The 143,608-nt window shown below is 43.0% G+C and overlaps 4 protein-coding genes and 2 long non-coding RNA genes across 13 annotated transcripts; 4 read left to right on the plus strand and 2 right to left on the minus strand.

The window, feature by feature from the left end:
- Window positions 1-250: 250 nt before the first annotated feature.
- Window positions 251-27,229, plus strand: LOC101161821 (von Willebrand factor A domain-containing protein 5A). Of its 6 annotated transcripts, none has more exons than XM_020708466.2 (22): window positions 252-361; window positions 545-608; window positions 1,033-1,235; window positions 1,318-1,540; window positions 6,558-6,724; window positions 6,806-6,920; window positions 7,034-7,209; window positions 7,294-7,382; window positions 7,552-7,696; window positions 7,953-8,032; window positions 8,114-8,228; window positions 8,317-8,475; window positions 8,562-8,662; window positions 16,890-17,110; window positions 17,593-17,637; window positions 19,713-19,748; window positions 20,878-20,913; window positions 22,716-22,751; window positions 23,341-23,370; window positions 25,152-25,300; window positions 25,449-25,572; window positions 26,808-27,229. In XM_020708466.2, exons 2-22 carry the CDS (start codon window positions 569-571, stop codon window positions 26,885-26,887), a joined length of 2,370 nt encoding a protein of 789 aa, XP_020564125.1. In that variant the 5' UTR covers window positions 252-361; window positions 545-568; the 3' UTR covers window positions 26,888-27,229. The 6 variants fall into 6 exon arrangements, with proteins under 6 accessions (XP_020564126.1, XP_020564125.1, XP_004075917.1 ...); XM_004075869.4 differs by lacking the exon at window positions 17,593-17,637 and adding an exon at window positions 17,501-17,536 and having other exon boundaries at window positions 253-361; window positions 26,808-27,064; XM_020708467.2 differs by lacking the exon at window positions 22,716-22,751 and having other exon boundaries at window positions 251-361.
- On the minus strand, window positions 21,679-25,145 carry LOC110016258. Its single transcript, XR_002291576.1, has 3 exons — window positions 23,994-25,145; window positions 23,687-23,733; window positions 21,679-22,468 (listed from the first exon to the last, which is right to left on the minus strand). It is a non-coding gene; the product is annotated as an uncharacterized LOC110016258 (long non-coding RNA).
- A 10,324-nt stretch (window positions 27,230-37,553) lies between the features above and the next one.
- Window positions 37,554-50,566, plus strand: LOC101175422 (von Willebrand factor A domain-containing protein 7). The gene is made up of 17 exons (XM_004075921.4): window positions 37,554-37,875; window positions 38,521-38,787; window positions 38,858-39,091; window positions 39,221-39,317; window positions 39,420-39,542; window positions 39,628-39,823; window positions 39,915-40,084; window positions 43,586-43,698; window positions 46,068-46,184; window positions 47,531-47,734; window positions 48,017-48,149; window positions 48,236-48,388; window positions 48,492-48,584; window positions 48,661-48,944; window positions 49,396-49,532; window positions 49,655-49,814; window positions 49,900-50,566. Exons 2-17 carry the CDS (start codon window positions 38,545-38,547, stop codon window positions 50,464-50,466), a joined length of 3,024 nt encoding a protein of 1,007 aa, XP_004075969.1. The 5' UTR covers window positions 37,554-37,875; window positions 38,521-38,544; the 3' UTR covers window positions 50,467-50,566.
- Window positions 50,567-50,684: 118 nt separating this feature from the next.
- LOC101175671 (sodium- and chloride-dependent GABA transporter 2) lies at window positions 50,685-64,173 on the plus strand. The gene is made up of 14 exons (XM_020708469.1): window positions 50,685-50,981; window positions 58,700-58,834; window positions 59,141-59,281; window positions 59,772-59,853; window positions 59,935-60,067; window positions 60,165-60,299; window positions 60,378-60,481; window positions 60,566-60,690; window positions 62,188-62,300; window positions 62,381-62,518; window positions 62,659-62,761; window positions 62,915-63,015; window positions 63,635-63,805; window positions 63,920-64,173. The coding sequence occupies exons 1-14, from the start codon at window positions 50,822-50,824 to the stop codon at window positions 64,028-64,030; spliced, it is 1,752 nt and encodes a 583-aa protein (XP_020564128.1). The 5' UTR covers window positions 50,685-50,821; the 3' UTR covers window positions 64,031-64,173.
- A 3,263-nt stretch (window positions 64,174-67,436) lies between these two features.
- LOC101154967 (von Willebrand factor A domain-containing protein 5A) lies at window positions 67,437-114,048 on the minus strand. Of its 3 annotated transcripts, XM_023962076.1 has the most exons (24): window positions 113,959-114,048; window positions 113,703-113,766; window positions 113,071-113,273; window positions 112,766-112,988; window positions 110,360-110,526; window positions 110,164-110,278; window positions 109,875-110,050; window positions 109,702-109,790; window positions 109,350-109,494; window positions 104,339-104,418; window positions 104,143-104,257; window positions 103,896-104,054; window positions 103,709-103,809; window positions 93,529-93,749; window positions 91,331-91,387; window positions 87,863-87,910; window positions 80,436-80,486; window positions 76,815-76,889; window positions 73,647-73,670; window positions 73,521-73,571; window positions 70,311-70,400; window positions 68,688-68,836; window positions 68,416-68,539; window positions 67,437-68,293 (listed from the first exon to the last, which is right to left on the minus strand). In XM_023962076.1, the coding sequence occupies exons 2-24, from the start codon at window positions 113,740-113,742 to the stop codon at window positions 68,214-68,216; spliced, it is 2,583 nt and encodes an 860-aa protein (XP_023817844.1). In that variant the 5' UTR covers window positions 113,743-113,766; window positions 113,959-114,048; the 3' UTR covers window positions 67,437-68,213. The 3 variants fall into 3 exon arrangements, with proteins under 3 accessions (XP_023817844.1, XP_023817846.1, XP_023817845.1); XM_023962078.1 differs by lacking the exon at window positions 87,863-87,910; XM_023962077.1 differs by lacking the exon at window positions 73,647-73,670.
- A 28,081-nt stretch (window positions 114,049-142,129) lies between these two features.
- On the plus strand, window positions 142,130-142,961 carry LOC111948513. Its single transcript, XR_002874527.1, has 3 exons — window positions 142,130-142,285; window positions 142,353-142,438; window positions 142,525-142,961. It is a non-coding gene; the product is annotated as an uncharacterized LOC111948513 (long non-coding RNA).
- The last annotated feature ends 647 nt before the right edge of the window (window positions 142,962-143,608 follow it).

The raw sequence follows: 143,608 nt of genomic DNA on the forward strand, positions 1-143,608 counted from the left end.
ATCTTGTTAAAGGCAGATCAGGACAGCCTCTTCCTGGTTCTCAGGAATTTTCTCCCAGCTGTTTTCCAGGTGTTTCCTCCTTTTCCATACTGAGTAAGACCTTTTTCTAGATTCTGATAAACAAAGACAAATAGCATCAGGTTACATGTGAGTGAATAACAGCTTCTGTGTGCAGTCATCCAAAAGTGACTCATCGTTTTCTTAAACCCCACCCCTTCGAGGCAGCTTGGTGAGGAAAACAAGCAACCCCAATAGGCGTGTTTTTTCTGACCGAATGAGGAAGTACTGTAGACAGATCCTGCTTCAGTAGAAAAGTTCTGATCTGACTGACTGATCACTCAGCTGCAGGAACATTTCACAGGTAAACACTTTTCTGTGTTGTCGCTTTTTATATTTATCAGTAAATATTTTTAAAATCCTCACAAAGGAATAAATCACTGACTGATGTAGTTTGATAAAAAGAAAGTTGTTTGTAAATCAAAGTCTGAAATGAGTTTGTTACTAAGATTAAATAAATGTTTCTTTATTTGTCCTGTTTGTCTAGTTCTCTTGTGGAACAGATCCAAAGATGAATCGTTGTGGTCTGCTTACCGCCCAGAAGAACCCAGGTACAGACCTGTTAGGAAACAGACGAAATGACCTGATTTTAGTTATTTATTTAGTTATTCTGGAATCCCGTTCTCTAAACCACAAAAGCAGTTCTCCTTCAAAGCACAAATCAGTTTAAGTCTGCTAGAAAAACTGTTTATGGCTATGGTCAATATGCAACACATTCACTATGATATGAGGAAAGATTCAGTAGAGCTGCAGCAACAATAGGTGAACTAAGAGATATAAGTAAAGGAAGATGGAATACATTTAAATTAAAGTATTTAGTGGACTTTTCAATCAGACAGATATTTGAAAGTTAACTAATTCAATTTGCTGGGTTATTTCTCTTGTAGGAATATTAAACACAAAAATCTTTGATCTTGATTAAACTGCAATATCTCTGCACTCTCTGTGTCTGTGTCTGTTGATGTGCCGTCTCAGTTCCTCTGAAGAGCGTGGAGGTGGAGCTGCAGGTGAAAGACCATGTGGCTACAGTCATCTCTACTCTGAACTACCAGAACAAGGAGGACAAACCCATAGAGGCGCTTTTTGTCTTCCCTCTGCCTGGAGATGCTGCTGTGTGTCATTTCAGTGCTGACATTGGACAGACACACATTGTAGCTGAGCTGAAGGAGAAGCAGCAGGTGATGTGGACAGAAAGCTTCCGTCTCTGTAAAGCAGCTGCAGATCAGTGAACATCACTGACATGTTTGACGTTTGCTGCAGGCTCGTGAGGAGTATGACGATGCACTGAGCTCAGGGCAGCAGGCCTTCCTGTTGGAGGAGAGTGAGCAGAGTCCTGATATCTTCTCTCTGAGTGTGGGCAGTCTGCCTCCAGGGGAGAGCGCCTCCATCATGCTGCAGTATGTCATTGAGCTGGCTGTGGAGGCTGATGGGGCGCTGAGGTTCTGTCTGCCTGCTGTGCTCAACCCTCGCTACCAACCTCAAGGTATGAAAAACTCAAGATTTGTTGTTCAAATAAATATTCAAACAATCCTAATTGTCAAAACACTTTTAAATAAGACATAGTCTATAGATGAACATGATACTTGATTTAAAATGTGTTATATTGTAACTCAAATGCTACTCTTTGATGGTAGGTAAGCTTATGCAGGTTGTGGGGTTTTGCCTCAGCTGGGTTCACCATGTTGTAGGAATCCATCTGAAAAAATACACTTCCTTCCCATTCATGAAGGTCTGTCAGACTTGTCAGCATTTGTCTCATTCATTATTCATTAATCCTCTTCACCCCTGTCGGGGCATAGGGCGTCTACTAGGTCTCTCCAGCCTCTCCTGTCCTGGGCCACGGTTTCTATCTGGCCCGATGATAATCCAAGAGATTTGGCTTCCGCCGCCGTTGTTCTCTGCCATGTTGTTTTGGGCCGTCCTGGATTTCTCTTGCCTTGTGGGTTCCACTTTAGCGCTTGACGAGTGATACTGTTTTGTGGTTTTCGGAGCGTGTGTCCGAGCCATCCCCACTTTCTCCTTTGATTCTCCACTGGCTCCTGTTTGGTTAACTTCCAAAGGCATTCGTTCGTGACTCTGTCTTACCATCTGATTCTAGTGATGGTCCTGAGACATCTATTGACGAAGGTTTGGAGTCTATGGATTGTGGATTTGGTCGTGCGCCATGTTTCGCATGCGTATAACAGCACAGATTTTACGTTTGTATTGAAAATTCTGAGCTTTGTTGCCTGGGTGATGTGCTGGGATGACCAGATAGGTCTAAGCATCTTGAATACTGCGACCGCTTTTCCGATTCTTGCTTTAATGTCTCGGTCTGTGCCGCCATCTTTGCTGACGATACTGCCCAGGTAAGTGAACTGCTCCACTTCCTCTATGACCTCGCCGTTCAGGATCAAGTGTTCGACTCTGGTATTATTTGACCTCAGGTTCTTGGTCTTGACCATGTTTATATTGGGCCCTACGTTTGCTGCCGTCACGTCAAGAGCTGTTAACTTGAGGTTCATGTGGTCAAAGCGGTGAGACAGAAGTGCGATGTCATCTGCAAAGTCTATGTCTTCCAACTGCCGTAGCAGTCCCCACTGAATTCCCCTCGCTGCCCCTGCTGTTGTCCGCTTCATGACCCAATCAATGGCTATCAGAAATAGAAATGGGGACAAAATACATCCCTGTCGCACACCGGTCTTTACCACGAATGTATCTGTGAGACTTCCCTTGTGGACTACTTGGCAAGTGGAGGGATCATAATTCGCACGGATCAAGTTTATAATCTTCCGTGGGATACCATAATGGTGGAGAAGATTCCAGAGGGTGTTCCTGTCGATGCTGTCGAATGCTTGTTGGAAATCAATAAAGGTGACATACAGCGCAGAGTTCCACTCTAGCGACTGCTCGATTATTATTCTGAGGGTTGCAATCTGGTCCGTGCAGGATCTCTCGCTCCGGAATCCAGCTTGTTCATCTCTCAGTAACTTGTCTACCTCTGTCTTCATACGCTCAAGGATGATTCTGTTGAAGATTTTTCCGGGAATAGACAACAGAGTGATTCCCCTCCAGTTCTTGCATTCTTTGAGATTTCCTTTCTTTGGTATCTTGATGATGTATCCATGTTTCCAGTCAAGAGGTGCTGTCCCAGATCTTGCCAAAGAGATCGTAAAGAGTAACCACTGCTGTCTGCTGGTCAGCCTTCAGTGCCTCTGGCGGGATGCCGTCTGGTCCTGGCGCTTTTTTATTCTTTAGCTGGTTGATTGCTTGACTGATCTCTTCTTTAGAGGGCCTGCATGTGTTGATGGGTAGTGGTTCTGGTGCAGGGATCAGGTCGGGTGGATTTGATGGTGGGGGGCAATTTAGGAGCTCCTCAAAATGTTCTTTCCATCTGTTACACTGCATCAGCGGGTTTGTCAGCACCTTTCTTGTCTTGTCGAAGACTGGATGGTTACCTACTTGTTTCCCCCCTGCCAATTTTCTGGTAATATTGTAGAGCTCTCTAATGTTTTTCTGTCTGGCTGCATGTTCCGCTTCTTCAGCCATGGACTCCACGAAAGTTTTCTTGTCTTTTTTGATGCTCTTCTTCACTTCTTTGTTGGCTAAAGTGTACACTCGGTGGGCTTCTGCTTTTGCGGACCTGGTTTTGCTGTTGTTGAGTACAGCTTTCTTGGTCCTCCTCTCTTCTATTTTTCTCCGTGTATCAGGTGTAATCCACTCTTTGTATTGCCTTGTTCTCTTCTCCAAAACTGTTTCGCATGTTTCAATCCATAGTGACTTAGTCTCTTTCCACATTTGTTCTACGCTCGCATCTTCTGGTAGCTGACTCAGGAGGGCAAATCTGTTTGCGAGTTCCAGCTTGAAGTTAGCTCGTGTGTTCTGGTCCATGAGTTGTTCTACGTTGTATCTTCGCATCTGGGTTGTTCCTTGTGTAAGGTACTTCTTTAGTTTCAGCTTGAATTTCCCAATGACGAGATGGTGATCAGATCCAACGTCAGCACCCCTTCTGGATCGCACGTCTTGCATAGAGCGTCTGAAGTTGCTGGAGATGCAAATGTGATCAATTTGGTTTTCTGTACGATGGTCAGGTGAAACCCTGGTCACTTTATGGATTCTTTTGTGTGGGAATACCGTACCTCCAATCACCAGTCCGTTGAAGACGCAGAAGTCACTGAGGAGTTCTCCGTTTGCATTTGTTTCTCCTTCTCCATGTCGTCCCATGATTTGATCTCTTCCGATGTTGTCTGAGCCTACTTTGGCGTTGAAGTCTCCCATAACGATGAGAATATCCTTCTTTACTTTTTTGTTGATGACACTTTGCAGTCTCTCATAGAAGTCAGTCTTGATCTCGTCCTCTGCGTCATTAGTTGGCGCATAGCACTGCACGATAAAAACATTTCGTACCTTGGCTTTAAACCTTGCTGTAAGGATCCTTTCTGATACTGCATTATGCCCACACCAAGAGTGTGTGGCGCATCTTCGGCTTCATACCCCGAGTAGATCAGTGTTAGTCCTGATGCCAGTCGAATCTGTCCAGACTGCGTCCATCTTGTTTCACATAGTCCCAACACTGTTAGTTTGTACCGTTGCATCTCTGCTTCAACCTGGGCGGTCCTTCCCGCTTGATACATAGTTTGTACGTTCCAAGTTGCGATTTGCGTGGTTGTCCTGGGCGAGAGTAGATTCGTCCGCACGACAGCTTCCTTACGGCTTTTACTGCCTCGCTTCATTAACAATCCGGCCAGATTTTCTCCTCCTCCCAGGACATGAGAAGATGGTGATAATATCCTTTTAGACGTTTCTGTAGCTAGGTTTGTTTTACGGGGAGGGGTTGCTGGCCCCTCGCCCAACCCTCCTCCTTTTTCAACCGGGCTTGGGACCGGCTTAGGCGGAGTTCATTTGTCTCATATTGGAGACTAACTATAAGGGACTACATTAAGTTACAGATTCAGAGGCAGAGAGAAATCCACCGATACCATTACGTATAACATCATTTCTAAATTCAAATTCAAATTAATTTTATTTATAAAGCACCTTTCATGTCAAACAGCTCAAGGTGCTTTCCATAAAAAACAAACAAGAATACAATAAAAACAAACCCCACAAATGAAATAAAATCATTAAATAATAATAACATCATTTCTAAATGAAATAACATGATTCTATCAATATTGAAAAATATCATTTGAACTGAAACACAATAGGTTTATTTCAACATAACGTAAAAAACTGCATCATAGCAGAAAAGACACATGTTGCAGTAAAAACTGATCCGCCCATCATTCCAGTCAAACTTTGAGTTAAGCAAAGTCATGTGACCATCCAGTGTGCTAGAATGTTCTAAGAATGTTCCCTTTGGATTCTTTGGGGGGCTGAACTTTAGGAAACTAAAATGTGAATGGACTTGACATTCATTCTTGTTTACTTGTTAGTTTGGACACATATTTGTCTTCTTCTTCCTCTTTCGGCTTCTCCCATCAAGGGTCGCCACAGCGAACAAGTCACATGGTAAACTTGGCAATGTTTTACGCCGGATGCCCTTCCTGACGCAACCTTCTCAAACCGGGCTTGGAACCGGCACAGAGGTAGAGAAGGGAACAGGGAGCAGCCCGGAGTCGAACCCTGGTTTCACGGACGGAAGGCGCCGCAAACCAGCACGAGCTAAACCAGCTCCCTTTGGACACATATTTGTACACCCCTATAATATACCTGTGTAGGCAAAAAGGCATAAAAGGCGCACAAAATGGAAGACAAGCTCCAACTAACCATTGGTTGGTGTGTTTTTCCATCCTTAAAGAAGAGCCTTGAGCTGAGGCCTGAAAAGTGTTTTAGTACAGAGACAATAGAGGTGGACTTAAAGCAGGTGTGAACAAAAGCTTGGGCTGGAAACAGGTTGAATAAATCTTCTAGAAAACCTGCCACACCCATCAAATGCTCTGAGGACACGCCCTAGGCCGCCGTCAGGCCCTGCAACATTCCTAGTGTTTGTTGTTCTTAGTACTGCTCTGACTTCATTTGTACAGAATGAGTGGTTCAAGTTCACTAAGCTCGGTTTTGGCAGCTGCATGGCTTCAAGGTTCCCTTTCACGACAAGCATAGAGGTTTGCTCATTGAAAAAGGAAAGGTCAGTAGTGGGGGGTGAAGGGTTGATAGACCCGTACCTGCTAAAGACCTGAATGTTCTGCCCCGTCAATCCTCAGGTTGTAGCAAAACATGGCTGCCTTCATGCCCCACCTTAGATTAGCCCAGCTGCACTACAGGCCTGTGCATCTCCAGGTCCAAAATAAAACTCCCTTCAGTATCAGGAAAAACCCCAGAAATAATCTAAGTTAGCGCATGTGTTTTTTTTCTTCCTGCTGTCCAGTACCAAGTGACCCACAGACCGGTACCAGTACAGTACTTTCACTGCTTTAAAGTATAAAACACAACAAACACATATTGTTTCTTTCTGCAGTTTCTTTAAATGTTCATGATTGTGTTCTTCAGTGACTCCTGGTTGTTTGTTGTGGTGTTTGCAGGTAGTGAAGGTCCTGGAGTCCCGGTGAGCTCAGTTCCAGCCTCTGAGATTCCCTACAGTCTGTCCTTTTCTGCACGAGTGTCCTCTCCTCGTCCAGTTTCCAAAGTAGAGTCCAGCTGTTCTCTGGAGCCTCTTCAGTACCTGAACACTGATCACACAGAGGCTGCTGTAAGTAAACAGCTGTGAGAAGTAGTTGTTGCTGAAAAGAAGATACAAAGGTTTCTTCATCTTTGTGTTGTTGGTGTGCAGGTGAAGCTGGCTGCAGGACACAAGTTTGACAGAGATGTAGAGCTGCTGATTTATTACAAAGATGCTCACCAGCCCTCTGCTGTGGTGGAGGCAGGACAGGACTCTGCTAAGCCTGGTGAGAGAAAACTTGTTTTTTTGTTTACATATGGAATTAGTACAAACTAGAATCAACCAATGTAAATCTTTGTACAGAATTATAAGTATTTTGTGGTTCCTGTTGTGTTTCAGGCACTCTGATGGGTGATCCTGTGGTGATGGTTAGTCTGTACCCAGAGTTCCCAGAGTCTGTGATGTCCAAACGCGCCTCATGTGGAGAGTTTGTGTTCTTGGTGGATCGATCTGGAAGCATGCAGTGTCCGACCAATAACTGGAACCAGCAAGAGACTCGCATCAGCAGTGCAAGGGTATTCATCCAGTGTCCAGTCAGTCATGAAAACCTTTCTATCTGTGTGAGATCATGGTCTTCATCAGCTTCTATTCTCTCTCAGGATACTCTGCTGCTCCTCTTGAAGAGTTTACCAATGGGCTGCTACTTTAATATCTATGGTTTTGGATCCAGATATGATCACATTTTCCCGTCAGTGATTGAGTTCAATAATATTATTTATGTCTTAGTAATATGTTTATGTGGATTTCTGTTAAAAATGTGGCTTGCTTTAAATTTACGTTAAAATTGTGTGTAGTCTTGGTAAATGATGTGTCATGGTGCAGTCTTCCCTTTGACCTTTGTGTGTTTCTGATGGCAGGAAGAGTGTGGAATACAGTGAGAAGAGCATGGAGGAGGCTCTGAAGAAAGTTGAGGTGATGCAGGCCGATCTGGGAGGAACAGAGATTCTTCAGCCCCTCCAACACATTTACAGTCAGCCCTGCATCTCCAACCAGCCTAGACAGGTATTTCATATTTCTCTGTGGTAATATACTGTATGTCTAAAGTTCATGCTGAGTGTCAACAAAATCATTCATTTCTTCAGAAATGTTTTGGCAATTTCTATTCCCCTGGAAATGTAACTCACCTTCTCATTTACATTTTGAAATCTCTGTACATGTTTATTTGTCATAAAACTCATAATACAAGTTGTAAACTTGTTTCACAGTAACAGGTTTTTTTGTGTGCTTTTGTGTGACTTCTGTCTGTCTTTCCTCTAAGTTGTTTGTCTTCACTGATGGAGAGGTGGGGAACACAAAGGAAGTTCTAGATCTAGTTAGGAAGAATGCAGGTTCCCACAGGTGAAAGCACTAAAACACAGATTCACTGCATGTGTCCTGTGTTTGTGTGTTGTGTGTTTAACACCAGTGTGTTGTTTGCAGGTGTTTCTCTTTTGGGATTGGAGAAGGAGCCAGCTCTGCTCTCATCAATGGGTTGGCTCAGGAGGGCAGAGGTCACGCTCAGTTCATCACAGGAAGTGACAGGATGCAGGCAAAAGTAAAATAACAAACAACTAACTTCAATAATACGCCTTTATTGAGCAAAATAAACATTTATATGTTATTCACTGTTTCCTAACCATCAGGTGATGCAGTCACTGAAATTTGCACTACAGCCTGTTGTCAAAGACATCTCTGTCACATGGGATTTACCAAAGGGAGTGTCTGCCACTGTCCTCTCTCCACCAATCACAACAATTTTCCAGGGTCAGAGGTCACTGGTTTATGCCCAACTCTCTGGAAAGGTACTGGTGAGATCTCCTTCAGGTTTTGTGTAGAAGTTGTGTGTTTGTGCATGCACTGGTCTCTAAACTGTATTTTGTTTTGTCAGAGTTCCCAAACAGACTGCAGTGTGACGGTGAATTACACTCTGGGAGATCATCCCTATGAGAGCAAACAACAGTTTAATCTGAATCCTGCAAAGGACACTGGGTAATACACATTCCTATTTATTGTGTTTTTTCTGACTTCAATGATATAAAACATTAATCCTACTGTACTGTCCCCTCTGAAACATGACGTAGCTTTCAGCTATACAGCTAGCTGAACTTTGTACCATAAAACAAGACGATCCTCTTTGAAGTTTCTTTAATTATTATTCTTGTAATCTGGGTTACAAAGTGAAACTGTAAAAATACAGAAATAAAAACAGTCATTAGTCTTTTTAAAAAACAACATCAAACAAATGAATCAAGCATTTTAGCTGTCAATGTGCCAAACTGCACACGTCTAACAGCTTTACACTTATCTTTAAACTTGTATGTCTGTTTCAGATCACTGTGTTATGTTAGCTGCATTAGCTAAACACTGGAATGACATCAACCAGACCACACGTTACTTTAACGTCAGTGGTTTATTCTGTGTTCCCTTAATTTCCGTGCGACCGGATACATCACAACAAACAATAGTTCCACTTTGCTTTATCCAGCACCTCCCCTTTCTAGTTAGAACACTTCATCTTTAGTAACATTAACAATTCCATTCCAGAACATAAAAGATGCCCCCCCCATCTAGGATATAAAGTGACCATAGCTTATTCAACTTATTTTTCTTTCTTTTTTTTTGTTAAGCAAACACAAATGTCCTCACACCATTCATCTTTTATTTTAACTACACCGACTCTCACAGATCCAACCGCTTGGACAGACGGGACACTCGTCCTGAAGATGTCACATGAGCTGGTTTAGCAATGTCCTGTGTGTTATTACTAGGTATGCTAGTCTGCATTTTCTCCCACCCCAGACTGCTGTGTGGAAACAGCTGGCTCTGATTGTGCACCTAATTTGACCTTCATCAGTATCAATAATGTACGACCTAGGTGTAGTTGCATGTTGTACAACTGTCCCTTCTTTTTTTTCTTTCGGCAGTCATATAGTTTGACCTGTTTGGAGAACTGTCAAGGGTCGGGCCTGGTGACTCTGATTGTACTGTCGTTGCTGGTTTGCTTTGTACTGCCTCTGTTTGGTTTTGAATTGTTTCATAATTGGCCATCATGGCAGAAGAGTTGCAGGCTGCTGTGGCAATGTTGTCTTCAGCTGTCTGCTCATCAGCAGCTGTGCAGGGGAGTAGCCACACTCGAGTGGTGTAGCTCAATAAGAGAGAAGGGCTTTTGTCTTCTCATCTCCACCTTTCCACAGTCCTTGTTGTATCTGTCCTCTCAGCAACAACTGACCAGCCAGATTGAGATCGTCCTTTTCCAAACAATAAACACTCAGCTCCCGCGGCAGCATGTGCCTTTTGGGGCCAGCCTGTTTTACAATACTCTATAACTTTCCCACAAACAGGGTTGGAGTGTTGTTTTTGTTGAATTTCTATTAGTCTGGGTTCCGTAGCAGGAATGCTTTGAACAGCGGAGTCCACAAAGACTTTGACCTCTGCATCATTGTTCAATTCCTCTTGTGTGAATGTGTGCTTTACCGTTGCTCTTGACAGTGTATCTGCAGTTATTAAGCACTTCCCCTGAACATGCACGATGTCAAACATGAACTACATGAGTATCTTATTTTTTAAACTCAAATGTTTTAAACATACCTGTTGGCTCCATAAAAGTTCACATGTCAACATGTACACAATATAAATAATGTTCACACACGCATACCTATGCCTTCAAACCAACTGTCGTAATATATTTCATTCAATCACGCAAACTATTTGTGCAAAGGTAGTCAGTGAGCTCCTCAGTGGCAAGGCCCCGGGAGTGGATGAAGTCCGCCCTGAGTACCTCAAGTCTCTGGATGCTGTAGGAGTGTCTTGGCTGACACGTCTCTGTGGCGTCGCGTGGCAGTCGGGAACTGTACCACTGGACTGGCAGACAGGGGTGGTGGTTCCCCTCTTTAAGAAGGGGGACCGGAGGGTGTGCTCCAACTACAGGGGAATTACACTCCTCAGCCTCCCTGGGAAAGTCTATGCCAGGGTACTGGAGAGGAGAGTCGAACCTCGGATTCAGGAACAACAGTGCGGTTTCCGTCCTGGTCGTGGAACAGTGGACCAGCTCTACACCCTATCTAGGGTACTGGAGGGATTGTGAGAGTTCGCTTACCCAGTCCGTATGTGTTTTGTGGATTTGGAGAAGGCGTTCGACCGCGTCCCCCGTGGTGTCCTGTGGGGGGTGCTCTGGGAGTATGGGGTCCGGGGAGCCTTACTGAGGGCTGTCCGGTCCCTGTATGACCGGAGAAGGAGCTTGGTGCCCATAGCCGGCAGTAAGTCAGACCTGTTCCCGGTCCACGTTGGACTGCCCTTTATCACCGGTTCTGTTCATAGTTTTCATGGACAGAATTTCTAGGCGCAGCCAGGGGCCAGAGGGGATCTGGTTTGGGGACCACAGGATTTCCTCTCTGCTTTATGCAGAGGATGTTGTCCTGTTGGCTTCATCGAGCCAGGACCTCCAGCGTGCATTGGGGCAGTTTGCAGCCGAGTGTGAAACGGCTGGGATGAGGGTAAGCACCGCTAAATCTGAGACCATGGTTCTTGACCGGAGAAAGGTAGTTTGCAATCTCTCGGTGGGTGGAGTCTCCCTGCCCCAGGTGGAGGAGTTTAAATATCTGGGGGTTTTGTTCACGAGTGAAGGAGAGGGAGTGGGAGTGAGAGCGACAGGCGGATCGGAGCGGCGTCCGTAGTTATGCGGCCGCTGTACTGGTTCGTTGTGGTGAAGAGAGAGCTGAGCCGAAAAGCAAAGCTCTCAATTTACCGGTCGATTTTCGTTCCAATAATCTCCTATGGTCATGAGCTATGGGTCATGACCGTAAGAACGAGGTCCCGAATACAAGCGGCTGAAATGAGCTTTCCTCCATAGGGTGGCTGGGCGCTCCTTTAGAGATAGGGTAAGAAGCTCTGTCACTCGGGGAGAGCTCGGAGTAGAACTGCTTCTCCTCCACATCGAAAGGAGCCAGTTGAGGTGGCTCGGGCATCTAGCTCGAATGCCTCTTGGACGCCTCCCTGGAGAGGTGTTCCGGGCATGTCCCACTGGGCGGAGGCCAAATTTGGCCCGCGGGCCTTGAGTTTGACACATGTGCTTTACGTCATGCCGTCTTCTTCTAAGTCCTCTGCCAAAGTCCCACAACAGTACATTAAACTTTAAGTGCACCTTATAGTCGTGAAAATATGATAACTGAAATACCTCCATACAGGGACCAAAATGTAATGTTTTAGTCTCCGGCCAAATTATAACACTATTTTACACAGAAATACCGTCTACCTTTTGATTCTTTTGAGAAAATAAAATTGCATGAAAGTAATTTATAAATGGTTTGAATATGTCTTTATTGACATCTGACTGTAAATGAAAATTCAAACATGTTTTTTAACTTAATTATTTGAACACACCTGAAATTAGCCAAACAGTATGGACCTGACTTCTGCTCATAGCCCCCTCAGTCATGGTGAAGAACTTTACACCCACGATTCCCCTCTTGCCATGAGTCTTAGGGGCTTAAGGCACACTGTGTTGTAGAGTGAGGATGTACTGTATATGTGCTGAAACCGCGCGCGTGTCTAAGAAGGAGCAGGGAGCTGCAGCGGAAGGAGGGGAGAGCGTGAGAGCAAGAGCAGTGAAAATGTGCTTGGGTGTGTGTCTATGTTTTTAACACAGAGTGAAAGAGAAATGTAAGAAATGAAGGTTTCCCCCAGAAGAAAATGGATGATTCTTTATTAACCCGCTCTGGAGGCTCTGAGGGTCCGAACGGGGAAGTGAACAAACGAAGAAAGATCTGTTTTCGGCGGAGAGGAAAGAAAGAAAAAAATTAATTGCAGGAAAGGTTCAATACATGATATATTTACAGAGAAAAACGGTACACAGAAAGAGTTTTCAAAGTTTTAATAATATACCTGAGCTTTTCTTTCCAAACAGTGCCTGTGACGTGGCAGTAACACTGCAGCAATATGGTAGAAAAAACACTAACAGGGGTGGTTAAAAAAAATACCTGTAAAAGTCACTGAGAGCAGCAGTAACTTATAAGTGCGTGCGCTCCTCTTGCGTGCGCCAGAAGTTTTTCGTCCACAACAGTGACACACCGTAACACAGCACTAACAGGGCTGGTTTAAAAAACATGAACGTAAAAGTCACTGAGAGCTTTCTTCATCTTCCTCCTGTGCATTGAAACCATGGAAGTCTTCCTCCTCAGTGTCTGATTGGATTAGCATCAGACATTCTTAGTCACACTCTCTCTCAGTTTCTCCTTCGTTGTAGCTGTCAGTGTCACTCTGAGGCAAATTCTCTCCTGAGCCTACGCTGTCCTCTCCGTCACGCAGCAGAGCGGGTTTTCCAAACCTGTTGGTAATGGTGGATTTTTTCACACTGCTTTTAAGGATTTCTTTTAACTTGAAAGCTGGGTCATATTGTAGTGGCGGTCACATGCAGGTTGGGTCTAATTGCACCAAAGGATTGTGAGATGCGGCCAAAGTAGGGCTGAGAACGGGTGTTTCTTTTTTGTTGCACAATGACTGAGGGGTCTATGGCTACGTTCACACTGCAGGGCTTAATGCTCAATTCGGATTTTTTGAAAAAAATCTGATTTGTTTGCTAGACCGTTCACATTTCCAAGTAAATCCGAACTTTTGTGATCTCCAGTGTGACCGTGACACGACCCAAACGAGACCCGCATGCGCAGAAGCCAGAAGAATACTCAACGGTGAACGACGTCACTTGTTGTTTGCGGAGCAAACGTTAACAATGGATGTCAACAACAGTGTTGTCAAAAGCGGAGCTCTTTTTGTAATATTAAATTTATTTTCACGAAGGAGCAGCACAATTACAATCTTCTCATTTTAAGAAGGCAATGGAGTCGGGATCGTCTGTACCCACTGTTGTGGAAAGGAAATGTGCATGTGTTGGGGCCGCGCGCCCGCATGTGTGTGTGTGCAAGCGCGTGCCGCGATAGAGAATAGGGGGGGGGGGGGCAGTGTGGGCGCGCATTCATGTTGTGTGTTACGGAGGAAGGATGACGGTAATAAAAGAAGGTTTCCCCCAGAATAAATGCTATGGACTCTTTATTAACCCGTTCTGGAGAATCTAAGGATCAGAACAGGGAGGAGGAGGAGGATCGCCTCGGGTCCCCCGCGCTTCTGAGCACGGTCGGAAAGGGGAGAAAGAAAAAAAAGTTATCGCGGGAAAGGTTCAACACCACGCTCTCCCATTTATCTGGAAAGTTTTTCAAAAACCGCCCAGTTGCGATAAGAGCCCTGGAGTTTGGCCTGAAAAGAGCGATCACCCCAAATATTAATCCAATCAAGGCAAGGCAAGGCAAGGCAAGGCAAGTTTATTTGTATAGCACAATTCATACACAAAGTAATTCAAGGTGCTTCACAAAACAGAAAAATGCATTAAAATCACAATACATCATAGAAATAATCAACATAAAATTTACTTTAAAAGAAAAGAAAAAAAAAAAAAATTTGAAAACTGATTTAAAAATAAAGGAAGGAAAGGAAAGAAAAGTGCAGATAGGACCTTTCAGTCATATACACGGCTAAACAGAAATGTTTTAAGTCTAGATTTGAACATGAGCACAGAAGAGGCCTGTCTTACGACTTCAGGGAGGCTGTTCCAGATTTTAGCTGCAGAATATTGAAACGCTGATTCCCCTTGTTTAGTTCAGACTCTGGGAATCAACAGGAGGCCGGCCCCTGAGGTCCTCAGAGTACGAGATGGTTCATATGGCACTAACATGTCAGAGATGTACTTTGGTGCTCGGCAATGGAGAGACTTGTACACAAGCAGAGCTGCTTTGAAGTCTATTCTTTCAGGTACAGGGAGCCAGTGCAGAGACCTGAGCACAGGACTAATGTGATCATACTTCCTGGTTCTTGTCAAGACTCGAGCAGCAGCATTCTGGATGTACTGAAGCTGTTTTACAGCTCGTTTGGAGAGGCCGGTGAGCAGGCCGTTACAGTAGTCTAACCTACTGGAGACAAATGCATGAATAAGTATCTCCAGGTCTGGCTTTGACACTATGTTTTTGATTTTGGCAATGTTTTTCAGATGATAAAATGCCGCTGATGTTACTGACTTGATATGGCTGTTAAAGTTCAGGTCAGAGTCCATGATTACCCCTAGATTTCTGACTTGATTTGAGGGTTTAAGAGACAGAGAATGAAGGTAGCTGCTGAGACTTTCTCTTTGTTTCTGTGGGCCAAAAATAATAACTTCGGTCTTGTTTGAGTTTAGCTGGAGAAAGTTGTTCTGCATCCACGCACTGATCTGTTGGAGGCAGTGGCTGAGTGAATCCACCGGCCCATATTCACCTGTTGTCAGTGACACATAGATCTGAGTGTCATCTGCATAGTTGTGATAAGATATGTTATTACTGCGTATTAACTGCCCTAGTGGCAGCATGTAGAGGTTGAACAGAAGGGGTCCCAGGATCGATCCCTGGGGCACACCACAAGTCAAGGCCATGTAGTCTGAGACAAACTCCCAATTTCAACAAAATATTTCCTGTCTTCTAGATAAGACTTGAGCCAACTTAGGGCAGATCCAGAGATGCCAAGCCAGTCTTGGAGTCTGTGCAAAAGGATCCCATGATCAACAGTATCAAAGGCAGCACTCAGGTCTAGCAGGATTAAGACAGAGACTTTGCCATCATCAGTGTTCAGGCGGATGTCGTTGGTTACCTTGATAAGAGCAGTTTCTGTGCTATGATGGGGTCTAAAACCTGACTGGAAAACATCAAATGAATTGTTTAATAAGAGAAAATCAGTGAGCTGTTGGTAGACAACTTTTTCAAGGACTTTTCCTAAAAATGGCAGATTAGAGATAGGTCTGTAATTATTCAGTACAGTGGGATCAAGACCGTTTTTCTTCAGGAGAGGTTTAATGACTGCAGTTTTTAATGCCTCTGGAAATATTCCAGATTGAAGAGACATGTTAACTATTTGAGTAATTGATGGCAACACACTGTTCAGGACAGACTTTAGAAATCTCGTGGGTAACACATCAAGGCAGCATGTAGACGAGCTCAGACGGGTGATGGTCTCTTGGACAGTTTGGTCAGTGACAGGTACAAAGTGAGTCAGCTTAGAGTGAGTAGGTGGCCGTTCGATAGTTATATGTGTTGTGGAGTTGATGGCTTTTTTAATGCCCTGAACCTTGTCATTAAAAAATACAGCAAACTCATTACATTTAGGTGTGCAAACCAGTTCTATTGGTAGCTGGGTTGGAGGGTTAGTTAATCTGTTTACTGTTGTGAACAGGACACGAGAGTTGCTGCTGCAACTTCCAATGATTTCAGAGTCAGTGACCTCCCTTCCCTTCCACTGACTGGTCTCAGCAGCATCGTCCACCATGGTTGATGTTTACGTTCTCGTTCCCGCCTACTTCAACGCAAAATGATGACGTTTGTTGCGTGTCGATGACGTACGGTTCGGAATCAAGTCACTTGGCCGGTCAGACGGCGGTCGCAATTGAAAAGAACGGCTACAATTCGGAATCAGGACGGCAAACCCACGGGGCCTGGGTCGCAATTGAAAAGATCGGATCTGTGTCAATCAGACTGTCATGAAAAGATCGGAGTTGGGCCGCTTAGGGGCAAAAAATTCGGAATTGGGTCGTTTCAGCCTGCAGTGTGAACGTACCCTAAGAGCAGAAGTCAGTTGCATGCTGTTTGGCTGCTTGTAAGTGTGTCAAAATAAATGGGCTTGTTCCCAGAAGTAGGATTTTGCATTGAACCTCCTCTCAGAGACTGCATGAGCACCCCTAGCGGCCATCAAAAAATGCATAAATTGGCTGCATCATTAAATAAGCCACAGGGTTGAGAGCGTATGACAAAAGTAGCAGCTTAAAGTCCAGAAATTACGGTAATTTGGTGCAAACGATTACTCACTGTGTGGCGACTGACCCTCTAACTTTTAATCACCAAAGTAGAAAAAAATACTCACAACTGGCGAGTGTTCATTTGGGCCCCCATCAAAATGAATGTCAATACGAATTTTTCTATCAAGAAAAAGTTCTATCTTGATATAAATATCGATATCGTTTTACCATCCAGCTCTACTTCTGAGTGTCAAGAATACATTAAAAACATTATAGAATTGTCTGACAAACTCCATAAAAGCGTCATAAAACAGAAAAGTCATCCCTCAGTATACAGTCAGACAAAAACAAAAGACTACAAATGGTTTCATTTTTTCATCCTCACCTCCCTTTTTCCTTCTCTTCTGTTTGTAGGTTAACAGTCCACAGGTTAGCTGCTCGTATTTTGATTCGTTCTCTGGAGTCTGAGGAAAGAGAGAACAGAGGAAAGTCAAATGAAGACATGAAGAGGAAGGTGGTGGAGCTCAGTGTCCAATCAGGAGTGAGCAGTCATCACACTGCCTTCATTGCTGTCAACAAAGACAATGGTGATGCTGTTCAAGGACCTCTGGTGCGCAGAAATGTTCCAACCCCTGGTGAGTCTTTTACCATTAAACTGTAGTCCAGACCTGAGGACAGAGTGTGGGGGAAGGTCAAGATTATAACTGCAAAGGTTTTACATTTTTCTTTTTCTGTTATGACCCCCTTCAACATGCACTCAAAAAACCTCCACGCACCTTCAGTCAAGTAAAACATTATTGATTTAAAAATGAGGTCATTTTGAAATAGGGGTGGGGTGTGCATTGTGTAGGCCCTCCTTTTTGAGTAGTGGTATGACAGGGAAGGTTCAAAGGGGGAGGTTTGGGGTCTAGAGGGCACGAGACCACTTAGCACCCATCCAGGTGCAGGTGGGGACCCGGTGGGGCCTTAGATTAGATTCTCTGTTTAATCATTTTGTTACATTTTGTTTATTTCTTCTTCTAAAGGTCCTCCCATGATGGCGATGTGTTCTGCTCCTGTGCGTAAGTGAAAATAGGATAATTTTGTTGCATTTTGTGTTTATTTTTTTTTTCCATAGGTCTTTTTCATTGTCTTCCCATGATGGCCATGTGTTCTCCTGTGGGTAAGTGAAAATAGTATGGAGTAGGGATGGCCCTTTTGACATGCCGCTTTGGCGCACGGTTCACCTTCATGAAACAAAGTGATTAGGAACAATGTTTCGGGGCCTGTGTCAACTAGCGCAGATCACGTGGTTGATGACGTATGACCCGCCAAATGCATCGTTTGGTCTAACCACGGTTCAGATGTCACTTGTGTTTTGAACAGTTGGGCGCGCTATTTTCTACAAAAACTAAATCCTGAACGTTTCCCGACCAGTTCTATTGTTTCCCCTGTATTGGAGTCAGTTCATTGCACTTTACCATGACGATAAAAAACGTAGTGTGGCTCAGGATTGTTTCAACTTGATTTCTCCTAATAAAACAATACACTATGAACATTGTGTATAAAAAATAATAATTTGATAAATCTATAATGGCTAGCTGAATTGGTATCATTAGAGATAGCTTAGTGGAACAGTTAATAGGTTTGCATCCAGAGGTACTGGGTTCAATGCCAGCATACGACACCTTTTCTTTTTGCGTTAATTTTCTTCATTTGATGTGTATTTAACTGTGTCAAGCACCTCTCACAGAAAACATCACATGTTGTTTTGTTTTACGTTGTTTTTTTTAATCATCACTAACAACATTGTTTTGTTTTACGTTTCATCATCATTTCCACATTGAAGTGTTACAAAGAGCTTAGTTGAAACATATGTCGATAAACGTCCAGTCTGCCACCAGATGCTGCTGTTCTGTGTGGTTTCAAAGCCCTGAATGGGTGGTTCATTTTTCTGGCACAATTACATGAACCCCAAGGGAAGCTTCATGGGGCTTCTATTCCCATCCCTAGTATGGAGACAATTAAAAAATAGTTTTCGCTATTCTTTATTATTAAAATGAACCAACACACAACAATATGTAAAAAATAAACAGCTAAAAGTACTTTTAAAACAGTAATTGGGTATTACTGTCATTATTAGGGTTTTTTGCCTTAGTTTTTGCTTCTGTTTTTGTTTTTGTCATGATCAAAGTTCGGCTTTCTGTTTTATTTTGAAGGTTTCTCTTTCTATGTCTTAGTTTTGAGTTTATGTTCCCTTGTCTCAATCTCCCCTGATTGTTTTCACCTGTGTCTCGTCAGTCCTGTTTGCTTATATGTCTTGTCTCTGCCGTCCTCTGTGTTGTTCCATACTGTCTTCTTCCTGTTTACCTGGTTAGCCTCCAGTTAGTGTTGTTGGGTTTCTCTGCTTGGCAGCGCTCTCTGTTATGGTAATAAACCTCTTGCCTTGGAACAGTTTGCCTCCCGTCTGTGCATTTTGGCTCCTTCACCAATCTTCATACCTGATAATTACAGAGATTCTGTCATTCTATATATTGACATTATTCAGTTCTACTAAACATAAACGTTGCTTTACTTTAGTTTGTAACAAACTAAATGTTTTTCTTTTTCCTGTTGCTGACTTAAATCTCTGTTTACATTTTATTCTATTGCAGCAATATTCAGTCTTCCAAGGTTTTGTGATGTGGCGATCGCATCAAATCTTGTAATTTTATTTACAACATGACTCCTAAAGTCTCAGTCTCTAACAAAAATCACAGCTAAAGGTCATGTTTATTGGTGTTTATATATTCTTCATGAACATGGACGTAATCGGTTCTGTAACTTTGGGGGGGACAAGTTGACGATTGATGAGAGCATTTAAACTCTGAAACAAAAGTAGAGAATAATTTAAAGTTGTGTGCAGAGTGAGGAGACAAATGTGGGAATTTATCTGGTTTAGCTTGTATGTATATGTGTGTGTATACATGTGTGGGTGGGTGGGTGAGGGAGGGGTCCCATCTTTGTGTGATTGTCCTTTGTTTGCTGTTTTTAACAATTTTAGGTCTTTATGACTGTTTTATCTGCTTTTATGTGAAGCGCTTTGTGTTTTTAACTGAAATGAAAGGCGCTATATAAATAAATAAAGTTTGAGTTTGAGTTTACAGGGCACGAGACCACTTAGCACCCATTCAGGTGCAGGTGGGGACCCGGTGGGGCCATAGATTAGATTCAGTGTTTAATCATTTTGTTACACTTTGTTTATTTCTTCTTCTAAAGGTCATCACATGATGGCGATGCGTTGTGCTCCTGCAGGTAAGTGAAAATAGGACAACAATTCAAAAATGATTTTGTTTATTTTTTATTATTGCAATAAACAAACACACAACAACATGTAAATAAACAGCAAAAAAATTAATTTTAAAACAATAATTCGGTATTACAGAGATTCTTTTATTTAATATATTGACATTATTCAGTTTTACTAAAACGTTGCTTTACTTTAGTTTGTGATTAAACAAATGTTCTTGTTCTTTATGTTGCTGACTTAAATCTCTGTTTACGTTTTATTCTAGTGGAGCAATATTCAGTCTTTTTTCAAGTCAATTCCTGTAATTTTTTTTAAGGTCTTCAACTTTTTTTAATCACCTCAGCATTTCTACAACTTTGGCTAACAGCTCTCATGTTTAACACTGATCAAACTGTCCCTGCCAATCAAGTTTAGAGGTTCAAACTGAGGCAAACATAACCATTCAAACACGCCCCTACATTGCACTTTTTAATGCCCCCTCTTTTCTTGCGATGAGGATGCCATCATGGCTCATTAAGTCTCAGTTTCTAACAAAAATCACAGCTAAAAGTCGAGTTTAATGGTTTTTAAATATTCTTAATGAACGTGGACGCAATCTGTTTTGATCTGCTTTTAAAATGTGAACAAAACAAAAGTTGACGACTGAGAGCATGTCAACCCTGAAACAAAAGTGAAGAATAACTGAAAGTTGTGTACAGAGTGTGGAGACAAATGTGTGAATTTACCAAGTTAGGCTCTGAGAGAAATCTAGTTTTAGGTTCTTTATTGGCTCAGGTTGAAAATGAGCTCATTTAATGTTATCAGTAATAAAGGAAAAGTTATTTTTAATGCCACACTGAGTCAGCTTGATAGAAGATCTACCGTTACACTGAGCGATGCAGCAACTGACCTGAAAGACAAGATCAAGTCTAGAATGAACACCAGACAACCTTGACTCTACCCACAAGGGTTAAGCTGACATACCTCCTTTTTGAGTGGTGGTATGACAGAAGGTTCAGGGTGGGGGAGGTTTGGGGTCTACAGGGCATGAGACCACTCAGCACCCATTCAGGTGCAGGTGGGACCCGGTGGGGCCTTACATTAGATTCTGTGTTTAATCATTTTGTTACATTTTATCTATTTCTTCTTCTAAAGGTCGTCCCATGAGGGTGATGTGTTCTGCTCCTGTGGGTAAGTGAATATAGGATGGAGAAAATTCAAAAGTTATTTTGTTTATTCTTTATTATTACAATAAACAAACACACAACAACATGTAAATAGACAGCAAAAAAATTAATTTTAAAACAATAATTTGGTATTACACAGATTCTTTTATTTAATATATTGACATTATTCAGTTTTACTAAAACGTTACTTTTCTTTATTTTGTGACAGAACAAATGTTCTTGTATTTCATGTTGCTGACTTAAATCTCTGTTTATGTTTTAATCTAGTGGAGCAATATTCAGTCTTTTTAAGGTTTTGTGATGAGGCGATCGCACCAATTCCTGTAATTATTTTAAGGTCTTCAACTTTTTTTAATCACCTCAGCATTTCTACAACTTTGGCTAACAGCTCTCATGTTTAACACTGATCAAACTGTCCCTGCCAATCAAGTTTAGAGGTTCAAACTGAGGCAAACATAACCATTCAAACACGCCCCTACATTGCACTTTTTAATGCCCCCTCTTTTCTTGCGATGAGGATGCCATCATGGCTCATTAAGTCTCAGTTTCTAACAAAAATCACAGCTAAAGGTCGAGTTTAATGGTTTTTAAATATTCTTCATGAACGTCGACCCAATCGGCTTTGATCGGCTTTTAACTTGGTGAAAAAAAAGAAAGTTGACGACTGAGATCATGTTAACCTCAAACAAAAGTGAAGAATAACTGAAAGTTGTGTACGGAGTGTGGAGACAAATGTGTGAATTTACCAAGTTAGGCTCTGAGAGAAATCTGGATTTAGGTCCTTTATGATCTCATTTAATGTTATCAGTAATGAAGGACACGTTATTTGTTAATTCCACACTGAGTTGTAACAGACCACCCTCCACTCTCTGAGGGGAATGTCGCAACGCCGTCCTACGGCAGCCGTGTATTCTAGGAGTGTATGAACCTTTTTCTCAATTAACCATCACATTCATCACTCAATGTACAAAAAACTGATTTCCCGAAGTCCATAATATTCACAAAACCAAAGTGTAATCCCAAATCCCGCAGTCTGATGAGAAAAGAAAAGAAAAATGTTTGCCAGTCTCACGCGTTTGGTGGGAGGCTGCTCCGCCTCATTCGCTGGAATGCGTTCCACCTATCAAAGAGCCCGCCGCTGATCCTCATACCGGAACGATCCGAGCCTTTTGGGAAACAATACTCCGCCAGGAATTGTAATGTCTGGGGTAATCCAAAACGTAGCCAGAAAGGTAATCCACAGTACGAGACTCGCTTGCTCCTCCGCACTCCTGGTCTGCCAACAGCTGTCCTTCTTTTTCGCGCACCCGCGTCACTTAAAAAAGTAGGTGTGTCACCCTGACACCTGGCTGTCATTTGTCAGCTGGTCCCGTTCATCCAATGAGATGACGACAGACAAAACATGACCACAAATGTCAACTTGAATAACAACCTGTTAAATAAATTCACATGTTTTCAAGCTTGCTGTCATGGATAGAAACAGTTATTTTTGGTGGTAACCATTACAGAGTCAGCTTGATAGAACCTCTACCGTTACACTGAGCGATGCAGCAACTGATCTGAAAGACAAGATCAAGTCTAGAATGAACACCAGACAACCCAGACTCTACCCACAAGGGTTAAGCTGACATACCTCCTTTTTGAGTGGTGGTATGACAGAGAAGGTTCAGGGTGGGGGAGGTTTGGGGTCTACAGGGCACGAGACCACTCAGCACCCATTCAGGTGCAGGTGGGACCCGGTGGGGCCTTACATTAGATTCTGTGTTTAATCATTTTGTTACATTTTATCTATTTCTTCTTCTAAAGGTTCTCCCATGATGGCGATGTGTTCTGCTCCTGTGGGTAAGTGAATATAGGATAATTTTGTTGCATTTTGTGTTTAACATGTGTTTGTGTTTATTTTTTTTCAATGAAAAATGATTTTTTTAATTTCTCTATTATTACAATAAACAAACACACAACAACATGTAAATAAACAGCTAAAAATAATTTTAAAACAATAATTTGGTATTACAGAGATTCTTTTATTTAATATATTGACATTATTCAGTTTTACTAAAACGTTGCTTTACTTTAGTTTGTGATTAAACAAATGTTCTTGTTCTTTATGTTGCTGACTTAAATCTCTGTTTGCGATCAGACCAATTTTTGGGAATTTAATCAAAAAAATCATGTAAAATGATTTTATTATCAGGCACAGATACTTCTCTTTCTGTTAAAGAGAAGTCAAACACCTTTTTCTTCTCCTGTGTCACTGCCAAGGCTTCTCCTGTTCTGTCCACTCCTCTGACTCTGCATTTCCATTCTTTTGGTCATTTTCTCTCTCTGAAAATACATTTCTTTGAATATTACTACATAATACTAATTGCTGTCAAACACTGATTACAACACGATCAACATCTCATGTTTCTCTTTGCTTTACATGATCTAGATCTGATGATGGACAAAAGATGTGATTTCGGTAAGTGAATCACAAGAATGTGATATATTCTTTTGTTTATTATTAATACTGCAAAAATAAAAGTGATTACAAATATTTATAGGAATTTTGAGCTATCAGAAGTAACTAACGCAATATAAAACTAATTTAGTTTTAAAGAAAGACACACTGCGATGAAATGTTGTTGTTTTTGGTGTTTTTAACACTTTCTAATGGAATTTTTTATGATGGAGGACATAAATACAGAAAACTGAGTTTAAAGTTATATTTCTGAGTATTTTTTTATTGTTAGTAATCATTATCAGACGTTGGAAAAAGCTTGTAATGTAGAACTTACAACGGCAGGCCACAAGCTCCCTGCTCCCCTCCATTCTGATGAATCCACTGTAGAAAAAAAAGATCCTTGTTTGTCTGGAATCTGGATCAAAACAAGTCATGAATCTTTTTTATATATAATCAGAATGAATTCATTTTCAGTTAATACAAGTTAGAAAAAATATTGTCAAGTTTAAAGTTATGCCAATATTTAAATAGTTTTTTGTTTTCTAATGATCAGTGAAAGTTTTGCAAACTTCCGAAAAGAAGTAACTACTGACATCATCTTTAAGTATTAGCAGAAAATCAACATAGACAAAGAGTCAGACCCTGGAGATCCCATTGCAGCGACCCGGTTCACTGAGAAGGGTTAGTCACTGATGTGGAGGATCCCTCTGAGGACATTATGCACATTATACATTAGTTTACTGGGTAACTTTCAAAGCCATGCAAACCTACAATCATGGACTAAAATATAGACACTCCTGCAATTCTGTCTGAAAATGAAACATATGTTTTCCTAATGGAAGAAGCTTTTGTAATGCAATTATAAAAACAAACAAACATAAAAACTGGAGTGTCAGCAATGTTTGGATAAAGTATCACAGTCACAACAGTCTGACATTCCCTCATGGTAATCACATCAAATCAAATCTGAAGTTAAATAGTATGGACATTTTTCTGTAGAGTGGAGCTTCATTTTGAAAAAGCATTTCTGGTATTGACTTTTATTTTTAATTATGCTACAGAAAACTTCCATAAAATAGCACTTTTCTTATGGAACACAATACAAAGTGCTTTACACCTCTCAGTAATAATGTTAATGTTCTTGATGCTCTGCAAGCAGAGGATAAAAGCACGCATCAGCGTCTCCATGTTAGCAAGAGGGAGAAGTGGGCGGACCCTAGCTAAATTTATAATATGATTTAAAAAAAACAATTTAACCACATGTTTAATGTGAGGGATAAAAGATAGCTTAGAGTAAAAAAATAACTCCTAGACTTCTGTTTCTGAATAACTGAGAATTCTTTTATTTTCACAAACTGTTTCTTTCGTTTGGCTTCAGTGTTTGACCAGCCTGGCCAAAGACTTCTGTGAGATGGCATCACTGTGTTTAACCAAGATTTGTGACAAATCAGAATGTCTGCTATCAAAGAAACAAAACAACAAAAAGACAATTCAATGTAATTGAGGTCAGGGCTGCTGTCAGGCCTTCCAACCTCTGTAGAACCAATTCTGATCAAACTCTCTGTACGGGGCTGAGTTTTCTCCCATCATGCATTTACAATGAGATGATGTTTGATGATTGCAAAGGAGATAACTTTTTCCCAGCAACCCCACTGTCTCCAGAAAAATGTTTGGTTTCATAAGTGCAGCACTTTCTGTTTAAATGCTTAAAAACACTAAAGTTTTAACTAGAAAAGAGAGTAGCTATTGTTTTAGGGCTAACAGAACATAATGCATTTCTTATTTAACAATATTTTTAGGAGCCGCTGTGCCTGAGCAGCCCCGCAGAGACCCTCTGCTGCAGCTGGTTTCCCTCCAGAAGGCGTCCGGCTGCTGGTTGCTTGATGCAGCTCTGGCCTCAGTTCTGGGAAAAACAAGTGAGGAGGTGGAGAAGTCAAAGCCTGCAGAGGTGGGTCACTGTCAGAAAAAAATCTAGCTGTTTTAGGAGATTAAAAGAACTGAATTCATTGAAAGTCTTAACACTTTAAAATTTTAGCTAGAGTGTTTTTTCTCATGTTGTCTTTGTGTTTCACATTTGACTTGATTTAATTGAAAAGGTCAGCAGTGAGGTGTGGGCCACCATTCTGGCTCTGATCTGGCTTCATGGATTCAAGATGGATGCAAAGGATGAATGGGAGCTTCTGGCTGTGAAGGCTGCTTCATGGGTCCAAGCTCAGAATGGTAATATGTCTAGAATGTCAAAGTACTTTTAATTGATGTACATTTACAGGTGAGTAAACGTACTCACCTGTCTCGTGATAAAATACTCAAAAAATGGGTGAAAACTGAAACCAAATATAAAGACTAAAACATTGTTTTTACAGCAAAGTAAAGAAGTTATAATAACTTGAGGTTACCTAAATGATTCATAGTTAATATTGGTTCATTTTGAACGATCCGATTCTTTGACCTAAAATGGATCCAGAACATCTTTATCCAAAACTTCCACCAGTGTGACTCAGAGAGAAATACCTGCTACTGAACAGTGAAGTTTTCCAGATTCTCTGGATTTCTTCAAGATAATCAAGTGTAAATTAAATACGTGTTCAAACAAACAAGCAAACAAGAATGAATGTCAAATCCATTCACATTTTAGTTTTCCTAAAGTTCAGCCCACTATAATTTGACTGTAATCAGGTGTAAGATTCTTGTCTGAAGAGTCCAAAAAATAATCAGGAGAGTTCTCCAAGTTCTGAACTTCAGGAAGACATTACATCAGCAGGTACTGTTCAGTAATGTGTGAAGCAATCTGCTGAATCATGGTATTCATGGATGCTCGCCACGCAAAACTCCCATGCTGGGAAAAAAATCATGTTGAGGAAAAAAACCATTTGGAGATCCCTGTGGTTTACTGGAAGACTGTAGTACAGTCACGTGAAAACCAAATGGATTTTTCTGACTGATTCCTACACACTGTTTGGAGAGGAAATAGCACCATCCACCACCCCAAGAACACTGTAGCACCAGTTAAGTTTGGGGGTGGAAGCATCATGGTTTGGGGCTGATTTTTCAGCAGGTGGTACTGGCAGAATGATTGAAAGCAAGATGAATAGAAAAATGTATTGGATAAAAAAAAACTGCTGAAAAGCTGAAAATGAAAAGAAGGTGGATATTTTAGCAGGACAATGAAACACAAGGCCGAGGAAACAATAAAATGTTTCTTTTTTTTTTGGCTTCATAGCAACAACTGGTGACATTTTTTTGTGTCAGTAGGCCACTAAGAAATCCCAGTACTGATAAAATACTGATGTGTTAAAAATGTTTTTTCCCTGCTAAATGACTCAATGCTGGAAACATGCTTGATACATTCTCAAGCATTTTGACAATAATCCCCTTTCTGAAATATCTGGATTGATGTTTTAGATGTAAACTGAGGTTTAACACTGAACTTGTCATTTTTCTGACTTGTCTTTCAGCTCCATGTGTGAAGGAGTGTGTTGATGCTGCAAATGCACTGCTGGGTTACAAAGTGCAGAAGGATGCTCTGGGGCTCTGAGGTGGAGACCGACATTCCAACGTGTGACAGAAGATTTAATGTTTACGTCTCATGTTCATGACGTTATTGACCTTAATACACTGCATGCTCTTGGTGTTGTGATGGTAAAAACTTTAGAATTTTTAATTCGTTTCTAAACAACTGCTAAATTAAAGTTTAATATTGTTATTGTTGGAACATGTTGATCTACACAGTATATGTTTAAATACTGACAATGCTTACATGATTTCATTTCCCGGGCAATCCCCTGTAGACGTAAAAACAAATGTCTCTACTTCCTTTGAAATCTGCTTTAAAACTATAAACTCTCTCTATTAAATGGAACTGCTGAATCTGCCTTTGCATTTGTTTCTCTGATGGCCGCTAGTACTTCTGGGTTTTGTACAATTACCTGTGGTACAGCTGTTAAATCAGACGGACAGCTTCCAGATATTTCACAAGGACATTTTAAAATTGATTAAGTATCATAAAATAAGGAAAATTAAGTTAGTGTGGGAAGTTTACAAAGGCAACTAAAGTTCAAAAAATAAAAGCAGTTTTATACTATCAATGTAAACTCTCAATAAAACATGTTTAAAACCAGTTACATTATCTGTTCCTAAAGTTTGTATACCATAATTTCCAGACTATAAGCTGCTACTTTTGGCCTGTGCTCACAGCCATGCAGCTTATTCAGTGATGCGGCTAATTTATGGATTAAATAGAAGGCCTCCATGAACCTTCCTTGAGGAGTCAGAGCATTGGCTGAATACACTATCCAGCTCCAACCAACAAGACATTTATTTTTCAACACACCTCTAAGCCAAACAGCATGGACCTCACTTCAGGTCTTAGACACTTCAGTCATGGTTCAACAAAAAGAAACACGCATGCCCAGCCGCATCCCAGAATCCTTTGATCGCCACTACAATATGATGCAGCTTTCAAGTTAAAAGCAGCGTGAAAAAATCCACCATCACCAACGGGTTTGGAAAAGCCGGTCAGCTGCGTGACGGAGAGAACAGCGCATGCTCAGGAGTGAATTTACCTCTGAGTCATAGTGACACTAGTCCATCTATTAGCAGCTCCATAATATACGAGACGATCTTTTAAATGTACGTTTATTATTGCTATGTTATGGTTATTATGAAGCGCCTGTTCGCTCATTTTATTTTTAATCTGTGTGGTCAGGGCTTTTTTCTGCCAGAACGAAGCCGGAAATATGGTTAGGTGAAGGCTAACATTCACTAACAACATTTAGCCTGGATGAACGTGAATCCATGCGGGAAAAGTCTGCAGTCTGCAGCTTGGCTGAACGTAAATATTTGGGAATAACATCAGCCTTTATTTTGTCAGGACACAACTGGAAACACAAATCGACCTGATCGTTTTTAACGGTTTCTAAGCACTGAGCGGAATTTTGCATTGAAAAGCTCCACCGCCCCACAGCCGGCGTGTGAGCTGGAGACATGTTCTCCTGCTGCTCGTTCACATTGAGCTGCGGGACCGATGGCAGTCTGAAGGCTCCCACACGTAACAACGCATCCGCCCCTCATCCACAAAACGTAGAGTATTAAGTCCGATTGCTCTGCACAGACATGATTCGCTCCTTCCACCGGCGCAATGGGGACGAAGCGCTCCTCCTTGGAGCCGCCCTGGCAAGGGGTGTCAGAGAAGATAGGAAGGGGAGACAAAGAGCCCGCTTGGCGAGCGCGGAACGCAGAGGCATCTGCAGAGCAACAGTGTTTGTTGTGGAAGGAAACTTCTGACGCATGCGCCGCGCGGAGGCGCGCGTATCGCGCGGAGGCGCACGCTTTTCAGTCGCCGCTGCTTTATTTTACTGGTGTGTTTTTTTAACCAGCCCCATTACCACCATAATGCTGCCGCGACACGAGTGGAAGGAGAGATGCTCTCCTGTTCGCCCCTCCATCCTATGAGGTTCCATTTGTGCCAAAAATATCAAAATGTGTTTTTGCGTCCACTGTTATGTCTTTGGTCCATTGTCTATGTCTACTGATTGTGTTTTTGCGTCCACTGTCTATGCTTTGGGCTCATTGTCTGTCTATTGAATGAGTTCATTTTACATTGGTTCATGTCTATGTACTACTAAGCAATATCTTCTGCATGCCCATGATTCTTTGATTATTACTTTGTATTTACTTTGTGATGTATATGCTTGATCCATGCTTAAACTTTGCATTTGTCTTTGTCCGTATCCCATGTCGTCTAACTACGGCGTCAGGAAAGTCCTTAGCAACAGTTGCTAGTGTCGTTTGCTATGTCGTTTCACGTGTCGTCAGGAAAGTCCTTAGCAACCGCTGCTAGTGTCGTTTGCTACGTCGTCTCACCATGTCGTGTCCTTAGATCTTGTTGTATTTCAAATTTTGCAAAAGTTGTCAGAGAAGTCCTTTGTACGGTCGGTAAACGGTTTCCTGTTTTATCACGGAACAAAACACGTTTAAAAAAAACAAAACTTTATTGATAATCCTGCAACTGCGCACTGTCAGAAAGGGGGGGGGGGTGCATGCGTACAACGGTTTCGCGTTTCCGTTTAAAGTTATTTAGTTTTAAGGTATTTAGAGTATGGCTTCAATTCAATCTTGTGATGAAACTATTATTTAAAGGTCTTTTGAAAAGTAACTGATCTGTATTCAACATGTTGTTACAAATCTGATGGATAAACGAGGAGCAGAGGCGCCCAAAAGAGCCTTATAGTGGTCCAGAGAGCGCCACCTCATGCTCAAATAAATACATAACATTGAAAAGAAAAGATCAAAATCCATTCAAAGATTTTGGGCCGTCTGCTCCTCGTTTATCCACCCGATTTGTGACAGCATGTTTGATAAAGATCAGCTATTTTTTAAAAGACTTAAATAGTAGTTTCATCTCCAGATTTAATTGAAGCTAGTCTCTAAATAACTTTAAGAAATTGGCAAGAGAGTCGCTTCGGGAACGTGAAAGCGTTGTACGCATGCGCCCCCCCCCCCCCCCCCCCTCTTTCTGGCAATGCGCGTTTGAGGGAATATCAATAAAGTTCATCTTAAAAAAGTATTTGTCATGGTTAACCCTGGCGCCGGCTTTAATAAACATTTCTTTTTTCATTCCGTGGTAGTACAGGAAACAATTTACCGGCCGTACAAAGGATTTTTCTGACGACTTTGAAAGACGACAAGATCTATGATCTAACGACAAGACACGGGGAAACGTCGTAGCTAACGACAGTAGCAAACGTCGTAGCCAAAGACAGTAGCAACGGTTGCTAAGGAAACAAAGACAAACAAACAAACAAACAACAAACAAAGACAAATGCAAAGTTTTAAACATAACTCATGAACCAATGTTCAATGAACTCGGTCAGTAGACATAGACAATGGACCAAAGACATAGACAGCGGACACAAAAACAGATTTTTGGCACAAACGGAACCTCATACCATCCACTGCTGCTCATTCTTTAAACACTGACAAGGGTGTGGCGAGCCGGGGGTTAGACCCGCCTTTAGCCCCTAAGACTCATGGGAAATGGGGAATCACAGATGTAAATTTCCTCATCATAACTGAGGGATGTAATGTTGATTATATGGTTAATGTTTGTAATTTTATGTATGATACCTAGATTGTCAATAAGTAAAAAAAAACAAAAAAAAATAAAATAAAAAAAACCATAACTGAGGAACTTGTGAACAGAATAGAGGTCCATGCAGTTTGGCAGGTGTTGATGTACTCAAACACATGTGATGATGCAATGCCATCTGTTCCTACAGTGTGCTAATGAATTGCCCTCAGTCTGGGAGTCAGGATGTGTTTTGTCAGGCCTACCATGTTGTATATTACATGCAGCTTGTACACTGACACGATTTGTTTTTGTACAAAATAAGTTAAACAAGTGAAAATGTGTGATTGCAGTTTGTGATCGGGTGAACTTTATAATCCAGAAATTATGGTATGTATTATTGAGTTGATATTTTAGGGATGACATAGTAATATACTCAAAAGACTGGAAAGTGGTCCTTCTCCCATTAGATTCAATGTTTGTGAAGGTGTTATCAAAGAATGTAGTACTATAGATAATAATTCTGCTTGGTTTGTTGATGGTCGGGCAGAAGCTCATACTGTATGTTGTTTACTGTATGTTGTTTTGTTCTGTGTTGTTTTTTTCTAGTTGTTTTATGCCTTTCTTACACTCAAAAGGGGTGTAAACAAATAATGTGCACACTCTAGAGCACGTGTCAAACTCAAGGCCCCTGGGCCAAATGTGGCCCGCCATGTCATTTTATGTGGCCCGCAAGAGCAAAAAAGTTTTACATTTCTTAGAATAAAAAAGAAAAATTGGTGTGTATTTATTCATATCTTGGGGGAATCCGGCTTGAATTATCGGATTGGGCAACTATACATTATGACTTAAACACTGTCCATATAATCTAACCTGACAGAATCAAATGTAATGGGATTTATGCTAGAGTAACAAGCAAACATATGTTTTCCATGAAACTGTAATTGTCATTTTAAAAAGTTATAGTAAATAAATAATGAGTTATTTAACATTAAGGAGTAGTTACATTTGTTTTTTATTACATTTAGTTACATATATAAGTTATATATGGCCCTTCAAGGACAGCCGCTATGATGATGTGGCCTTCGGTGAAAATGAGTTTGAGACCCCTGCTCTAGAGGCAGATGCGTCCTGGTAAAAACCTAACCCCAAACTAGCTGGAAAAGTTAAAAATGAATAATAAAAACACCGTTTTTAAACCCTGGCTGAACACGGCTTTGCCACCATCTCCTGGTTCTGGGTTTGGGCGCAGGTGGCACACAAGATCTCAACTTCGACCTATGAACCCGTTTAGTGGGACTTCCCTCAACAGGTTCCACCGTGTCCATTGTGCTTTGCATGTCCATTACTTTATTATTAGTTGGCCCCCAAACAACTTGAATCTTGTGTCTTCCCAAAGATCGGCATTGCAGCAACACTACCTGACCAGTATTTATTGGGGGACATTATACCTTCTCGTTAAGGAACAAAAGCCTTTCAGCTGCTTTTTGTTCTGAGCACTCTTTCACCCTCACATTAGCCTGTTTAAGGCTAAACTCCAAAAAGAAGGAAATAAGGTAAGAAACTCGTTGTGGAATGTGGGGTGAAATTCCATGCATGCATGACCTCTGGCAGTTACTCCGGCCATCGCCTATTCTTCTCTGGTGGCAGTTTTCTCAGTAAATCATGAAGTGTTGTATCTTTCACACTTAGCATTTCTTTGTGGCTATACCATACCTCATAAACCACTCTTTTAACAGAATTGTGGCTGCATTGTAAGTTTTTGATCCTTTGTGGGAAAAGCTTGTGTAAACTTTGTAAAGACATCACTCACAACCAAAACATTTTCACAGCCATCGGAAGACTGTTACAGAACTGTGAAATGAACAGCAAATACCTTCAACGGTCGAGATGCCAAGCATGCCTGAACCGGTGCACTGATCTTTTGCTGGGGCATTTTTGACAAAAGACATCTTTCACAGTTACTGATCCATATATCAACATCTCCGTAGAGACCGACCCAGAAACATTTGTCCTTTAACAGTTTGACAATCCGTTCTCTACCTTGATGACCTTATTATGGTGAACACTCTCAAGAACCTGATCCTTGAGACAAGAAGTGAGGAGCAACTGCCATACTTCTCCATAGCAAGGCTCTGACACTACCCTGTGGAAAAAGACCTTCTCACTTCCGTATGAAACTGCATTGTTTCAACAACCTTTTGACAGGCCCGCTCTCTCTTTTGGTTTTGGTTTAATTTTTCCATCCCAAAAGCTTTTGATCTCCTGAAGGGTGAGGTCATTTCTCTGAAACTCCACTTACTGATCTCTGGTAAAACCTTGTAATGTGGGAGTGTTGCCTTGTTTTTAATTCTGCCAGGCCCTAGTTCCATTGCACGTATTTGCCATACTCGGCAACTCTCAAGTGCTTTTGCAACAACATCCAAACTCTAGAGGTGACCCTCCCCTAAACATGTTACACAGAGCAATGCAATCATCCAGGTTAGAATCTGGATCTGTTTCAGGCTCCCCTGCAAACTCGTTTAGAGAGGGCATCTGTTGCTGCATTACTATACCCAGGGCGAAATTTGACCTCAATGTCGATTCAGTTAAGCCAACCCACCTCTGCTCTATTGCACCCAACTTAGCAGTTTCGAGGTGACATAATGGGTTAGTGTCAGTCAGCACAACAAACTTGGAACCCAGTGAGCAGCTTTTAAATTTCTTTGCAACAGCCCATTTTAGGGGCTATCATCACCGTAATTACGGACACTTTTTTCTGCTTGACGTAGCCTACAACTAGCATACGCAATGACCCTTCTGGTGTCTGCTTGCTGCTGAGTCAGTATAGCACCTAGTCCATGCAGACTCGCATCTGTCTCAACCTTGAAAGGTTGTGTGAATTTGGCAAAGCCCAAAAATGGGTGCAGAGGTAAGTTTTTCCTTCAATATTTCAAAAGCAGTGACGCATTCAGGAGTCCACAAATTTCTCACCTTCCCTAACTTTTTTTGTGACCTTGCTCCTGGTACCAAAATTGTGTGGCCTGGAAAAATGTTGATGCCTCACAGGACACAATAACTGGGGTTTTATGCAGCAGTTTATTGTTTTTAAAGAACAATCAACAATGGTGAGGTGAGCTATTTGTTTTGGATTTTTTTGTATGGCTTATGTGGTAACCTTGGGTTGTGTATCATAAGGGGGGACACTTGTATTGTTTGTGGGTTGGATATCATCAGTGGTCTGTTTATTTTACATCATGTGGGATACCCCCTCCCAGCCTTGCTTTAGTCGACTGCCAAGCTATTAATGTCCTGATTCATTTGAAAGTTCTGAATGGGGTGATGTCTGCCTTACATGTATCAATGTAGAAGTTATGTGATCGGGGTAAGGGGGGCCTTGCAGGATTAAGATGTTAAGCCACATTTTAACTTCAGACACCTTACACTGCGTTGGGGGCATTGAGGAATGACCCAAATGCAGAGATGAAGAAGCAGGAGGTTCCAAGTCAAACACAATCTTTAATTCTCGAAAACCAAAAAAAATCCACTGCCGAGCAGGAAAGCCAAACTAACAGACTGTAACTTGAGATACAAACAGGTAATCAAAGTGTATGGACCAGCACAGGACAAAGGCAAAGACAGGACTTAAAACACACGGAGCTGGCAAGACACAAGTGAGAGCGATCAGGAGAGATTGGGGTCAGCAAATAAAACTCCAAACACACATACAGGAAAACTTCAAAATAAAACAGGAAACAGAACTCAAAACATGACAGAACAAAAATAGAAACAAAGGCAAAGAAACCCAAACAGTGACAGGGATTTGTTGTGATTTTATGCCAACGTGATTTTTTCAGAAAGTTTTTGCGGTGCTAGTCCCAGCACTGTTGACAATCGGAAACACTAATCTTACCTCTTGTTGAGAACAGAGACTGCATTGAAAAAAATGTGGGTATTTTTTTTTTATCGAAACAGACAAATGTTGAAAAGTTCTTACTTGAGACTGATAAACCTCAAAACTATACAGCTGGACAATATTTAGTAGCAAAAGAGCTACTATGCACCAACTGTCTCACTTTTCAAAGCCAAATTTCTATGGGTGCCGTCACACCCGGCTCTGTCCATCTGTATATGCAGTCAATGGGTTGGGGTTGTGAGATGCTGTAAGCTAGCGGTTGAGTGTATTTTATTTGATTTTGATTTGAAATGGTTTATTTCAAGCAATGAAATAGGAATAATACACAAAATCCATGCAATCATCAGTTATACATTCGTACAATAAATAATCAAACTTTGGATAATTAGACATATTAATAAATACTGCTTGAGGGGCCAGTTTAGCTTGTGCTGGTTTGCTGCGCCTTCCGTCCGTGAAACCTGGGTTCGATTCCATGCTGCTCCCTATTCCCTTCTCTGCTGCTGTGCCAGCCCAAGCCCAGTTGGATTGAGAGGGATGTGTCCAGCATAAAACATTGCCAAGTTGACCATGCAACTCATCCTCAAGGGAGGGTTGTTTCACTGTGGCAACCCCTGATGGGAGAAGTGAAAGAAGAAGAAATATTGCTGGAAAAGGGAGTGGAAGGAAGCAAACTTATATAATCCCACCCCTGTTCTACCGTAACCATTTTATAACATGATTTATTTATTTATCATTAAACTTTTATCAGACAGAATTAAGAATCTTGAAATATCAATAAAGCACATGACAAAGATCTTCTTTCTCTTTCGGCTTTTCCCATCAGGGGTCGCCACAGCGAATCATCGTTTTCCACCTCACTCTATCATGAACATCTTCTACCCTAACGTTAGCCAACTTCATGTCCTCTGTTAAGACATCCATATACCTCCTCTTTGGCCGTCCTCTTGCCCTCCTGCCAGGCAGCTCCATCTCCAACATCCTTCTACCAATATATCCACTGTCCCTCCTCTGAACATGTCCAAACCATCTCAGTCTGGCTTCTCTGACTTTGTCGCTAACACAGGCAACATGAGCCGTCCCTCTGATGTACTCGTTCCTTATCCTGTCTAACCTGGTCACTCCTAAGGAGAACCTCAACATCTTCATCTCCGCTACCTCCATCTCAGCCTCTTGTCTCTGTCTCACTGCTACCGTCTCTAACCCATAGAGCAGAGCTGGTCTCACCACTGTCTTGTACACCTTTCCTTTGAGTCTTGCTGGCACTCTTCTGTCACACAACACTCCCTGACACTTTCCTCCACCCGCTCCAACCTGCCTGCACTCGCCTCTTCACCTCTTTTCCACACTCCCCATCACAATGAACTGTTGACCCCTAGTACTTAAACTCCTGCACCTTCTTCACCTCAGCCCCCTGTAACCTAATGCTTCTACCTTGATCCCTCTCGTTCAGACACATGTATTCTGTCTTACTACGACTGACCTTCATACCTCTTCTTTCCAGAGCAAACCTCCACCTCTCTAGCTGTTCCTCCACTTGCTCTCTACTCTCACTGCAAATTACAATGTCATCCGCAAACATCATTGTCCAGGGAGATTCCTGTCTTACCTCGTCTGTCAGCCTGTCCATCAGCATAGCAAACAAAAAGGGACTCAAAGCTGATCCTTGGTGTAGTCCCATGACAAGACAAAATGAATTACTTAAATTATTTTGTAAAAAATAACTTTCAGAAATAAACATGGCAATGAAGTATCCAAAATATATGAAGATTATGTTACTTATAAAAGTCATTGATATGATTAAAAAACAATACTATATCAGTAAAATAGACATAACACTGTTTCAGGAATTTTCATATAAAAAATTTGATAAAGTATCAAAAGTTAAAAATATGTGCAGAATTATGCTACATAAGGAAAAATCAAAAATCAATTTATCAATTTTTTTGCAGCAAGTGAAGTAATATCATTAAAAGTCAATCAATTTAGCCATTTTCAAAAATTGATTAATCATTAGTTTTATTATTTTTTTGTATTTTTATTTACACAAATGGATGATGGCAAATGGGACGGGCTCACTCCACTCCAGCAGCTCCGGCCAGAAGTCAGAGGTCAATTCCAAATGAACTCCAGCCGCTCTGCAAAAACTATGGTCTAGAAAACGATATCCTTTTTTTTTATTTTGGCTAAAAATGGCATAAGCATAACAAAAGGACCAATTGGAACACTTTTACAATAGTTTAAAAGATGACTGGATTGTGAGTTTTAAATAGTCCGTTTTAAGTAGAACCAATTTAAATCAACAGAAATTGTGTTTGTTTAGCTTTTTTGTGTTAGTCACATTTTGTTTGCTCAAGTCCTAAGTTCTGCAGAAAAGTATACCAACTGAACAACCCTGCTTTATTTTTATTTTTTTTTACCACACAAACAGTTGCAGAGTTTTTATCCAGAAGGACTAAATGAAGACTTTACGCTTTGTTTGAGTGCGTGGGCGGATGCACAGTGTGGGAAGCTGCACCTGCAGCATGCGGTTTACGTGACTGATGATGTCTGTGGTTGAAACATTCAAGCTTCACCTCACCACTCATGAACCTCACTTGCAGTTTGCAGTGATTTAGTTCTTTTCAACCATTCCAACCACTTGTAATCCATTTTTTCCCTTTCGGGGGAAAAAACAGAGCCTATCCCAGCCCCTTGCGGGCAAAGCCAGGGGACATCCTGGACAGGTGATCACACACACTCAAAATTTAGATCAACCTATGGACGGTCCACATTCTGGCCTTCTTGCTGTGAGGCAAGAGCGCTAACCACTGCGCCACCGTGCAGCCCTTCTTTTCAACCATTTACCTTTTCCCACAGATCTACTTGCATTTGTAAAAACACAAACATCTGAGGTTGGATTCTATTTAATATACGGCCGTTCTCTTTCTTTTTGTTTTACTTGATATCTAAAACTGAGTTAAAAGTTTTTTTTCCTGAAACAGCTGCAGACAACTCCTCCACATTTACCCTCAAATCTGAACCTCAGCAGTCTCTAAAGCTGCTAACGGATGTGCAACCTGTTGTCCAGGAGACACTACACAGAGTTTGTGCTGTTTTTGGTTTTGTGTGCATAAATGACAGACCAAGATGGGGGTTGGGGTCGACTAAACTGAATATCCCAACTGCTAATATATGCGGCCCTATTGTAGTGAATCGGTGCAGCGCGGATGAATGGGGGTAAGGAGGGGCTTTAGAAAAAGGGGTCTTCTGCCTCGTGGTGTGAAACCCTCAAAACTCACATCTACATTACATCTACTCTTCCATCTGAGTGCAACAAAAGTGCTTCTCCCTTTGGCCTTTTATATCTTAATTTTCCCACTTCAACAGCAGTTGAGAAAAAAAATCCAAGGACAGACTTTTATGAAGACTCAATATTTTCTTGGCTGACAATCCTGAATGTAGTGACGGAAGGCTCGTCTGCTGACAGGTTGTGGTGAAAGTCACATGAACTTTGGTTTGTAATGCAGCTGCACTGTTTGCTCTCCATCTGAAGATTGAGGTGTAACCAGAATGAAGTGAGGTAAGAATGTACTCAAATCTTTATTTGTAACAAAATATTAGCAACAAATTCAACTATGCGTGTTCAGAATTAGGATGTTTCATTAAATTGAAGGTCAAAAGCCGCTCACGGTGCATGTTTTTGCAACAGGAAGCAGAAAATGATAGGAAACAACCAAAAGTGGGTGTAAATCCAAGTTGCACTTTTTTAAATAATTATATGACAGCAATAGTGTAATAGGAGGCTAAATGTTGGATGCAAACAGAAATAAATGGAAGACAGTCTGTGAAATCTTTCAGCATAAAAAGCCCCTCACTTTGTTTTATTCCTTTGTAAAAGCAGACAGTGTGAGAACTAACCCAAGCTATTGTGCTTGAATAAAGATGCCGTAGAACAAAAGGGGCCTCTGTACAGCCAAGAATGAGAAAGGTCCAAGTGGAGGAATTGGGGGTGGTGGGGAGGAGTGGGCGATGACAGACAATCACACAAGCGTGATCAACTTAAGACAAAACATGCCTGAACAATAGAGGTCATGTTTGGCAGATTTAACAAGCAGAGCGTCATTTTTGGTACAGCCCTTTAGCCCATGTGAACTCCTCACCTGTAAGCAGCTTCAACTGTTTGTGAACTTGTTCTGCAGCTGACAGCATCTTTGCTTCTGTGCAGTGCTCATCTTCTCTGCAGTCCATAATGACACAAGGAAGACGGATCAGGGCAGGAAGTGGGAAACAGGTGCTGTGGTTTATTTTTGCTTACCTTCCACTCCTGGCTTTACCAAGCGAGGGCTTCCTCCCCAACTTCTGGTCCAGAGTGTTGACCCTTTCCTGGGACTCATACACGCATCAGTACATGACAGAGCAGGCTATCCTGACGGTGACCCAGGAGGTTCTGAGAGACACTTCAGACCAGCACAGAGCACTTGCAGAGGATGAGGTGAGCTTGTGTTTTCTGTGAATGTTTACAGAACTTTTTTTTCTGAAGACTGAGGCTCTTGACCATGCAGGTCAGACTAGGCCGTGCCTTCTGGAGAGCCGTTGGGGAGGTCGTCAGCTCCAACGCAGACACAGACTTCATGATTTCCACCAAGTCTGATCCAGTGTACCACTTTGACTCAGAGCGTATCAAAGACGGTATATTGATGCTACGACAGTTATGGACGCAGACCGTGCTGTCAGTAAGAGCCAAAGAGTACCAGAGCGCCCGTTCCAGCTTGGGTCAGCTATTCCACTCCCTCCAGGTTTGCACAAATTAAGATTTATTGTTGAGAAAAAAATAGAGTTTGCAGGTCTTAGCTTTGAACAGTTCCATTTATCAACAGCATTTTCAAATCTTTGAGTATTGTTAATTTTCTAAACACCTTTTTCAGGATTTTTACAGCCACAGTAATTGGGTGGAGATGGGTCAAAAATCCATCTATCTCCACCTGATGCAGCCCGAGGAGCCTGCCACGCCTGTTGCTCCAGGTGATTCACTCTTTTGATAGATGTAAGAGCCCGGGTTGAGCAGCCATGGGCTGTTACAGAAGTTTGAAGCACAACGTCAGTCCTCGTCTTTCACATCTGCAGAAGACAAGCCTACCTGCTCGGACTGCTTCACCGCCACGTGCCGAAACAACCTCCTGCCAGCTCTGACACACACTCAGCTCCTCACCACTGGATATCCAAGCAGCTCCACCTCTAAACCTCATGGTACAACTTCAGCCTTCTGCAATCATGTGTAATAAAGTCCAGCGACTTCACCTAGGTTGTTTAAAGAATGTTATTTGTCAATTAGGCAAATGCAGTCATGGAGGAATCCTGGACAAGAACACGGTCCTGAGAGCCAAAGGGGGAATTAATAAGGACAGCACCTCACCAGTTTTCTCCCCTCATCATTATCTTCACAAAGAAGCTGCTACATTAGCTACTGAAGCCACTCAGGCTGTTCTGAGAGATCTCAAAGACACTGTGGGAGATGAATCCCTCCTTAGGTGAGTTCTATCCGCTATTTCAACTGTAAACGGAAAGCTTTCAGTAGATCATGGCACACATAAGACGTTTTTTCCAAACATCCTTGGACAGGCTCTTCAGCGTGAAGCAGAAGCCTGCATTGGTGTTTGTCTTGGACACCACCGGCAGCATGTTTGAGGAGATCACCGCCGCCCGCCTCAGAGCTCACTCCATCATCCAGAGCAGAACCAGCAGCGCCGACCAGACCAGCACCTTTGTGCTTGTGCCCTTCCATGACCCAGGTACCAACTCCAGGAGCCGACACATCCTCATCCGCCTACTTTCCAAAGCCTCGTCTGAAAACAATAAGCAAATTTATATTAAAACATTGTCAAAACTATAAAGACTATATAAATCGGGAAGGTCCATATTTGAGTAAAAACGTGTCAAATCACTGCAAAAGTATCTAAAGAAATATCCTATATGTTTTTCCCTGAATTTTTGTAGGTATCTGGTACATGAAATGTTTTTGTTGGAAGCAAACAAGTCTCTTGATTTATAAGGCAAAAACAGAAGAAAAAAAGTCTCTTGATAACCACATGCTTTTGAAAGCTGTACATGTTTCAGCAATTTGAGCGTTTAAAGTACTTTTATGTTTTACTCTTACCGGGACCACTTTCCTGTTTTCCACCAAAAGGCTCAGACTGTTGCAAATAAATATTCTCTAATTCTATGTCAACGACACCCAACAACTTTTGAAGGTGACACAAAATAAGCAAAGATCAACATAATAATTAAAATACAGAAAAACATACGTTCCATTTTAACTCTTTCATCTCTGAGAAGCACCCTTTTGCAGCTGATATCAGTTGTACTGATAGAGAGCAGAGTTTTTGTCTCAATACTGACAGATTTCTTTGTTGTTGTTTTTTTAACTTGTCCTGCCCAACAGCTGGGCAAACAGATGAGAGCTGAAGGTCTCTTGTGTTGGACATATTTTACTTTAACAACAGGGGTTATGAATCTTCTGACAAACCAGAGGTATGTCTGAATAAACCCCTTTTGTAATCGAGGCCAAACTTTATTCATTTTAATCGTATTTGAAAATCTTTGGTGTTGGACCGGACGGAAAAGGAAAGAAGGGAAGAAGAGAGAGGGATGTTAGAGAGGGGGGATAGGAGGGTGATTATAGGAGGGGGAGGATAAAACCATGAAGCAGCATAAAGCAACAAGCAACTGGATGTTCATCATTACGGTAAGGTTTAGATGTAATACAAATCTAGAAGGGGCGGGGCCTGTCCACACACACTTAAATGTTTTAAACACAACTGCTAGCTGCAAAAATGTCCACATGTCAACATGTACACGATACAGATAGTGTTCACACACGCATACTTATGCCTTCAAACTAACTAGTGTGAAATATTTCATTCAATCACGCAAGATATTAGTGCAAAGGTAAGCTAACACCTGTGCTCAATTGAGTGTTTATGTTCTTCTAAAATGGATGGTGGAATGTGAAAAGAAGGAGGGAGAGTGCCCAGCCAACCTCACACCAAGACCCCCGCCGCAGCAGGAGTGGAAGCTAGAATCCCCCAACGCCACACGGCAGCAGGCAGAGAACAACCGCCCCCCGGGGCGATCACATCCGCCACCCAGAGCCAGAGAGCAGGGAGCGATGAGGGGAAAGAGAGTGCTGCCCCAGCCCAACCAGGAGAGCAGCCCCACCGCTGCGCCAGGAGGGCCCAACGCCGGGCCCCACCCGAGAAGAGTGCCCGCAGCCCCAGACGAGCACCTCATCACCACCCAGGAGTTCTGGGCATCCCCCCGCCCCAACCCCAGGTACGAGCCAGGACCTCCCCCAGGGAGACCCGCTCCGCGCTCCAGGCAGCCACCCACCCGGCCCATGGTTGGTCCAGAAAGGAGCAAAGCTGGGGCTAGCCGCCCCCGCCCAGGAGGAGGCACCCCGGGGAAAATGGGGGCCCACGAGGGGTGTTGTAAACATGGCCCGACCAAGCTCGGCCACAGATGGAAATTTGGCGAGGCCCAGCACCCGGGGGCAAGGACCAGAACCCACTCCACGGGGACACAGACACCCCTAGTTCAGGTGTGATGTAATCCCCGGCTTCTGGACTTGGCAGATAGCTCAGGGATCCCTCTCCCTGCGTAGAGAGAGGGCCGCCGGGCCTAGGAAACCAGCACCCAGGGGACATGGCCGCCGTTGCCAAGGGTCCTGTTCCCCCTACCAGTGATGGGGTAGGGGACAGATGGACCTAGGTCCCACCTTCCTTGCGAAATGTGTGTGTGGGTTTTTGTGAGGTTGTGTGTGTGCATGTGTTTGTGTTTATGTTGGAATGTATATTTTGAGGGGTGAAGGGTGTGTGTACTAAGTGTACTAAGGGGGTGCAGTTAAAATTGGCGGGCAGGGCACTGAGGGGACATCTCCTGATTATTCACAGTGATGTCCCCTCACCCTCCCCACCAAGGGGCCCTAAATGTCTGAAGTGCAGTTAAAATTGGCGGGATGGGTGCTAGGAGGAAGTCTGCAGCTGGTGGTCAAACAGCCCCCCCCGAGAAGCACCTTTAGAAAAGGCAACAACATTTGTGATTTGACATTTGACTCACTTTGACAAAAATATGATCTCACTTGGATTCTTTATGAAATTCTAAATTTCTGCAGACACAAATTGAATGACTCATGATACTTTACATTGGACATGAGAACAACAATGCAGAAAAGGTGCAGTAAAATGGGATCTTCAATTTTCCCTTGGCTAAAGATTATTTTAAATGAATTAACTTTTCTATCCGCCTAGTAGGAAAGTAGTTTTTTTTTTTTTTGGGGGGGGATTCGTAAATTATTGTATTATGATTTATACAATTGTTTTAATGAAATTAGCTTTTCAGTGTAAAATTGATTCTAAAAAAATTGCATTCTCTCTTTTGTGTACGGACATTCTCATACTTTAAAACTGGTGGATTTACTATCTTTTTACACTGTGAATATGTGTTAAACTACATACACACCACCAAATGTGCATTCTTGAATTTTAGCCATGGTCTTCACAGCAGGGAAGGGCTTTTTCTTCTCCTTTTGCTACTGTTTACTACACATGTTCACCACCTACAGCAGGAAGGAAGAGGTTCAGTGCGAAATGTGGAAGTGGAGCAAATCTCATGAATCTTGCTCCAGGTTTTTTCTTTCACAGTTCTCTTCAGATATCTGAAAAAACCTACTGTCATGTAATTCCTCACACAGTAAATTAATATAAACACAAACCACTATTATATTTCCCACAATTTTCAAACTGTTGGCACTTCTGTGAGTCCAAAGCGATGCTTCGGACCATGCGTCACCACCAAATCCAATTAAGTCTCAAAATTCAATTTGCTTTAACTTTCAATCTGCAATCAATAACCACACGGTTCAATCGTAGAGCCCGAAAATAGTTCTAAAAACTTGTGTAGCATCGCGTGAATACAAAAGTTTTGAATGCATAAGCCTGAAATGTGGATTTACGTGTTCACAAAGGCTTTTCATTGGATGTGGCTACTTGAACGCCGAGGACAATGTCAACATAACTTCATACAATCTAATAACCATTGGAACGTTTACTGCATTTGTACTAAGAACACTTTTTTCCACTGGACGTTCATAGCAAAATCCTTAAAATTCCAATGTCATCATTTAAATTTGATCATTTTTATTTTAAACGTATATTCATAAATATAATTTCCTTGTTATGCAAGGATTTGTTTGTATATAATTGGAGTAATTCCTCCTTCTGTGATGGACCCTGCAGATGTGGGACCAGTGTATGAAGAAGAAGACCCAAATACTTTCATGCAGCACTTGGAGAACCTGATAGCTCTGGGAGGAGGAGATGAACCTGAAATGTGCTTTTCAGCCATTCTGGTAAAAGAAAAAAAGATAATGTTATATATGGTGTGGTGTGTCCATGTGTTTGTATGTGTGGCTATGTGCTGTAGAGAGGTCAAAAACAACAGGTAGTACTGTATATGTTATATACCTACAGAAAATTAACCGTTTAGTAAATAACAAAAACAAAAGGCAATTATTTAGAATATAATTTCTTATTAATAAAATGAGCTGTTTTTCGTATGAAAACATTGCCCACGGGTAAACTGGACGCTGATCGACAGAAACAGAGAATTGAATCCTTAAATTAAAGCATGGTGCTTCATGCACATCCTAATTGTGACCAAAGAAATTCATGCCAAAACATTGGGTAATTTTAAATGTTGACCATCCATCTGCCCAGCCCAGTTGTTCTTTTTAGTGGCAGCTCTTTTGCCACTGCAGCTGCATGAGGCCAGGTCACCTTTAAGGCCTCTATTTGCCTGTTTTGGGAAAGAGTCGCAGTATTTGCCTTAGCCTGTCATGTCTAAAGGAGGTCTTTTACTGCCTGTTTTTATAGGCTTGATTTAATAAGATGGCTGCTAATGATCACATAGTTAGAAGCGTAAATGTCAGCTTTAAATCATTTCAGCACTTTCTGCAGTGTTTAAAGTATTTTTATGTTCTACTCTTAGCGGGATTACTTTCCCGTTCTTCACCAATAGACTCAAACTGTTGCAAAGAAATATTCTCTATTATTCTATTCATATATTCTATGTTAACACCCAACAACTAAATACATAGTTTATACTTGTTTTCTAGACACAGTCCTCAGTGTTGCTTAGTGATGTGGAACAGGTTTTGGGGCATGTTTTCAAGTGTATACATGTCAATATCTAGCAGGCAGATGATGAGATCCAGAGTGTCTGGCGCTGACCCACAGTCCTCCTCAGAGTTACCCCCTCACTGACCACTTTTAAAACCAGTCCGTTGGGAACGGACACAAAATAATGTATTTGTTCGCACAAATTACTTATTTCGAGGGAACAAAATAATATTTCCTGGGAACAGAATACTATCTCTGGGGAACAAGATGTTTCATTTGTGGGAACACGATATATTTTATATTTTCCATGTCAGGATACGGGCTCCGTAAGTCAAAGAATCGCATGATCAATAGTTATCAGTACATTAGTTGCTTCGGAGCCTGGGCTGAGCCATGTTTGCCTCATCTTCTTGCTGCAACCACAGGAGGGGTCAGTACAGAGTTAATGTATTTGACCAGTTCCTTATTTAACTGTTATCAGCTGCACTTCAGACTTTATCTTGTTTTCGGTTGGGGAGCTTCTCCTTTTTCGAATGGCTCGTTGAAAGAAAGCAGAACTTCAAGCACATTAGGTCAAACTCAATACAGAACTCAAACAAATTTAATCACAGTTTTATTCAGCAGTTCAAATGATAATAAAAAAGTTTATAGAGTTTATACATTTCTTCAACAGGTGTCTTTCGAACCATGAACCACCATGAGACCGGGCATGATCATGACAAACCCCAAGAGCACAACCCCCTGAAAAGGTCGCAGTCACTTATTGGACTGTTGGGCTGGTCTTTTTTGTTTCTTGTTTGTTTTTTGTTGTGGTCTCAAAAATTTTCCTTTTTTGTGGGTGTTTTTAATCAACATTCACAGACTTCCTCACTTGTTCTTCACAATTTTCCGGTTTGGATGAAGTAAATACAATGGGCTATCTTTCTTAGTGAGACATTATTTATGTTCAGATTGCTGCCCTGTCACAGAACCGAAAATTATACTATATGAGGGGCGGCAGTAGCTCAGGTGGTTGAGCAGGTCATCCAATGACCGGTTCGATCCCCGCCCCCCCCAGCCATCCGCTGTTGTGTCCTTCGGCAAGACACTTCCTGTCTCCAGTGTGGCTCCACTGGTGTGTGAATGTGTGTGAATAATCCCGGTGATGGTCAGAGGAACCATAGGCACAAACTGGCAGCCACGCCTCTGTCAGTCTGCCCCAGGGCAGCTGTGGCTACATCAGTAGTTACCATCACCAGGTATGAATGAGGAGTGAATGAATAATGGACACACTGTAAGCAGTTTAAGCAACAAGAAAAAGCGCAGATAAATCTAGTCCATTGTTATTATTGTGTTCTGTCTTACCAGAGAGAAACTTGACTTTAACTCTTTATGTTTACTTCTAACCCTGTTAACATTTCTCAAACGTTATTTTACATGTACAGTTTCTAACGGATCCACACAGTCATTTAAATCAGAATTCTGCAGCAGTTTAAATTTTACACTACATGTTCTGTATGGTTTTGGATAGTCCAGCGCCCTCTGCAGGGAAAAACTTTTTAAAATATGCACAATTAAATCCCAGTAGCTGCTAACAACCTGTTTTTTTTTCTTCCTGTAGCTGGCGCTGACCCACAGTCCTCCTCTGTCAGACATCTTTGTGTTCACCGACGCCTCGCCTAAAGACGCTCACTTGTTTGATGCAGTTAAAGCTCTCGCTCTGAAGAAGCAGAGCAAGGTAACCGTGGAGACAAAGCCACTGTGTAATCACTAAGATGAAACTGAAGTAGTGAAATGTTTAGATAACCTTTTTATGCACATTTGATATCTGCTGTTAGATATTCTTTGCTGTTAATTAGAGTTTTCTGTCAGAAGGTCCTCCGTCATGGAGGAAACAGTATTAAACTAAACTTTTACCCTATTTTCAACACTATAGGGTGCACCGAATGTAAGGCTCATCAACGAATGGTTTATTTTTGAACTTATCTCACAACTACGGAGAGCAAATTATGAGGCACATTAATTAACCGTGTTCACAGTAAAGCTAGAACTTGTGACACGCTACACCAGGGGTCTCTAACCCTGTTCTTTGTGAGCCACTGCCCCGCTTATATTGCAGCTAAACTTGATTCAGTAATTACAGACGTGTCCAATCAATCAGACACTGGGCGCCTGATCTACCTGCGCGACATGTTAGTTGCATTAGAGCAGGGGTGTCAAATTAATTTTCATCGAGGGCCACATCTGCATAGCGGCTGTCCTCAAAGGGCCAGATATAACTTATATATGTAACTAAACGTAATGAAAAAACAAATGCAACTACTCCTTAATGTTAAATAACTCATTATTTATTGTAAATGTTTATAGTGACAATTACAGTTGCATAGAAAACACATGTTTGCTTGTTACTCTAGCATAAATCCTTTTACATTTGATTCTGTCAGGTTAGGTTATATGGACAGTGTTAAAGTCCTGATGTATAGTTGTCCAATCATATTTCAAGTCCGATTCCCCTTAGATACAGAATACATTCACAATAACGCCCAACCTTAATTGCAAATAAAAAAAAAACAGATACCCACCGCTAGAACGAATAATTCTGTAACTATGCTAACTTCCAACCATATCATTAAAAGAAAAAAAAAACAGTCCAACGTTCACTGCGTTAGCATATTTACAAAAACACCTAACCTTGTTTGCAATTCATAGAAAAACTAATATTTTGACAGAGCAGCATGTAACTCTCAAAATCCCTTCAACATCAGCATGAATCCATAGATAAAGACGCTCTGGTTTATGAAAAAGCAGGAATCATAATAGCAAGGATCTTCTGTGCCCCACCCTGCTTACCTGCATCAGGTGTGTTCACATGATTAAAGCTGCAGCAGCAGAGATGACTGAAACTGAGGTTTTGGTATCCAACTTTTAAATGAAAAACACATTTTTAGTTGTTTTAGGATTCACAGCTTTTTTTTCACACAAGCTTTACTGTGGAGACCAAATGTTAAGTTAAAAGCACTGAGGTCCTATTCGGTGCTTTTTCTCAGATCAGGCTGGTCTTTTTCTCATTTCCCATTCCCACAGATTACATTTCTGCTCACTGAAGATCCATACTACACACCAGGAAGAAAGAGGAGGAAGAGGAGGAGTAAGGAGCTTCTTCCCTCTGATCGTTTTTCCCTGTACTCCTCCCTGTCCTCACTCTCCGGAGGACTGACTGTATTCACCACTGACTTTGACATCCAAGGCGTTTCTGCCATAGTGGAGGACCACACAGCTGCTGACAAGGTACATTTGCAAACGTTTCTGTTGAAAACCAGTAATTCTCATGCAATAACAGCTGCATTTGTTGTTTAAAATATTAAAGAATACTCTGTAAAGATGTGCCTTCAGCAGCATCTGATGATGAAATCACAACATGTGATATTGTAGGTTTTTTTTGTAGTCTTTTAGTTTAAAAAAGAGATAAAAGTTTTGAATAATCTATTGAATGAATCAAAATCTCCACTAAACACATAATGAAAGTGTTGCATTTTTAAAAGACGTTCAAGTAAAAGCAGGTTTTTACAGGTGACCCTCCTCCATGTGGAAGCTGATCCAGAGCTGACCTCTGATTACTCCTTCAGAGTTGACAGCTCAGTCAAGAAGGTCATCCTGCATATCACTGGTACTTTGGTTGAGTGCATCCTCACCAGCCCATCAGGTAAGGTTTGTAGAGATTCTGCAAAAACAAACCTTTAAAAAATGGCATTAAAACTAAATGTCTGCATGTGTTTCAACTTTTGGCAGATCAAAGTCAGTCTCTTCTGAGTGGGAAAGGCCCTCTAGCAGAGCTGGAGCACTCCCAGGGTCTGTATCGCATCAGCCTGCTGCTGCCTGTACAGTCTGGTCAATGGAAACTCAGAGCCATGAGTGACGGACACGTCACTTTTAATGTGATAGGTAACGCCAGAAACAGACATTTTGTTAAATGGATTGTTTAAAAGATTTTGAGTTCTTTTGGTTTGAAATAAAATTGGATCTAAAAAAGCTGTCTTATCTTCAGGTGACAGCACTGTGGATTTCCTGTATTACTTTGCTACTTTAGCCAATGAAACACATCCAGGCCTTGCAAGAGTGGAGGGGAGTCCTATAGCAGGTGAAAGGTCTTTATTTATTCTAGAGCAGCTGTCAAATAGAAGTCACATTCACATATCTGAGCTGTCTCTGCACAGGCCTCCCTGCCTATCTGGTGATGTATGCCACAAGCCTGGATTCAGACACAGAGGTGTCGTTCAGCCATGGAACGCTGTTGGGGGCTAAAGGAGAGAGCCTTCAGCAGGTGAAGCTGGACACCTCCTCCTCTTCATCATACCAGGCATGGAAGGAAGTTGTGGGCCTGGTGGAGTCGGTGCCCGCAGTTCCCTTCTGTGTTCAACTTTCAGGCCAAGACAGCAGAGGAAACAAGCTGGACAGGGTTTCCACGGAGATGATTCACCCCACCCACGTTGAGATACAGGTAACTGTCAGACACAAGAGCATTTTTATACACAATCATTAGCTTTTGTAGAGTTTTACTTGCACTTAAAAAAAAAAATCAATTTGAGCAGCAAAGAAACTCTACTCCCTTGAGGTGTCTTGTCTAACAATGCACCAAAATTAAATATGAAAAACTCTAAATATCCATATAATTTATTATAATTTGAAATCTTGTCTTGACGACATGTTAAGCAGTTAACCTTTGCATAAAAAAGTGATAACATTTTGCAAATTGTCAGGCCAACAGAAAAAAGATGGAAACAGATCTTCAACTGAGTGAAAATGGGCTTCATGTATAAAAAATAGTTTCATAAATAGTTTTACAAAATTAATTATAAACCGAGATTAAAATATGATATCTGTCCCTTTAACATGTTTACCTTAAATCTTAGAGAAGCGTTGAGAACCTCTGTGTGTCTGTCTCTGCTCAGGTGTTGTCAGTGCCCCCCCTCGTACCAGGTCACGTCAGCACAGTGGGCTTTCAAATCCTGAACCACGGACCAGCTCGACTCTTTGATTTGACTGCTGATGATGACTGTGACTACCTTCAGATGAAAGGACCACAAAGGTGAAGAAAGACGAGCCATCGGCTCTTTAGTATTTTTGCTGAAATTTAAAGGCAGCACTCCGTTTTATTTTGATCTATTTGTACTGTTATCAGATCGTCTGGTTTACACTTTTGTTCTTCAGGTTTCCTGTTGCAGAACAAGGCTTGTATCGCAGCGAAGTGAACCTCCTCACTCCAGCCACAGCTCTAGCAGGAGCAACTGTCACGCTCACACTCACTGTGCACGATCTGGATTCACCCGACTCTAACTTCGCTGTGACCTACCTGACTGTGGTCCCTCTAGTAAGCAATAGCACAGTTTGAGCGCTTTGCCTAATCAATCTGTTACTGACATGTTTGAAATAAAAAAAATATCCTCACTTTGCAGCACCCCGACACGTCGCCCCCATCGTGCTCTGTTGCCCGAGTGCAGTCGGACTGCCCTTCTGTCTGCAATCAGTCCAGCTGGAGTGTGTCGCTGGTGGTGTCAGATAATGGTCGCTCTGGCCTAGCTGCCCTCCAGCTGCAGAAGGGTGACGGCATTTTCACTTTGTTTCACCGCGCCCCGTTCCTTGAGGACATCTCAGATGAATCCGGGAACAAGCAGAAACAAACACACAAGGACAACAAGGCCAGCGAGGACCATCGTCATCACCACCATCATCATCACAGCGACCACAAAACCAGATTAAAGGCCGGAGAGCCGCCATTGAACATGTCTGCATGGGCACACAGCTCGTCTCAGCCGCTGTGGGCGGAGTACACATCCAGCTGCTGCTCTGGTCAGGCGGAGGTGCTGGTGTGGGACAGAGCTGGAAACACCAAACGCTGCCGTCTAACATCTGTGGAGCAAAAGAGAACAGACAGAAGCTCAGAAACCAGCGGAACTGCAGCATCAACGTTCACCGGGGCTTTTTCTCTCATTTCCGGCCTCCTGTGGTTTCTGTTGGCCTGATTCAGGCTTCCATGCTTTGCTTCGCAGCAGTTACTTATTTAATCAGAAAAATTCCTGTTTTAGAGGAACTGCTCACCTAAAAATAAATTTCTTTCAAAGATTTTGCGTGAGCATCTGTCAGACTCATCTGCACAGTGATGTGGCATGACATAAAGCCCTGTTTAAATACTAGCAAACAGTGGAACCGGGCCTCCCCTTTTGTGTGTTCTCAGTTCACACTCGCCCTCAGGATAATATATGCTTCCACTGAAAACTGATTAACCCTTCAGACAGTTACTCATTTCATGACTCGGAAAAGTGAAGAAGCAGCTCACAGACCACAGAGGTGGACAGGATCAGGTCTGCGTTTGCTGACATGTCAAACCAAGAAGGTGCTCAGAAAGCAACCCCAGCAGAGGTGGAGGAGAGAGGACACTGGGGCAGTAAGGTGGAGTTTCTTCTGGCTGTGGCAGGAAATGTTGTTGGCTTTGGAAATGTGTGGAGGTTTCCTTACCTCTGCTACAAAAATGGAGGGGGTAAGTGCATAACGGTAAGGGTAGGCCGAAGTCTTTTTGCTAAGATCAATAAAGTCATCCAAGTTTCCTCATGAAGAGAGATGAAAAAGCTTCAAATGTAAAACAAAAACACAGGTAAAACTCAAGGTAAAAATTGGTATGAATTAAAACTTTAAGTAACGTTCTATTTAGGAAATGGGTAAATGAAGGTTTTGATTGAAGCATATTTTCTCCAAATATTTTCAACAAAATACTATGTGGAAAAGAGGAAAGTTAAGCAGCAGACAGGTTTAGGAGTCACATGAGAAGCTCATGAGTTTTTGTCGAAAGAGTATATTTGTCATTGCACAGTCTTACAGTTTGTGTAACAAACCGGGACCCCCCCCCCCCCCCCCATCCGTTCATAAATAACAGTAACTAGGCACCATTAAAAGTAAAAAACAAAAATGTACTTTTCAAAAACAAAAAACAATTAAAAATAAAATTTGGGCCAAAGAACAATGTTACTCAGCTTCATATGTATGTGGGGGTAGGGGGGTTAGCTATGTCAAGGAATATTTTTTTGCAGATATTAACAAGTATCGCGCACTAGAAAGGCTAGAGCAGATCATCACCACAACCCCATGCAATTAAAATTCACAAGTTGGATGAACGTTTGGTTCCATTCTTACATTTTTTGATCCGTATGAACTAAGATATTCACAATCTATGTTTTTTAAAAAAAAGCATGCAGGAGCAGCATTTCTAATTTTTATCATCATAGTTATTTTCCTAAGCTTGACAATTTCACCCAACATCCTCAACTTTTAAGATAGTATTCCATTTTTGCAAATATTTTTATCTCTTCTTTATGTGTGGTTTGGGACCACAGATAAAGGCAGACTCTGTCGGGTAGTGAAAAGTCTCTGGACTCCCATTTAAATCCATAGACTGTAGGCTGTAAGTTGTGAGGACCTGGGAACGATGGATGTAAATACAAACTGTATTTTTAGAGCTGAATTATGACAGATCACAGAAACATAGAGATGCCTTTGTGCAGAAGCAATCAGGTAAGAAGGTGTCCAATCTTAAGGTGGAAACTCCGGGTCCAAAAGGCGTGGCGGGACAAAACTTTGATCTTGTGGGTTAGGTCCAAAATGAGGCAGGGTCATTACAGAGTCTGAGCAGTCTGAGAGAAATCCAATCCATTACAAAATTCAGCTCTTTTGGGGGGGGGTTTCTGTCTGAAATACAGATCTAATGAGCTGACTATAAAATAACATAATCTGTTATTAATTTGTGGATTGGAGTGCTCCTGCCCCAGATGAAAAAAGGTCTTGTTCACGAGTGAGGGAAGATTGGACCTTGAAATTGACAGGAAGTTTGGCTCAGCGTCCACTCTTATGTGTTCACTGTGTCGGCCCGTTATGGTGAACAGAGCTCAGCCAGAAAGCAAAGCTCTCAATTTACCGGCCTATGTTCCAATACTCACCTGTGGTCATGAGCTCTGGGTCATGACCGGGAGAACGAGAACGAGGTCCCGAATACAAGCGGCTGAAATGAGCTTCCTCTGTAGGGTGGCTGGGCGCTCACTTAGAGATAGGGGGAGGAGCTGGGTCACCTGGAGAGAGCTTGGAGTAGAACCGCTGCTCTTCGAGAGGTGGCTTGGGCATCTGGTCCGGATGCCTCCCTGGGGAGGTGTTCTGGGCATGTCCCACTGGGCAGAGGCCCCGGGGCAGACCCAGGACACGCTGGAGAGACTAAATCTCATTGGCTGGCATGAGAACATCTTAGGGTCCCCCCAGAGGAGCTGCTTAAACTGCTTCCCCCGTGATCAGGTTCTGGATGAGTGGAAGAAGCTGATTGGATGTCAATAATTGATTACGATTTTACTCTAAATTTTTCATTGAAAAGGGCCATATTGACTTTGCTTTATCATTTTTTTTCTAACTGTGACCAGAAGGTTTAAGACAAAATCTTTTCATTTGAAAAAGCCCTGAAGCATTTTAATTAATTTAATTTAATTAAGTTCAGTCTTTCATAAAAAAAAGCTGCAAATGTTTTATTTCAAAAACGTTATGTAAGGTATTGTGGCCAGGATGGGTTTTTCTGCTTTTATTTTGGTTTATTTGTTAATTCCTGTTGTCCTCTGATTTCAGGGTCTTTATTGTGGGAGGTCATTCTCCCTCAGTGTTATCACCTGTTCTCCCTGTTGTGCGCACCTGTTTGTTGTTGGTTAATCCCTCCTCCTGTTTTAGAATCTGCGTCTTCCTCACATTTGTTGCCTGATTGTTTTGTGTGTTTTCAGAGCTACGAGCATCTGGCAGTATTTTGAGCTGTTATCTGTTCGGTTCCAAAATAAAAGGAACCTTTTGATTCTGAGCTTTCTGCATCCTGCACATAGTGTCCACACGGTTCCTGACACGTTATCCTGTAAGCTCGAACTGAAAATGTGACAGTTTTACAAATGTCATTTAGAAAAAAAAAAAAAGTAATGTCAAGAAAAGATCAATTGTATGAAACTGGAAACAGCAAGTGTGACTGACATTACATCAGAAAAATGCGGTGCAGTAGTTCAAAGTACAGAGCAGTTCATGACTGATTCACGATAGTCAATGGAAAATCTCTGTTGTTCTCTAACTCCATTAAATCAATTCAAAGAAAGGCTAGAACTGCTTGTCTTTGTCAAACCTATGCTTTCCCATGACCCCACCCTTACATTGATGTGTTCTCCCTACCATGATTATATTTTTTACTCAAGGTGGTCAAAGCAGTTACAAAAAAACTGAGTATCAGCCACAGATTTTGCAAAAAGAACTGTATAAGAACCAATCAGCTGCTAAGTCTGTAATGAATCATACATGTATAATCAAAAATATAATATTTTAAAAAAGGAGAGCAAAATAGAAAACTCGACAATGACTAAAAGACCATAAGAAAAAGAGCTATTCAGGTAAGGGTTTAAAAGAAAAATCATCAAGGATCACTAGAGCGCTATTGTCTCTTTGAAAAACAAAGTTGTTCAAAATAAAAACATACTGTACATTTAAAGTATTTGATTCTACTGAGCTTAAGGAAATATTTGGCGAAGTAGATTTTTTTTTGTGTGGCATATCTCTGTAAATATTACCTCACGCTCCTACTTACTGCGTTCCACATTAATAAGTCTGATGTCATATGACAGATATAGGTACTCAGTAATATAAGGCTAAATAATTGTTAGGAACGCTCAACACCCAAAATAATGTGTTTGTGATGTATTATTACAAAAATGTCACAAAAAAGAGTTTTATTTTCATTTATGTTTTGATTTGATTAGATTTATTTCAATATTACTTGTAGTCAATACAATAAAAAAATCTGCAGATTTATCAAATTCATTACAGAAATTATGAAATGAATAAATAAACATAGTTAAAGAAAAACTAAACAAAGACCAATTTAAGTAACTTTTGCTCAATTAAATATAGTGATCATCAACTAAAGTCAAGTAGAGCTTAATTTATTGCTTGAAAAGAAGTTGGAAGAAATGAGTTTATATAATCCCACCCCTACTGAGTTCATTCAATTTATAGTTTTGCATACTTTTCGTGATGCGGTTGTGATTAGATAGATTTTTTTCAAGGTAACAAAATCAAATGCTTATTGATGATTGATTATCTTCAGAAACTTTCATAATTTAGGTAAACAGTAACATGAATCACACACCATGTAATATGTAATACTGATAGATTATAATCAGATTACAAATTCCTTAAATCCAGATATCATTGCTACACTTTTGCAGATCAACATATCAAGTTACAAAATTGCTGTATTTATTATCCTGATTAGCCTCAGAAAGAATTCTTCATATTGATTCACACTTGAGGTAACCAATATATAATAATCATTAATTATCATTAGAACACATTGTCACATTAAACCAGTAATTATTGCAACACATTGAAGATCAAGTAAAGAAAATCAACAGCTTCTTGACCCTGCGACAGACTGGCGACCTGTCCAGGATGTCCCCTGCCTTCGCCCACAAGTAACCGTGATAGGCTCCAGCAGCCCTGTGACCCCAAAAGGGATAAAACGGTAGAAAATGAATGAACATCTTATTAATTGTAATTTAAACATTTCAGTAATCAGTAGTTGCAGATTGCACAATGTAAAACTCATTGGTTGTAATTAAAAGAGATTTGATTATTTCACCGCAATCAACTTCACACATGTATTTGGAATTATTGAAACACCTGTTGATCCTTAACTCCTCTCATCTTCATAATGTGAAATCAGAGTTAATTTATGCATTTTCTTGAATATTTAGGTATTCGAATATTGTTTGAGCTCATCAGTTAACCTGTTTTAAAGTTTAGTGCCACACACAGACACACAGAAACCTTTCTTTGTGGTTCTTATCAATTTGATCTTTAAATTCCTACATCCTCTCATTTTATAGCCTCCTTCATTTTCTAAGAACGGTTTTGGATATTGAATGGCGTATACTTATATAGCGCATTCACACACTGATGGCGGCTCCGCTGTCAAACACTGGCGCCAACCTCCACCAGAGGCAAGGTGGGGTTCAGTGTCTTCCCCAAGGACACTTTGACACATGGACGGCCAGGGCGGGAATCAAACCTGCAATGGTAGTAATTTCCCAAAGTTGCACAGTGTAAAAATCAAAACTGTCATACATTTTTAAAAGTCTGGACTGATAAAAGAAATTGTTTGTTAGATCAAGATATCTGGGTTTATGTACAATTCTGATGGCTTGTTTCTGAAGTAAAAAGAGAGGATGTAGTGAGCTCTTATAATTATTCCCCCAAATTTCTATACCGTAGGTGAAATATGGTAAAATTAAGAAGCTTTATAATAAATATCTACTGATGTATTCTAATTTATACTTAGATATATTTATGATAAAAATAATTTTTGAGACATTAGTTTGTATATGTCTGATGTGTAGTTTCCAACATAATTTGATCCATGAAAACCCCTGAAAGAATTTGATTTCTGTAACACTTTCAATTGAGACAGAATTTATTTTAATTGAGAGTTCGGCATTGGCGTTGTAATTTTAAACAAAATAACGCTTTGGTGTTATAGGTTCAAAGATAATTTGTTGTAATCCATCCAGGATTTTATTTTGTTTAACTTTGTGTTCACCACATTGATAAGTTCCCTATGACTGTCTGTGGAATAGAATATATTTGTGTCATTAGCAAATAATGTTATTTTTAAAAGTTTTGAAACATTGAATATAAAATATATGTAAATATTAAATAGCAGCGGGTCCGGAATTGATCCTTGTGGGACAGCCCAACTTATCTCTATGGTTTTGTGATGTAAAGTCATCAATCTTGAGAAGTTTTCTTCCTGTTAAATAGCTTTTGACCCAAGTTAGCGCTAGTCCTCTTATTCCAAACACTTTCAGTTTGCCAAGTAAGATGTCATGATTGAGAGTGTCAAATGCTTTTTTTAAGTCAAAAATTCCAGCTGCAATTTTTCTTTTTGTCCAGAGCATTTATGATTTCCTCCACAGTAATGATAGTCAATCCGCTTGATCTGTTTTCTCTAAGACCATATTGGTTTTTATTTATAATGCTATGCTTATGCTGGGCAAACAGATGAGAGCTGAAGACCTCTTGTGTTGGACATATTTTAGTTTTTTATTTATTTATTTTTTTTAACTTGTCCTGTCCAACAGCTGGGCAAACAGATGATAGCTGAGGGCCTCTTGTGTTGGACATATTTTACTTTAACAAGAGGGGTTATGAATCTTCTAACAAACCAGAGGTATATCTGAATAAACCCCTTTTGTAATCGAGGCCAATCTTTATTCATTATAATCGTATTTTAAAATCCTTTGTGTTGGACCGGACGAAAAAGGAAAGGAGGGAGGAAGAAAGAGGGATATTAGAGAAGGGGGGTAGGAAGGTGATTACAGGGGGGGTAAACCATGAAGCAGCTTAGGACAACAAGTTTCTGGATGTTTATCGTCACGGTGAGGTTCAGATGTAATACAAATCTGGAAGGGGCGGGGCCTGTCCACACACACCGCAAAAATGTCCACATGTCAACATGTACACCATACAGATAGTGTTCACACAAGCATACTTATGCATTCAAACCAACTAGTGTGAAATATTTCATTCAATCAAACAAAAATTTGTGCAAAGGTGAGCTAAAACCTGTGCTCAAGTGAGTGTTTATGTTCTTCTAAAATGGATGGTGGAATGTGAAAAGAAGGAGCGAGAGTGCCCAGCAATCCCCACACCAAGACCCCCGCCGCAGCAGCCGCGGCAGCCAGAACCCCCCAACGCCACACGGCAGCAGGCGGAGAACAACTGCCCCCCGGGCGACCACATCCGCCACCCAGGCCAGGGCCAGCAGGACCGCCGTGAGGCCCCCAGAGCCAGAGAGCAGGGAGGCATGGGGGGACAGAGAGCAGCCCCCCGCCGCGCCGGGGGGGCCCAACGCGGGGCCCCGCCCGAGAAGAGTGCCCACAGCCCAAAATGAGCCCTTCATCACCACCCAGGAGTTCTGGGCATCCCCCCGCCCCAACCCCAGGTACCAGCCAGGACCCCCAAGGGAGACCCGCTCCACGCTCCAGGCAGCCACCCACCCGGCGCACGGTTGGTCCAGGAAGGAGCAAGGCAGGGGCCAGCCACCCCCGCCCAGGAAGAGGGCACCCAGGAGAAAAAGGGGGCCCACAAGAAGTGTTGTAAACATGGCCCGACCAGGCTCGGCCACAGTTGGAAATTTGGCCGAGGGGCAAGGACCAGAACCCACACCACAGGAAGACGGACACCCCCGGCTCAGGTGTAATGCGATCCCTGAGCTTTCTAGCTTTGCCTCCCTGCGTGGAGAGAGGACTGCCGGGGCCAGGAAACCAGCACCCTGGGGACACGGCCGCCGTTGCGTAGGGCATCTCCTGATTACTCACAGTGATGTCCCATCACCCTCCCCACCAAGGGGCGCTAAATGTCTGAGGTGCAGTTAAAATTGGCGGGTAGGGCGCTAAGCGGACATCTGCTGCTTGCTGGGCACCCCCCCTACCAAGGGGCCCTAAATGTCGTACATGTCTAAAGTGCAAATAAAACCGAGAGAGGGGGGGCCTATTCCATATGGCAACCATGGGAGGGGGACCACTGCCAAATAGTTTCTCCCCCCAAGGTGCATCGCAAGCTTAACCCCCCACCCCCTCACCCTAATTTGAAATTATATGAGGAAGGGGGTAAGTCGGGGACAGCTGGTAGACTGTCCCCTGGTGGTCAAACAGCCATCCCCCAGCCGTCCCAAACATAGGGCCCAGGTCCCCTCAGCCCAGGGGTCCCATCCCCCGAGGCGCAGACACCCCAGGCCCCACACCACCCACCCCGCACAGAGAGAGAGGAACCAGAAAGCGTTGCTCTCCCCCGGAGCAAGGAATACTGCCCCTGGGAATACTGGGAATATTTTTTCTAACATTTTTTAGAATTGTGGATGGAGAGAAACACGACTACAGTTTGTAAATTGGTGTTTGTCTTTGCTCTTATAGAGAGGTACCAATTTAGCCATTTTAATTTATGAGAATCTCCAAGTAGTTTGTTTAACTGTAGTTTGTTTAGAACTACAGTTTAAAGAATTTAATTTTTTTTATCTACTCTGGAAAGATTCATAGTAGGAAAATTACTAAATTTGTAAATGTGTTTATTATTTTTTTTTTTTTTTTACTGAATCTGTCTTTAATCATATATTAAAAAACCTGTTTTATCCTTTAAATCCAGGTGCATTCTTGGTGCCATATTTGGTATTTGTGGTGACTTGTGGAGTTCCTTTGTTCCTGCTGGAAACAACGGTTGGTCAGTACACCCAGGAAGGTGGGATCACCTGCTGGAGGAAACTGTGCCCACTGGCAGAAGGTCATTTTTTTTTCTAATAATTTTCAATGTGCATGTTTGCTTCTCTACAACTTTGTGAGCCCTCACTGCCCTGGATACCCCATACAAAACTACTTTTTGAGGGAAACATTTTGTTTCGGTTAACTGGAAATTTTAAAAGGTTTTTGACTGATATTCAGGATCCCTGCTGTGCTCTGATAGTTGGTGAAAACAGTAAACAGAAAGATTACATTAACATTTTTATGTTAGAAAATATCAAGTATGGTGAACAATAATCATATTTTAAATATTTACTGATTATAAAAACGTTTCAATCTTGCCTTGCAGGGATCGGCTACGGTGGACAGCTGATTCTTTTCTACAGCTGCATGACCTATATCATCATTCTCTCCTGGGCTTTGCTCTATCTCATGTTCTCCTTCAGCTCCCAGCTTCCTTGGGCCAACTGCAACAACGACTGGAACACAGGTCTCCCTGCTAAATCAAATCGAATATTGAATTTTAGAAAGCACTTTAATACAACAGTAACACACAGTGCTACAGTGCTTTAAATCTCATCACATAGAGAGCCAGTTTGACACATTTTAGATCAAAGAAGGCCATAATTCACTTTTAGAATCCTTAATTTAGAATAATTTAAAATACAACACATTATTATATTTAACATAACTTAAATATTAAGATGTTCCTTTCTGAATCCCTCCTTTTTTGTATCACTCCAGTAAGATGATGGAATCAAATTTACCTGGTCTGCTTTCAGTTCAGACCCTGTTTTAAATGGAGCTTTTTCTCTCAAGAGTTAGTAGTTACTACCTTAAATCTTACGGAAATCATTTTAATTTCCAGCATTCTGAACTTACCTGGATGTCTCTTTTGTTTAGCACCTTTGGAGAAATTTTATTTGTAAACTGGGGCTTTAGAAATACATTTCAATGAATTGTTTTTAACTGATTTTCAGATGACTGTGTAGACTTCTCAACAAATAATAACTCCTGGATCAACAAGACCAACCCGACCTCAGCTGCCACACAGTTTTGGGAGTATGCATCATGTTATCAATCCTACTAAAAGCATTCCAAAGTGATCCTTAAAAAACACGTTGTTTTCATTTTTATTTCTAGACGACGTGTACTGGCTATTTCTGGGGGCATTGAGGAAGTAGGCAGTATCAGATGGGAGGTGATGCTGTGTCTGATAGCAATGTGGATCATTTGCTACTTTTGCATCTGGAAAGGGGTCAAATCCACAGGAAAGGGGAGTTTCTTTTAAAGCTCTTTCAGTCTACAAAACTGCTGCATTTGTAAAACTCTGTTAGCGCTGAACATGCTTTTTGTGCGTGTTTGTGTTCTAGGTGGTGTATTTCACAGCCACCTTCCCCTATTTGATGTTATTAGTTCTTTTGATCCGTGGACTCACGCTTCCTGGTGCTCTTCAGGGAATAGAGTTTTATCTCATACCAGATCTGTCAAGGCTCACAGACCCCCAGGTAGGAGCATGACATTGTATTAGAACGGAAAGCACAGCCAGACACAAATGTCCATGCGCTGCTGCTGTGTTGGAACAGGTGTGGATGGAGGCGGGGGCTCAGATCTTCTTCTCCTACAGTGTTGGTGTGGGTTCTCTAACAGTTCTAGGCAGCTACAACAAACACAACAATAACTGTTACAAGTAAGGATTTGTCTATATCCCTGAAAGTTTTATGATCTTACTAAATTTCACAGAGGCAATCAAATTTTTTCCTGTATTTTCCAGAGATTGCTTGTACCTGTGTTTGCTGAACAGTGGGACCAGTTTTGTCGCTGGGTTTGCAGTTTTCTCTGTGTTGGGATTCATGGCAAATGAGCAAGGTGTACCTATTGCAGAAGTGGCCGAATCAGGTAGTATTTACGTTATTAAAATTATCTTTGAAGCTGATACATCACCATGCAATGTTCTAATTAAATGTAAAAAAAAGAAACTAATCATTTGAATTAAATTTTAATTGTAGACTTGATTCAACAGTTCTGGCAGACATCAGGCATGCGTGTAAATAGAAAATCAAACATTTTTCTTTATGTATTGCTTTATGTATTCAATTATAAATGTCAGCAACTGTACATGCACACCTATAATTCTTTATTTTAAAACTTTGTATCTTTATCGCTATCTGTGCCACATTCAAATTGGTTTGTTTGGATAATTCAGATGAGACAAAAAACAAAACAAAAAAAAACACAGCGCTAAGTCTCATAAAACTTCTCACACATAATCAAGTTAGGAACGTCGATATATGAAAACCCTGCTAGTAAGACAGAAGTATGTCTTGTGTAATTTTTAAACTTTTTTTTTTAAGAAAACAACCACAGTGTGGAATTTTCCATTCTAACCCAATTACAGTCTTCACCTAAATTATGGATAAGATTGTAGTTTGTTTTTCCCACCAAATTATTACCGTATTTTCCGGACTATAAGTCGCTCCGGAGTATAAGTTGCACCAGCCCAAAAATGCATTATAAAGTAGAAAAAAACACAGATAAGTCGCACTGGACTATAAGTCGCATTTTGACGGGAAATTTATTTGAAAAAATCTGAGACCAAGAACTAATAAGTTCCACAGCCTCATATGACACAATCATAGCAAACTGTTTATCTCATAATTTCACAGTAATTCTTTCTCAAACGTATTTATTTATTCCTTTCATGAAGCATCATTGGCCAACTAATACTCTGTTTTCATCCTGTATTTGTAGAATGTAGTCATTTTTATTGCATTTCTGAATCTATGAAATCATTGGAAAATAGAATATTATGTTGTTAGCCTTCAAGATCTTATTGTAAAAAAAAGGTTTGCTGATTCTCTGAGTCACTTAACATACTCTTAACACTTAACATACCTCATGCATCAAATTGACCCAGGAACATCATCTCTGTTCCTCACAAATGAACATAACAGGAGGGTTAACAATGTATTTATTTCAATTCAGTTCTAATATAAGTCGCTGCGGAGTATAAGTCGCACCCCTTGCCAAACTATGAAAAAAAGGGCGACTTATAGTCCGGAAAATACGGTACACCCTTTTTCCTTTACTGTTCTCACTTGTATAGATGTCACTGTAACTAAATCACAAAACAGTAATTTCAAAGGCTTAAAATTCTTGATTATTGAACAAAACACAAAAAGATGGATAGAAGCATAAGAAGTTGTGATAAAGTTACGCTTTTTGCTAGTTTTTGTCTAAAATTGATGTTTGTCCTCTTCCTTGGTCGATGATGCTATTTTTCTTTTGTAGCAGTGTGATCAAGACTTTGGAAAAAGACCAACATCTGGGAGCATTTTAACAACCTGTTAGAACTATTGTTTGAGATTTGACCAGAGCACTGATTTTGTTTTGCAGGTCCGGGTCTGGCGTTCATTGCATATCCTCAGGCTGTAGCCATGATGCCTGCTCCCCAACTGTGGTCCATCTGCTTCTTTGTCATGCTCATTCTTTTGGGTCTGGATACAGAAGTGAGACGTCTGAGCTGATGACTTCTTCACTGAAGTTTGCATTGGAATCGGAAAGTTCACGTCTGCTTTCATGTCTGCAGTTTGTTGCCATGGAGGTGGTGATGACGTCTGTCATAGACATGTTTCCCAGATTTATGCGCAGGCCAGGCAAACGGGAAGGATTTCTCCTCCTCTTCTGTTTGATATGCTTCTTCTCTCAGCTTGTCATGGTCACTGAAGTCAGTATTTAATATTAGTTATTTACAAGATTAATTTTTGCCAATTTCCTTTTTTTTTTTCAATCAGTCTGTCACAATGCTATGAAAATAATACGTTCTTGCTCCAGTTCAAGTCATAATAGTTCAACTCTTATCCCAAGGGAGGGATGTATGTGTTCCAGATGTTTGACTACTATGCCTGCAATGGAGCCTGCATCCTCTTTCTGTGTGTGTTTGAAAGTCTGGCACTGGGATGGGTGTTTGGTAAGGATGCTTCTTTTTTTTAAAGATATAAAAAAGTTATTTATTATGCTCAGGTGATAATATGGACAAATGATCTTTAAACATTCATTTAAAGACATGATTTAGTGTGTGAGGAGTTCATTAATAAAGGGGTGTGATCTGACCCATCTTCAGGGGCTGAGAGGTTGTATGGCATCATAAAGGACATGACAGGGGTGAACGCCAACCCGTTCTTCAAATTCTGCTGGCTGTACCTCACCCCCCTTGTCTCACTGGTCAGTGCAGATACATTGCTTCTTTGTTCCGGTGATCTTTTTGTTTTGTCTTTGCTGTAAGGGAGTCTTTCTCTCCACAGACACATTGCTTAGTACGGCGACCACACTAAAAGCCTTGTCTATTGGTCCCTATTATAGGCCAATACAGTGTTCCCTCGCCACATTGTGCTTCACCTTTCACAGTCTCGCTGTTTCACAGATTTTTTTCAGTGCAATTTTCCATGCATTTTTTTATAGCTCACGGTGTACTGCATCCTGTTTGGCTGTAGACTGTGTAAGTCTTATCCATGTCGTCTCTCCTGTACAGAAGGAGTCCAGTTTGCCAAATCCACACCAATGTTTTATTGCGAGCAGATCTTATTCTGAAATACTAGACTTATCAGAGTTTAAACAAGAGAGGAAAGTGTGATACGTGCATGTCTGTCTTAAAAAGTGAATAAAGTGTTTAGTGAGGAATTTTAAAAGACCTGCAATCCTACCTGGGGTATTTCACCTATTGCAGATTATTTGGACTGAACTGCTTTGAGACAACCTTGGTTGTGAAAATGTGCTTAATAAATGCAAAAAAAAGGTCACACAATTCTGAGAAGGAAGTAATTTTTTTCAATTTTTTTTTCAGGGATCGTTTATTTGTTCTTTAGTTGAGTACCAGCCTCTGACCTTTAATCGCTGGTACATTTACCCATCCTGGGCTTATGTGCTGGGCTGGGTACTAGCCCTCTCTTCCATTGTGCTTGTACCAGGATGGGCACTGTACAAACTGAGCACTGCAACTGGCACCCTCAGTCAGGTAGACTATTCTGATATTCACCAAAATAAAATGAAAATATTTTGAATTTTGCTCATTCATCTACTTAAAACATTTCAGTGACACAACAACATTAAATCTATTCTGTGACTGCAGCGCATCCATCATCTGTGCCATCCTGTCCTTAACAACTCACTGACTGAAAAAGGAGAAACCGAGCTGCAGAGCCTTGAGGAAGAACAACTGCAGCTGTTCACAGCCAGCTGATACAAAGCCCTTACAACATCTGATGACACAGAAGACATTTCAATCATTCAAGCATTCTCTTATCAATATTCTGAAATCAATTAGATTACTGGTATTCACAAGGATGCATAAGGAGCCACAATAAAAGTTATACTATTGTTACATTTGTACTGTTTTATGTTAACCCTTGTGCTATCTTAGATGACCCCACAAAGGTGGATAAAGGTGGAAAGATTTCATGTAATCTTTCATGTAATCTATGGACACCAGTGAAGATCACAAATCATTGAAGAATCATTGAAGAAAAAAGGTTCAGCGCACTCTCTAGTGGGTCTAGATGACCCAACTCCCAATGTTAACCCATGTGCTATCCTAGATGACCCCACCCTTAGATTGACGTGTTCTGCCTACCATGACAAAGGTGGATAAAGGTGGAAAGATTTCATGTAATCTTTCATGTAATCTATGGACACCAGTGAAGATCACAAATCATTGAAGAATCATTGAAGAAAAAAGGTTCAGCGCACTGTCTAGTGGGTCTAGATGACCCAACTCCCAATGTTAACCCATGTGCTATCCTAGATGACCCCACCCTTAGATTGACGTGTTCTCCCTACCATGACAAAGGTGGATAAAGGTGGAAAGATTTCATGTAATCCATGGACACCAGTGAAGAAATCATTGAAGAAAAAAGGTTCAGAGCACTGTCTAGTGGGTCTAGACGACCCAACACCCAATGTTGAAGTGCCCAGGAAAGCACAAGGGTTAAGTATATGCATGTGAATTCTTTGGGATATTTTTAATGATGCAAAATCTGACTGATCTTCAAATTAGTGCTAATTAAGCTTCTAAGCAGTAGTTGGATATTTGGTTAAAAAATGACAATAATGGTTTAAGCCGTTTTTTAGCTTTTGTGAAAGATGTGTTTTGGGTAAAACTGCAAAAGTTTTATCTAAAGAGCTTAAACAGTCAATGAAAATATCAAATAAATGGTTTTTCAGTTACTTGATGATGCTGATTGTTTTTTCTTTTATACACCATCTGACCACAGAAATCTTTGATTGCTATCAGATCTTTGTTGTCCTTCTAAAAGGCTGGATTTTATTTTACGAAAGTTTGAACTTTGAGAATTTAAAGAAGAGAAAAGTGTGAAAATGTTCATGTCTGTCTAAGAAAAGTGGTTTGTAGTGTGTAGTGTTTACTTTGCGAATTTCACCGATCACGATTTATTTTCAGAACGTAACTCCTGCAATAAACGAGGGAACTCTGTACTGGTGGAAAGGTAACGCAGATATATGCTTAGCTGCAGCAGAAGACATGGAAATTTGCTTTTTTTCATTATCACTGGATGAGAAACAGATGTGGAGGACACAGAACTGCTGCTCAGATTTAGCGCAAAGTGTGAGACGTTTGAAGAACTTCAAATTCTCAGCAAGAGTATGACGGGAGAGGATCCACTATTTTTTTTTTTTTTTTTTTTTACGTATCAGTATTTTTTTTCCTGACTCTTTGTCTTTGAAAATCACAGAGAGACGCCCTACCCGCCAATTTTAACTGCACCTTAGACATTTAGGGCCCCTTGGTATGGAGGGTGATGGGACATCACTGTGAGTAATCAGGAGATGTCCCCTCAGTGCCCTACCCGCCAATTTTAACTGCACCCCCTTTGTACACACACCCTCCCCCCCTCAAAATATACATTCAGACATAAACACACACACATGCACACACACACCCTCACTAACACACACGCACACACTCATTTCGCAAGGAAGGTGAGACCTTGGACCATCTGTCCCCTATCCCATCCCTGGTAGGGCATGCTGGGCCCTTGGCAGCGGCGGCCGTGTCCCCCGGGTGCCGGTTTCCTGGGCCCGGTGGTGCTTTCTCCGCGCGGGGAAGGGGATCCCTGAGCTTCCTGGCAAGGCCAGAAGCCGGGGTTCATATCACACCTGAGCCGGGGGTGTCTGTGTCCCTGTGGGGTGAGTTCTGGTCCTTGCCGCCGGTTGCTGGGCCCCGCCAAACTTCCAACTTTGGCCGAGCCTGGTCGGGCCATGTCTACAACAACCTTGGTGGGCTCCCTTCACTCTGGGGTGCCCCCTTCCTGGGCGGGGGCGGCTGGCCCCTGTCTTGCACCTTTCTGGACCAACCGTGGGCCAGGTGGATGGCTGCCTGGAGCGCGGAGCGGGTCTCCCTTGGGGGGTCCTGGCTCGTACCTGGGGTTGGGGCGGGGGGATGCCCAAAACCCCTGGGGGGTGATGGGGTGCTCGTCTGGGGCTGTGGGCATTCTTCTCGGGTGGGGCCTGGCGTTGGGCCCTCCTGGCACTGCGGGGGGGCTGCTCTCCTGATTGGGCTGGGGCGGCACTCTCTTTCCCCCCATGCCTCCTTGCTCTCTGGCTCTGGGGGCCTCGTGGCGGTCCTGCTGGCCCTGGCCTGGGTGGCAGACATGGTCACCCGGGGGGCAGTTGTTCTCTGCCTGCTGCCACGTGGCGTTGGGGGCTTCTGGCTGCTGCGGCTGCTGTGGCGGGGGTCTTAGTGTGGGGGTGGCTGGTCACTCCACCTCCTTCTTTTCACATTCCACCATCCATTTTAGAAGAACATAAACACTCAATAAGTCTTCCTTGTGAAACGTCTTGAAACCACAATGAACACACATCAAACAGTTTTTAAATCTTCTAACTTAACTTTTTTTACAGTTTTTAGAAAAAAACAGTTGCAACTTCCAGCTTTTTCTGCCACAATTATCACAAAAATGCATGTGAGATTGTGGAGGGGCTGTAGATCAACACAAACTATGAGTTTCTCCTTTTTTAATTTTTGGTTGCTGGTAAGCCGCTGGATTTTTTTGTCAAGGTTAAAGTGTGCAGTGGCTCAAAAAGGGTTGAAAAACACTGTTGTAGAGAAATACCAAAGAGGAGGTTTATGGATGCAGTGAACATTCAGGTAGCTGGAGTTAGAGGATGCAGACAACAGGGTTAGATGGAGGAAGCTGATTTGCGAACCCTTAAGGAAAAAGCTGGAAAAAAAATGACAGGTAGATGTGTAAGAGACTTCTATATGCAGATATCCTATAAAAGACTATTGGTAGATGTCTAAAAGTCACAAAATAGAGTTGTCTGAGATGTCCAATACACATTCTCCAATAGGGAATAACACTTGTGCTATCTTAGATGACCCCACCCTTACATTGACGTGTTCTCCCTACCATGACAAAGGTGGATAAAGGTGGAAAGATTTCATGTAATCCATGGACACCAGTGAAGATCACAAATCATTGAAGAAAAAAGGTTCAGAGCACTGTCTAGTGGGTCTGGATGACCCAACTCCCAATGTTAAAGTTCCTAGGATAGCACAAGGGTTACAGAGAATCTCCAGGGTTGCAGAACGAAATTGGCGCAAAACAAAACTAACAATTCATTACAAAATCTTTAAGGAAAAACTAACACAGTACAACCAATTTATTACACATTCAAAGTAAGAATACAATTCAAAATTAATTTCAGACAATGTTTCTAACTCAAAAAATATTTTTTCCACCATTGACCGACTAATCAATCCAATCGCTTCCAGTCCATGTTCTATTCTTAGCAGTTTAAAATGTGAAGAGTTGCAGTCCACTTCATTGCAAGGCATGATGGGACTGTAACATGATTAGCTGTGGAATGGTCGTCTACAAGAGATCTTAACCGTGATGTGCAATAATCCTCTAAGAATTGATGCCTATCAGATGCATAAAGTATACAGTATAAATAGCTGTAAACATTGAAATAGCCGTGGTTTAGACATCTAGATGTGTCTGATGGTGGGAAGTGGAAAACAAAAGTTAGATGCTGAACTACAAATTCTCCTATTAATATTTCATTAAAGATCATCTTGGCGGCATTTTAAGTCGATGTAAGTATATCTTCAACTCAAAAATTGCACTAATTCACTAAATTGATTTTTTTCTATAGCCTTGAAATTCATTTACACTTTTTTTCACTCCAAAGAAAATTGTATCAGACCTTAAATAAAACCATCAGTTGTAGACTTAATGATACATCACAAAGAGAATTACTACATGACAATATTAATTACAATATGACAAAACTAATAAAAGGTATAAACTTTATGTGGAGCACAAAGTTTAATATTGCATATTTTGCAAAGTGAAATATGAGTTGAAAAAATAAAATCTTCTAAAGTTGAAACTTCAGTTTCTACTTCAGAGCTTCAGAGCTTTTTTCTTCACTCTGCAACACAGCAGCGCATTTGCAGCAGCAACACAGTCCTTTACGCATGGAGCTGGAAGACAAGAAATGTAAAAAAAACACTATTTTTATACAGCAGATTATGTTTATCATCATACACCTAAAAAACAATCCAGATATACGAGAAAAGTTACTTTGACATTCTAGACATATTACCATTCTGAGCTTGGACCCATGAAGCAGCCTTCACAGCCAGAAGCTCCCATTCATCCTTTGCTTCCATCTTGAATCCATGAAGCCAGATCAGAGCCAGAATGGTGGCCCACACCTCACTGCTGACCTTTTCAACCAAATCAAGTCAAATGTGAAACACAAAGAAAACATGAGAAAAAACACTCTAGCTAACATTTTAAAGTGTTAAGACTTTCAATGAATTCAGTTCTTTCAATCTCCTAAAACAGCTAAAAAAAAATCTGACAGTGACTCACCTCTGCAGTCTTTGACTTCTCCACCTCCTCACTTGTTTTTCCCAGAACTGAGGCCAGAGCTGCATCAAGCAGCCAGCAGCCGGACGCCTTCTGGAGGGAAACCAGCTGCAGCAGAGGGTCTCTGCGGGGCTGCTCAGGCACAGCGGCTCCTAAAAATATTGTCAAATAAGAAATGCATTATGTAGGAGGAGTTCTGTTAGGCCAAATAGCATCATCATCTCAAAGTACTTTAGTATTTTTAACATTTTAAGTATATTTAAGTCAAAGTATTTAAGCATTTAAACAGCAAAACGTTTTGGTGGAGACAGTGTGGTTTCTGGGAAAAAGCAGTTATCTCCTCTGCAATGACATCATCTAATTGTAAAGGCAAGAGAATAAGTCTGGACGTAAACTCTGCCCCTCAGATTGACAATGATCCCCCCTGCAGAGAGTTTAATCAGGAATTATCCCCAGATTTAGGGTGTGCAAAGGATTGGATGGCCTTAACTGGATTTTTTTGTACTAAAGTTAAAGTCCCACTATCTGTCAAGGTGTGTGAAATTTGTTCTCTGCATTTGGGCACAGTCGCGCTCGGGAACCATTTGGTGGTTTAACCCCCCAATCCGACCCCTTAATGCTAAGTATCAAGCAGGGAGGGGTTGGGTCCCATTTTTAGAGTCTTTAGTATGACTCTGGCTGGGTTTGAACTCACAACCTTCTAGCCACAGGGCAGACACTCTTCCACAAGGCCACTGAGCTGTTCAGTGGTTAGTCTGGTTGGTGAGCAAAAGTGACTTATTTACAACTAATGCTTGTTAAACATTGTGTTAACATAAAAGTGTTTAACCAGGCTGGTGACCAGTATAGGGAGGGGATTCCAGACTGTTTTGGATCATGACATGTTCCCCACACTGCTGAAACTCCTGTTTGTTCTGTTTCTTGACACAAAAACTTCTTCCATTACAAAGACACACATTTCATGTTCTGACAGAATTGCAAAAGTGTCAACATTTTGGTCTATGACTATAACTATGCACGTCCTCAAGCTGTGAATGTTGCCCACTATACAATTTGAAAAGGTACAGCATAAAAGTTTCTTCTAATAGAAAGTTATATTTTACAACAATTTGTTTGTCTTTGTTTTTAAAATGTGGTTGCTGCTGTGCACAGATCAGGTTGGGCACATTATCCATGCTTTGCACACAGCCTTAATCAAAGTTACAAAAGACTCCATTAACCCTTGTGCTATCCAAGGCACTTAACATTGGGAGTTGGGTCATCTAGACCCACTAGACAGTGCTCTGAACCTTTTTTCTTCAATGATTTGTGATCTTCACTGGTGTCCATGGATTACATGAAATCTTTCCACCTTTATCCACCTTTGTCATGGTAAGGAGAACACGTCAATGTAAGGGTGGGGTCAACTAAGATAGCACTAGGGTTACGACCCTCCCTGAGCTTTTCAACATCCAGTTTTGTAGCTTTTTTCCATCACAGCATGAAAGCAACAGAGAAGCTCAAAGAAAACCAGAAACTATTGAATTTTCAAGATCAAAAACAGATTAAATCCATTGAAATATTAGGAACTCTGTATTTTACAAATTTGAGAGACTTTGTGAGCAAAAATAAGCAGTGACACTGTACTTAGCATTTCTCCATAGAACTCGGATGAAGAGATTGTTCCCATCTGTGATTCCTCAAGACCAGCTGAACGTCTTCTGAGGTGGATATATTCTGAAAAAGAGGTTTCAGTTTCAAAGCCGATATCACTGGTCACATTGCTTAGATCAATTGCATCTCATGAGGCCCAAGAAAGCAAGCTGCTGTACTGTCAGCATCTTTTCAGAAACCCACATGGTTTCAGAACCAGCACCTACCTGGAGACAAGTTTCAAAAACTTTGGATTGTGGGTAACAGCTAATTTTGACCAAAAAAAACTTGTTCTGGATCGGATCCTTAACAAAGCACAAGCTCTGCCACCAGCTCTGCCTTTGCAATGGTTCCTGCAACTACCATGCAACTACTGAACTGTGCCGGTACTCAGAGGAGAAGCCCACTCTACGGGATGGAGAACCATTTCTTTGCTGGAAAATATATGAGCTGGCATTTCTTTCTTTGTATGATAGAAAAAAATCCTCTAAGAATAATTGCAACATCTGCAGAATCTTTTTTAAGGTATGACAGTTAATTACTTTAAAGAGAAGTGCAATTAAAGGAAAGAATGACAATATATTAATATTTCTGAACAAAAATCTTTGTATGTAATGAGAACACAGCCAAAAGGGGACCTTAACCTGTGATTTCCACAGGTCCACACATTTGCACGGAAGTGCAGGATTTTTTATTGTGTTTTTTTATGTTTTTTACAGTGTTGCTTTTTGCTTACTGTTTTCATTAGTCACTTTGTTATTTTACTACTGCCTTTATTTATTTAAAAAAGTGTTTGTGGTGCTGTTATACTTACAATGTTAAATTGTTGCTTTTATAAATTTTGCACTAGTTACTGCTTTTTTTTTAATTATTGTTGTTGTATTATGCCATTATTAATTCACATGTTCTATATTTTATGTTTGTTCACTTCAAATTATTGTAATTTGTTAAACACGTTATTTGTTTCTGTCTTTCAATAACAAAAAATGGTGTATTTGCAAAATTATTCTAAAATCTAAGTCTAAGGCACACCTGTGCAATAATCATGCTGTCTAATCAGCATATTGATATGGCACACCTGCGAGGTGGGATGGATTGTCTTGGCAAAGGAGAAGTGCTCACTATCACAGATTTAGACAGATTTGTGAACAATATTTCAGAGAACTGGTTGTTTTGTGTATGTGTAAAATGTTTCACATCTTTGAGTTCATACCAAAAAAAATGGGAGCAATAACAAAAGTGTTGCGTTTATATTTTTGGTCAGTGTAGGTCTTGGATATTAGAATGAAAACAAAGATCTGATCAATCACAGATTTCTGTAGATCTGGGGGGTATTCCAGAAAGCAGGTTATGCTAGTTACCACAGTAAGTTTGAGGCTAAGAAAGTTGATAACCTCAGCTTTTGGTTCCAAAAATGGAGGTATGTTTCAGGGTATGTAAAGTTGCCATAGCAACCCATGCTCTGAACATAACCTGGTCTGGAGCAGGTTTAGTTGAAGGTTAGTTTGTTTACAGAGAAGTGAAGCAGCATGGCGTGTCCATTTGAAGATGATTTAGTGGATGAAGAAGCTCAGATAATACTTTTTCCACCATGAGAGGGTGATAAGACCACATATGGATGTTGGAAAGATAAACTTTTTTACTTTGATCTAAGTTAATTATTTGCTTCAGTTAAGATAAATAATTTTCATAGTTCAGTCAGCTTAAAAACAACACGAAGTTATCAGACATTTATTTTACTTTCATTCAAATTAATTCAATTAAGTAGGTGTAACTTTGGTGCTGCTGTTAGATCAGCACCGCAAGGGATTGTGGGATACCATTCCCTTCGCCTGTCTGGATGGATTTGGGTTTAAGTGTGGATTTTTGACCAAATGTGTTTAGTTGTTTAGCTGTTTTACTGTGTATTGCCTACTTATTTGTCCTGTTATGTTTAAATTTTTTCTGCACCATGAGTGAGAGGGAGGGAGAGGATGATGAGTTTATTTAGCACCACCACGGAGTATTGGTATAATGTCAAAGTCAGAGAAATGGTAAAGAAGGAAATGTTTCTTGTTTCAAATCCATTTTCTTTCATTCATTTTATTGCTATAAAACTGATTATATCGGCAGGCTCAAACTTTGACGTATGAGAGTTCAACAATTAATAAATTAAGAAAGAAAAACATTTAATTTAATTGGAGTAATATGACATTGAGTTAGATAAATATGTAAATTTGAGTTGTAAAAAAAATATTGAGTTGGATGGTAAAAACTTAGGTTGAATAAATTTAACTCAATTGTTTGTTATTGGATGAGTTATATATATATGTGTCACAAGGAAAATGGAAATAAGATCAGAAAGTCATGCGTGTACTTTGTCCATTCTTTTACTACAGGAGAAACTCTTTTTTTTGATGATGCAGCCGTGTTACTTTTTTGATGGACGTATAATCTTCATACCCCGTCATTAAAATCTCAGACTCCGTCTCACTGAAGTATAGTGCTTTCTTTTTTTCACCACGCGTTTCCATGGTGACTCCAGAAATCGGCGATCCATTGAGAATGTCTTTATGTATTTGACGAGCACGTGCATTAGTCCAGGGTTCCCTAGTCGAGCGTAATTACGCTAACTCATATCCGGTCTTTTGGAACCAACATACCCAGAGTAAGCAAGTTCAGGCGGATTTCAGCCAGAGTTCAGGGTTAAAGTCAGGCTAGTTTAAACATGCTTCCTGGAATACCCCCCTCAAGAGCTCTGCGTTTCTGTACAGGAGACACGGGGGAGACTGATTGACAAGGTCTCATCTTGTTGATTTCTACTATATCCAGTAAAAACAAATAGTTTGAACATAAAAATCCCATCTGTGGTAATTAGCTATGACTTTGAGTCCTCGATTTCTCCAGTTAAACTATTTCTTAATTGACCACAACTGCTACTTGCTATAGTTTTGTCTAAATTCAAATGACAGGAAAATCACATGCTTTAAAGAAATGATTTGTAACATTTTTGACAAGTTGCCAATCATTTTGTTCAGTTCAGTGTGTGAATTGTTGTCAGGACTGACTTTTCTTCTCTTTGTTTCTATTTTAAACAAAAACAAAAAAAATATGAAAACCAAAAGATTGCAATTGGAAAGATTTTCAGAGACAAATATTAACATGGATCAGTTATAATTGCGTTTGTGTTGTCCAGTAGTGGAAAATTTTGAGATGCTTGTGTACCTTTACTTCTCACAGGGTTTAACTTGCATGACCTCCAGAACGACCTAAATCCTGTGAATAAAAAACAGAATTAATCATACCTTGTAGACATTATGATAATTAGTTTTGTAGACAGATAGATCAAACCTCTTTTATTGGCCTTAGGGCGACCTGTGATTAAAAGGAAGAAATAACATACAAGTAAGAAAATAGTTTTTACAGATATCAAATATTAATTGCTCTTTTAATTAAGTATTATACTCTCTGTTTTGGAATCTTATACAATAATATTTATTTGTAATTATTATTATGTTAGTATAATATCATGGTAAAAAAGACCAGTTCTGTCAGTGATACACTCAAGAAATTGTTCCAATAGCAAATGTTTTGGGATAGAGTTATTTGGACTTTTGAAAAAAAAAAAAAAATGGAATTGATTTCATCCTGTAAAGTGTTTAAGAAACATCTCTAAACATTATCTTGCATTTTTTTTTTTTTAATAAAATTTTGCTCCTTCTGCGTCCAGGGAAGTTTGCTATAAAACCCACTGGTTGTGAACCTCTTGATGATTCAGTGCACAGTGGACAATGAAATTACAAGTCCCACTCTATTCATCTTCTGATCTGTCGTAAAGGGTTCCCAGTGGTCTTTTAAATATGATTATTTTGTTTTTAGCCAAACTTGTTTTGTCAGTCCATTAGAGATTCACCTCTGAGTTCTGGGTGAGACCGTTGGTGCGGAATAAGCCTGCTCCGTCGTCCCCCCCCCCCCCCGGAAAAAAAACCAACCTAACAATACCGGTGCTAAAACAAAGTGGCGAGCAATGTTATGGCCATCCAGTCGTACAGTTTTTATCCAGATTCCAGCTCAGACAAGAAAACAAAGACCTTCATGGATCTAGTCGTCGACAAGTGAATGCATCAGAATGTAGCAGAACAGGGAGCTTGTGGCCTCTTGTTGTAAATACTACGCTACTTTTTCCAATGTCTGCTAAAGATTAAAAACAGTAAAGAAATTCTCAGAAATACAATGTTCAACTCAGGTTTTTTGTATATGTCCTCCATCATAAAAAAAAAAAAAAAAAGAAAACCACAAGAATGTGTTGAAAACACCAAAAACAAAATGTCTGCAATGGGTCTTTAACAATAAATGAGTATTATTACTTAAAATTACCTTATTTAGTTCTAATTGCTCAAAATTATTATTATTATTATTATTTTATTTTATTTTTTAAACTTGTCCTGTCCAACAGCTAGGCAGGCAGATGAGAGCTGAGGGCCTCTTGTGTTGGACATATTTTACTTTAACAAGAGGGGTTATTAATCTACAGACAAACCAAAGGTATGACTGAATAAACCCCTTTTGTAATTGAGGCCAAACTTTATTAATTTCAACCATGTTTGGAAATCTTTGGTGTTGGACCGGACGGAAAAGGAAAGAAGGGAAGAAGAGAGAGGGATGTTAGAGAGGGGGGGGTGATAGTGAGAGGGGGGGGGGGGGGGTAAGACCATGAAGCAGCATAGAGCAGACAGGTTTACTGGTTGTTTATCATTATGGTACGGTTCAAATGTAGTACAAAAAGGGCGGGGCCTGTCCACACACACTCAAATGTTATCAACACACCTGCTAGCTGCAAAAATGTCCACATGTCAACATGTACACAAAACAGATAGTGTTCACAAACGCAAACCTATGCCTTTAAACCAACAAGTGTGAAATCTTTCATTCATTCAATCATGCAAACTATTAGTGCAAAGGTGAGCTAACACCTGTGTTCAGGTGAGTGTTTATGTTCTTCTAAAATGGATGGTGGAATGTGAAAAGAAGGAGGAGGAGCGCCCAGCCACCCTCACACCCAGACCCCCGTCGCAACAGCAGCGGCAGCCAGAATCCCCCCAACGCCACACGGGAACAGGCAGGGAACAACCGCCCCCCGGGCGACCAAGACCGCCACCCAGGCCAGGGCCAGCAGGACCGCCGTGAGGCCCCCAGAGCCAGAGAGCAGGGAGGCGCGGAGGGAAAGAGAGCGCCGCCCCAGCCCAACCAGGAAAGCAGCCCCCCCGCCGCGCCGGTAGAGCCCAACGCAGGGCCCCACCGGAGAAGGACGCCCACAGCCCCAGACGAGCACCCCACCACCACCCAGGAGTTCCGGGCATCCCCCTGCCCCAACCCCAGGTACGAGCCAGGACCCCCCAAGGGAGACCCGCTCCGCACTCCAGGCAGCCACCCACCCGGCCCACGGTTGGTCCAGGGAGGAGCAAGGCAGGGGCCCGCCGCCCCCGCCCAGGAGGGGGGAACCCCGGGGAAAAAAGGGGGCCCACAAGGGGTGTTGTAAATATGGCCCGACCAGGCTCGGCCACTGTTGGAAGTTTGGTGGGGCCCAGCGCTCAGGGGCAAGGACTGAACCCACCCCCCAGGGACACGAACACACCCGGCTCAGGTGTAATGTGAACCCCCCCACCGCGCGGAGAGAGCACCGCCGGGCCCAGGAAGCCGGCACCCAGGGGCCACGGCCGCCATCGCCAAGGGGCCCGCACCCCCCTCCAGGGAAGGGGTAGGGGACAGACTAATTGCTCAAAATTAATAAAATTAGTAGTAGTCACTTTATTTTTAACGGATTAAAAACAAATAAAAAATATATCACATTCTTGTGATTCACTAGCCTAAATCATAGCTTTTTGCCATTGTCCGATCTGGATCATGTAAAGCAAAGAAAAAAACAAGATGTTGATCGTCACACAAAACAAATCATGAAGTAGTATGTGTTTAGATGGATGGATGGATGGATGGATAGATAGAGGAGCCAAATATCAACTCCTGGTTGACAGAACAGTCACTCAATACTGCAGGTCGCAACCCACCAACCAGTGCACAGTCTGGGTTGATTACAAGAAAGCCTATGACTCAATGCCACACACGTGGATCACTGAATCTGTCTCTTTCGGCTTTTCCCGTCAGGGGTCGCCACAGCGAATCAACCACTCTTTCGAGTATGAGTCGCATGATTAACTTGGCAAAAAATAATTTGACTTTCTTTTTCAAAAAGTTCTCTAATAGATGTGTAGCAAAATATTATTAGAAATATGAAATTTAACAGTTAATAGGGATTTACAGAAATTATTTTTAATTTTCACAATGTATCTGCATCAACTGACTCAAAAATAAAATTAAAAATCAATCTTCCAAAATGCTTTTTCATTTTCCACTTCAACATCCCTCATTTTGTGATGTAATTAAAGTGATAATGCAAAGAAGGGATTGCGTCAGGAAAATAATACTAATAAATTTCAAAAAAATAACCAATAAATAGTATACCTTTGGGTTGATCTCTACTCCACGGAGTGTTGGTGTATGAAGCTGAGCAGGAGGGGTCCGCTTCTCTATTCCGTGCTGTAAAAAAAATGTTGTAGATCAAATTCAAAGACCAGCTTATGAAGTATATTTTTATAGAGACAAAGGAAAAATGGTGCAGAAGAGTGAAAATGCCGGCTCAGAGGGGTGGACAAAACAGGAGAAGAAAAAAAGTGTCTGACTCATCTTTAACAGTATCTGTTCCTGTTAATAAAATCATTTTTAACACTGCAAATACATAGATTACACATTTAGGGCTCATAAAGAACCTAAAACTAGATTTCTCTGAGAGCTAAACCTGGTAAATTCACACATTTGTCTCCACACTCTGCACACAACTTTCAGTCATTTTTCAGTTTTGTTTCAAGGTTGAAATGCTCTCAATCGTCAGCTTTCAATTTTTTTTCAACAAAGTTATTAGGCGATCAAAACCGATTGCATCCATGTATTGTCACGGTGCCTCTGTCAGCCCCGCCCCCTATGCTCTGCTCCTGACTCCACCAGATGTGACCACTTCACCCTCATCAACCCTGCCGCTCTTAAGGAGACCCAGCTCCATCATCCAACGCCAGTTCGTAATCGCCCTTGGTCCCACATCGCCATAGACTTCGTCACTGGTCTCCCCACGTCACAGGGTAACTCCGTCATCCTCACCGTTGTAGACCGATTTTCTAAGTTCGTACATTTCATCCCTCTCCTTCAGCTGCTCACGGCCACAGAAACAGCTGACGTCCTGGTCAACAAGGTTTTCAGACACCATGGCATTCCTTCCGATATTGTGTCAGACTGCGGACCTCAATTCATTTCGCAGGTCTGGAAGGCTTTTTTTTCCGCTCTAGGTGCCACCGTCATCCTCACTTCTGGGTATCACCCCCAATCCAACGGGCAGGCTGAACGTGCCAACCAGGAGCTGGAAGCTTCCCTCCATTGTCTCGTCGCCCAGAACACCACTGAATGGTCCAAATACCCAGTCTGGATCGAATACGCCCACAATACGCATCCCTCATCTGCCACAGGTGTGTCACCTTTTGAAGCCTCTCTTGGTTACCTACCTCCACTGTTCCCCTCTCATGAACTAGATCTGACTGTGCCCTTCGTGCAAGAACACCTCCAGCGTTGTCAGCGCATCTGGCGCCAAACTCAAGCTGCTCTCCTACGCACTGAGGAGAGCAATTGCTGTGCGGCCAATCCCCACAGGGTTGACAGTCCCGCTTACCAACCAGGCCAGAAGGTGTGGCTCTCCTCCAAAAAAATCCGGATCCAGGCTACGTCACCCAAGTTGGCTCCACGTTTTATTGATCCATTCACCATAGATCGCATCATCAATCCTACCTCTGTCCGTCTCCACCACCCGACAACCCTCAAGGTACACCCGTCATTTCACATCTCCCAAATCAAGCCAGTTATGGACAGCAGTTTGTGCCCGCCTTCCGCTTCCCCTCCAACGGCCCGGCTCATTGATGGCGCTCCGGCGTACACCGTCAGTCGCATTCTGGATGTCCGGCGCCGGCGTCGCGGCCATCAGTTTCTTGTGGACTGGGGGGGTTATTGTCCTGAAGAACGATCCTGGGTCTCCCGTTCCCTCATCTTGGACCCCCTCATCTCCGATTTCTACCGTCCTCACCCGGATCGTCGACCTGGACCGCCTGGAGGCGGTCGTTGGGGGGGGGGGGGGGGGGGTGTACTGTCACGATGCCTCTGTCCGCCCCCCCCCCCCCCCCCCTCTTCTCTGCTCTTGACTCCACCAGATGTGACCACTTCACCCTCATCAACCCTGCTGCTCTTAAGGAGACCCAGCTTCATCATCCGACGCCAGTTCGTTACCCCTAATGGTGACTACGGTCTGGTCTGCCAGCTCATGCCTTGTTTACTCTTGCCTTGCCTTGTTCTCATCTTGTGCGTCCGTGTCTCAGGATTCAACACAACGAAGGTCACCTGTGTGGAAGTTCCCAAGTGCTTAACTGCTGCCTCGAAGAACTCTGGAGCCGTTCCGCCGCAGTATCACCTCCAGCCAAGCCACACTCTAGTCTGGATCATCAAGCCGCTGAAAACAACCTCATCCTTAAAGCTACTTACCAAGCCACTCACTCTTGTGATCATTCTGGGTTTCAGCGTCTGGTTCTGTCTTGCCTGAGAATTATGACATTTATAAGGAATATTTAAAAACCGACTTTAAGAAAATGAGAGACTTTATGAGCCATGTTGGCATCCTCCTCACAAGGAAATGTAGGGGTGTGTTTTAATGGTTACGTTTCCCTATGTTTGAGCCTCTAAATTTGATTGGCAGGGACAGTTTGACCAGTGTTTAACATGAGAGCTATTAACCAAAGTTGCAGCAATGCTGCGATCCTGAAGTTCGCTGACGACACAGCTGTGATAGGACGCATCACTGGCGGGGACGAAGCAGCCTACAGGAGGGAGGTGGCCAGTCTGGTGACATGGTGTGAGGACAACAACCTCACCCTCAACACAGACAAGACAAAGGAGTTGATAGTGGACATGAGCAAGGAGAGAAGGAACCCTCATCAGCCGCTTCTCATCCAGGGTCTGGAAGTGGAGAGGGTGAGCAGCTTCAAATATCTGGGGGTCCACCTCAGCCAGGACCTCACCTGGACACTGAACACGTCACAGCTGGTGAAGAAAGCTCATCAGTGGCTGTTCTTTCTGAGGAGGCTGAGGAGGTTCGGCATGTCCCCAAAGATCCGCAACTTCTACAGCTGCATGGTTGAGTCCATTCTGACCAGCTGCATCGCAGTGTGGTACGGCAGCTCTACCGTCATGGACCGCAAACGCCTGCAGAGAGTGGTGAAGACTGCGTCCAAGATCATCAGGACTCCTTTTCCCTCGCTGCAGAGCATATGCAAACGCAGGGTCTGCAGAAGAGCTGCCTCCATCGTCAAGGACCCCACCCACCTGCAACGAGGTCTGTTCACCCTCCTCCCCTCAGGACGGAGGTACAGGAGTGTGAAGTGCAGAACCACCAGACTCAAGAACTCTTTCTTTCCCTCTGCCATCAGACTCCTTAACAGCTGATAGGAGTCTGAAACAACGAACTGCACCTTTGCAGATCCTCATCGTGCACTACTGTTATTATCACTTTTTGCTCATTTGCACTTTTAAAATTGCCACTCGACATCTTGTGTTTTTGTGTGTATGTTGTGTGTGAATTGTTTCAGTTTCCTCTATACCTTTTGGCATTCGGAGCAGACAGCAAAGAAAGAATTTCATTGTACAGGGAAACCTGTTTCTTTACTGTGCATATGATAATAAACCCTTTGAATATCGAATAATTGATTGGTGCAATCGCAACATTGCAAAATCTTGCAAGACTGAATATTTCTCTACTATAGAAAACCATAAACAGGGATTTAAGTCAGCAGCATGAAATACAAACTAAAGTGAAGCAACGTTTTAGTAAAACTGAATAATGTCAATTTATTAAATAAAAAATCTCTGTAATGCCCAATTATTGTTATAAAATACATTTTTAGCTGTTTACAAACATGTAGTTGTGTATTTGTTCATTGTAATAATAAAGAATAGACAAAATAATTTTTACATGTTCTCCATCCTAATTTCACTTACCAAGAGACCCATATAACATCTCTCTCACATCGGGACAAGGATGACAAAGACCTTTAGAAGAAGAAATAAACACAAAATGCACAATATGATTAAACACAGAATGAAAAACTGGGTCGCCACCTGCACTTGAATTTTTGATTTTTTAATTTGGTTGCTGATATGATCATTTTTGACTGACTCATTGTCAGCAGTCAGAACTCTGTCTCCACCTCTGGTCACCATCGGGAACCATCTTCAGAGAATTGATTGCACTTCATCTCCCAGCAACCCCACTGTGCACTTCCTGGATGCCACACACCTGACTCTCATTCACTCAATCAATCACAGTCTACTTAACCCTTGTGCTATGTTAGATGACCCCACCCTTACATTGACCTGTTCTCCCTAAGCATGACAAAGGTGGATAAAGGTGGAAAGGTTTCATGTAATCCATGGACACCAGTGAAGATCACAAGTCATTGAAGAAAAAAGGTTCAGAGCACTGTCTAGTGGGTCTAGATCAGTGGTGGCGAACAAGTTTGACACCAAGAGCCGAATTCTTTCACTGTGAGAGTCAAAGAGCCACACCACACTGACCTGCCAAGACGTACACACAAACACGCAATTAATGCCAGATTATTTTCCATAACACACTCCTCTTCCTACAACAGAACAGGAAGTATTGTACTTGTGTTTATTTCAAGGAAAGTGTCCTCCCTCAACACACACATCAAATGCAGCTTAGCCAGAGTTAACACAGCGACTACCCTGGAGTTCAGATACCCCCTCCACACACACAGCTACCTGTCTCATTTCATACATACACACACACACACACACACGCTCTCTTTCTCTCTCTCTGTCTCACTCTGAATAACTGAATATTTCACCATTCATCTTTCAACTGGTAATTCTTTGTATCTCAACATTCCTCTTTCAACGACACTTACACAAACATCACCACAAACATCTGCACAGAGCATCCTTCTGGTGTCTAAGTGATTCATATTCACAATAAAAACATTAAATACATTACATTTCACTTTTGAGCAACTTAAACTAATTTATACCTTCATTAGAATATCTTGCTTTTACATGTTTTTTTATTTAAAATGGAATTACTGACTTTTTGCATCAAAAGCAAATAATTTCTTAAATGTCAATACACTGCAATGACTCCGTTCATTCTTGAACGTAGCAAACAAGAGCCAAGCTACCATTAAACTGGCTACGATTTTCGCCCCCCCTATCCACATTAAGAGCACATTAACTGAAACAGCCAAACAGCATGGAACTCACTTCTGCTAACAGCTCCCTGGCTCATGGTTTTACACTTAAGATTCCCCACTTCCCATGAGTCTAAGGGGCTGATAGTGGGGCAAACCCCGAGCCAGTTGTAGCCACTCCGATCGGTTCCTTTACGTGAGTGTCGGTCAGAACGGAACGATGCCTTGATTTGTTGAGGAGAACGTCAACAGCAGCTTGAGAGCAGCTCTTTTACACACAGGTATTTTTCTGTTCTCCAAAACGTAACAGGGCCTTCTTTTAAAAAGATTTCAGCTTAATCATAGACCCCCTCCAACACGCCCCCTCCGTCGGTCACCCAAATCCCGTCCAGCTCCCACTCCTCCTGGTCCATCACCCAAACTACCCTCAACTCAACCTCCCCTGCGCGCCTCTAGACGTGCTATCCCCCAGAGCTAGGATGAAACGGGCCCCCAGTGTCCTAGGAAAGGTTATGTCAAACTGGGGCCCTGTGATGAACAGCTTCCTTCTGGTGCTATACCTGTAGTTGCACCACGTAGAATGCAAAAAAGGGCAGTTAGACTGTACAATCAAAGAAATCTAGTTCATATCCCTTGCAAGAAGATTTTGACCAGTCCCAAGGAAATTAATCTCAAACTTGCTGCACTCAATGTCAGATCTTTATGCAACAAATCATTTTTAATCAATAATGTTATCTCTTCTTTTAATCTTGATTTTATGTTATTAACTGAAACTTGACAAAAACACAGGAAACATAGTTCTAGTCGAATCAACTACAACTACAAACATGAATCGGAAATCTTCTTCCTCTTTCGGCTTCTCCCATCAGGGGTTGCCACAGCGAACAATTCGCATGGTAAACTTGGCAATGCTTTTATGCCGGATGCCCTTCCTGACGCAACCTTCTCAAACCGGCACAGAGGTAGAGAAGGGAACAGGGAGCAGCCCGGAGTTGAACCCTGGTTTCACGGACGGAAGGCGCCGCAAACCAGCACGAGCTAAACCGGCTCCCAAACATGAATCGGAAATACGAGAAAATAAAAAGGGTGGAAGTGTTTCTGCACTGTTTAGAGATAATATTGCAACCCACAGACTATCATTTGGTGTGTTTTCATCCTTTGAGTATGTGTCCTTTAAGATTGAGTTAAAACAAACTCTTCCCTTACTCTGCTTAGTCATTTACAAACCTCCTCAGTATCATTGATGATTTCACTGAAATGCTCTCAGTTGTGTGCACAGACTTTGATGGTCTAGTCATTACAGGTGATTTTAATGTTCATGTTGATAATGTCAATGAAAGAAATGCAAAAGAGCGCAATGTTGTCCTTGAAACCTTTGATCTAATTCAGCATGTGAGTTGCCCCACCCACAGCAGAGGGCACACTCTGTTCCTGCTCATCACAAAGGGGGGTTACTATTTACAATGTCAGTGTGGTTGATGTCGCCCTCTCTGATCATTTCTGTGTATTCTTTGACCTGTCTGTTGCTCCCAAACCACCGCCTGGCCCTGCAGTTGTCCAAAGGAGACAAATAAATGAGCGCACTAGGGCAAAGTTTGTAGAAATGAAAAACCCTGAAATGTTGATGAAATGCTGAATTCTGTTACTTCTAGCATCTTGAATGTTCTGGATGCCATTGCCCCTATGAAGGTTAAATTGAGAAAACATAGACAAAAGCTCCCTGGAGGAAAGATGATCTAGTCAGGGCACAGAAACAACAGTGCCGCAGAGCTGAGCGAAAGTCAAAACTCCAGGTTCATTATGGAATGTATAAGGGGGAGTTGTACGCTCACAACCAGATCTTATGCAGAACAACGGAAAAGTACTTCTCTGAAATCATTGGAAGTTGCAGCAGCAACTCTTGTGTCCTGTTCAGAACAGTAAATATATTAACTAACCCTCCAACCCAGCTACCATTAGAACTGGTTTGCACACCTAAATGTAATGAGTTTGCTTTATTTTTTAATGACAAGGTTCAGGGCATTAAAAAAGCCATCAACTCCACAACACATATAACTATCGAACGGCCACCTACTCACTCTAAGCTGACTCACTTTGTACCTGTCACTGACCAAACTGTCCAAGAGACCATCACCCGTCTGAGCTCGTCTACATGCTGCCTTGATGTGTTACCCACTAGATTTCTAAAGTCTGTCCTGAACAGTGTGTTGCCATCAATTACTCAAATAGTTAACATGTCTCTTCAATCTGGAATATTTCCCGAGGCCTTAAAAACTGCAGTCATTAAACCTCTCCTGAAGAAAAGCGGTCTTGATCCTAGTTTACTGAATAATTACAGACCTATCTCTAATCTGCCATTTTTAGGAAAAGTCCTTGAAAAAGTTGTCTACCAACAGCTCACTGACTTTGTCTTATTAAACAATTCATTTGATGTTTTCCAGTCAGGTTTTAGACCCCATCATAGCACAGAAACTGCTCTTATCAAGGTAACCAACGACATCCGCCTGAACACTGATGATGGCAAAGTCACTGTCTTAATCCTGCTAGACCTGAGTGATGCCTTTGATACTGTTGATCATGGGATCCTTTTGCACAGACTCCAAGACTGGGTTGGTATCTCTGGATCTGCCCTAAGTTGGCTCAACTCTTATCTAGAAGACAGGAAATACTTTGTTGAAATTGGGAGTTGTGTCTCAGACTACATGGCCTTGACTTGTGGTGTGCCCCAGGGATCGATCCTGGGACCCCTTCTGTTCAACCTCTACATGCTGCCACTAGGGCAGTTAATACACAGTAATAACATATCTCATCACAACTATGCAGATGATACTCAGATCTACGTGTCACTGACAACAGGTGAATATGGGCCGGTGGATTAATTCAGCCACTGCCTCCAACAGATCAGTGCGTGGATGCAGAACAACTTTCTCCAGCTAAACTCAAACAAGACCGAAGTTTTTATTTTTGGCCCACAGAAACAAAGAGAAAGTGTCAGCAGCTACCTTCATTCTCTGTCTCTTAAACCCTCAAATCAAGTCAGAAATCTAGGGGTAATCATGGATTCTGACCTGAACTTTAACAGCCATATCAAGTCAGTAACATCAGCGGCATTTTACCATCTGAAAAAACATTGCCAAAATCAAAAACATAATGTCAAAGCCAGACCTGGAGATACTTATTCATGCATTTGTCTCCAGTAGGTTAGACTACTGTAACGGCCTGCTCACCGGCCTCTCCAAACGAGCTGTGAAACAGCTTCAGTACATCCAGAATGCTGCTGCTCGAGTCCTGACCAGAACCAGGAAGTATGATCACATTAGACCTGTGCTCAGGTCTCTGCACTGGCTCCCTGTACCTCAAAGAATAGACTTCAAAGCAGCTCTGCTTGTGTACAAGTCTCCCCATGGCCGCGCACCAAAGTACATCTTTGACATGTTAGTGCCATATGAACCATCTCGTACTCTGAGGACCTCAGGGGCCGGCCTCCTGTTGATTCCCAGAGTCAGAACTAAACAAGGGGAATCAGCGTTTCAATATTCTGCAGCTAAAATCTGGAACAGCCTCCCTGAAGTCATAAGACAGGCCTCTTCTGTGTCCATGTACAAATCTAGACTTAAAACATTTCTGTTTAGCCGTGTATATGACTGAAAGGTCCTATCTGCACTTTTCTTTCCTTTCCTTCCTTTATTTTTAAATCAATTTTCAAATTTTTTCTTTTATGTTAAAGTAAATTTTACGTTGATTATTTCTATGATGTATTGTGATTTTAATGCATTTTTCTGTTTTGTGAAGCACCTTGAATTACTTTGTGTAAGAATTGTGCAATACAAATAAACTTGCCTTGCCTTGCCCTGCCAATCATCTCCAGTTCTCTCGCTGCCTCATCAGTGACAAGCGGGGATCTTAGGCAGTCAGTCTCTGCATTAAAGGATCCATGAGAAAAGTGATCTGCGGTCGTTTCCGTCCAGTTGCACAAGCAGGTTTCGTTCTGCGCTTAATTCATTTGGATTGCAGCTTTCTGCTGTGAGCTCCACAAAGAAGGAAAGTGTGATGTTTGCCATTTTTAATGTGCACTTAGAAAAGCTTCAACTTTTTAATAAAGGAGACAAATTGTGTCAGATCAGGAAAAGTTTTTAATTTTCTCCGGGATACGTTTTGTTCTTTTCTGCCATGAACTCTTTTACTGCTTCCAAAAGCTCATAATAACAAACATAGAGACTTGCTGTTCAGTAAAAAAGTAAGAATCTTCCCGTTCTTCCAGAAACGTCATGTGTTTATCTTTATACTCTGAATTTCACCATTTTGACCATGAGGGTAACAGTCTGCACGCACATCAAAGGTTTATCTCTGTGTTCCGGCATTGGGTGTAACATACGCAAATGATTGGCGGCCACGTATTTGTCGGGAGCAGAATCAAACACACACACACTGCAAAATTACTTTTATTATTATTTATTTTTAATGCCCTCTGATGGTTTGAGTGTGGTTTAAGAGGGAAAAAAATTGTGAAATGAGGCACAGTTTATAGAAAATATGATGAGACGCAAAGAGCCGCATGGTCATTGGCCAAGAGCTGCAGGCGGCTGCATGCGGCTCTGCATCTAAACCCACCCCGGGTCTAGATGACCCAACTCCCAATGTTAAAGTGCCTAGGATAGCACAAGGGTTAAGCACTGCACTTTGTCTCACTCAGTGCAAAGTATTGTTTGTGGCACTTTGTCTCACTCAGTGCAAAGTATTGTTTGTGGCACTCTGCCCTCCTTACATAGCCTTATTTTTGGACCTGTATTGGACCCTGTATTTGACTCTGTTTGCCTGCCACCGGACTCTGGCGGCACGCTCAGACTGGAGAAGTAGCTAGCTGGCGACGGCTTACCCTGAGGGACGTACCACTGAGTTGCAGTGGGAACCAGCAACCCAACAAGGGATTATCCTTGGATCAACTCATAGCCCTCACCATTAAACTGGAAAGCCTGCTGGAAAGCCTGCTGGGAACCCAGCGGCCACGCAATCCAGCCTCAATGAACGTCATGCCTGTCTCACCGTTTCTCCCAGGGGCCACTGGCTCCCATCACAAGCCTATGCAACTCAGCTCCACCCAGCTCTCTCCAGGGGAGAGAGCAAGGCGTTTCTAGGACAATCTTTGCCTCTACTGCGGTCGGCCTGTCCATGTTGGCAACACCTGTCCCAACACCGTTGACCCACAATGCTCTGCAGAACCGGTAAGGGAACTCATGCTCACCATTATTCTGCCGGTTACACCACGCTATGAAAACTGTGGAAACTCAAGCTATGATTGACTCTGGGGCGGCAGGGAATTTCATTGACCTGGCTTTTGCTCATTCTCATGATGTCCCTTTGCTCACCTGCAATGCGCAGGTGGCTGTAACCAGCCTAGACGAAAAGCCCCTGGGGTTGGGCCAGATCTGGTTCCTGACTCAGGATATTACAGTTGTCTCTTCGGATCACCATAAGGAGTATCTCTGTGTCTTTGCCATCGAGTCCCCTCGATGTCCCATCATCCTCTCTCTGCCATAGCTGGAAAATCATGATCCTACTATAAACTGGTCAGAGAACAGATTCATATTCACCTCTTCTTGTTGCCGGCAACACTGCCTTTAGGCCCCTGAAAGGTCAGAGATCTATTATGCAATTGCAGCCACCACCCTCGCAGAGATCAACGTGACAGGGTAGGTGGTGGGGTTGCCGGCTCAACACGAGGACATGTGAGAGGCTTTCAACAAGCAGCGTGCCACACAGCTCACACCGGTTCGAGGTCTGCGCCATCGACCCTCTGACCAGAGCTATGCCCACTCAGGTGTGTATGTTACCGCAGTATCAACCTGAGTCTGAAGCCATGCAGGCTAACATCCAAGAGAAGTTAGCAAAGGGCTTCATCCGAGACATCTACATCTCCAGCCTCAGCTGGCTTTTTCTTTGTCAAAAAGAAAGATGGTGGTCTGAGGCTGTGTATCGGCTACCGCAGGCTTATTGATGTGAATGTTCAAGGACCATTATTCCCTGCTTCTTGTTCCTGCAGCTCTGGAGCAGCTCTGCTTGGCACACTTCTTCACGATAAAAAAAATCTCTGTAATGCCCGATTATTGTTTTTTAAAATACATTTTTAGCTGTTTATGTACATGTTGTTGTGTATTTGTTCATTGTAATAATAAAGAATAGACAAAATATTTTTTACATTTACTCCTTTCTAATTTCACTTACCTTGAGACCCATATAACTCTTCCACCATGGGACGATGATGACGAAGAGCTTCAGAAGAAGAAATAAACACAAAATGCAACAAAATTATTAAACACATAATCTCATCTAAGGCCCCACCGGGTCCCCACCTGCACCTGAATGGGTGCTGAGTGGTCTTGTGCCCTGTCCCCAAATATATATATATATATATATATATATATATATATATATATATATATATATATATATATATATATATATATATATATATGGAAGCAACGGTTAGAGGCCAAAATCAAGGCAACTCGGAAGGATGTGGGTAAGCTGACAGAGGCTCAAAGAGGTACAATGAGAAAGCAAGTACCTAAGAGATACAGCCAGATGCCCATACCTGAAGCACTGGAAACTGCCAAACAAAGGTTCCTAGCCTTGAGCACCCACCTAAAGAGGTACACAAGAGACAATGAAGCCAGACGAATAAACAGGCTCTTCGCAACTCAACCTGCAAAAGTGTACGCTCAGTGGCAGGGTCAAAACAGCCAAGCAGACCCACCAAGGATAGAAACTGAACAGTACTGGAAAAGTATATGGGAGAAAGAGACAGATCATAACAGCAATGCCCAGTGGCTGGTTTCTCTGAGAAAAGAACATAGCAACCTCCCTGAACAGAATCCAGTAACCATCACGGTGGCAGACATCCAAGAAAGAGTCTCAGGTATGAAAATCTGGACAGCACCAGGCCCTGACATGATACATGCCTACTGGCTAAAGAAGCTTACCGCACTCCACGAGCGCCTGGCAGCACAAATGAACCAGCTGCTAAGAGATGGGACTCATCCCAAATGGCTAACGGAAGGGCGAACAATCCTGATCCAGAAAGATCCCTCAAAGGGTGCAGTCCCATCCAACTACCGGCCAATAACCTGTCTGTCCACAACATGGAAGCTCATGTCAGGCATCATTGCAACCAAGATAAATACGCACATGGATCAATTCATGAGTATCACAGAAGGGCATTGGTAGAGACTCCAGAGGAGCCAAACACCAACTCCTGCTCGACAGAACAGTCACTCAATACTGCAAGTCATGACACACCAACCTGTGCACAGCCTGGATTGATTACAAGAAGGCCTATGACTCAATGCTACACACATAGATCACTGAATGCTTGGAGCTGTACAACATCAACAGGACTCTAAAAGCCTTCATAGGAAACTCAATGAAGCTGTGGAAAACCACCCTTGAAGCCAATGGGAAGCCACTTGCACAAGTGTCCATCAAATGTGGGATATACCAAGGTGATGCTCTGTCCCCACTGCTGTTCTGCATAGCTCTGAACCCCCTCAGCCAAATAATCAACAAGACTGGCTATGGATATCGACTCAGAAATGGGGCCAACATCAGTCACCTCCTCTACATGGATGACATCAAGCTATATGCTAAGAGCGAGCGTGACATTGACTCCCTGATCCACACCACCAGGATCTACAGTACTGACATTGGGATGTCATTTGGGCTAGAGAAATGCAGCCGGATGGTGACAAAGAGAGGCAAGGTAGTCCACACAGGAGGGGTCTCACTCCCAGAAGGACCAATAGCAGACATCGAGGACAGTTACAAGTACCTTGGAATTCCACAGGCAAATGGCAACCCTGAGCAGGCAACAAGGAAAGCTGCAACAGCTAAATACTTCCAACGAGTAAGGCAAGTCCTGAGAAGCCAGCTAAATGGCAAGAACAAGACCCGGGCAATAAACAGCTACGCACTGCCAGTTATCAGATACCCTGCAGAAATAATAAGATGGCCAAAGGAAGAGATACAGACCACGGATGTTAAAACACGAAAGCTCCTCACCATGTATGGAGGGTTCCATCCCAAATCCAGCACCCTGAGACTGTATGCTAGCCGCAAGGAAGGAGGCTGAGGACTAGTGAGCGTAGAAGCCACTATCCAGGATGAAACATCCAAGATGCATGAGTACATCAAGCTCAAGGCCCCAAATGATAGTGTGCTCAGGGAATCTCTCAGGCAATGGAGAGCAGAGGATACAGTGCTGGAGAACAGATCCTAATGGGAGGACAAACCCCTGCATGGGATGTACCATCGGACCGTAACTGAAGTGGCCGATATCAAGAAGTCCTACAAATGGCTAGAAAGGGCTGGCCTACAGGACAGTACTGAAGCGCTCATCCTGGCAGCTCAGGAACAAGCCCTGAGGACCAGAGCGATAGAGGCTCAGATCTACCACATCAGACAAGACCCAAGGTGTAGGCTGTGCAAAGAGGCACCTGAAACAATCCAGCACATAACTGCAGGATGTAAGATGCTGGCAGGGAAAGCATACATGGAGCGCCACAATTAAGTGGCTGGAATAATATACAGGAACATGTGTGCAGAATATGAACTGGAGACCCCAAGGTCAAAATGGGAAACACCTCCGAAGGTGCTAGAGAATGAGAGGGCAAAGATCCTGTGGGACTTCCAGATCCAGACTGATAGGATGGTAATGGCGAACCAACCAGACATTGTAGTGGTGGATAAAGAACAGAGGAAAGCCGTTGTGGTGGATGTGGCAGTGCCAAGCGATATGAACATCAGGAAGAAGGAACATGAGAAACTGGAGAAATACCAGGGACTCAGAGAAGAACTGGAGAAAGCCTGGAAAGTGAAAGTGACAGTGGTGCCTGTGGTAATTGGAGCACTCGGGGCAGTAACCCCCAAGCTGGAGGAGTGGCTACAACAGATACCTGGAAAGACCTCAGACATCTCAGTCCAGAAAAGCTCAGTGCTAGGAACAGCTAAGATACTGCGCAGGACCCTCAAGCTCCCAGGCCTCTGGTGCAGGACCCGAGCTTGGAGGAGAAACCACCCTCGCAGGGTGAGAGGGGCGTTTGTTTTTGTTTTATATATATATATATATATATATATATATATATATATATATATATATATATATATATATATATATATATATATATATATATATATATATATATATATATATATATTTATAAAATGCCCCTCTTGGGGGTTACTGCCCCGAGTACTCCAATTACCACAGGCACCACTGTCACCTTCACTTTCCATGCTTTCTCCAGTTCTTAAGGCAAGGGTCTTGCCCAAGGACCCTTACTGGGTGATGTTAATTGCCCGTCTTTGGTATGGTAATTGCCCCATCTCCATTGATTGTTCGTTCCTGGGAATCGAACCCGGGTTTCCTGCATGACAGTCCTGCACCTTACCAACCGAGCTCTCTCTCTCTCTCTCTCTCTCTCTCTCTCTCTCTCTCTCTCTCTCTCTCTCTCTCTCTCTCTCTCTCTCTCTCTCTCTCTCTCTCTCTCTCTCTCTCTCTCTCTCTCTCTCTCTCTCTCTCTCTCTCTCTCTCTCTCTCTCTCTCTCTATATATATATACATATACACACACGCACACACACACACACACACACACACATAAAGGTATTATATTTTCTCCATCCTTATGTCACTTACCCATATAAACAGAACCATTTTTTGCCTCTGATGGACGATGAAGAGAAAGACCTTTAGCTGAAGAAATAAACACAAAATGCAACCATATCATTAAACACAGAATCTAATCTAAGGCCCCACCAGGTCCCACCTGCACCTGAATGGGTCCTGAGTGGTCTTGTGCCCTGTAGACCCCAAACCTACTCCATTTTGAACCTTCTCTGTCATACCACCACTCAAAAAGGAGGGCCTATACCAGGGGTCGGCAACCCAAAATGTTGAAAGAGCCAAATTGGACGAAAAAAACAAAAAACAAATATGTCTGGAGCCGCAAAATATTAAAAGCCCTATTTAAGCATTATAATGAAGGCAACACATGCAATATGTGTCTATATTAGATATTTTAGCCTACTATCAAAATGACTAAGTTGCTTGAAACACATAATGAGCATTATTAACGATTAAATGTTTATTTGCCCTGCAGTGCATTCTGCAGGGAATGACGCGTCACGGGACTGCTCTGTTGTGCAAGTTTAACTTCATTACAATATCAATGAATTATGTTTCATTGCTTTGATAAAATGAAAGACATTTAATAAAGAAATCTGATTTTGATGTCATTTTATTTTGAGGATTCAAACACAAAACAATAAAATGGAACGTGCATGACGAAGCTTCAAGCATTTGCGGCGCCTGCAGACTTTCATTCAGCTCGTTTAGATGGCTTGTCAGTCATATCCACCAAAAAGTGCAGCTTTTCCAGCCACTCAGTATCTTCCAGTTGCGGGTAGTTCAGGTCTTTGCTTTTCAGGAATGTTTTCACGTGTTCGAAACAGACAACAAAGTGATGGAAAGCGTCACCCCTGGACAGCCATCGGACTTCGTTGTGTAGCAAGAGATCAGAATATTCGCTTTCAACTTCATCAAGCTATGCACGGAACTGACGGCAGTTCCATTTACATCAGCCAGCTGTTTAGCGGTCCGCTGAAAGTTAAAAAAAAGCCCCACTGGTAGAAACGTGTGTCGTAAGCTATGACGCAAATCTCTGTTGACAGAAATGCTGAAGCCTAATATTGTGATGACTCAGCCGGACCGTCTCCTGAGCGGAGTTGCAGCAACTACACTGTTTACCAAGAGACTTCCTTAGAGAGCTGTCCGTGTCTCTAACAACTCACAACCCCGCACAATCTCAATGACAAATTACTAGCAGGAGAGCCAAACTCTATTTCTCTGTAATAAGTCCACTTGTTCCAGCACTCACAATCAGCACAAACAGCATGAACCTGAGTTCAGTTCACAACACTCTTACTCAAGGTTTTACCCTATAACTCCCACTTCCCATGAGCCTTAGGGGGTGAAGGCGGGGCTAGTGGCGGTCATGTGCATTTTAGGTCTGTTAGCAGCAGGGGATTGTGGGACGCAGTTTCCTGATCTAATTAGGGCTCAGCATGAGTGTTTCTGTTTGCCCACGTTTCTTTTCATATGGCAGTTTTGTTTTTCCACCTTAGTTTATTCTTCCTGTTATGTTTGTTTCTTTTTGTTGGACCATGAGTGTGGAAGGGAGAGAGGTTGATGAGTACAGTGCAATGTTCAATGTAATCCGTGTTAATAACAAATTGGGATTAACAATGCTGGAAAGGAGAGTATGCTTTCAGCTTCTCTCATTACCCATTCCTCTTTGGGATTAACAATGCTGGAAAGGAGAGTATGCTTTCAGCTTCTCTAATTACCTATTCCTCTCTGAGACTCTGCAGAGTCGTGTGACTTGTTTGCAATGCAGTCAGTTGACTGACACTTCAACTTATAGCGTTGTCCAACTGTAAGTGATGTACTTGCTGGGCATTACACTTTCAATTCTGCAAGCTCTTACAACATTGGATAAAATAAAGAATACTAGTGTCTTGTTTTTCCTCCTACAGAAAGCGTATTAAAGCAAAATAAATATTTCTCTCTCCCATCTATTTACATTTTAAAACATTTTTGAAAATGCTCCAGGGAGCCACCAGGGCAGCGCTAAAGAGCCGCATGCGGCTCCGGAGCCGCGGGTTGCCGACCCCCGGCCTATACGATACAACACCCACCCCTAATTAAAGGTGCTTGAAGGTTTAGGGGGTCATAACAGAAAAAGAAAAATGTAAAACCTTTGCAAATACAATCTTTACCTTCCCCCACCCTCTGTCTCCAGTTCTGGACTACAGTTTAAATGGTAAAACACTCACCAGGGGTTGGAACATTTCTGCGCACCAGAGGTCCTTGAACAGCATCACCATTGTCTTTGTTGACAGCAATGAAGGCAGTGTGATGACTGCTCACTCCTGATTGGACACTGAGCTTCACCACCTTCCTCTTCATGTCTTTATCTGACTTCCCTCTGTTCTCTTTTTTCTTAAACTCCAGAGAACAAATCAAACAACGAGCAGCTAACCTGTGGACTGTTAACCTATAAACAGAAGAGAAGGAAAAAGGGACGTGAGGATGAAAAAATGAAACCAATTGTAGTCTTTTGTCCTTGTCTGACTGTTTAGTGAGGGATGACTTTTCTGTTTTATGACGGTTTTATGGAGTTTGTCAGAAAATTCTATAATGTTTTTAATGTATTCTTGACACTCAGAGGTAGAGCTGGACGATGAAATGACATCCATATACAGTGAGGTCAATAAGTATTTGATCACCCTGTGAATTAGCAAGTTCTCCCACTTAGAAAACATGGAGGGGTCTAAAATTTTCATCATATGTGCATTTTCACAGTGAGAGACAGAATCTGAAGAAATATTCAAAAATCACGTTGTACGATTTTTTTAAACGATTTTTTTGTATATTACTGTGACAAATAAGTATTTGATCACTTGATTTAAACAACTTTAATATTTGGTACAGAAACCTTTGTTAACAATTACAGAGGTCAAACGGTTCCTGTAGTTCGTCACTAGGTTTCTACACACTGCAGCAGGGATTTTGGCCCACTCCTCCATACAGATCTTCTCTAGATCTGTCAGGGTTCCCTGAGCACCCTACCCGCCAATTTTAACCGCACCTTAGACATTTAGGGCCCCTTGGTGGGGAGGGTGAGGGGACGTCACTGTGAGTAATCAGGAGATGTCCCTTTAGTGCCCTACCCGCCAATTTTAACTGCACCCCCCTTAGTACACACACCCCTCCCCCCTCAATATATACATCCCAACATAAACACACACACATGCACACACACACCCTCTCAAACACACATATTTTGCAAGGAAGGTGGGACCTGGGTCCATCTGTCCCCTGCCTCTTCCCTGGTGGGGGGTACGGGCCCCTTTGCAACGGCGGCCGTGTCCCCGGGGTGCCGGTTGCCCGGCGGTGCTCTCTCCGCACGGTGGGGGGGTTCACAGTACATCTGAGCCGGGGGTGTCTGGTCCCTGGGGGGTGGGTTCTGGTCCTCGCTCCTGAGTGCTGGGCCCCGCCAAATTTCCAACTGTGGCTGAGCCTGGTCGGGCCATATTTACAACACCCCTTGTGGGCCCTCTTTTTTCCCCGGGGTTCCCCCCTCCTGGGCGGGGGCGGCGGGCCCCTGCCTCACTCCTCCCTGGACCAAACGTGGGCCGGGCGGATGGCTGCCTGGAGTGCGGAGCGGGTCTCCCTTGGGGGGTCCTGGCTCGTATCTGGGGTTGGGGCGGGGGGATGCCCGGAACTCCTGGGTGGTGGTGGGGTGCTCGTTTGGGGCTGTGGGCGTCCTTCTCCGGTGGGGCCCTGCGTTGGGTTCTCCCGGCGCGGCGGGGGGGCTGCTCTCCTGGTTGGGCTGGGGCGGCGCTCTCTTTCCCTCCGTGCCTCCCTGGCCTCTGGCTCTGGGGGCCTTGCGGCGGCCCTGCTGGCCCTGGCCTGGGTGGCGGGCTTGGTCGCCCGGGTGGCGGTTGTTCCCTGCCGGTTCCCGTATGGCGTTGGGGGGATTCCGGCTGCCGCTGCTGCTGCGGTGGGGGTCTTGGGGTGGGGATGGCTGGGCACTCTCCCTCCTTCTTTTCACGCTCCACCACCCATTTTAGAAGAACATAAACACTCACCTGAGCACTGGTGTTAGCTCACCTTTGCACTAACAGTTTGCATGACTGAATGACTGAAATATTTCACACTAGTTGGTTTTAAGGCATAAGTATGCGTGTGAACACTATCTGTTTTGTGTACATGTCGACAGGTGGACATCTTTGCAGCTAGCAGGTGTGTTTAATACATTCCAGTGTGTGTGGACAGGCTCCGCCCCCTTTTTTGTTTTTTTTTTGTTTGTTTTTTTGTTTTTTACTACATTTGAACCTTACCATAATGATTAACAACCAGTAAACTTGTTGCTTTATGCTGCCTCATGGTCTTATCCCCCTTCCCCTCCTATTATCACCCCCTACCCCCCCTCTCTCTAACGTCCCTCTCTCTTCTTCCCCTCTTTCCTTTTCCGTCCGGTCCAACACCAAAGATTTTCAGACATGATTGAAATTAATAAAGTTTGGCCTCAATTACAAAAGGGGTTTATTCAGACATACCTTTGGTTTGTCTGAAGATTAATAACCCCTCTTGTTAAAGTAAAATATGTCCAACACAAGAGGCCCTCAGCTCTCATCTGTCTGCCCAGCTGTTGGACAGGACAAGTTAGAAAAAAAAAAAAAAGAAAAAAAAAAAAAAAAAAAGATCTGTCAGGGTTCGGGGCTGTCGGTGAGCAACGCAGAGTTTCAGCTCCCTCCAAAGATTCTCTGTTGGATTTAGGTCTGGAGACTGGCTAGGCTACTCCAGAACCTTGATATGCTTCTTACAGAGCCACTCCTTGGTTTCTTGGCTGTGTGCTTCAGGTCATTGTCATGCTGAAATCTCCACTGATGGATAATATTTTGTTGTTTTGAGAGTTTAACATCTTTTCCATCCAGTTACTGAAAACTTCTAAGCTTGACCTTGGTGACCTATAAACACCACTTAAAATGACATTTTCCCTCAATTGTTACATATTTCAATTTTAAGACATTCCAGTATTCCATCCACTGCAACTGACAATTTATCAATTACTGTAAACTTAGTATTTTTTTCACATTTATTGCAACACCTTCACCTTTTTTGTTTACTCTGTTCACATAGTTAAGTTCGTAGTTTTCCAATTCACAGTCAGCGTCCTTGTCACAGCTGAACCACGTTTCATATATGGTTATGATATCAAAGGAATGCCCCATATTCTGTAAATAGTCCTTGATGTCTTCAAAGTTGGTCCACATGCTACTGCTGTTAAAGTGAATGATTGACAGTTTTTCTTCTGGGTTAACAGAGTTTTTAAAGTCATCTATGCTGTAATATTTACAGTCCATATTAACAGTGGAAAAGAATTGATCAGGGTCGATGTCTTGGAGGTTGTTGTCATTATAACTGAATATTTTAAGGTCGGTTTGCTCACCATTCAGATCTCTGAAAGTCGTTTGGTTACAGGTGACATTTGAAGAAAAAGTGTTGTTTTTTTTAGAAGCTATGGATAGTAGAGTTCATCTCCTCACCTTGTAAGACCAGCATCTTCACTTATCTCTTGTTTAGACTGTAGTCGGTAAATATTTTTCCAAATCTTGCAGGTTCCTGATAAGAACAACCTTGGACTCCTCAGGGGAGTTTGGCATAAATTTACAGTCTTTTACAGAGGTACCATGAATTATTCCCAGCTTTTTCAAATAACGTGCTCTTCTGGGGATGTCGACATTCCTTTTCGTGAGATTGTCATTCATGTAAACGTTGGTTCCCTTCAGATTTCTTCCTTGCTTCAATAAATCTGCTTTGTGTTTCCAACTGACAAACTTTAAGATGATTTCTGGTTTGTCTGTCTTTTTTGTCCTGGGAAGCAGTCAGCATATCTTCACATTGTTTGTGTCCAAAGAAATTCCTTTGGACTTTAAGAATTCCTCCACCTTTTTCTCCACAAAGCTTGTCTCCTTGTCATTGGATTCCTCACTATTCCTGGCAGTCACAGCGTTAGCAAATTACCATGGTTTGATTTTTTTTTTTTTTTTCTTTCTAACTTGTCCTGTCCAACAGCTGGGCAGACAGACGAGAGCTGAGGGCCTCTTGTGTTGGACATATTTTGCTTTAACAAGAGGGGTTATTAATCTTCAGACAAACCAAAGGTATGTCTGAATAAGCCCCTTTTGTAATTGAGGCCAAACTTTATTAATTTCAATCATGTCTGAAAATCTTTGGTGTTGGACCGGACGGAAAAGGAAAGAGGGGAAGAAGAGAGAGGGACGCTAGAGAGAGGGGGGGTAGGGGGTGATAATAGAAGGGGAAGGGGGATAAGACCATGAAGCAGCATACAGCAACAAGTTTACTGGTTGTTAATCATTATGGTAAGGTTCAAATGCAGTACAAAAAGGGCGGGGCCCGTCCACACACACACTCAAATGTTATAAACACAACTGCTAGCTGCAAAAATGTCCACCTGTCGACATGTACACAAAACAGATAGTGTTCACACACGCATACTTATGCCTTAAAACCAACTAGTGTGAAATATTTCAGTCATTCAGTCATGCAAGCTATTAGTGCAAAGGTGAGCTTACACCAGTGCTCAGGTGAGTGTTTATGTTCTTCTAAAATGGATGGTGGAACGTGAAAAGAAGGAGGGAGAGTGCCCAGCCATCCCCACCCGAAGACCCCCCGCTGCAGTAGCAGCGGCAGCCGGAATCCCCCCAACGCCACCCGGGAACCGGCAGGGAACAACCGCCGCCCGGGCGACCAAGCCCGCCACCCAGGCCAGGGCCAGCAGGGCCACCGCAAGGCCCCCAGAGCCAGAGGCCAGGGAAGCACGGAGGGAAAGAGAGCGCCGCCCCAGCCCAACCAGGAGAGCAGCCCCCCCGCCGCGCCGGGAGAACCCAACGCAGAGCCCCACCGGAGAAGGACGCCCACAGCCCCAAACGAGCACCCCACCACCACCCAGGAGTTCCGGGCATCCCCCCGCCCCAACCCCAGGTACGAGCCAGGACCCCCCAAGGGAGACCCGCTCCGCACTCCAGGCAGCCATCCGCCCGGCCCACGGTTGGTCCAGGGAGGAGCGTGGCAGGGGGCCCGCCGCCCCCGCCCAGGAGGGGGGAACCCCGGGGAAAAAAAGAGGGCCCACAAGGGGTGTTATAAATATGGCCCGACCAGGCTCGGCCACAGTTGGAAATTTGGCGGGGCCCAGCACTCAGGAGCAAGGACCAGAACCCACCCCCCAGGGACCAGACACCCCCGGTAATGTGAACTCCCCCACCGCGCGGAGAGAGCACCGCCGGGCCCAGGAAGCCGGCACCCCGGGGACACGACCGCCGTTGCAAAGGGGCCCGCACCCCCCACCAGGGAAGAGGCAGGGGACAGATGGACCCAGGTCCCACCTTCCTTGCAAAATGTGTGTGCGTGTATGTGTGTTTGAGAGGGTGTGTGTGTGCATGTGTGTGTGTTTATGTTGGGATGTATATATTGAGGGGGGAGGGGTGTGTGTACTAAGGGGGGTGCAGTTAAAATTGGCGGGTAGGGCACTAAGGGGACATCTCCTGATTACTCACAGTGACGTCCCCTCACCCTCCCCATCAAGGGGCCCTAAATGTCTAAGGTGCGGTTAAAATTGGCGGGTAGGGTGCTAGGAGGACATCCGCTGCTTGCTGGCAGTGATGTCCAAGCACCCCCCCTACCAAGGGCCCTACATGTCTAAGGTGCAAATAAAACCGAAAGAGGGGGGGCCCACTCCATACGGCAACCATTGGAGGGGGGCCACTGCCTAGTAAACCCCCCCCCCCCCCCAAGGCTCATCGCAGGCTAAGCCCCCCACCCCCTCACCCTATTATGAGGTTATATGAGGAAGGGGGTAAGTTGGGGACAGCTGATAGACTGTCCCCCGCCCCCCCCCAGCAAGGGGGCCAGGCCCACCCAGCCCAGGGGCCCCACCCCCGGAGGCGGCGACACCCCAGGCCCAGCACCACCCCCCCCCCACACAGAGAGAGAGGAGCCAGAAAGCGGCGAAGGACTTGTACAGGCTAGCCAGACAGAGAGACAGAGATGGGAAGGACGTGCAACAGATAAGGGTGATTAAGGACAGAGATGGAAAGGTGCTAACAACCCAAGAGAGTGTACAGAAAAGATGGAAGGAGTATTTTGAGGAGCTGATGAACGAGGAAAATGACAGGGAAAGAAGGGAGGAAGATGTGGTTGTTGTGGAACAGGAAGTAGCAGAGATTGGAAAGGATGAGGTTAGGAAGGCTCTGAAAAGGATGAAGAGCGGAAAGGCCGTTGGTCCTGATGACCTACCTGTGGAGGTATGGAAGTGCCTAGGAGAGACAGCAGTGGAATTTCTAACAAGGTTGTTCAATAGGATTTTAGAGAGTGAGAAGATGCCTGAGGAATGGAGGAGAAGCGTTCTGGTCCCGATCTTTAAAAACAAGGGTGACATGCAGAACTGCAGCAACTATAGAGGAATAAAGTTGATGAGCCACACAATGAAGCTGTGGGAAAGAGTAGTGGAAGCCAGGCTTAGGAAGAAGGTGGAGATTTGTGAGCAGCAGTATGGTTTCATGCCCCGTAAGAGCACCACTGATGCCATTTTTGCTTTGAGAATGTTGACGGAAAAGTACAGAGAAGGTCAGAAGGAGCTGCATTGTGTGTTCGTAGATTTAGAGAAGGCGTATGACAGGGTGCCGAGGGAGGAGCTGTGGTACTGTATGAGGTCGTCTGGAGTGGCAGAGAAGTATGTCAGAGTAGTTCAGGACATGTATGAGAGAAGTATGACGGTGGTGAGATGTGCTGTAGGTCAGACAGAGGAGTTCAAGGTGGAGGTGGGACTACACCAAGGATCAGCTTTGAGTCCTTTTTTGTTTGCTATGCTGATGGACAGGCTGACAGACGAGGTAAGACAGGAATCTCCCTGGACAATGATGTTTGCGGATGACATTGTAATTTGCAGTGAGAGTAGAGAGCAGGTGGAGGAACAGCTAGAGAGGTGGAGGTTTGCTCTGGAAAGAAGAGGTATGAAGGTCAGTCGTAGTAAGACAGAATACATGTGTCTGAACGAGGGGGATCAAGGTAGAAGCGTTAGGTTACAGGGGACTGAGGTGAAGAAGGTGCAGGAGTTTAAGTACTTGGGGTCAACAGTTCAGTGTGATGGGGATTGTGGAAAAGAGGTGAAGAGGCGAGTGCAGGCAGGTTGGAGCGGTTGGAGGAAAGTGTCAGGAGTGTTGTGTGACAGAAGAGTGCCAGCAAGACTCAAAGGAAAGGTGTACAAGACAGTGGTGAGACCAGCTCTGCTCTATGGGTTAGAGACGGTAGCAGTGAGACAGAGACAAGAGGCTGAGATGGAGGTAGCAGAGATGAAGATGTTGAGGTTCTCCTTAGGAGTGACCAGGTTAGACAGGATAAGGAACGAGTACATCAGAGGGACGGCTCATGTTGCCTGTGTTAGCGACAAAGTCAGAGAAGCCAGACTGAGATGGTTTGGACATGTTCAGAGGAGGGATAGTGGATATATTGGTAGAAGGATGTTGGAGATGGAGCTGCCTGGCCGGAGGGCAAGAGGACGGCCAAAGAGGAGATATATGGATGTCTTAACAGAGGACATGAAGTTGGCTAACGTTAGGGTAGAAGATGTTCATGATAGAGTGAGGTGGAAAAGGATGATTCGCTGTGGCGACCCCTGATGGGAAAAGCCGAAAGAGAAAGTTAACCCCTGTTGATTTTCTCTCATCCACAGCATGAGTAGGTTCTACGACTGGGTCATTAGACGGCCCCTAATACACTTTTTTCTTTTTCTTGAATTTGTATCTTCCCCATTTGTGTTCTTCATAAAACAGCACGAGGGGAAGCAGACCTTTGAGAAGAGAAATGTGGTGGACCTTTCCATCATATTTGCTCTTACCCGCGCATGCGTAAATTGATTCTTGTCTCATTGTTTTTTGTGTTTTATTGTTTTTTATTTTTTAATTTCCTGACCCTAACACTAACAAAAACTTAGACCCACAGCAGAATCATCTTGGCAGACCCGTACCACAGCAGTGGACACCACAAGTTCTTTTGCAGCCGTTCTGTTGTATCAGATGTGTCACATCTCTAATAACAGGCTTATTGAGAAGTCCATAGGCGGCCAGGTCCAAGCTTGCCAGAGCTTGTGGGACATGCAGAAGGAGGACGCGAGTGTTCGAGGCCCAGAATGACCTTTTTGGACTTTGTTGCATTTTACAAAATTGCTTGCTGTTATGTTTGACAATTCTATTTTTCTTTTCATCGTCTGTGTGATTTTGTTCTGCTTTAACATTTCTCAATCCCCCCCCCCCCTTAATTCCAGGTGTTCCTTTTCCTTACAGGAAGTGCTATTTTATTGTCTTTGTATCTTTTAATTTTTAGAATAATTTGAATTTGTAGTTGTGCATTTTCTTTATTTACTATTTTATGTTTTGTTCTTTGTAAACGCCAATGTGCCAAAGATCCAATGAAGCATGAGTATCCTTAGGGATGGTCGCCGATGGGGCACGGGGCCTTAGCAAGCATTTTTCCTGTCCAACTGAATGTTTCTTAAAGATGATTAATGCAAGCTCCACAGGTTTTTCGCTGCTAAACTCATAAATGGATCATCAACACCTTTGAAATGCACATTAATGCACATTGGTTCTGTTATAGATTGTGAGGGCTTGAGACCACAGCTGTTTTGATTGCATGATGTGATAATGTGTTTTTATTTTTTGTGTGACCTCACTTCGTGAGGTCAAGAGAGGGAAACTGAAGGAATTTTGTATTTTTGTGGTCCTCATTTCTCCTAGGCTTTTATCTTATCTTTATTTCATTGAAGGTTTCCTTCAGGTTTACTGTGTGTGGTTCCTTTGAATTTCAAAGGGACTTCCTGAAAATTGCATATGTAAAGAGGTTTTGATGCTGCAGCTTCGAACTCATCCCCTTCAGGAGAAAACGGTCTTTGATCTTCTGAGGCCATTTGGTTGTAGGTCTGACTTGGATCATAAATCTATCATCTCTGAGACTGATTCAATCCCTGGGAACCGCCACAGGCATCTGCTCACGTGTGGGGAACAAAGATGTATTGTCTACTGGATGCTAGGAAGATCCGGCCACATCTGGGGGACCACCTGGGGAGCCATTTGATTGTGGGACCATGTCAGTCTGGGAGGTGACCTCCGACGCGGGAAACAGATTCTGACTCCAAGTATGGACTAAGGAAGTAGGCGGGCTCCTCTGTCAGCCAATCTCTAGCGACCAGAGGCGGAGAGTCAGCCGCGGGGGAGGAGGTTCTGACCATATGTTTAAAAGTCTGCACTCAAGGAACTTCCCTTTGTTCCCAGACGGCCTCAAGTGATTTGGATTTGTAACTTCTTACGTTTTGATGGTTTTGGATTTGGGAACCCAGATCGATCTGTTTTTATTCTGTTTTTAGAAATATTGTTATGGAATGAATTTGTTAAACTTAATCCGGTGGAATCCCGTGGTTTTCTCCTTCTCGACTTTTTTGAACATGCAACAAGGAAAGTAATCTCAAAGCGACAGATTATTTCCTACACCATCAATACACTGTGGGTTAGGAGGAGGGATGAAGCAGACAGGGAGCAGTGTGGCAGTGTGCACGTGGGGGTGGAGATACATGCATGCTGCCGAAGTGAACCGTGTGTTCATAAGGTGAACCAGATGCTACCCAGCCAGACCAGCCAGACCAGGAGAGGGGAGGAGAGACCCCCAGGCCAGGAGCCCCCCCGGCACCGGACCCAGGCAGCCCGGGAGGGGGAGAGGAGGGGAACTATTTTAGACTGTTTTAAATTCTACCACTCAGGCAAAACTCAGTTTATTTAATTGAAATCTTCCAAATCCCATCACTCCAGTTTTATCCCACGTGTTTCTCAGTGCTTAGTTTCTTAAACGTAACAGCGATCAAATAAAGGCTTTTCTCAAAATCTAAAACTTTCCAAAACCAACAGGTTTTCCCTCTGCATTGACTTCCACTCTCTCTCTCTCACTCTCTCTCTCTCTCTCTCTCCTCATGTTAAGAGGCTGGGTGTCATCTTTGACAGGACACTATCCTTTCAGTCTCACATTAAAAACATTCCCCTATCTGCATACTTCCACCTATGGAACAATAATCGCTTTTGCCAACCCAAACCCTAAACACCACTGCTCTTCTGGTCCACAATCATGTTCCCTCTATTTTAAATAACAGAAACTCTCTTCTTATTATCCTCAATCTGAAATGTCTTCATAAGCTTCAGATGGTCCAGAATCCAGCTGCTTGTATCATTACTAGAGCCCCCTACCTTTAACACAACACATTGGTTCTCCAGAACACATCCAAAATATTGTATGGTGTCCTTGAGAGCCAAAATGATGTGTTCAAATAAAGAGTAATATAATTTAACTCAGAAAAAAATATAATAAAAAAGGAATGTGTATTACCCAGTGTCCTTTGCAGGATTGAGGTTAAACTGTTGTTTGCTCTCATAGGGATGATCTCCCAGAGTGTAATTCACCGTCACACTGCAGTCTGTTTGGGAACTCTGACAAAACAAAATACAGTTTAGAGACCAATGCATGCACAAACACACAACTTCTACACAAAACCTAAAGGAGATCTCACCAGTACCTTTCCACAGAGTTGGGCATAAATCAGTGACCTCTGACCCTGGAAAATTGTTGTGATTGGTGGAGAGAGGACAGTGGCAGACACTCTCTTTGGTAAATCCCATGTGACAGAGATGTCTTTGACAACAGGCTGTAGTGCAAATTTCAGAGACTGCATCACCTGATGGTTAGGAAACAGTGAATAACATTTAAATGTTTATTTTGCTCAATAAAGGCGTATTATTGAAGTTAGTTGTTTGTTATTTTACTTTTGCCTGCATCCTGTCACTTCCTGTGATGAACTGAGCGTGACCTCTGCCCTCCTGAGCCAACCCATTGATGAGAGCAGAGCTGGCTCCTTCTCCAATCCCAAAAGAGAAACACCTGCAAACAACACACTGGTGTTAAACACACAACACACAAACACAGGACACATGCAGTGAATCTGTGTTTTAGTGCTTTCACCTGTGGGAACCTGCATTCTTCCTAACTAGATCTAGAACTTCCTTTGTGTTCCCCACCTCTCCATCAGTGAAGACAAACAACTGAGAGGAAATACAGAAATCAGAATGGTAAATGACATATACTCATTTAGCGCTTTACTACCTGCTTAAGAGGCCCAAAGTGCTTTACAGTCACAGTCCCATTCACCAAGGCACACAAATTCACACACTGATGGGAGCTCTGCAGACAAACATTGGTGCCGAACTATAACCACCAGGAGCAAGAGAACCAACTACCTCTGCACCACGGCGACCTTTCAGAAGTTATATAAAACACATTAAAGCTGAGCTACAGTTGTGCTCATAAATTCACATACCCTGGAAGAAATGATAATTTCTTGGTCATTTTTCATAGAATATGAATGATAACACAAAAAACTTTTTCCACTCATAGTAATTGGTTGGGTGAAGCCATTTACTGTCAAAAAAATTTTTCTACCATTTTTAAATCCAAATGACAACAGAAACCTCCATAATGACCCTGTTCAATCACTATATGAGTGAAAAAAATAGTTTTTGTGTTATCATTCATATTCTCGGAAAAATGGCCAAGAAATCATCATTTCTTTCAATGTATGTAAACTTATGTGCACAATTGTAAAAAAAAGAAACTGTTCAAGCAAAACAAGTTTCCAACATTTTCAAAAAAATTAAACAAATTCTAAAGCAATGTAATTCCAAAATTAAAGCAAAAAAAGGAGTTGTATTTCATTATTCAAGATTTAAGATTCAAGATTTGGTTTACTGTCATTCCACACATAGTATTTGCAGAGAAATACACAGGTGAGACAAGATGTTGATTTTCACTAGCATGATAGTACAAAGACACCAGCACCTCTCCCTCATTACGCATCGTACTAGACCTATACTTCTCATCACAGGGAGTTTACCCGGTTTTTCGTCACTCCTCAAACTCTTGTTATATTGGGGTTTTCCTGGCTCAGATTACATAACCCCCATTTTGACTGGGCTAACAGTCACAATGTCAATTGGAGCACTTTCTGTATGGCTAACTGTCTCCAGTCAGCTATCCCATCCGTTCCTCCTACTATCTCTAAACCTGCTGAAGACATCAACCTTTCTAAGGTACCCACCTGTTACCACGATTTATGAACTGTCTTCAGCAAGGCTAAAGCCAGCTCACTACCTCCCCCTAGACCTTACAATTGTTCTATTGATTTACTCGCTGGCGCCAAATTACCCAAAGGCCGACTATTTAATTTAACCGGTCCCGAGAAAGCAGCTATGGAAAAGTACATCCAGGAGGCACTTTCTTCGGGACACATTCGCCCTTCTTCGTCTACCGTGCAGGTTTTTTCTTCGTTCAAAAGAAAGATAAGTCCTTAAGACCCTGCATAGACTATAGAGAACTCAATCAAATTACCATTAAGGACAAATACTCCCTTCCACTCATTAGCTCCGTCTTAGATTGCGTTCAGGAAGCCCGCATCTTCCAAAATTAGATCTCCGTAATGCCTACTACCTTGTCCGCGTTAGAGAAAGGGATGAATGGAAGACCGCCTTTAACACCCCTTAGGGCACTACGAATACCTGGTCATGCCATTTGGTTTGACCAATGCCCCTGCCGTCTTCCAAAGACTTATAAACAACGTCCTCAGAGATTTCATTAATCGTTTTGTATTCGTCTACCTTGATGACATCCTCATATATTCCAAAGATCCCGCTCAACATCAGTCACATGTCCGTCGTAGAGCAATTATCTGAAAATCCACTCTTCGTCAAAGCCGAAAAGTGTGAATTCCACGTGACCACCAATCCTTTGCTAGGTTTTATCTTTGAGGCCGGTAGCATTCGCCCTGATCCTGCTAAAATAGAGGCAGTCTCCCAGTGGGAACCCCCTAACTCAAGCAAAAAATTACAGCAGTTCTTGGGGTTCGCAGACTTCTATCGCCGGTTTATCAGGAACTATAGCAGCATCGCCGCCCCACTGACTCAACTAACATCCACCAACCCCGAAGCCCAAAGGGCTTTTGACACTCTCAAGAATTTGTTCGTTTCTGCACTATCCTCATTCAGCCTGATGTCAACCAACAGTTCATCGTGGAGGTGGACGCCTCCAAATCCGGTGTGGGAGCCTTTCCCTCACTAAGGGAGGAGTCATCCGGCAAACTGAAATCATGTGACTTCTTTTCCAGGAAACTGTCCCCCGCTGAACGCAATTATGACGTGGGCAACAGAGAACTGTTAGCCATCAAACTCGCTCTGGAGGAATTGTGGCATTGGCTGGAGGGAGTGGCTCAATCATTCATTGACTGGACCAACCACAAAAATTTGGCGTGTCTCCGCAATGCAAAAAGACTCAACTCCCGCCAAGCACTTTGGTGTCTATTTTTTGACCGCTTTAACTTCACCATCACTTACAGACTAGGTAGCCGCAACGTCAAGCCAGATGCACTCTCCCGGAAATTCTGCTCCACGGGCACTTCACCTGTAACCACCATTCTTCAACCCACCTGCATTGTAGGGAAACCTAACCTGGGACATTGAGAGTCGTGTCATCCAGGCTCAAGGTGAGGAACCCGACCACGATCCATGCCCTAATGGTATCCTCCATGTGACATTCTCACTCAGGTCCGACGTCATCACCTGGGCCCACACCTCTCCAATTGCTTGCCATGGTGGTATCCATCTTACCGTTAATCTCATTCGCAAGCGATTTTTCTGGCCTTCCATTAATAAGGATGTGCGGGAGTATGTTGCAGCATGTTCCACCTGCGCTCGCTCCAAATCCTCCCACACCCCTCCTTCTGGTTACCTTCATCCTCTGCCTACGCCCAGCTGGCCATGGTCCCACATCGCTGTCGACTTCGTCACCGGATTACCCCTCTCTGAAGGCAATTCAGTAATATTCACTGTCATTGAACGTTTTTCTAAGTTCGCTCACTTCATCCCACTTCCCTAATTACCTACCGCTACTGAGACTGCCGACATCCTAGTTCAGCAGGTTTTCCGCCACCATGGCATACCTGCTGACATCGTGTCTGATCGTGGGCCGCAATTCATATCTCAAGTCTGGAAGGTGTTCTGTTCAGCCCTTGGAGCCACGGTCAGTCTCACCTCGGGATACCATCCCCAATCAAACGGTCAAGCTGAGAGGGCTAACCAGGAGCTGGAGGTCGCCCTTCGTTGCCTTGCTTCCCAGAACTCCATGGACTGGTCTAAGTATTTGGTGTGGCTTGAATATGCTCACAACTCTCTCCCTTCCACTGCCACAGGGATGTCACCATTTGAAGCCTCCCTCAGGTACTCACCACCTCTGTTTCCATCCCAGGAACTTGATTTGGCAGTGCCCTCGGTACAGGACCATCTCCAACGGTGCCAACACATTTGGCACCAAATCAGGGCTGCTTGCCTCCGCACCAAGGAGAGCAACTGCCGTACTGCCGACCGTCACAAGATGGTGGGGCCCACATACCAACCCAGTCAGAGGGTATGGCTCTCCTCCCGTAACATCCCAATCCAGGCCAAGTCCCGTAAGCTCGCTCCCCGCTTCATCGGCCCTTACCCCATTGAAAAAATCATCAATCCCACCTGTGTTCATCTCCGCCCTCCTGCGGCTCTCAAAGAGCATCCTTCATTCCGCAACTCCCAGATCAAGCCTGTTCAGGACAGTTCATTGTGCCCACCTTCCACTTACCCTCCACCCACGCGTATCATTGATGGCGCTCCAGCGTTCACGGTCAGCCGCCTCTTGGACATCCGGCGCCGAGGTCGTGGCCAACAGTTCCTGGTCAATTGGGAGGGTTATGGTCCTGAGGAACGCTCCTGGGTCTCCCGTTCCCTCATTTTGGACCCTACCCTCATGTCCGACTTCTACTGTGCTAACCCGGATTGTCGTCCTGGGCCACCTGGAGGCGGTCGTTGAGGTGGGGGGGGGGGGGGGTGACTGTCATGGGGCCTCTGTCAGTTCTCCTCCCCCTCCCGTCTCTGCTCCTGACTCCACTAGCTGTGACCAATTCACCTCATCACCTCTGCTGGCCAAAAGGAGACCCAGCTCCAGTATTCAACGCCAGTTCGTTGCCCCTTATGGTGACTATACCTGGTCGAGTCTAGCTCATGTTTTGCTCCTCTGATTTTTCTGCCACGCTAATCCTGTTTTCCTGTCCCAGGACTTCATTCTACAAGTGTCACCTGAGTGGAAGTTACCACCTGTAGCTTCAAGCAGTCCTGAAATTTCCTGAGCATTACACCGTGCTACTACCTCCAGCCACACCGCGTCAAGACCTCCAGCCACACCGCGTCAAGACCTCCAGGTCACCCCGCGTCTAGGCCTACAGTCACGCCGCGTCTAGACCTCCAGCCAAGACCTGCCTCTCGCCAATAACCACACCGGAGAAATAAATCATTACTTACCCATCCGCTTACCTGTGTGTTCCTTCTGGGTTCCAGCCTCTGGATCTGTCTCGCAGTAATATCCTGACACAAGCAATAAAATAACAATCAAAGAATTCTTCTTCTTCCTCTTTCGGCTTCTCCCATCAGGGGTCGCCACAGCGAACAAGTCGCATGGTAAACTTGGCAATGTTTTACGCCGGATGCCCTTCCTGACGCAACCTTCTCAAACCGGGTTTGGGACCGGCACAGAGGTCTCCCTAACAATCAAAGAATAAAAATAGCAATAAAATAAGATAAATAAAAACAAAATAAAATAAATTTGTAAGGCAATCCAGAACTTTGCTAAAGAATTAAATAAATATGTCAAGACTCAGCATGAGCTTTACAAAGGCATGGACTTATATTACTTAAACATCAGAATCTGAGAGGAGAAAAAAACATTGCTAACATTGTAAACAGCGGATATGAGCCTCTTATGTGAGATGCTGTTCCTTGATGCCACAAAATATTTGTAAGATCATTTATAAAAACTTTAGTATCTTATTGCTGAAAATCGTGAACTTACTGTAACATACGGAGTGATGAAATAGAGGATAACAGAGAGAAATAAGAAATACCTGTCTAGGCTGGTTGGAGATGCAGGGCTGACTGTAAATGTGTTGGAGGGGCTGAAGAATCTCTGTTCCTCCCAGATCAGCCTGCATCACCTTAACTTTCTTCAGAGCCTCCTCCATGCTCTTCTCATTGTATTCCACACTCTTCCTGCCATCAGAAACACACAAAGGTCAAATGGAAGACTGCACCATGACACATCATTTTCCAAGATAACACACACCATACTGTACATAATAACAACACATTACCTTCTTTAAAGTAACCCCCATTTTTGGAAAAAACGACACCAACTGAAGTACACATTAATATTATTATTATTAAGATCTTAATATTATTTTTTAACTAACTACTGACGGAAAAATTTGATCATATCTGGATCCAAAACCATAGATATTGAAGTAGCAGCCCATTGGTAAACTCTTCAAGAGGAGCAGCAGAGTATCCTGAGAGAGAATAGAAGTTGATGAAGACCATGATCTCACACACATAGAAAGGTTTTCATGACTGACTGAACACTGGATGAATACCCTTGCACTGCTGATGCAAGTCTCTTGCTGGTTCCAGTTACTGGTCGAACACCGCATGCTTCCAGATCGATCCAACAAGAACACAAACTCTCCACATGAGGTGCGTTTGGACATCACAGACTCTGGGAACTCTGGGTACAGACTAACCATCACCACAGGATCACCCATCAGAGTGCCTGAAACACAACAGGAACCACAAAATACTTATAATTCTGTACAAAGATTTACATTGGTTGATTCTAGTTTGTAATAATTTCATATGTAAACACAAAAACAAGTTTTCTCTCACCAGGCTTAGCAGAGTCCTGTCCTGCCTCCACAACAGCAGAGGGCTGGTGAGCATCTTTGTAATAAATCAGCAGCTCTACATCTCTGTCAAACTTGTGTCCTGCAGCCAGCTTCACCTGCACACCAACAACACAAAGATGAAGAAACCTTTGTATCTTCTTTTCAGCAACAACTACTTCTCACAGCTGTTTACTTACAGCAGCCTCTGTGTGATCAGTGTTCAGGTACTGAAGAGGCTCCAGAGAACAGCTGGACTCTACTTTGGAAACTGGACGAGGAGAGGACACTCGTGCAGAAAAGGACAGACTGTAGGGAATCTCAGAGGCTGGAACTGAGCTGACCGGGACTCCAGGACCTTCACTACCTGCAAACACCACAACAAACAACCAGGAGTCACTGAAGAACACAAAAATAACAATTTGAGGAAACTGTAAGCAGAAAGAACAAATATGTGTTTGTTGTGTCTTATAATTTAAACCAGTGAAAGTACCGTACTGGTTTGTGGGTCACTTGGTACCGGACCGCAGGAAGAAAAGAAAAAACATTCGCTAACTTAGATTATTTCTAGAGTCTGTAAATCTGGAGTCACTAAAGAACACAATTATAAACATTTGAGGAAACTCTAAGCAGAAAAAACAAATATGTGTTTGCTGTGCTTTATACTTTAAACCAGTGGTCCCCAACCTCCGGGGTTGTGTTTGACAATTCAAAGTTTAACAGCCGTTTGATCAACAAATGCGGCTGAAAAAGCTTCATCAAATTGTTTAACATTTGTAAGGCACAGGAAACATATGCCTGTTGTTCCTAGCAGTGGTACAATTATTCTTGTGCTTTATGTGTTTTCGTTCGTTCAGAATTGTTAAATACTAATTACGTTAGCATGTCTATTCATGTTAGCATAAAGCAGGGGTGCCTCATTACATCGATCGCATTAGATCGGTCAGTCTTCAAGGACATGAAGGTAGATTGCAGGCCCGCAAAGATAAATAACCAAAAAAAGAAAAGAAAAAAAAGAGGGGAAAAAAAAACGAAAATTTATGAGATTAAAGTCAAAGTGAGCACACAGTGCAGCAAGTGAACGCTGTGCAGCTGCAGAGCAGACCGACTAAACTTAGTTGAACAGGTAAGTTGCATGTTTGTTGATAACGTTCCAGATGTTTGGAAGCTCTTTTGTTTTATTTACGGTTTGTTAATGTTCTATATATTGATTGGCGGCTTGCTGGATCTCTGCAGCCTGATGATGAAGCCATTGATATCTCTGCAGCTGTTTACTTCAATCCTTTCTTCCTCCACGAAAGACAAGACCTCTAAGTCTGTGTGACGCTTCCTTCTGAGGAGGAGCACTTTTAGGCATTTTCAACGTTCTTCTATTTTTATCTTTGTTGTTTTATGATGAAACTGGGCGTTTCATCTGGAGGAGGGAGTGTATGTAACAATCTTTACTTCCGCATTGGTGTTCTGTGCATGACAGGTTCATGATGTAAGGTGACAAATGGACTTCTGGGTATGTGTATGAAAAGGAAAATAAGTAGCGGTCCTTTACATCCAAACGTGTCTCTGAGCTCCTCATTTTACAAATGAAACTCCACTTTACCGACACCGAACCCCGAAAAGCCGGCTAAACTAACAATATTTCGTTTTGAGTTGCCAAAAGGTTCAGAATGTTTGGTTTTTGAAACCGATGTGGTAAATAAAGCTATACTAAACGCTCCACATCTTTCTCTTTAAGCAAGGCTCGAATAAACAAAGAACTTTGCTGTAGCAGGTTGAATCTATTTCTGTTATCTATAAGCCAAAATGAAACCTACATTCACGGAGGTCTGAATACAGAGAGAATTTCCTGGGTACTGATCAGTGTAGGTGAAGTTTTCCAGATTCCTTGTATTTCTTCAAGATAATCAAGTGTGAATTAAATATGTCTACAGACAAACAGGTAAACAAGAATGAGTATCAAATCCATTCACATGTTAGTTTCCTAAAGTTCAGCTCACTGTTGTTTTTCCACATCCAAACAGTCCAAAGGGGACATTCTTAGAACATTCCAGCACACTGTGTGGTCACATGACTCTTCTAAATTTAAAGTGTTTCCACTGGAACGATGGACAGATCCGTTTTTGCTGTCATCACATGTGTGTTGTCCATAGTGACGCAGTCTTTGACGTTATGGTGAAACAAATTGACTGTGTTTCAATCCAAATTGTAAATTCTAATCTTGATAGAATCATTTTATGTCATTTAGAAATGATGTCATACGTAATGGTATCAGCGGATTTCATTCAGCCTCTGAATCTGTAACTTAATGTAGTCCCTTATAGTTAGTCTCCAAAATGAGACAAATGCTGACAAGTCTGACAGATCTTCATGAACGGGAAGGAAGTGTATTTTTTCAGATGGATTCCTACAACATGGTGAACCCAGCTGAGGGAAAACCCCACAACCTGCATAAGCTTACCTACCATCAAAGTGTAGCATTTGAGTTACAAAATAACACATTGTAAATCAAGTATCATGTTCATCTATAGACTATGTCTTATTTAAAAGTGTTTTGACAATTAGGATTGTTTGAATATTTATTTGAACAACAAATCTTGAGGTTTTCATACCTTGAGGTTGGTAGCGAGGGTTGAGCACAGCAGGCAGACAGAACCTCAGCGCCCCATCAGCCTCCACAGCCAGCTCAATGACATACTGCAGCCTGATGGAGGCGCTCTCCCCTGGAGGCAGACTGCCCACACTCAGAGAGAAGATATCAGGACTCTGCTCACTCTCCTCCAACAGGAAGGCCTGCTGCCCTGAGCTCAGTGCATCGTCATACTCCTCACGAGCCTGCAGCAAACGTCAAACATGTCAGTGATGTTCACTGATCTGCAGCTGCTTTACAGAGACGGAAGCTTTCTGTCCACATCACCTGCTGCTTCTCCTTCAGCTCAGCTACAATGTGTGTCTGTCCAATGTCAGCACTGAAATGACACACAGCAGCATCTCCAGGCAGAGGGAAGACAAAAAGCGCTTCTATGGGTTTGTCCTCCTTGTTCTGGTAGTTCAGAGTGGAGATGACTGTAGCCACATGGTCCTTCACCTGCAGCTCCACCTCCACGCTCTTCAGAGGAACTGAGACGGCACATCAACAGACACAGAGAGAGCAGAGATATTGCAGTTTAATCAAGATCAAAGATTTTTGTGTTTAATATTCCAACTCAGTCAAAAAGAAAGAATCCAGCAAATTGAATTAGCTAACTTTCAAATATTTGTTTGATTGAAAAGTCCACTAAATACTTTAATTTAAATGTATTCCATCTTCCTTTATTTATATCTCTAAGTCCACCAATTGTTGCTGCAGCTCTACTGAATCTTTCCTAATATCATAGTTAATGTGTTGCATATTGACCATTAACCATAAACAGTTTTTCTAGCAGACTTAAACTGATTTGTGCTTTGAAGGAGAACTGTTTTTGTGGTTTAGAGAACGTGATTCCAGAAAGATTAGTAAATAAAGAACTAAAATCAGGTCATTTCGTCTGTTTCCTAACAGGTCTGTACCTGGGTTCTTCTGGGCAGTAAGCAGACCACAACGATTCATCTTTGGATCTGTTCCACAAGAGAACTAGACAAACAGGACAAATAAAGAAACATTTATTTAATCTTAGTAAAAAACTCATTTCAGACTTTGATTTACAAACAACTTTCTTTTTTTCAAACTACATCAGTCAGTGATTTATTCCTCCAATGTTAATATTTTTGAGAAGATTTTAAAAATATTTACTGATAAATATAAAAAGAGACAAAAAGTGTTTACCTGTGAAATGTTCCTGCAGCTGAGTGATCAGTCAGTCAGATCAGAACTTTTCTTCTAAAACAGGATCTGTCTACAGTGCTTCTTCATACAGTCAGAGTTTGCTTGTTTCTTCCAGCAAGCTGCCCCAAAGGGGTGGAGTTTCCGATTTCACCTAGATTTATATAAATAGTTGATACACAAGTATGAGGATTCATTAAAAAAAAACATGTAAAGGAGCTACAAATGCCAAATGATAACTTAAGTAATAAATAATGTTTTATATTTAAGGACTTAAATTGATTATTTTTCCAAAATAAAAGGTTTCATTTATTGATTTAACTTACGCTGAGAGCATTCTCCTCTGTGCTCCTCTTATATTGTAAAATATAAGCTTTTTAATTAATGAATATTTTTGGTAGAAAAAACTGCCATTTTTTAAGAAACAACAATCATCAAATATTGTTTAGAAGTTACAATCAGGGAATAAATTTGTTACAAAACCATAGGAAAAAGCAGATACTTTTACAAACAGCTATAAAGATCTTTACCAAGAATCTTCTGTAGCACAATATTTACAAAATATAAATGTCCCTGAACTATCTGATACAGTAGCCAGTTCAAGACTGGGAAATCCGGCAAATTATCTTATCCCTCTGAAACAACAAATGCCCTGGACCAGACGGCTTCATTAATGAATTTTATAAATTCTTTAGTGATGTGCTTATCCCACTGTTGGTGGATGCTTACCAATATGCACTGGAAGTTAAAATGATGGAGGCAGCCAGAGGTGTACCTGATGAGATGTGGCAGGAGGCATGTACGGAGGCGCACCTGGCCACGAACTCAAACACATGGAGGGAGTTTAAATGGAAGATAATCAGTAGACTTCAGGACCCCATACATTGTCTCCAAGATGAATCCTAATGTACCAAGTGTGTGCTGGAGGAACTGTGGATCAGCAGTGCCCAACTACACACGTGTTCTGGAGTTGCCCTAAACTGCAAAATATTTAGGATGAGATGTACAGGATTATTAAACAGATATTTAAAGTCGATATACCAAGAGACTTAATGGTGACTCTCCTTGGTATCATCCCAGCACAGATACGAGGGCGGACAGAATCATACCTTCTAAATGTACTTTTTACAGCAGCATTAAAATGTTTCACAATTAGAAGGAGGAAAACAGAGCCACCCTCTCTAGTTACCTGAATCCAGAAAGTAAGAGAATTCTTTCAAACAGAAAGAATAACTTTCCTACCAAGACATCAAATGCACACATTTAACATAAGATGGGGCCAAGCAAAACGCTTGCTACTGTCATCAGCCTAATAATACCTCTAGCTAGTCAAATGCTGGCAGGTTAGATTTCCTTTTTCTGTTTTAGGTAAATAGTATTGTGGTAATTCAACTTCTTGTGTGTGTGTGTGTGTGTGTGTGTGTGTTTGACTGTACTTACTGTATTTAGGTTGATTACAGTGGAAACAATGAAGACAACTATGTATAGTGCTCTGTTGCAAAATGTTTGAATAAAGTAAAAAAAAACAAAAGCTTTATTAGTTTGATTTCTGAGTAGTTTGTATTGTTCTAAGTGTTTTGTTTTACATGTTTGAAATAAATCTAAATCCAATGAAATCTTTTTTCAACATGAGGAGTTGTGAATAAAAGGATATCACTATTGTATATGAAGTGTCTAGGTCGGTTGAAGATGCAGGATTGATTGTAAATGTGTTTGAGAGGCTGAAGAATCTCTATTCCTCTTAAACTAACTTGCGTATCCCTCCACTTCCTTCACACTCTCACAACCCACCTGTGACGTTAGTTCCCACAACCTACTTGTGAAAATTGTTCTGCACAGTTAGTTTCATTTTGGATTGCCAGCTTGTTTTTTGTGGTTAGAATGTTGTGTAGGGGAAACATTGTGCAAGCTCTTTCTTATAGAAAAAAACATGTGTGACGATCAGGTACTTTTGTTTTCTCATGAAAGTGTGAACATGAACAGATCTACAAGCACCACTTGATCTTTAATGTACAGAGAGTGGGCAAACTGTTAAACCCTTAGTTTCTTTTCTGTAAAAAAAAAAGTCAATCCAGCTTGGAAACTTGTGTAACATTTGTATTTTACTGAGCATTTTGACAATTCTGCCCTAAATTGGTCCTAATCTTACCTGGAGTCAAACATAGACTCCACTTGTCAGGTTTTCTTTATTATATCTATGAAGTTCTTTTCTACAATTCCAGGATTGTGCCAACTCATTTACCACAAAGAATGAGCACAAAGTAGAACACAAATTTTAAATCTGCTCCGTGTAAAGGAAACAAACAAAACAGACAAGAAAGTCTCACCTTTGCAGTTTGTGGTTTTTTTGTGTGAGACGGGAATCTCATTTTGTTTTACTTGTGTGAAACTTGCCAAAGAGATGTGAGAACAAAACTGGTGACAGGATAAACAAAGTTTGCACATAAATTAACTCTGCAGCTTCTCAACTATCTTCTTTCAATGACCTGGAAAAATAAGTAAATGTGCTGTAGACCAACTTACCAGTGAAAAGGAGTTTCTTTTTTGGTTTACCCTTTTTTTTAAAAAAGTCCATCAAAATTTCTGTCATCTCAGGAGGTTTACGGTTACAGGAAAAACTTTTATAAATAAAACTCAGGTTAAAAGAAGCAACACATAAACTAAAAAAATAAAAACAGGATAAAAATGTTTACTGCTGCTACAGATTTAATTTAAAAGTAAAAATTCAATTAACAATATTTGGAAATTTAAGACCTTTGATCAGTCCCTGTTTTCCTTCTTAAAGTTGGCTTTTAGGAAAGAAAGATAATCTTTGATTTGTTTCCTAAAATGTGTATAAATAACCAATTAAATATTTGTAGAATGCATTGACAGACATTTAAACTAAACACATCTCAAAGGGTAAATTAAATCCACAAATGCTCATTCACAACTTTAATATTAAAAGATCTTTAAACTTCTTTTCTTAAGCCTTTTAGAGTAAACTATATCCATATATGTAACTATATGTAACTCCAAGATGGCACCGTGAAGGACGCCTGTTGCCATAGCTCCTGTAAACCTTGCTGTAATCAAGTTTGTAATCATCTTTTTTTTTCCTTTTTTGCTTTTTTTTTGTTCTTCCGTCATTTCTGTTTCCTGTCATTTTTTGCCCCTTTTGTCATGGCCATTGTTTACACGCGCGACAAGTTGCTGGCTCTGAGGGAGTCTAGCCTGTTTCATGGAGCTCGGCATGAGATTCCGAAGGAGATACGGCAGATACGGCAGATCGGGACTCACATTAAGATGAACAGGAGGATATTTAAACCTGTTGTGCCTGCAGTCATTATGGGGAATGTTCGCTCACTGGCCAACAAGACTGAGGAGCTTACGACGCAAACGAACACCCAAAAGGAGTATCGGGAATGCAGCCTACTGAGCTTCACTGAGACGTGGCTGCACTCCCACATCCCGGACAGCAGCGTCGCGGTTCCCGGTTTTACGACTGTGAGAGCGGGCAGAGAAGAAGAGTTGAGAGGCAAGGGATGCTGTAGTATCGCGAGACCCAGCGAGACGAGTGTGGTGAGTCGACTTGGCGGCGCGTAAGCATTTGAACAAACATTTTTCGATCTTGTTTCATTTTTCTGCCATATTAAAATATTTTCAGCAAACTAACATAACCTGTTAAGAGTATTAAGCTTCTGTCAGCCTGGAGGACCTGGAGAAATTCATTGACGAGTGTTACTATACCTGCGTCATGGTGAAGCCCAAAACCGCCACCACCACCCCCTCCGCCAAGCGTGAACGGCCTGAGGACTCTCCCGGGGCTGTCTCCTCTCCAGGCAGCGACGTGAGCGATATCCTGGATTTGATTGATAAAAAGCTCTCCAGCTTTGATTGCCACCTCAATTTGCTGGAGATCCTCCATAGAGAATTTCAAGGTCTGCGGGAGTCTCTGGAATTCAGCCAGCAGCAGGTGCGGGAGCTTGCAGCGGAGAACCAGGCCCTCAGAGAGACCGTCAAGACTCTGGGCAATGACACCGCCCGTCTCTCCGAGGAGAACCGATCCATCAAGGAAACCCTCCTGGATCTTCAGTCGAGGAGCATGAGGGACAATCTAGTGGTCGCGGGGGTTCCAGAGGAGGCAGGAGAAGACCCCGAGGCCACTGTGAAGTCCTTCTTGGAGGTCCACCTGAAGCTCCCCAAGGTGTAGGTGCAGAAGATCTCTTTCCACAGGGTTCACCGCCTCGGAGGAAGAAGGTCCGACCACCAGCGCCCGCGTCCTATTGTGGCTAAATTCGAACATTTCAAACAAAAGGAGCTGGTGAAGGGCCGAGGCCGGGAGCTGAAAGGAACGCATTTCAGCGTTAATGACCAGTTCCCGGCAGAAATCCTCCGTAGAAGGAAGATCCTGTTCCCGCTGAGGAGGAAGCATCTTGCTGCTGGTTCTAGAGCGATTGTGGCCGTTGACAAACTGTATGTGGACGGCCGGCTGTTCCGGGACCCGGAGAACACCCCCTGGCTGTGCTGAAGGCTTTCAGATCCCCGCTGAGAACATCTGCGCTGCCCAGAAGAAACCCGCTAAACTTACTTCAATGAATGGAAAACCGGATCATCAATAATCCACACCTCGATCTCAGGAAAACAGTATTTTTTCTTCACCTCAGTCCCACTCATGTTTCTATTGTTGTTTTGTTGTTGTTTTCGTTTTCCCTTCTATCTCTTTTTTTCTTTCCTTTCCTCTCCCCCCCCCCCGCTCCCCCCTCATCATATGTAAATCACCTGGAAGCAACTCATCCTCGGTAAGTATTTATCTATGCACGGAACGGGCGCGCGCGCACACAAGCGCACACATGGGCGTGCACATGCAATCCCGCACACACACGCCGACATACTGCAAACACCTCACACAGGCTCTCATAGGACGCACGCGACACGCAGCTCACATAGCCAGAAAACGTTTACGCGCACACATGCACAGCGTTTCTCTGTCACGTGCAGCGGGTTTGCAATGCGGGCACGTGCACACGGACTGGCACACACGCATTACTTAGCTTTACACCTTTTCAGTCAGAGCAGTTATGAAAAGTCTTAATATCGTTAGCTGGAATGTGCGTGGACTTGGCTCTGAGCCAAAGAGATTGAAAGTGTTAAATCACCTGTGTGGTCTAAAAGCAGATATAGCCTTACTGCAGGAGACCCATTTATCGGATTCATTGAATCACCTCCTGTGCTGCTTACAATTTCCAGTCATATATTCTGCCAGTTACAACTCCAAACAACGAGGAGTTGCTGTTTTAATTAATAAAAATCTTAATTTTACTCATAAGGATACAGTTACTGACCCAGAAGGCAGATTTGTAATCATTAATATATCCATTCAGAATAAGGACTTTTGTATAGCGAGTATTTACGGCCCTAATTTTGACGACTCTTCCTTCTTTCACAGATTCTTCACCTCACTCTCAGTTCCCTCTGACTCCACAATCATTATCGGAGGAAACGTCAACCTTGTTTTGGACCCTGAACTTGACAGACTCAGCACATCAGCAAACCAGCGCACATGGCGGTCTGCAAGTATTCCAAAGCAGTACATGAATGATCTGGGTCTCTGCGACGCGTGGCGCTCATGTCATCCAAGCACTAAAGGGTTCACCTTTTTTTCTCCAGTTCACCACTCACACTCCCGTTTAGACTATTTATTAATCAGTAACTCTCCTTTAAAAAATATTCAAAGTTACAATATCCATCCAATTATTATCAGTGATCATGCACCAGTCTCTGTAAATATCGCTAGGGAAATATCCACACCCTCAGATACAACCTGGAGGTTTAATACGTCTCTGTTAAAGGATCAGGAATTTCTTGAATTCTTTAAAAAAGAGTGGGCAACCTTCTTAGACTTCAACAATACTCCAGACATCTCACCATGCCTTCTTTGGGAAACAGCAAAGGCAGTCATGAGAGGGAAAATCATTTCTTATTCAACGCACAAAAACGCAAAGAGAAAGCAGATTTATTAGAACTAGAAAATAAAATCAAAACCCTGGAGACTGCTTATGCTGCTTCTGCACAGGAACACATTCTGGGAGATCTGAAAAATTTAAAGCTGCAGTTAAATGACATTAATAAACAAACACAATTTCAAATACAAAGGCTACGACTTGAAAGATTTGAAAACTCTAATAAATCTGGCAAATTTCTGGCTAATCAGCTTAAAATTAATAGAGAAAAATCATCAATCACCTCTATTATGGACCAAACAAGAAATGTCACTCACGACCCGGTCAAAATTAATAACGCATTTGAAAACTTTTATAAAAATTTGTACACATCACAGATCAATCCGTCAGAGCAAAGTATTGACTCATTTCTTAATAATGTAAACCTACCCAGGCTAAATGAGGATCAAATCACAAACTTAGACTCTCCGCTCTCGTTGTCTGAACTTCATGAAGCTCTGTTACTTATGCCCAATGGTAAAGCACCAGGGCCTGACGGCTTTCCTGCTGAGTTTTATAAAGAATTCTGGGAACAACTGGCACCAACATTTTATAAAACGGTCACATCTATCAATGAAAGTCAATCACTACCACCTAACATGAACTCAGCCAACATAATTCTTCTTCTAAAACCAGACAAAGATCCCATTAGTCCTTCAAGCTATCGCCCTATATCTTTAATCAATGCAGATGTAAAAATTATCTGCAAAGCACTAGCACAGACAATAGAAAAAATCACTCCTCACATAATTCACTTCGACCAAACTGGATTCATCAAAGGCAGACACTCGGATGACAATGTCAGTAGACTAGTTAATATAATAGACTTTGCCACCATTGAAAACCAGGAAATGACCATACTATCGCTGGATGCTGAAAAAGCTTTTGACAGAGTAAACTGGAAGTTCCTTATTGCTGCCCTCCATAAGTTTGGTTTTGGAGAAGCATTCATCAATTGGATCAAAATATTATATCACAACCCCAATGCATCAGTTAGAACTAATAAACAGACTTCAAACAGGTTTTTTCTTGGAAGAGGAACCAGCTTGGCAAGCAGGGGGCATAAAACAACTAGAGCACATAATTTTTGATAGAAGATTCACAACTCCCCAGGAACTTCAAGACAAACATGGAATTAATAACTTCTTGGAATATCAGCAACTTAAATCAAGTATTACTAAAAAGTTTAAATATAAAGACAACGATTTAAAGCTACCAGATGTAGTTACCACTTTGATTAATTTTTCATGAATAGAACCTTCTCCAAAATATACAAACTTTTATGTAATTTATATAACAATATTTCCCTTCCAACAACAAAATGGGATGCAGATTTGAGCATCAGCACAGATGAAAGCTTCTGGTCAGAACTCTGTCTAAACACCTTTAAACTGACAAAAAGTCCAAATTTGCAGCTAATCAATCTCAAAACTCTTCACAGAATTTACTACACTGGACAGAGGATGTTCAAGATGGGTCTCAGTAACTCAGACATTTGCGAGCACTGTGACAGTAATCTACCCGACAGCTACATGCACGCACTGTGGTTCTGCACACCTGTCCAGGCTCTCTGGCAGCAGGTATGTGCCAATTTATCGGTCTGGCTTAAGGTTTCAATCACTGCCTCACCGTCACTTTGTGTCCTTGGTGACATGAGTGCCATCGACATAGAAGAAGGATTAGCATCTATCATTTTCATAACTCTTTGTATTGCTAAAAAAACTGTTTTAATAAATTGGAAAAGCAAGAAAAATATAAATATAAGTCAACACAGAAATCTGCTGTTTGATCATATCAGCTTGGAAAAAATGTCAGCCCAAGGTTCAAGTAACTTTGAAAGAATTCGGACTCTCTGGTCTCCCTTGGCTGACTCCATGACTTAGGGGGTGGGGGGCCTGGTCGTCGCTGCTCCTTGCCCTTCTGCAGTGGTTTGGGGTGGGGGTCGGGGCCTCCGGTGTCTGGCGGGGGCGGTGGGGGCTCCGTTGGTCGGGTGGTCGGGTCCGGTGCCTGGGTGGGGCGGGCTGGGGCGTGGCATGGTCCTCTGGGCTTTGGTGTGGGGGGGCGTGGGGTTGGTGGTGGCCTGGCTTGGGGTGGTGGTCCCTTTGCCTGTGCTGGGGGGGTTGGCGGGGGGCCCTGCTTTGGGGGGGGGGGGCCCAGCGGCGCTGGGCGGGCTGACCATCTACACCTGGGGCTGGGATCGGCCCTTCCCTGGCTCTGGGACGGGACAGGACAACCCTCTTGGGGCCCCCGGTCACTCTGGGGGTCATCCGCTTCGGCTGCGGGGTCAGGGGTGGGGTGGGGTCCTGTGGGGGGCGTTCTGGGGGGGGGGGGGGGGCACTATTGGTATGGAGCCTTGGGGGGTTGACGGGTCGGGGTCTCCGCTGAGGCAATCGGCGGTTGCCCCGGCCGGTTGGCTGCCTCGGTCCCGTAGAGGCCTGACCAGAGCTCTTCTAGGGCCGGCGCTTGGGGGGGGGGGGATGGGCTTGCTCCGGGGGGGGGCGCCGCTTTCTGGCTCCTCTCTCTCTGTGTGGGGTGGGTGGTGCTGGGCCTGGGGTGTCGGCTCCTCGGGGGATGGGGTCCCTGGGCTGGGGGTGGCCTGGCCCCTGTGATGGGGGGGGGGGGCTGGGGGACCACCGGGGGGACAGTCTACCAGCTGTCCCCAACCTACCCCCTTCCTTATATAACCTCATATTAGGGTGAAGGGGTGGGGGGGTTTAGCCTGCGATGCGCCTTGGGGGGGGGGGCTTCTTGGCAGTGGTACCCCTCCCATGGTTGCCGTATGGAGTGGGCCCCCCCTCTTTCGGTTTTATTGGCACCTTAGACATGTAGGGCCCATGGTGGGGGGATGCGTGGACATCACTGCCAGCAAGCAGTGGATGTCCTCCTAGCACCCTACCTGCCAATTTTTACCGTACCTTAGACATTTAGGGCCCCTTGGTGGGGAGGGTGAGGGGACATCACTGTGAGTAATCAGGAGATGTCCCCTCAGTGCCCTACCCGCCAATTTTAACTGCACCCCCCTTAGTACTCACACCCCTTCCCCCTAAAAATATACACTCCAACATATAACACACACACATGCGCACGCACACCCTCACAAACACACATACATGCACATACACATTTTGCAAGGAAGGTGGGACCTAGGACCATCTGTCCCCTACCCCTTTCCCTGGTGGGGGATACGGGTCCCTTGGCGACGGCTGCCGTGTCGCCTGGGTGCCGGTCTCCTGGGCCCGGCGGTGCTCTCTCCACTCGGGGGGGGGGGGGGTTTACATTACACCTGAGCAGGGGGTGTCCGTGTCCCTGGGGGTGGGTTCTGGTCCTTGCCCCTGGGCGCTGGGCCCCGCCAAACTTCCAACGGTGGCCGAGCCTGGTCGGGCCATGTTAACAACACCCCTTGTGGGACCTCCTTTTTCCCCGGGGTGTTCCCCTCTGGGGTGGGGTTGGCTGGCCCCTACCTTGCTCCTCCCTGGACCAACCGTGGGCCGGGTGGGTGGCTGCCTGGAGCGCGGAGCGGGTCTCCCTTGGGGGGTCCTGGCTCATACCTGTGGTTGGGGCGGGGGGATGCCCGGAACTCCTGGGTGGTGAAGGGGTGCTTGTCTGGGGCTGTGTGTGCCCTTCTCGGGCGGGGCCCTGCGTTGGGCTCTTCCGGCGCGGCAGGGGGACTGCTCTCCTGGTTGGGCTGGGGCGCCGCCCTCTTTCCCCCGTGCTTCCCTGTTCTCTGGCTCTTGGGGCCTAGCGGCGGTCCTTCTGGTCCTGGCCTGGGTGACGGATTTGGTCGCCCGGGGGGCGGTTGTCCCCTGCCTGCTGCCGTGTGGCGTTGGGGGGTTCCGGCTGCCGCTGCTGCTGCGGCGGGGGTCTGGGTGTGGGGGTGGCTGGGCGCTCCTCCTCCTTCTTTTCACATTCCACCATCCATTTTAGAAGAACATAAACACTCACCTGTTGACATGTGTACTACATTTGAACCTTACCGTAATGATAAACAACCAGTAAACTTGTCTGCTCTGTGCTGCTTCATGGTCTTACCCCCCCCCCCCCTCCCACTATTACCCCCCCCCCCCCTCTCTAACATCCCTCTCTCTTCTTCCCTCCTTTCCTTTTCCGTCCGGTCCAACACCAAAGATTTTCAAACATGATTGAAATCAATAAAGTTTGGCCTCGATTACCAAAGGGGTTTATTCAGTCATGCCTTTGGTTTGTCTGAAGATTAATAACCCCTCTTGTTAAAGTAAAATATGTCCAACACAAGAGGCCGTCAGCTCTCATCTGTCTACCCAGCTGTTGGACAGGACAAGTAAAAAAAAAAAAAGAAGAAGAGGGGAGAAATAATAGGGAAAGTTGCAACCATAAAAATAACTGCGTTTACATGGGCAAAAGTAATCGGAAAGAACGCCTGATCGGAAAGAAAAAGTGTCATGTAAACGCGCTGTTCGGAATACTCTGCCCCGATCAGACTCGTTCGGATCAAAATTTCTTTCCGATCGAGATAGGTGGGTTATACCGATCGTTTATCTGATCGTGGGGCATGTAAACGGTCATTCCGATCGTGTGTCACTGCTGCTCTGGTTTACGTCATGCATAGATGGTGTTTCGCTGAGAGAAAGCTTTGGTGCTCATACGGGACCGACCAGCTTCTCTGCGGACGCCCCGTGAAAAGCGCCGCTCCACTCTCGCCCCGCTGGCTTTTCGCCTCTCTTACACACCTCACGAAGGTGATGCGGGGAAGGAGCGCCTCGTGCCCCCCGACGCTCACTCGATCCACTGGCACCTGAATGAGCAGAGCAGCTGGATTAATAACTTTGTGTCTGAGGGGAGGAGGATAATTTGTTACGTGTGCGTTTTGTTGTTTTGTTATGTGTGAGATTTCAGACTGCGAGCCGTCCCGCCGCTCTAGGTTAGCGGCTGCAGGACCCGGGAGGAACCGCCAGCACACACAGCAGCTTTGGGGCGGTGTGCGAACTTTTCAGAGTAGTAATGTCGCTCAGTCCTTAGAAACTGTTCAAACAATCACATGGATTGTGTTTCCAGTTGTGCCCTGACACACAGAAATTTCATCAGTTGTTGCTATCAAGACAAATAATTGAATTTAAAATAATAAATCAGAGATTTAAATATACATGTTTTGTGATAACACATACAATGACACAGGGAATAAATACAAGTGTAAGTAAAACACTTGAATGCTATGTAGAAAAACCTTTGTTTGAGATTTCAGCTTCTAGATTCCTCTTATATGGAAAGACCAGTTGTCTGCATTGCTCAGGAGGGATTCAGACCCATTTGTCATGGTGCCTGTCAGTCCCTCCTCCCCCTCCCCTCTCTGCTCTGCTCCTGACTCATCCCTGCTGTGACCACTCACCTCATCACCTGCCAGCTCTACTTAAGAAGATTCTTCAACAGCATTCTTCGCCAGTTCGTTACCCATTATGGTTATTTATCTGGTCTCCTAGTGTGCTCATGTCTTGCTTCCATGTTTTTGCCTCTGGCTAACCTTTGTTCTCTTGCCTCAGGACTATCATTCACGAGTGTCACCTGAGTAAGAAATCTCCACGAACAGCCGCTACGTTCCTGAAAATCCTGAGAACCGAAAACCACTTCAAGACCTCCAGTCACGCCACAAATCCTGTCTAATCCCGCCAAGACCTCCAATCCCGCCAAGACCTCTAATCCACAGTGTAATAATGGACAGATATCTTACACTTGTCTTACTGTTAGAATTTCCCTCCTGGATGTAACATTTGTCTTTTTAGCAGTTCTAGCATAAATGTTATAAAGCTTAAAATCATAACCTACTCAAATTAACAGTTTAGCACTTGTATATCCCTACATTCTCCACTTTTTTCTTTTAACCCCCCCCCCCTTTTTCATTTTCACACTTTTTCCCTCTCTCTTCACCCTGTAAAAAAAAAGGAAATATATTTGAAACACAAGATGAAATAAATAATTTATTTTTACTTTAACATGAAAACAACCAAGTGTCATCACAGCAGACACACATGTGACGTCATGAAAAAAACGGATCCGTCCATCATTCAAGTCTGACTTTGAATTGGAAAACTATGAACTTAACTATGTGAACAGAGTAAACAAAAAAGGTGGAGGAGTCGCAATATATGTGGAAAAAAATACAAAGTTTACAGTAATTGATAAATTGTCTGTCGCAGTGGATGGAATACTGGAATGTCTTACAATTGAAATATGTAACAATTCAGGGAAAAATGTCATTATAAGCTGTGTTTATAGGTCGCCAGGGTCAAGCTTAGAAGTGTTCAGTGACTGGATGGAAAAGATGTTTACCTCTCTAAATAACAAAATATTATACATCTGTGGAGACTTCAATATCGATCTGATAAACCCCAGCAAACATAAAGCAACCGACGACTTTATCAGCAGAATGTATGCTATGAGTTTATATCCAACCATAACAAGACCCAGCAGAATCACTACTCAAAGTGCTACTCTTATTGATAATATTTTTACAAATAATATAGAATACACTCATATGAGTGGACTAATGATATGTGACATAACTGATCATTTACCAGTTTTTGCACTATTTGACATCAATGTGAAGACAAAGAAAATTATAAAAGAACCAGTCTACAAAAGGCTAAGAAATGAAAAAACCATGAATGCTCTGAATAATGACTTATCCAGACAAAACTGGAACTCTGTGTACAGAGAGAAAGATGTCGATATTGCTTATAAATGTTTTTTAGAAATATTTAGGTCACTTTACAATAAGAACTGTCCAATTTATAAATTCAAGAACAAATATGCCAAATGCCCTTGGTTAACCAGCGGTCTACAAAATGCTTGTAAAAAGAAAAATAACCTGTATAAAAAATTCTTAAAACAGAGGACAAGAGAAAGTGAATAAAGATATAAGTCATATAAAAATAAACTAACTGAAATAACACGTTACAGTAAAAAAGTGTACTTCAATAATCTACTTAATGAAAATAAATACAACGTAAAGCGAGTTTGGGAAATATTAAATAACATCATTAAAAATGGGACAAAAAAGCGAACTTATCCAGATTACTTTACAGATGAGAAGGGTCAAAGCTATAACATCAATGTAGCAGCAAACGGTCTCATAACTATTTTGTAAACGTAGGTCCACAGTTGGCAGCGGAAATTCCAAAATGCAAAACTAGCAAAGACAATAACCCACCCATCGAAAGGATCCCACACTCAATCTTTCTCTCTGATGTGAACGAAAATGAGCTGATATCAATTGTGAATAATTTCAAGAGTAAAAACTCAAAAGATTGTGAGGATATAGATATGAAGGTGGTGAAAAAAGTCATTCATAGTGTAGCTAAGCCTCTAACATACATATGTAACTTATCATTACAAACTGGGAGATTCCCAAACCAAATGAAAATAGCCAAAGTGATTCCCATCTATAAGAGTGGAGACAAACACCAATTTACAAACTATAGACCTGTTTCTCTTCTTCCACAATTCTCAAAAATTTTAGAAAAAATATTCAATGATAAATTAGCTTTATTTATTGAAAAATATAACATTATTTTTCATGCCATTAGGGCAGGGGGCATGATCGGGTTCCTCACCTTGGGCCTGGATGACACGGTTTTCAATGTCCCAGGTAAGGGCGCCCACGATACAGGTGGAAGGGACGATGGTGGCTGTGGACTTGTCCGAGGAGCTATATTTGCGGGAAAGAGCATCGGGCTTGACATTCCGGCTACCGGGTCTATAGGTTATGGTGAAACGAAAGCGATCAAAAAATAAACACCAACGAGCCTGTCGAGAGTTAAGCCTCTGAGCCCCTTGAGCCGATCAAAAGCCTGTTGAGCTTCCTGGGTCCATTGGAAACTTTGAGTGGTGGAAGTGAGGCGTGTAAGGGGTGCTGCAATACTGCTATAATTCCTAATGAATCGCCTGTAAAAATTGGCAAAACCAAGGAATTGTTGGAGTTTTTTCCAGCTGTTTGGGGGTTCCCAATTGGAAACAGCTTCGATCTTTGAAGGATCGGGTCGAATGCGTCCCGCCTCTATGATGTACCCCAGAAACTGTACATGGTCAACGTGAAATTCACATTTCTCTGACTTGACATAGAGTCGATTCTCCAGGAGTCTGGTGAGAACCTGGCGGACGTGTTGTTCGTGTTGGGTCTGATTATTAGAATAGATGAGGATGTCGTCAAGATAAACAAAACAAACCGGTTCAGAAAATCACGAAGGACGTCGTTTACTAGTCTCTGGAAGACAGCGGGGGCATTAGTCAGCCCAAAGGGCATGACCAGATATTCATAATGACCTAGTGGAGTGTTGAATGCCGTCTTCCACTCGTCTCCCTCCTTAACACGGACCAGGTGATAAGCGTTGCGTAAATCCAGCTTGGTGAAGACACGAGCTTCCTGAACAGAGTCAAAAACAGATGAAATAAGAGGTAGAGCGTACTTATCTTTTATGGTGATTTGGTTGAGTTCCCGATAATCGATACAGGGGCGTAGTGTCTTATCTTTTTTCTTCACAAAGCAGAAACCAGCTGCTACAGGGGATGACGAAGGGCGTATATGACCCAGGGATAGTGCCTCCTGGATGTAGCTCTCCATAGCGAGTCTTTCGGGTCCGGAGAGGTTGAATAGACGCCCCTTAGGGAGGGTGGAGCCAGGTTGTAATTTTATTTCGCAATCATAAGGGCGATGGGAAGGCAGAGCGCAGGCTTTAGTTTTGCTGAAAACGTCCTGTAGATCGTGATAACAGGTAGGGATATTTTCCAAATTGACAGCAGTATGATTTTCAGGGGACTGCCGATAAGTGGCGGGTATAGCGGAAGAAAGGCAATTAGCCAAACAGTATGCGCTCCAATTGGTGATTTGTCCAAGGCTCCAATTAAACTGTGGGTTGTGAAGCTTTAACCAGGAAAACCCCAGGATAATCGGGGTGTGTTTGGAACGTGTGATGAAGAATTGGAGGGTTTCTCTGTGATTACCGGAAGTGAGTAGCTGGACGGGTTTGGTGCGGTGTGTAATCCGAGAAAGGTGCTGACCTCCCAAGCCGGAGGCCTCAACAGGGTTATCCAAAGGTTCTGTGGGGAGACGTAGTTTAGTGACGAGATCCAAATCAATCAGGCTTTGTTCGGCACCGGAGTCTATGAGGGCCTTGGTGCTATGGACTTCAGTTTTGGTACAAAGTTTAACAGGAATGTAGAGGAAATTAGGAGTAGTATGAACGGTGGAACATTCCCCATGCGACTTGTCACTAGGCGGGGAATTCAGGAGTTTACGTCGCGGGCATTTAGAAACTAAATGTCCCAGAGCACCACAGTAGTAGCATGAACCTTCTTCATGACGCCGCTTTCGCTCCCCCGCCGACAGTTTAGAATGTCCAACCTGCATAGGTTCCTCCGAAGTGAAATGATCTGCTTTGGTTGGTGACTGGCGCGGAATAACAGAAAAATAGGGTTGGCTAGTGGATATGTGTTGATTACTCTGGCGATCGTTATGCCGTTCACGAAGCCGGGAATCAGACCTGAGAGCTGCAGAAACAAGCTCTTCGAACAAGTTAGCATCTGGTTGGGTGCATAGATGATCCTTAATGGATTCGTTTAGGGACTGGTAGAATATTCCTTTTAATATTCCTTTTAATGATGAATTTAGTGGTGAATTAGGCCAAGCAGAGAGGGGAGGGGGGAGGAACCTGACAGAGGCACCATGACACTCTTACAGTGACCCCATGTTGGCTCTTCTACCTGTTCTTCACATAGCTGGTAACCCATGTTGTGATATGCTGTCCCATTAAGAGCACAGGTAATCTGGATTTGGTCATCTTGAAAACTGTGTATCTGGATCAGGGTGATCCAGTCCAATGTTGCTTTGAAAAACCGGCATAAAAGTAAGACGGATTACCTGATCCTGCATAGGAAAAAATGTGATTTTTCAAATCTGGATCATTTTGATCCAGATTCAACTTTTTGAACAACTGGCCCTAGGAAACTAAAATGTAAATGGCCTTACATGGAATGGCCCCGTCCTATATTAAGGACCTCATAGTCCGTTACCATCCAATAAGAACACTTCGCTCGAAAAATGCAGGACTGCTTGTGGTTCCTAGAATCAGTAAAAGTACAGTTGGAGGTAGAGCGTTTAGCCACCAAGCCCCTGTTTTATGGAATAAGCTCCCAGCTCATGTAAGAGAGGTCGACTCAGTTTCTACATTCAAAGTTAGACTGAAAACATTCCTCTTTGGACAGGCTTATTGTCAGACTAGTTAGTATTCAGAGATTATTTAACTTAATGTGTTTAAATTAAACTTAATAACAATAACTATTTGTTTTAAAAGGCTGCTAGAAGTTGAAGCTGGGGTAGCTATGGTGCACTGGGGCTCTGTCCTCTTTTCCCATCTACTTCTACCCTTCCTCTCTTCTCTATTCTTGATCATTATTCATCATTTAGTTTGCCATGCCTCTGTTTGGTGCAGTGCGATTCATGTATTGTCACTCTTCCCCTCTTCCCTCCTGGGGAGTGGGAGTGCTTCCAGACTCCAGTTGGCTCATCCGTGCGCCAGTTCCTGACCGTCTATCTCTTTTTTTTTTTTTTTTTTTTTTTTTTTTTTTTTTTTTAACTTGTCCTGTCCAACAGCTGGGCAGACAGACGAGAGCTGAGGGCCTCTTGTGTTGGACATATTTTGCTTTAACAAGAGGGGTTATTAATCTTCTGACAAACCAAAGGTATGTCTGAATAAACCCCTTTTGTAATTGAGGCCAAACTTTATTAATTTCAATCATGTCTGAAAATCTTTGGTGTTGGACCGGACGGAAAAGGAAAGAGGGGAAGAAGAGAGAGGGACGCTAGAGAGAGGGGGGGGTAGGGGGTGATAATTGGAGGGGAAGGGGGATAAGACCATGAAGCAGCATACAGCAACAAGTTTACTGGTTGTTAATCATTATGGTAAGGTTCAAATGCAGTACAAAAAGGGCGGGGCCCGTCCACACACACACTCAAATGTTATAAACACACCTGCTAGCTGCAAAAATGTCCACCTGTCGACATGTACACAAAACAGATAGTGTTCACACGCATACTTATGCCTGATAACCAACTAGTGTGAAATATTTCAGTCATTCAGTCATGCAAGCTATTAGTGCAAAGGTGAGCTAACACGAGTGCTCAGGTGAGGTTTTATGTTCTTCTAAAATGGATGGTGGAACGTGAAAAGAAGGAGGGAGAGTGCCCAGCCATCCCCACCCCAAGACCCCCACCGCAGCGGCAGCCGGAATCCCCCCAACGCCACACGGGAACCGGCAGGGAACAACCGCCGCCCGGGCGACCAAGCCCGCCACCCAGGCCAGGGCCAGCAGGGCCGCCGCAAGGCCCCCAGAGCCAGAGGCCAGGGAAGCACGGAGGGAAAGAGAGCGCCGCCCCAGCCCAACCAGGAGAGCAGCCCCCCCGCCGCACCGGGAGAACCCAACGCAGAGCCCCACCGGAGAAGGACGCCCACAGCCCCAAACGAGCACCCCACCACCACCCAGGAGTTCCGGGCATCCCCCCGCCCCAACCCCAGGTACGAGCCAGGACCCCCCAAGGGAGACCCGCTCCGCACTCCAGGCAGCCATCCGCCCGGCCCACGGTTGGTCCAGGGAGGAGCGAGGCAGGGGGCCCGCCGCCCCCGCCCAGGAGGGGGGAACCCCTGGGAAAAAAAGAGGGCCCACAAGGGGTGTTATAAATATGGCCCGACCAGGCTCGGCCACAGTTGGAAATTTGGCGGGGCCCAGCACTCAGGAGCAAGGACCAGAACCCACCCCCCAGGGACCAGACACCCCCGGCTCAGATGTAATGTGAACTCCCCCACCGCGCGGAGAGAGCACCGCCGGGCCCAGGAAGCCGGCACCCCGGGGACACGGCCGCCGTTGCAAAGGGGGGCCCGCACCCCCCACCAGGGAAGAGGCAGGGGACAGATGGACCCAGGTCCCACCTTCCTTGCAAATTGTGTGTGCGTGTATGTGTGTTTGAGATGGTGTGTGTGTGCATGTGTGTGTGTTTATGTTGGGATGTATATATTGAGGGGGGAGGGGTGTGTGTACTAAGGGGGGTGCAGTTAAAATTGGCGGGTAGGGCACTAAGGGGACATCTCCTGATTACTCACAGTGACGTCCCCTCACCCTCCCCACCAAGGGGCCCTAAATGTCTAAGGTGCGGTTAAAATTGGCGGGTAGGGTGCTAGGAGGACATCCGCTGCTTGCTGGCAGTGATGTCCAAGCACCCCCCCTACCAAGGGCCCTACATGTCTAAGGTGCAAATAAAACCGAAAGAGGGGGGGCCCACTCCATACGGCAACCATAGGAGGGGGGCCACTGCCTAGTAAACCCCCCCCCCAAGGCTCATCGCAGGCTAAGCCCCCCACCCCCTCACCCTATTATGAGGTTATATGAGGAAGGGGGTAAGTTGGGGACAGCTGATAGACTGTCTATCTCGCCTTTGCTCCCGCTCCTTCACCTGGCTGTGGATCCTGCCTCTGGCTCATCTCTGGCTCGTCTCTGCTCTGTACCTGACCGAGTACCTCATCTCTTCTCCTGCTCCTACACCTGGCTGTGGTTCCTGTCTCCGGCTCGACTCGCGCCCCTGACTGTCCCCCCAACCACGGCTGGATGAAGCTCGTCTGCTGGACTTTAAATATGTAGTTGTAGACTTAGATAAGTTAATTCTTCTCTAAGAGTTCTGGTAAATCGCCTGTCCGTCCTGGGGGAGGATCCCTCCTTCATGTGGGCACCCCTGAGGTTTCTACGTTTTTTCTGGAATACGTTTTTTTAGGAGTTTTTCCTTACCGCGAAGGGGGGTCTTAGGGCAGGGATGCCAGTATAGCTTAGTCAGTTTGTTAGTTTATTTTAGTATTTTCCTATTGAACTCTTTGTATCATGATCCTTTTGAGTTTATGTTTTACTTCGAAGCCCATCGAGACGACTGTTGTTGTGATTTTGGGCTAAACAAATAAAATTGAATTGAATTGAATTGAATTATCTTGAAGAAATCCAAGGAATGTGGAAAACTTCACTGTTCAGTAGCAGGTATTTCTCTCTGAGTCACACTGGTGGAAGTTTTGGATAAAAATGTTCTGGATCCATTTTAGGTCAAAGAATCGAATCATTCAAAATGAACAAATATTAACTATGAATCATTTTGGTAACTTCAAGTAATTATATGAATCAACTTGTTGTTAATATGAATCGTTGCACCCTTATAGACTTATAGCAGCTGATATCAGTTGTACTGATAGAGAGTTTTTCTCAATACTGACCGATTTCAGATTTCAACCTTGGTCCTCTTTAATATTTTGCACTTTCTCAGCTTCACGTCTTCTATACTTATTCTTTGTGTAATTTTTATTTATTATGATTCAACTTAAATGTTCTGATTTCTTTGTATGATCTCAATATGTGGTTCTATGGTGAAAATTGTGTCACTAGGTCATTTAGAAATCCCCTCACTGATAAAATGTTGATGTGATGGACTTATTTACTTATTTACTCTCGTCATGACGAGAAAAAAGTCGACACAAAGTTTCGAGAAAAAACCCAAAGCAAGTAACACTGGAACAATTTGTGCTTTTTTGTTTGATATGTAACCCCCTTCTCTAAGAAACTGTGTATTGTAAACATTATTATTATTATTATTTTGTAATCCCCTTTTATATATTTTAAGATGCTTTGTTTTCCTATCAGCAAGTTCTATTTTTGATATTACTGATAAGTTTTTTACTTGAGGTGATTTAATAAGCTTGGAATGATGGCATTGATTACCACTGCTGATGATCTGTCTGATTCCTTGATGTTGGATTTTGTATGTTAACGTTTTGTTCAATAAAGCTAAAAAAAAAAAAATCTGTTTTGTGTACATGTCGACAGGTGGACATTGTTGCAACTAACAGGTGTGTTTATAACATTTGAGTGTGTGTGTGGACAGGCTCCGCCCTTTTTTTTTTTTTTTTTTTAATTTAAACCTTACCATAATGATTAACAACCAGTAAACTTGTTGCTTTATGCTGCTTCATGGTCTTATCCCCCTTCCCCTCCTATTATCACCCCCTACCCCCCCTCTCTCTAACATCCCTCTCTCTTCTTCCCCTCTTTCCTTTTCCGTCCGGTCCAACACCAAATATTTTCAGAAATGTTTGAAATTAATAAAGTTTGGCCTCAATTACAAAAGGGGTTTATTCAGACATACCTTTGGTTTGTCTGAAGATTAATAACCCCTCTTGTTAAAGTAAAATATGTCCAACCCAAGAGGCCCTCAGCTCTCATCTGACTGCCCAGCTGTTGGACAGGACAAGTTAAAAAATAAAAAATAAAAAAAAAGTTTTGAGAAAAAACTCGCCGTGTCGAGATAAAAGGCGAAATAAAGTTTCGTGATTAAAGTCGCAATGTTGCGCGAGAGAGATTTTATCTCGTAAATTTGTATGATAAAAACTCGTAAATTTATGAGAAAAAACTCGTAAAATTTACGAGATCAAAGTCGAAGTGAACATGCAGAACAGCAGGTGAACGCCGTGCAGCAGCAGATCAGACCGACTAAACGTAGTTGAACAGGTGAGCTGAATGTTTATTGATAACGTTCCAAATGTCTGGAAGCTCATTTGTTTGATTTACAATTTATTAAAGTTTTATTTATTGAGGGTTGGTTTGCAGGATCTCAGCAGCCGTTGATGAAGCCATCGGGTATCCCTGCAGCTGTTCGCTTGAATCCTTTTTTCCTCCACCAAAGACCAGATCTCTACTGAAGGAATTTATATATTTGTCCTCATTTTATTAGGGTTTTGTGTGTGCTTTAACGTTCTTTGATCTTTGAAGGGACATCCTGCAATTTGCATATGTAAAGAGGTTTCAGTACTACAGCTGCAAGCTCATCCCCCTTCAGGGAAAACAGAGCTTTTGATCTTCTGAGACCAAATGAGCAAAGATCATAAATTAATCTTCTCGGACTGATTCAATTTGTGGGAACCTCTGAAGGAGCCAAATCACATGTGGAGAACTGTTAAACTATCAAATGAATGAACTCAGTAGGGGTGGGATTATATAAGCTTGCTTCTTCCCACTCCTTTTCAAGCACTAAATTAAACTCTACTTATACCTCAGTTAATTATCACTGTATTTAATTAAGCATATATGATTTAAGTGACATTTTTGTTTTGTTTTCTGTCTTTTTAATCTATGCATTTCATCATTGCTGTAATGAGTTTGATAAATACGTGTAAATTCTTTATTGCTTTGACTACAATGCTTGAAATAAATCAATAAAATAAACAAAGCTTCAGGATCTACTACCTGCTGGGGAGTTCCTGCCGCCTGTGGCGGACCTCATGGAGATTCATTTGGTGGACAATGTCCGTCTGTGAAGTAAACCCCTGGACGTTTGGAGTGGGAATCGGATGCTGTGATTCCAAATATGGACTGAAGGAAGTGGGCAGGCTTTTCTGCCGGCCAATTCGAGCGTCCAGAGGAGGAGTTTGGCTGCCATGTTTTTTTCCTGAGGAGGGGGCTGAATCCACAGGTTAAAACAGCTGGACGGAGGAGATTCCTTTGTCTCTCAACAGGCTGGCATGTTAAGACGCTGTTAACTTTGCGCTTTGCAAGCTCTGGAATTTTGGGAACCCGGACGTCCGTTTTGATTTTGTTTTACTCTGTTTTAGAAATATTGTTAGGGAATAAATTTGTTAATCTTAATCCGACCGAATCCAGTGGTTTTCTTCTTCTCGACTTTTTTTTGAACACGCAAGGAAAGTAATCTCAAAGTGACAGATTTTTTCCTACACTACGTTTTTGTGACACTTCCGTCTGAGGAGGAGAAGCACTTTTTGCCTTTTTCAACGTTGTAATGCTAATATAACCGACTATTTTCATTCATCTTTGTTTTTAATGATGTAACGGGACGCTTCATCTGCAGGAGGAGGGGGCGTATGTCACACTGTTTACTTCCGCATTGGTGTTCGGATGACAGGTTCATGACATTAGGTGACAGATGAACTTCAGGTTATGTGAATGAAAAGGAGAATAAAGGCTGCAGCGGTCCTCTACACCCAAACGTGTCTCTGAGCTCCTTATTTTACATATAAAACTCCGCTTTACTGACACTGAACCCCGGAAAGAGGGCTCCACTCACAATAATCTGATTTTGAGTCGCCAAAATGTTCAGAATGTCTTTGTTTTAAACCTATAATAATCCAGAAATGAAGCTTCACAAAAGGCTCCACATATTTCATCTTCAAGCTAGGCTCCGATAAACAGACAACTTTGGTGTTTTCTCCTAATCTATGAATTTTTTCCTGTAAATTTAAGAGTTATTATCTCCAAAATTTACGACATTAAATCTTTTTTTTTTGATGGCCATAAAACTCTGTCGTAAACTCTGAAGTACAAAGCCACTAGCTCACTAACATTAGCCATAACACTGAATACTCCTGAAAGACAGCTTCATTTCTCTCGCGCAACATTGCGACTTTAATCTTGAAACTTCATTTCGACTTTTATCTCGAGATCTTTTATCTTTTATCTCGTCACGTTGGCCAGAAGCTTTTTCCTAACCGTGGCCCTAAAACTCCTTCGTACAGCTCTGCAGAGAGTTTGATCAGAATTGGTTCTACAGAGGATTGGGAGGCCTGAAAGCAGCCCCGACCTCAATTACAATGAATTGTCTTATTTGCTGTTTTGTTTTTTGAAGACATTCTGATGTTCAACAAATCTTGGTTAAACACAGTGATCCCATCTCATAGAAGTGTTTGGCCAGGCTGGTCAAACACTGAAACCAAGAGAAAGAAACAGTTTTTGAAACTAAAAGAATTCTCGTTCAGTTATTCAGAAACAGAAGGCTGGGAGTTATTTTTTGACTCTTAAGCTCATTTTTATCGCATGCTTTTATCCTCAGTTGAATTGTAAGGCTCTGCTTGCTGGTCTTCTAAAGAATCAGACAGGGCTCTAACATAGTTCTGCTCATAAAAAAATTATAAGATGAGCTGCAATGTCACAGTGGGATAGACATGATCCATTTTGTTTAGGTGCTTGTCATCTTAGAGCCAGTCTGTTTTGTCAATCCCGACGAAAATATTAGTCACTAAGCAGCGAATGCTGTGGGTGACCTGCTGCATGCTCACATTGTGGGTGTGGTTATCTTTGCTATTATATTTTCATAATTCGCTAGACATTTTTTTCTGAATGCGCTATAATTCTTTTCATTATTTATTATAATTTTTTGAGTTAATGCCTTTGATAGTTTTGCATAGTTTCCGTAATCCAGTTGTGGTCAGATAGATTCTTTTCAAGTTGCAAAATGAAGTCCTTATTGATGATTGATTATCTTCAGAAAACAATCATTTCAGTCAGACAACTCTTGCAGTAAGAAATATTTATTTGACATTTTTCCACATTCTTTAAGTTGGCATTCACATATTTTCGTTTGGCATAAGGCTCCGTTCAATTCCATAAAACTTCCATAAAATTCCATAAAATTTCCATAAAACTTTCGGGTAACAAAACCCCCCTTTACGGAGCCCACAGGTGGAAGCCGGGGAGGAGGGTGGGGCGAAGAATGAGCGCTGAAGGTAAGAAAGAATGAACAACTGCGCACCTGGCTTAAATAGGACGCTGAGCAGGTGAGTTAATTAACTGAACCGCCCTGGGGTATTTACCTGAAAACACTGCTTCGAGTATCTGCCCGAAATACGATAAATCGTCATTTCAGTCAGACAACTCTTGCAGTAAGAAATATTTATTTGACATTTTTCCACATTCTTTAAGTTGGCATTCACATATTTTCGTTTGGCATAAGGCTCCGTTCAATTCCATAAAACTTCCATAAAATTCAATAAAATTTCCATAAAACTTTCGGGTAACAAAACCCCCAACACTAAAATCATCCAGAAGAAGAGAAAATGTGAATGTATAATCAGTGTGTAATAAAATGGGGTGTGTTTTCGGCAGCATTCCATTTTCATTTCATTTCCCAGTATGACTGCTATGTGTGACCCGGCACCATTGACCGTTTGGGCCGCCCCCGTTCGAGTACAGCGCCACGAAGGGAACATGCTATCTAGTGGATCTGCTATGTGTGACCCGGCACCATTGACCGTTTGGGCCGCCCCCGTTCGAGTACAGCGCCACGAAGGGAACATGCCATCTAGTGGATCTGCTATGTGTGACCCGGCACCATTGACCGTTTGGGCCGCCCCCGTTCGAGTACAGCGCCACGAAGGGAACATGCTAACTAGTGGATCTACTATGTGTGACCCGGCACCATTGACCGTTGGGCCGCCCCCGTTCGAGTACAGCGCCACGAAGGGAACATGCTATCTAGTGGATTTGCTATGTGTGACCCGGCACCATTGACCGTTGGGCCGCCCCCGTTCGAGTACAGCGCCACGAAGGGGACATGCTATCTAGTGGATCTGCTATGTGTGACCCGGCACCATTGACCGTTGGGCCGCCCCGTTCGAGTACAGCGCCACGAAGGGGACATGCTATCTAGTGGATCTGCTATGTGTGACCCGGCACCATTGACCGTAGGGTCGCTCCCGTTCGTGGAAACCACTAGAGGAACATACTATCTGAAAGAGAGAGGGAAAGAAATAAAAGGGGAGCCAACATAAAATTACTTATACGTGATCTTAGAACGTAAGCTCACTTCCGCAAAACGCTGTGCAGAACTATAATTTAAACCGCCAAACAACCCGTATGATACACTAACTTAACATCCAATCCAAAGCTTCCGATGGCGTATGACATGCTTAACAGCCATTATTGGAACTTCTATTAAACCAAGAACAAGTTTGATGGCCATAAACTCTTCCATTTTGGCAACTATATATACACGCGCTTAAGTAACATCCATTATTTCGAAGCTCCCAACGACAGTACCACGAACGAGCTTAATAGCCATAATTTTCTCCATTTGGCATACCAATTATAAGCGCTCAAGGAACATCCATATAATGAGGTTCCATGCCAATATTAAGAACGAGTTCAACGCCCATAATTACTATGCTTCTTTGGCATACTACAAACAAATGAGCTTAAGAACCAGATTCGAGCTCCTCGCAGACTATGATACAACTTAGAGCAACCTAAATTTTGAGGCTTCCACCTGGCTATAATTTTCTTTTAACATCTATAATCGAAGAATTTACATTCATTCTGCGGTTGACATTGATTAATTAATTCAGTCAGAAGTGTCATTGGAATGCAGAGGAGGTCCAACGCCCCGTCACTTTCAGTGCAGCAATAGGTACGTCGAGCAGTCATCGTTGCAGCACCAGATCAAGGAATGCATGGGTGACATCATTTCCTGGAAACGGAGAAGCTGATCGGGGCGTAGGTGTTCGCAGGCTCAGGATGCGATGCATAGATAAAAACAAAGCAGTATTAGTCTTGACAAGAATATATAAATAACCCAGAAACTGATCAGTTTCAAAATGATTGAGATAAATTAAATAACAGTGCTTTTAAAAAACAAATCTGAGAAAGTGAAATTTAGTAGATAGTAAAGGTAAAGACCCATTGTGGATTTATCGCACCCTAGAAACCACCATAATTACAAATTCCAACAGTGAAATGATAGTGAAATATATGACCTGCACGAAATCTTAACACCAATTTTTTTTTTTATATATTCCAATGATGAGAAAAGTAACCTTTGACAGTTTCAGAGGGACGCACCTTCAGGAGGCCATCGAGGAGTAGTAGATGGGAAGAGTAGCCAAGGAGATTTGTAGATGAGGAAGGTCAACATCCCACGTGGCAAAGGATTACAGCTCGGCTGGATTTGATGCCTTGTATTTGATATAAGTGGTTCTCAAATTTTTTAATTAGCCAAGGGCGACTGGATACTGCAAAAGAGAACTTGAGAGCCATGAGGGATCATAGGTTTTGATAGTATTTTTGCTAGACTGAACCTTAAGCATTTAGAGGCGGAGTATAACAAGCCTCTAAATGGGGATGCATCTAGCAGAGTGTCATCTGCTTAAAAAAAGCAGATAGAAGACTGACTTGTGGACACAAGATTTAACTCTTGAACTAAGCTTGAGAGCGCAAGTGATATATATTTCCTACGGTCAGGGTAGAAGTTGCTCAAGGTGTTATTTAAACATTAACCAAGTAAACCGATGACACAATACTATCATTTAATATTGAAACAGCCTTAATATAATCTCCAAGGATGAAATAACCGGACGACCCCTTAAGAACCATCAGAGCCGTAGATTCTGGCGGCCGGACAAACACAAACCACTCTTCTTAAATCCTTTTCCCCCAAACCAGAAGGCGCAGACTCAGGAGAACAAGTGGAGGGAGCCTGAAGACACAACAGGTATCACAAAACCACTCCAGGCATAGAGAGGGAAAGATCAAACAAAACACGAAAATCCAGAACAGGAACACGTGGCCCAGGATCGAACAACCCAGAACAAGAACACAAGATGAACGGATGACCATAGGACCAAAGCTACAGCAAATGTCAGGTGGCCCAATCATTGACGAATCATATCCAACCAAAATTTGAATAAACGACATGCTGCACAAAAGCTAGAGATGACATAATGGGGAGAGACAAGCATCAATGGGCGATAAAGTCGATTTTATGAGGACTGCCACGACAACGGAAAGGTAAACCGGCAAACACCTCGAGCGCCAACTGAAGGCCAAGAGACGCCACTGAGAGGCATAGAGGCAGAACAGTGAGACCATCAGTGACAGTCATCCTCAGCCTTATATCGCGTTCGGAGGAAAATCGTGGAGACAGCATGGGGAGCTGAAGAAAATGTATACTAATCCTGAAGGCGCATGGGGAACCAGGCCACTGATGCCCAGAAGATTAACTGCGAGGTGCTAACAGGTCCAGATCAAGTCACGTCAACCTGAACACTTCCTAGGGGCCACCCTCAGTGGCGGCTTTGAAAACGATGCCCCGGAAGAATCCATCACATAGCCCCCACAAACCTCCAACCAAACTAGAGAGAGAATAACAAATTAACTGTCCAGCCGAGAAAACAAGGCCGCGACGAGACCGACACACTCACTAATGCGGCCGACGCAAGTCCCTGAGGACAGGGCAGGACCCACTGGGGTACACAGAGCGGGGAAAAACAGGCGAAGCAGAACCAGATGCAGAATGTGCGGGGGCAATGAACGAGGATCGCTGAGTGAATAAAATGAGCCATAGACGCTGCATAAGAGAGACCAATCATAGGGAAAAATGTCCACAGAGCAGAGACGGGTCCAAGAGACACTGATTCACATTCTAACTAACCAGCAGCTACAACAACAAAGAAAACAAACAGAAGAAACGCCATAATAATAAAGCCAGCATCAAATTAAAGATAAGATTTACACACAGCTCCCAAAGAACAAAACAGCAACAGAAAACAAATGCTAAAAGCCACGATAAATTCAGCCAGCATGAGAAACCTGTCCAAACGAGGACTGCCAGCCTTCACAACCACAGAAAGGACCCCACAACCCCTGAAAAAAACAACCGGACGACACAGAACTACGCAGCAGAAAAGGAATCAGAAGCGCATCATGAAGGACCCGGAGTCAAAACCACAATTCCCAGGGTCCTTAGGGGCGTGACGTCACCGAAGTAAACAGGAAGTGAGACGCAGCCATAGAAAACTACACGGGAAAAGTACCGCATGACGCTCACCGTGGATAATTGGGGTGACCACGGCAGACGAGAAGACCCGGACTACTCCTGATCGGGGGGCACGGACATCCAGAACATCGCGGAAAGCACACCCCTTGCAGATGCACGCGACTGCGGCGAAACGAACGCGCTGTGCGCCGTCAGCCGCCCGCGGATAGGAGGAGAAATTAAGGAGAGCAGACGCGGCGAAACGAAAACCCCACATCAGAAAGATGGGGATCATCCATCCGAAGGACGTGGGAACACAGCAAGACGCGGCCTCGGAGACCGGCGAAGAATGAGCGCTGAAGGTAAGAAAGAATGAACAACTGCGCACCTGGCTTAAATAGGACGCTGAGCAGGTGAGTTAATTAACTGAACCGCCCTGGGGTATTTACCTGAAAACACTGCTTCGAGTATCTGCCCGAAATACGATAAATCGTCATTTATGATATATATATATATATATATATATATATATATATATATATATATATATATATATATATATATATATATATATATATATATATATATATATATATATATATGTGGCAGGATTAATTGGCTCAGGTGCTGTAGGGCAGATGATTACTAGCAGTGGCCTCATGGGGCGCTATAAAGGGCAAAGAAGCCTTCACTCGGCCAGGGGCAGCATTTGGCCATTGGAACCGCCCACTTCCTGTTTTCACACCTCCGGCTAGCCTCACAGGTAAAGTAGCGGTGGTAGGCTAATGACAAGAGTTTGTTCGCTGCCTCATATTAACACACTCTTTCAGCTCCGGATGAGACCTGCAGGCACAGATTGAGCAAAATACAGCCTCTGCAATTGAGCGCGCCTCCCAGGTGACGAACAGTCTGTCTGGTAAGCCGGCGAGGGTCAAGTCCTGCGCTTGCCTTTAAGCTGTTCTTTTTTTTGTTTTATTTTGGTAATGTTTGTTGTTCTTGCAGCGCCGGGGACTTTCTGACGCTCCCACCTGCTGAACAGCTGCTGCTTTTTATATATTGAATTTTAGAATTATTTTAAGGAACTGTCACCGCTCGTGATCAGAATCCCTGTAGACTCCTGACCAGGGTTCTGCCGGGCCCGGGTGCTCCTCAGCTGCCTTTGAGCCTGAGCAACGGAGGACTAACGGGGCGTCACGCCTGAATCCTCCACCACCGACGAGAATAAAAGCTCGGCCGCGCTCCGTTCATTGCGCAGCACCCTACGGGCGGACTTACTCTCACGAGAGTTTCTTTTATTTTGTTTTTAGCATTTTTACACAATTCTTTTAGACCTGTGTTTTAACTGGATTTTATTGTGTGATCCACCTTTGTTTCCCCCCCTCCCTCAGTGCTGAGGACTCGGGTGCCAGCCCAGAATTCTAGGTGGAGGCTGTCCCCCCAGTTTGGAGTGACGTGTCCTTGAGTGAAGGGTTCACAGTGTGTATGGTCTGCATCACGTGAGTGGGGTGAAATTTTATCTTTGTTCTCTGGGAGCCTCCACCTCCCTTAAGTCTTTTGGTCCTCAGCATACTGAATTTGTTGTGTATGTCTTTTAACGGGTCCATTTTTAATTGGTTTTAATGTTTTGTAATAAAATCATTTTAATTTTTGTACCTCCGTCTCCTGCCTTCTTTTGTGTGCATCTGCCAATAGAAAAATAAACTCCCTCGGGACCACATATATATATATATATATATATATATATATATATACACACATACACACACACACACTGTACAGACCAATAGTTTGGACACACCTTCTCATTAAAATGAATTGGATGATGTGTCGAAACTTTAGAAACAGCTAAGATACTGTGCAGGACGCTCAAGTTCCCAGGCCTCTGTAGAGGACCTGAGCTTGGCAATTTTTTAAACATTAATAGTTAACTAGTTCCCATTTTTTAGCTGTCACCACTTAACTAGTTGTACTTTTGGAACTACCAGTTAGGCTTAAAACAGCCTGATATCAAGGTATTTGATTTGATGTTGAAAAGGCCTGCCATGACTGCTGGCTGTCTGTGGCACTTGTGGTATCAGCCAGTCTA

Source organism: Oryzias latipes, chromosome 13 (genome assembly GCF_002234675.1).
Source record: "Oryzias latipes chromosome 13, ASM223467v1".
Classification (NCBI taxonomy): domain Eukaryota; kingdom Metazoa; phylum Chordata; class Actinopteri; order Beloniformes; family Adrianichthyidae; genus Oryzias; species Oryzias latipes.

Coding starts and splice junctions, on each gene's coding strand:
- LOC101175671 (XM_020708469.1), top strand. CDS start 50,822: ATGTCAAACCAAGAAGGTGCTCAGAAAGCAACCCCAGCAGAGGTGGAG. Junction 60,300..60,377: donor CAAGGCTCACAGACCCCCAG/GTAGGAGCATGA, acceptor GTGTTGGAACAG/GTGTGGATGGAGGCGGGGGC. Junction 63,806..63,919: donor CAACTGGCACCCTCAGTCAG/GTAGACTATTCT, acceptor CTGTGACTGCAG/CGCATCCATCATCTGTGCCA.
- LOC101161821 (XM_020708466.2), top strand. CDS start 569: ATGAATCGTTGTGGTCTGCTTACCGCCCAGAAGAACCCAG. Junction 20,914..22,715: donor GATGTGTTCTGCTCCTGTGG/GTAAGTGAATAT, acceptor CTTCTTCTAAAG/GTTCTCCCATGATGGCGATG. Junction 25,573..26,807: donor ATGGGTCCAAGCTCAGAATG/GTAATATGTCTA, acceptor CTTGTCTTTCAG/CTCCATGTGTGAAGGAGTGT.
- LOC101175422 (XM_004075921.4), top strand. CDS start 38,545: ATGACACAAGGAAGACGGATCAGGGCAGGAAGTGGGAAACAGGTGCTG. Junction 39,092..39,220: donor AGCTATTCCACTCCCTCCAG/GTTTGCACAAAT, acceptor CACCTTTTTCAG/GATTTTTACAGCCACAGTAA. Junction 39,318..39,419: donor TGCCACGCCTGTTGCTCCAG/GTGATTCACTCT, acceptor TCACATCTGCAG/AAGACAAGCCTACCTGCTCG.
- LOC101154967 (XM_023962076.1), bottom strand. CDS start 113,742: ATGAATCGTTGTGGTCTGCTTACTGCCCAGAAGAACCCAG. Junction 93,750..103,708: donor AATCCTGCAAAGGACACTGG/GTAATACACATT, acceptor TTCTGTTTATAG/GTTAACAGTCCACAGGTTAG. Junction 87,911..91,330: donor AAATGGTTCTGTTTATATGG/GTAAGTGACATA, acceptor CTTCTTCTGAAG/CTCTTCGTCATCATCGTCCC.